Source organism: Diceros bicornis, chromosome 19 (assembly GCF_020826845.1).
Source record: "Diceros bicornis minor isolate mBicDic1 chromosome 19, mDicBic1.mat.cur, whole genome shotgun sequence".
NCBI classification, from domain to species: Eukaryota; Metazoa; Chordata; class Mammalia; order Perissodactyla; family Rhinocerotidae; genus Diceros; species Diceros bicornis.
Genome location: NC_080758.1, coordinates 28,581,543 through 28,723,353, shown reverse-complemented (window position 1 = coordinate 28,723,353; position 141,811 = coordinate 28,581,543). Strand labels below are relative to the sequence as shown.

Sequence of the window (141,811 nt, the reverse complement as noted above, 5' to 3'; positions counted from 1 at the left end):
AGAGCCTGAACAAGTCTTCAGTTTCATTTATTCAACAATTATTTCCTGGGGGTCTACTTACTACTGTCCCGGGCACTTGGGATGAAGCAAAAAACAAGACAGACTCAGTCTCTACCTTTGAGAGCCTAGAATCTAGACAGGAGACAATTAACCAAGAGAGAGGCTAAATAATTACAAATCACCACAAGCACTAAAAAGGAAAAGAACAGGGATGAACACGAGCTGGGCCGCCAGCTTCCTCGCCAGCAGAGGAAAGTGTCCCTGAAGAGGTAACATTCAAGAGGAGGCACAAGGAACAAGACAATGCCAGCCAATGGAAGAGCTTTGGGAAAGGCATCCCAGGTGGGAGGTACAGCATGTGCAAAGGCCCTGGTGCAAGAACAGGCTTCAAGGAACAGAGAGAAACAGTGTGGCCATTGTTTAGAGAGTGGCAGGAGATGAGATGAGGGAAGAAGGCAGGACCTGAATCATGGTGGGGCTGGAGGGGGGAATTGGCAAGAGACCAAGATTTAATTCTAAATACAATGGGAAGATATAGAGTGTACAGTCAGACACCTCTGCTACCCTACCTGGGAAATGAAGGAGCTGGTCCTGGTTTCTACCTCAGGGCTCCAAACGGGGGTTTTCACGAGGTCCCTGAACCAGCAGCATCAGCATCACCTGGAACTTGTTAGAAATGTAGATTCTTGGGCCCCACCCCAGACCTCCAGATCGCGCACTCTGAGAGTGGGGCCCAGCAATCTGTGTTTCAACAAGCTCTCCAGGGGATTCTGAGGATGCACAAGTTTGGGAACCGCCCCTCTGGAATCAATAACCCACAAGTTAGAAGCACGACACAGAGTCTCCACCTGGTGGTGTTTCATGGGAACTACAGCCTGGCTGCCACCCCCCCCCCCACCCCCCCACCCCCCCCCACCCCCGACGAGCCCTTTTTGACGCCCAAGAGAAGAGGAAGGACAAAAGGACGCAGACATCGTCGTGGACAGGAGGGTGGCTTTCCAGTGCGCCCATCCACTTTTCTCACATGCAAGGACACCAACACAAGAGGGCTTCCTCAGTGAAGAACTTCAAGTTTTCTTCCTGCTGCACTTGGGTTAAAACCCAGATTCCTTACACACTGCTCGCTCGCTCGCATGCGCTGGCTCGCTCTCTCTCCTCATTTCCTCTCTCCTCTCACTCACACACCCCCTGCCAGCCACACTGGCATCCTGGCCGCTTCTCAAACACACCAAGCGTGTTCTCACCTCAGGGCTTCGGTAGTTGCTGTTACCTCTGTCTGGCATGCTCTTCCCTCCAGACTTGCATGGCTCACTTCTTCACTTCATTCAGATCTCTGTTCTGTTCAAATGCCACCTCTTCTGGGAAGCCTTCCATGACTACACTTGCCAAGGAGCTCTAGCCCTGCTCCCTTTCTGTCTGTGACCTTGTCTTCTTTTTCTTCATCCCTGACATTATCTTATATATTTATTTGATTTTCGTCTATCCTGTTTTTGAGACCACGAGTTCCAATAAAGCAGGGATGTGTGTTCTGTTCACTGTAATATCCCCAGTACAAACAGTAGGTGCTCAATAGATATTTACTGAATGAATGAATATACTCTCTGAAGCAGGTATTATCACCCTGAGGCTCAGCTGCAACATAAATCGAGTGACTCACTCAAGTTCATGCAGTGAGGAAGCGGCTGGGATCTCGATTTGAAGCAGAAGTTCCGGAAGCCTGAGGTGTGAGCTGTGTCCATGGTGGCACCTTGAGTTCTCGAGGCTGAGGAGACTCTTCAGTCAGGTCGCCATGTCTCCATCATCCAAGACCAGCACGCAGGTGGTTGTGCATCCTAAAGGATGTTCTTCAAGGTAAAGGGACAGAGAGCAAGAGTCCAGTGCTGGGACCCTGAGTGGGGCAGCACCGCCAGGAGCGTTGGGCAGTCCCCAGTGATTAGGGGGTGCCCCGGGCACACAGCAGGAGGGGAGCAGGGTGCAGACATCCTGCAATGAGTCCAAATCCTGCGGGGTATTCAAATCTCCCTTTGGTAATTAGCATAGGGAAAACCCTGTTTTTAATGATCTGAGCCTGGAACCAAATTCTGTTCCACATGCAAACACGATGTGTGGGGCGTTTGTTTTGTTAATTTTTAATAGACTTTATTTTCTAGAGCAGATTTAGGTTTACAAAAAACTGCAGAAATTACACAGAGTATCCTTATACTTTCTCTTTTGTGTGTGTGTGTGTGTGTGTGTGTGTGTGTGTGTGTGTGTGAGGAAGATCAGCCCTGAGCTAACATCCAATGCTGATCCTCCTCTTTTTGCTGAGGAAGGTTGGCCCTGGGCTAACATCCGTGCCAATCTTCCTCTACTTTACATGGGCCGCCGCCGCAGCATGGCCTGACAAGCCTGGGATCCGAACCTTGGGCCGCTGAAGCAGAGCATGCTCACTTAACACCTGGGCCACCGGGCTGGCCCCTATGCTTTCTCTTTTCAACACGCAGTTTCTCTATGCATGAGTGTGACACGTTTGTCACAATGATGAGCCAATATTAATACATTGTTATTAACTGAAGTCCATAGTTTACATTAGAGTTTACTCTGCGTTGAGCCTTCTATGGCATTTGACAAATGCATCATGACCTGGATCCCCCATTGCAGCGTCACACAGAAGAGTTTCACTGCCCTAGGATGCCCTGGGCTCCGTCTACTCATCCCCTCACCTCTCCCCTCCCCTCAAATCCTTGGCAACCACCAATCTTTCTATTGTCTCTATAATTTTGCCTTTTCCAGCATGGTGTCTATTTGCTTGGTTTCAACACACACTGACTCTGCCAAGAAAGGGACCTCCATGTAAGTCGAGAACAGACCGGGTGGTACTTGGTTAGGAAGTTTATCTGGAATGTCACACCTGGGACTATCACAGCCATGGTCATGGTGTTTGAGTTGCCAGAGCTCCTGATTCTGCCCTCGGATTCTCGATGATTCCAACACCGCGCACTTCCAACCACTGTGTGATGTTTTCTACGTATTGTGCCCAAATATTTACATATTAATTTAGTCTAAATTACTTTCATTTTATTTTTTAATATTACAATTAGAGTATTGTTTATGTTTAAAATTACGTGTGCCAATAGGTTATGCTATTTGTGAATTTCATTTTAGAAAAGAAAAGAAGCATTACAACTGTTGTGTTTTGTTTTTTTTGTTTTTTTTGTGAGGAAAATCAGCCCTGAGCTAACATCCATGCTAATCCTCCTCTTTTTGCTGAGGAAGACGGGCTCTGAGCTAACATCTATTGCCAATCCTACTCCTTTTTTTCCCCAAAGCCCCAGTAGATAGTTGTATGTCATAGCTGCACATCCTTCTAGTTGCTGTATGTGGGACGCGGCCTCAGCATGGCCGGAGAAGCGGTGTGTCGGTGCGCGCCCGGGATCCAAACCCGGGCCGCCAGCAGCGGAGCGCCGGCACTTAACCGCTAAGCCACCGGCCGGCCCTCCTGAACTCTTTTATAGTAAGTTGCAGACATGATTCCCTTTGTCCCTAAAAACCAGCATGTATTTCCTAAAAGCAAGGATATTGTCTTATAATAACCCAAATCAGGAATTTTTACCTCAGTGCGATACTATTATCTAATCTACAGACCTTATTCAAATTTCACCAGTTGTCCCACTAATACCCTTTACAGTCAGTGAAAACAATTTTTTCCTGGTCCAGGATCTCACATTGCATTTAATTCTCCTGTCTCTTTAATCTAGAACTGCTCCTCAGTCTTTCTTTGTCTTTCATGACCTCAACATTTTTGAAGAGTACAGACCAGTTATTTTGTAGAAATATTCCTCAGTTTGGCTTTGGCTAATGTTTCCTCATGAATCAGTTATGCATTTTTGGCAGAAATACCACCAAAGGGATGCTGTGTCCCTCGCAATGCACATGATGTCAATTTGCCCCATTACTGCTGATGTTCACTTTGATCACTTGGTTGATGTGTCTGCTGGGTTTCTCCACTGTAAAGTTACTATTTTACCCTTCGTAATTAATAAGTATCTTGTGAGGAGATACTCTAAGAACAGCAAATATGCTGTTCCTCATCAAACTTTAATCCACTATTGCAGCATCCATTAATGATTCTCTCCTAAAACAATTACTCCTATGGTGGTTGTCAAATGGTGATTTTCTAATTCCTATTCATCTACATTTATTAGACTTTCTACTCTTAAAAAGAGCTGTCTTTTGGCTTTCTTTCTTTCTTTCTTTCTTTCTTTCTTTCTTTCTTTCTTTCTTTCTTTCTTTTCTTTCTCTGTTTCTCTCTCTCCCTCCCTCCCTCCCTCCCTCCTTCCCTCCCTCTCTTTCTTTCTTTCTTCCTGTCTTTCTGTATGTATGTATTTAAATCTTCTCCTACTCTCTCTTATTCTCACTCCACTCAGGCTTCTGCTCCCACCATTCTACCTAAACTCTTTCTTGTCAAAGTAACAACGCCCTCCACTTTGCTAATCAGTCCCCAGTTCTCATCTTCTTTCATCTCTCAGCAACAATTGACACAGATCATCAATTCCACTCCCCACTTCCGCCCTCCCCGAAATGTGTTTCCTTACTCCGTTCCCAGGACACACCTCACTGGCTACTCCATCTCATGCTCCTTTGCTGGTTCCTTGTCTCTTAATGTTGGTTGCCCGGAGGCTCAGTCCTTGGTCCTCTCCTCTTCTCTGTCTGTGCTCACTTCCTTGGAGATCTCCCTCAGTCTCATGGCTGTAAAAACCATGTCTGCATTGATGACTCTAGTGTTAGTCTAGTCAGGCTGCCAGAACAAGATACCACAGACTGGGTGGCTTAAAAACAGCTCAGTTTTTATTTCCCACAGTTCTGGAAGCTGAAAGTCCAAGACCAAGGTGCCAGCAGGGTTGGTTTCTGGTAAGAACCCTCTTCCTGGCTTGCCGCCTTCTCCCAGTGTCCTCACATGGCCTTTCCTCTGTGCACACAGAGAGAGAGAGAGAGCGAGAGAGAGACAGACAGACAGACAGACAGAGAGAGAGAGAGAGCCCTGATGTCCATTCCTCTTCTTATAAGGACACCAGTCCTATCAGATTAAAGCCCCATCCACATGATCTCATTGAACCTTAATTACCTCCTCACAGGCCGTGTCTCCAAATACAGTGATATTGGGGGTTAGGACTTCAATATAAGAATTTGGGGGAGACTCAGTTCCGTCCATGAAAACTCCCAAAATTACCTCCTCAGCCTGGACTTCTCTCCTGGGCTTAGATCCTGCATGCGAATTTTAACTAGCCATCTCTACTTGGAAGTCTAATTTAACAAGTCCCAAACGGAACTGCTAATCCCTCCCTCCTTTCCCTCCCCAAAAAGTTATCCTCCCATAGCCTTCCTCAATTCAGTTAATGGCAAATTTCTTCTTTCTCTTTCCGTGGTGAAAACCTTTAGAGCCATCCTCAATTCATTTCTTTCTCAAACACTTCATACCAAACCTGTTCTTTTGTCTTTACTTTCAAAATAACCCCAGAATCTAACTTTGGTTCAAACTGTCACTGTCTTTTGTCTGGACTGTGCCAGTAGCCTTTTACCTGGTCTCCCTACTTCAACCCTCATTCCCATTCCATGTCTTCTACTCCCAGCAGTTGGAGATATCCTGTAAAAATGCAAAGCTGGTCCTGCCCTCCCACTGGTCAAGACCCTCCAATCTCTGCCACCTAGCTCAGAGCAAGAGCCAGAGTCCTTGCAATGACCCACAAGCCTGTGGCTAATCCAGCCCTAGGGAAATGTCCTTGCCATCATCTTCCCCTCACTTACTCAGCTCGGCCACCCTGTCTACTGGCTGTGCCTTAAACCTACCAGGCATGAGTCCACTTCACAATCTCTGCCCATCCTGTCCCTCTGCTTGGAACAATTTTCTCCCGTACACCCTCGTGCTCCCTGCCTCACCTCTTGCAGGTGTTTGCTCAAGAATTGCTTTCCCAGTGAGGTTTCCATTGGTTGCCCCATCTGAAATTGTGCACAGCACTCCCTTCTGCCCTCCCTACTTTATTTTCCTCCATAGCACTCGCCACCATCTGACATACCATACATCTCTCCACAGAACACGAGGTCGTGAGAACAGGGGCTGTTTTGTTCACAGTTGCATCTCCAATAATAATCACTCACGTTGACTGGACCCTTGCCATGTGCCAGCATATTTTTAAGGACTTTAATGTATCGCTCATTTCATCCTGACAAGAGCCCTGTGAGGTGGGTAGATCAGTTAGCTATTACTATAACAATGTTGCATAACGAAACCACCCCCAAAGTCTGCAGCTTACAGCAGCAAATATTGATTTCCCCCTATTTCATCTGCAGTCATTTGGGGTTTGGCTGATCTCGGCTGGGCTCTGCTGGGCTCTGCTGGGCTTGGCTCCAGCTCAGGTCAGCTGCATGGGTCTTTCATTCTTCTGGACCAGCCCGTTTCACGCTGGGGATTTGGATAGAAGCTATTGCTTCCCTAAATTGACACGGAGCATTCTCTTCCTACCTGCTTAGCTTCCTGTCATTCAAAAGAGATAGAGTTCATGAAAAAGTACAGTTTAAAATTTAATACAAACTAAATACCAAAATATAAACCTATTCTTAGCCCAGACTTTCCTATGGCAACTTTGACTGGGACTCTGTTTCAAAAGATGTAATGGGCCAATGACAGCCCACCTTGCGGCAGAGGCGGAAATTCCAAGGAGGACAGTTGAAAACATGGCAGATCTCTGAAGGCCTGGGTTGGAACTTGCACATTGTCACTTTCTTCTACATTCCATTGGCCAAAGCAAATTATATGGTTAAGCCTAATACCAACGGAGTAGGGAAGTATCCACCACCCCTGGCTGGGGGAGAGGGTGACAGGCACTGAACAATGATCTAATTTGCCACAAGATATGTCATGCTGTATCCCTCTCTCTTCCTTCCTTCCTTCCCTCCCTCCTTCCTTCCTTCCATCTTTTCCTCCTTCCTTCCTGCCTTCCTTCCTGCCTTCTTTCCTTCCTTCCTTCTTTCCTTTCTCTCTTAACAGATGAGGAAACTAAGGCTCAGAGAGGTCAAATAACTTGTCCAAGTTTATACTGCTAGTAAATGATGGAGCTAGAATTCAACCAAGTTGGAGTCAAATTTACAAATACCATGTACATCAGGCTAAGCGTTTGGACTTGCCCTGAAGGCGATGCAACGCCATTGAAAACTCTTGAGCAAGAAAGGAACCTAAACTTTCCTCCACCGGCAGTGTGCAGGATGCACAGGAGAGGGAGAGAGGAGGGACCCCCAAGGTAGTCACAGAACTTCAGGCCAGAATGAATAAGGTGCTGGGCTGGCTGAGACAGCGTCAAAAAAACCAGTAAAAGTAAAAACCAAATTGGAAAAGCCAATGGTGACAGACAAGTTGAAGGACATTTTAAAAATACTTCTTTTCTTTATGGAATGTTGAAATAAAAATTTGTTTTTGGGTCAGGCCTGATGGCCTAGTGGATAAGTTCGGCTCACTCCACTTTGGTGCCTGGGGTTCAGTTCCGGGGCACGGACCTACACCACTCTTCTGTCAGTGGCCATACTGTGGTGGCGGCTCACATACAAAAAGAGGAAGATTGGCAGTGGATGTTAACTCAGGGTGAATCTTCCTCAGGAAAAAAAAAAATTCATGTTTGTTGTAAAAAAATTTCAAACAGAAAAAACTCATGCAATGCAGACAGAAGTGTTTAAAGTAAAAGTTCCCTCCTCTTCCTCTTTTCAGAGATAAGCTCCATTAATAGTTTGTGGTAAATCCTTCCTGACTTTTATCTAAAACTATGTAACATATATACATCTACCCATTTTTAACGTGTGTGTTTTTTTTTTGTTTTTTTTTTTTGGTAAGGAGGACTAGCCCTGAGCTAATATCTGATGCCAATCCTCCCCTTTTTTCTTGAGGAAGATTGGCCCTGAGCTAACATCCGTGGCCGTCTTCCTCTACTTTATATGGGACGCCGCCACAGCATGGCTTAGCAAGCGGTGCGTCAGTGCGCACCTGGGATCTGAACCTGCGAACCCCGGGCCGCCGCAGTGGAGCGCGTGCGCAAGCGCACTTAACTGCTTGCACCACCGGGCCGGCCCCTTAATGTGTTTTTTAAGTGTGTTCTGACTAAACTTTTGTTTTGTTTCTTGCTTTTTATCATGTAACAGATGACAGGGCCAGCTTTCCACGTCAGGACATTCAGTTGTTCTCATTCTTTTTAACAGCTTTGCTGCTTGCTAGCTATGTGACCTATACAAGTTGTTTAACCTCTCTGAGACTTGGTGGGCTTAATCTCTAAATGGGAATAGAAATGTACCTGCCACACAGGGCTGTTGTGAGGGTTAAATGAGTTAATATGCGTGAGGCATCTTGTATAGCACCTGATACATACTAAGCGCTCAAAAAATATTAGGTCTCATTGTTAACAGCTCCATGTTAAGCTGTGCCATAATTTATTTAACCAGTTACATACATATGGTCACTTAGTGTGGTATGCTGTTTGCAAAGATGCCCATAACAATTCTGCCCATCCCTGTGCACATGACTCTTTGCAATACGACTTTGGTGTTTTTCCCATCAAGAGATGGAGTCTATTTCTACTGTCCTTGAACCTGAGCTGGCCATGTGATGGGCTTTGATCAATAAAATGCAGTGAAAGTGATGCTATAGCACTTCTGAGCCTAGGCCTGCTGCTTTTGCTCTTTTTCTTTTGGAGGCCATCAAGTAAGGAAGCCTGAGCTAGAAGAAGCAACATGGAGGAGAACCAAGGCACTCAAGTCAACAGCCCCAGTCAACTGCCAGACATGAGCGAGAGGCCATATAGAACGAGCCAGGTTGCTGACTTGCTAACCGGCTGCAAATACAGGAGTAAGCCCAGGCTGTACAAGTAAGTACAACAGAAAAGAGCTGTCCCAGCTTAGACACGTGCAAACTGCCAATTCACACAAACACAAGCAAATAAATCATTGTCGGTTTAAGCCACTTTGTTTTGGGGTGACTTGTTAAGCAGCAATAGAAAGCTGATACATTTAGGTTTAGTGCAGTGAATATGGCCCAGATTGGAACGCAAGCTCCGTCTCTGGCACGTGACCTTAGGCACGTCCTGTAATCTCTCTGAACCTCAGTTTCCTCACCGGTACAATGGGATACTTTTAGCTCCTACCTCATCAGGCTGATTAAAGGAGATGGATTAAGGGAGATGATGAACATTCAGTGCATGGCACAGGGAAAGTACTGTCAACATCTTAATTGTGGTTGTTGCTGTTGTCATTTGAAGAAAGTCTAGCCTGAGAGTTGTGATGTGGGGGGTCAGGAAGACTAAGCGTTAAAGATAACTGATCTGGTCTTTGAAGCCTCCATAACTAGTGAACATTGGAGACTGGGAGCTTTTTGAGACCAGAGACCTATGCCAGGTTGGCCTGGGAGTTGGCAGGGGTTGGGTCTCAACTGTATCTTGCATAGTGTGAAGGGTTGTATGCATGTGCCTGGGGGAGCCCTCTGAATGAGGTCTGGATGGATGGCGAAATTGGGTGGAAGAATGAAGAACTGACACTGTGGGAGGGGCTGAGATCATAGGAGATGTGAGGGCTAAGCCTTGGGAAATACCTCCACTCTTCTCAGATGAAATCCCAGACTCCTTGCCCTGACCTGAATGCCCTGCCCGCCTCTCCCATCATATTTCCTACCCTTTTCCCCCTCAATCACAGTACTTCAGCCACCCTGGCCTCCTTCCTCACACTTACCAAGCTCTTTCCTGCCTCAGGACCTTTGTATTTACTGCTCCCTTCTCAGAAGGACCTTCTGAACCACTCAAGCTGCAGTTCTCCCTGCTTCTATTCTTTTTCACGGCTACTTATCTTTTTCCTTCATAGCATTTTTTGCTACCTGAAATTACTGTGTTTATTCATTTGTCCACCTGTGCATTATTTGTTTCTCATTTCAGATGGTGAGCTCCACGAGGAACTGGTATCTGTCTTACTCATACCACATCCTCAGCACCTAGCACAGTTTCTGGCTCATGGCAAGTGATTAATAGCTGTGAACTTAATAAACACGAATGAAAGTGGGGGAAAAGGAGCCACAAGAGCTGAAAGACATGGTCCAAAAGCTATGTGGAAGGCCAGTCATTTCCTGGAAAAGGGCTTCACAGAAACCTTGGAATCATCTTGTCTAACCTCGTCAGTCCACAAGTGGGGAAACCAAGGCCCAGAGTGGAGGAACGACCAGTGTGAGGGCAGCCTAAGAGCCATTTCTGTGGACTCCCAGCCCATTGGGATCAAATGCCACAGCTCTGCCTGGCAGATAAGGCCCAGAAAAGGTCACGGGCACCTCCCTGAGGCCATCACTGTATGTCTGCAGCTGCCACCACCCCCATCCCACAAGAGAGGAGATTGTCGCTTTGGGAGCAGAGGTGCCAGTCAGCTGATAAACTGGGAAAGAAGGGCTGGAGAGGGTGGGGAGGCCCAGCCCTGGGCCAGGCAGCTATTCTGAGGCAGCTCAGGGATAATAGCTGGTACCAAAATAACCCAGCCTCCTCACCCTCGTTCCAGCCCTCACACCTCTGCCTCACCAGAGGTGAGGCTAACACTCTCAGTAACACTTATACACACCAGCTTTGAGCAGGACCTGTGGCGGACAGGGTGATCATCAGACCCAGCCCTGTCCACTGGGGGCTCACAGTCTCATGGAGGAGGCAGGCTAGGGACCAGTCAGGCTGCTGAGTGATGGTGCCTAGGTCTGGGGGAGCTCAAAGGAGGGACAATCCCCAGAGGAAAGGACCCCTGAATTAGTTTGATGGACATACAGAAGTTAGCCAGTTCAAGAGGTGACAGTAACAAGTAACCGCCAGTGCAAAGGGAGGGAGGTAACACAGATAAGTTCCAGGAATAAAGTTTTAGTGGATGAGAGCATCAGGTATTTGAGAGAGGAGGGGCAGAATAGTGGGCTACAAAGGGGAAGGGGAGATGGCCAAATTATGTAGGAACTTGGATGTCAAGAGAAGAGCTCGGGCTATCTTTGATGCCCAAAGGAGAGCCTTGGAGATTTTTAACCAACAGGGCGCCATGATCAGGTCTGCACGGTAGAAAATGCCCTGTAGCTGCTTTGGGGAGGTTGCCCGGGCAAGAAGGTGGGGGGGCGGGGCAGATCGAAGGGAGAAGCCCCTTTATTCGGGATGGGCAGCTCTAGATAGGACTCCTGTCGGAGGCAGGAATTGGGTCTTAGTCTCGAGAGGGCTGGTATCGTCACTTCCTCGACTCCGGCGCCACACTACTCCCGGGATCCGACCTGCGTTCGCTTGTTTCCGAACTCCAAGTTTGAGCAGAAAAAATGTGCTGCTGGAACCCTAACCCTGAACGGGGCGCCCGAGCAGGAGACTTCAACTCCCAAAATGCTTCGCTCTACAGCTCTGCAGGTCGCGCATGCTTCTTTCAAGAAAGGCGGGCCGCCTGGCAGACCGGTGACTCGCCAGTTGGGCGAAGTGCGGGAAATCTAGGGACCGCCATCTTAGCTTGGGTCAAACCAATTGCACACTTCGTGGGAAGATCGTGTTCTCTCTCTTGTTAGTTCGTACCCCTACCGAAATAAAGTGCGCTTAATTGTTGCAAGTCTCTTTATTCTGCTTAACGTGGAGATCTCCCTCCACTCCGCGCCCCAGTCCAGAACTGAACCCCAGGGCTACAGTAGGACGCCCCAGCATGGCGGCCCTCAGCAGGTTCCGCTGGGGGCGGAGTCGGAAGCGGTCCCGCCCCGCCTCCGGGCAGGAGGGGGGTTTCCGCTTCCGGCAGCGGCGGCTGCAGCCTCGCTCTGGTCCCTGCGGCTGGCGGCCGAGCCGTGTGTCTCCTCCTCCGCCGCCGCCATATTGTCTGTGTGAGGAGAGGGGAGAGCGGTCGCCGCCGCTGCCACTTCCACCACAGGTACCGTGGGAGCCACCAGGCGAGGGCGTCGGGGGGTGGGGGTGGGCCCAGGGTGGGGCAGCGGGGCGCGGCCGCCCCTCGCGCTTCCAGCTGACTCCGCAGCGGCCCGTCGCCTTCCGCTGCCCCCCTCCACACACACACCCGCTGAGGCCCCTGCAGCCCATCGGGGAGGCCCGGGGCCACCCCCCGGGGCGGGGAGCGAGGCTTGGAGGCAGAGGCTGAGGCGAGGGTGGGAACTGGCTCTCGGGAGCCCAGCTTACTGCGGGGGAGGGGGCTAGACCGCGGCGAGGACTAGGGGGCAACTTGGAGGAGGGGGTCGCCAGAGGGGGAAGGGAGCTTGAGGGGTGGGGCCGCAGGGGGATGCTGGGGGAGGGTGCCTAGGGGAGTGGTGCCTGCAGGGTACGGTGGGGTGGACCCTCCCGCGGAGCTGAGCAGCTGGAGGGGGGACCTTCCAAGAGCCCCTCTGGGCGAGGCTGGGTTCTCACCTGCAGACTGGGGTGCAGGGTGGAGGGAGCCCCCGGCGAGGTCGCTGGGAGAAATGAGGGGGGGACCACGAAATGGGGCGGAACGGGTGGAGTTGGAGTTAAGGGATAGTTGGGAGCCCGTGTGGAAAAGGAAAGGTATGTAGAAGGAAAGGTTGGTTAAGAGTATACATGTTAGTAGGACTTTTATTTTGGTTTTTTGGTTGTTGTTGTTTGTTTTTGCAGCGTTGGAACATTTCTAGCCTAGGCAGGTGATGGGTGGAGCTTCTGTAGTTTGTTTTTGGGAAGCAAAGTCAGGGTCAGGAGAAGTTGCTTCTTGGCTATTGCTATTGTGGGAGGGAAAGAGTTCTGAAAAAGAGGGGGCAAATTAATTTGGGAAGACTTGATTACCTTTCAACTGCTAAATTCTATGAGAAGAGGGTGTGGGGAGAGGAAATGGAAAGAAAACTAGGAAGGGAAGATTTTTCTGAGAGTTGGAGACCTCATTCCATCTAAGGAGTGGCTGTGTAGACCAGTGGTAAAGAAACAGACTGTCTGAGTTCTCAAATATCAGTGCCACTACTACTTAGCTGTGTGACCTAACCTCTGTAAACCTCAGTTTTCCTATCTGTAAAATGGGGGTGATAATATTTTCCTAGATCAAAATTTATAGTGAGGAGGAAATAAGATAATTTGTGTCAAGCACTTACCACAGTGCCTGACAGGTCGATCTTACTCCTCACAGTTATGAAAGGGACTAGCTGGTTTTCTGTTTGGGGTTTCTTCATTCTAGGTAAAATTTATGGTCGAGAATCTGACAATAGGCAAGGCTTCAGAATATTATCCTTGTAGTCGTTGCAGTGTTTTATTTTGTTGTAAGTCAGTTGGCTTAACTGGCTTGGTGGACCTTGGGCTGAAAGACCAAAACTAATACTAGTTCTCCCTCATGTCCTTTTGAAAAGTTCACCTGCAGTTTTACCTGGGCAGGTTTATCCTTCTGTGACTTTGGAAACCTTGACTTTCATTTGCTATTGGGGGAGGGTATATGACTTGAAGAAAGAATGAAAAGATTGGAAGTTTGCGTATATTAGTTTATCAACTGATTACAAAGTTAGGTCACCCTCGGGCAACTTTTGTTTTAAAGAAATAAAACATGCTTAGTTGTGTCCTCGTATGGAATTCAGTAGAGAAGAGAAGCATACATTTTAGAGGGAGAAGTGGGTTAGTTTCTGCATAATGGGTCAATTACCTTGCTGTTTGGGGATGAAACAAGTGGGCAGCTTCTTTTCCACAGTGTATTTTTAGTTCTCCTGTTGCCTAGCCACTCTCTTCCAGAGTGAATTCTTGTTTTTTACTGTCGTTGCTATCTCTGAACATAGACCTTTACTTCACATACTCTTACGTACTCTTAGAGAAGGGGGAAATTTCTTTAGGAACTGAGTTTAAAGCCTTACATAGGGTTTGGGTTTGTAGTAGGCAGAATCACCCCCCTACTCCCCGGCAAGATGTCTGTACTCTAATCCCCAGAATCTGTAAATATATTACGTGGTAAAAGGGACTTTACAGATGTAATTAGGGTTAAGAATCTTAAAATAGGGGCCGGCCGGGTGGCGCAAGCGGTTAAGTGCACATGCTTTGCTGCGGCGGCCCGGGGTTCACCGGTTTGGATCCTGGGCACGCACCGGCACACTGCTTGGCAAGCCATGCTGTGGCGGCGTCCCATGTAAAGTGGAGGAAGATGGGCATGGATGTTAGCCCAGGGCCAGTCTTCCTCAGCAAAAAAAGAGGAGGATTGGCAGATGTTAGCTCAGGGCTGATCTCACAAAAAAAAGGAAAAAAAAAGAATCTTAAAATAGAAGATTATCCTGGGTTTTGTGAGTAGGCCCAGTCTAATCACGTGAGCCCTTAAAAGTAGAAAACTTTCTCCCGCTGGGAGTCAAGGGATGTGGGGCAGAAGAGGAAATCAGAGAGATTCAAATCATGAGAAGGACTTCATTTGCCATTGCTAGAGGGGCAACATGGAAAGCATGAGAAGGAGTATGGCAGCTTCTAGGAGCAAAGACCAGCACTGGCTGACAGTCAGCAAGGAAAGGAGACCTCAGTCCTACAACCACGAGGAACTGAATTTGGCCAACGACCTGAATGAGCTTGGAAGTGGATTCTTCGCCAGAGTTTCCATCAAGGAATGAAAACACCTTGATTTTGGCCTTGTGAGACCCTAAGCAGAAGACTAGCCAAACCCACCCAACTTCTGACCTACAGAAACTGAGATAATAGATTTCTGTTGTTTTAAGCCACCACTTTTGTGGTAATTTGTTATGGCAGCAATAGAACACTAGTATAGGTTTTGGTACCAGGAGTGTGGTACTATAACCTACACATGTGGATTTGGCAGTGGATGGAGGCCAGAAAAATTTTGAGGAGCGCAACAGGAAAGGCCTAGAACAGATTGTTAATAGAAATACGGATGTTAATGACTCTGCTAGTGAGGGCTCAGGTGAAAGTGAGGTATGCATTGGAAACTTAAGGAAAAAGGATCTTTGTTACATGGTGGCAAATAAGCTTAGAATTTTGGCTTGTGGTTATGTGGAAAAGAGAACTAAATGATGAACTTGGATATTTAGCTGAGGAGATTTCAAGCAATGTGTTGAAGATGCAGGCTCGTTTATTTGTGGATGTGAGTCTGGCTAATGGAACTGTGAAATTCCTGTGAAGCCCACTAGGTTCTTGAGGATTTATACTGGCAGGAACAATGCCAGCTTGGATTGAAAGAGACAGAGTAGGGAGTCACAGAGGGCTGTCAAACCCCCCAAATTCTACGGGCAGGAAGCAGGCTGGTAAAACTACTCAGATGTGAATGTGCTGCTTTTCATTAAAAAAGAAGGGTGACTCAAAAGATGGAACCAAGAGCCCAGAGAGGTGGAGCTGAAAGCCACAGAGGATTCCCTGGCTTTGAAATGGAATGGAGTTTGCCCAGATTTTGAAACTGCTTTGGACCGATGGATCTGTTTTCTCTTACATTTTCCCTGTTTGAACTGGAATATCTATAACTGTTGCCCTGTGCCTCTCCTGCCATTGTATATTGGGAGCAGATAACTTCTTTTTTTAGAAATTGTGCCCCAAGAGTTGTACTTGGTGTATTATACCCAGAGCCTCATCCACACCTAATTTAGATGACAAGATTTGGGACTTTTGAATTGATGAGCTTTAGATGAGATTTTTGGACTTTGAGTTCATGCCATAATGGAATGAAACCTTAGGATGGGCTGGATGTATTTTGCATTTTGAAGAGAAATGAATCTTTTTTTTTTTTTTTTTTTTTTGTGAGGAAGATCAGCCCTGAGCTAACATCCATGCTAATCCTCCTTTTTTTGCTGAGGAAGACCGGCTCTGAGCTAACATCTATTGCCAATCCTCCTCCTTTTTTTTTCCCCCCAAAGCCCCAGTAGATAGTTGTATGTCATAGTTGCACATCCTTCTAGTTGCTGTATGTGGGACGCGGCCTCAGCATGGCTGGAGAAGCAGTGCATTGGTGCGCGCCCAGGATCCGAACCCGGGCCGCCAGTAGCGGAGCACACGCACTCAACCGTTAAGCCACAGGGCCGGCCCGAGAAATGAATCTTTGGAGGCCAAAGGGTGGGCTGTGTTAGGTAGAATGACCACCGCCCCCCCAAAAATGTCTGTACCCTAATCTCTAGAATCTGAATATGTTAACATTATGTGGTGAAGGGGACTTTGCAGATGTAATTATGGTTTAAGAATCCTAAAATAGATTATCCTGGATTTTCTGGGTGGGTTCAGTCTACTGACATGAAATCAGAGAACTTTCTCCAGCTGTAGTCAGAGATAGAGCAGAAGGCAGAGAGATTTGAAGCATGAGAGGGATTCAACCTGCTGTTACTGGAGGGGGCCACATGGAAAGCGTGAGAGGAATGCAGGCAGCCCCAGCTGACATCCACTGAGGAAATGGGGACCTCAGTCCTACAGCAGCGAGGAACTACATTCAGCCACAGAGCTGAATGAGCTTGGAAGCAGATTCCCCCCCCAGAGTTTCCAGCAAGGAATACAGCCCCATGGGCCCCTTGATTTTTCTTGCAAGACCCTAAGCGGAGGACCCAGCCAAGCCCACCTGATTTCTGGCCTATAGAAACTGTGAGGTAATAAATTTGTGTTGTTTTATGTTTGTGGTAATTTGTTACAGCAACAATAGAAAACTGATAGTAGAGTTTTGCTGATTTTAAGACTCTTTGGGGGATTGTTGTCTAGAGGACAAAGGCAGCAAAGATTATTCTGTAAAGTGATTTGGTCCCAGAAGACTTCACAGAATAATGGTGTTGAGTGGAACCTATGCCTCTTCCTTGGTGTTTAAATATCCTGTTACTGTCCTTAACGGCAGTTTGAAGGGGCTAGATGACCAGCGTGGTAAAATGTAGATTCTAGAGCTCTAGGCCATTTTGGTAGGATTTCTATAAATTGGTGATTTTTCCATGCCTATGATAAACGTCTTGGTTAAATGACATAATTTCTTCATTAATTTTTATTGGCTGAATAGAGCCATGAGTTTATATGACACCTTTTAAAATCTTATTTCCTATTTTTTAGGGGAGATGGAAATGGGTGATACGTCTTTATGAATTGATAAACCAGCTATATACAGTGGTCTCTCTGTTCTTTTGCACCTCCCACCTCAACCCAAAGTTGTTGTAAATAAGGTCTTTTCTAAACCCCGTTGTTGTCTTTTGAAGTTAAGGGTCAGGTTTGGGAATCATAATAGCAGAATGGAGTTCTAGCTTTTGAGAAAGGCTGTTTGTTTTTGTTCTCCAACAGTAGCCTGTTGATCAGATTCATACCGTGTGGACTCTCAGCTTTAGTGAGGGGAACTTCAGAGGATGGAGGAAATTAGACAGTTTGTTCTTGAGTTGGTTACCTGAATAGAAAGATGATTACAAAATTAGAGCATTCCAGGATATGAAGGACTTTTGAGATTATCTGTTTGACTTTTGGGTTTAGAGTAAAGGAAATTGGGCCACATGAAGGTTAAGTGGTTCAACTAGTATCTCAGCCTAGCATCCTGGTCCAGGCAATGGATATTCATGGCTTTTGAACTATATTCCCTATGCACTCACCTTGCCCTTTTTCTAGATTTTACCTTGGACAGTTTATCTCTCTGTGCCTCAGTTTCCTCGTGGTGTCATTGTGGGGATTAATTGGGATAATGGGTGTAACACATTTAGTGCAGTACTTAACAGAGTAAGTGCCCGAAAGATGTTAACTGTTGTAACATTTACAATAATTGTTTATGACAGCTTTTGCGTAAATATTACAGTACAATTTTTACAAGTTCCGAAACTGAGAACCAATGTGATTTGACATTGGATTAGGTAAGGGCTTAGCGTTTTAAGGTAATAATAATGCTTGTGATACTTGATTTAAAATGAGAAACTGGATTTGATTCTTGGTCTAGCGTAATTCATTGGGTGACCTGGGCCAAGTTTGTTTCACAAGAATATTATGTGTTTATACACCTAAATTTCTTTCAACTCTTAAGACGGATAATTTCAAAAGTAGTATATCATTTAGTTGTTTCTTAATAGAGAGAAATCTAGGCCAACTAGCTTTTGAAATGAAGAAATTCCTCTAGGACTGTTAAGGAAAAGGAACTGCTGTCATTGTAACAAAGACTGTGCAGTCACGTGCCCCATAACAACGTTTCAGTCAGCAACGGATGGCATATAGGATGGTGGTCCCATAAGATTAGTACCATATAGCCTAGGTGTGTGGTAGGCTGTACCGTCTAGGTTTGTCTAAGTACACTCTGTGTGGTTCACACGACGACAGAATCACCCAACGATGCATTTCTCAGAATGTATCCCTGTCTTTTAAGCAACACATGACATTATTTACATTGGGTTATAGACAGTTGGTAGTTTTCCTTAAATATTTGGTATGCTCCAGGGTAGATTTCAGCAGACCTAGTTGTTGAGCAGACATACTTTTTTTTTCACATTATAGCAATCAAGGATTGAATCTTCCTAAAAGTTTAAGGTGAAAGAATTCACAATATCATGCTATGAGTGGCATTTTACTGGTTTCTACAAGTTCTGTGTCTGTCAGCCTTAGATATAAGAAACCTACTTAGCATCAGTTGCTATGGTGAGCAAGCTTTTTTTACATTAGAGATGATAGTGTTTTCTTGCATAGAAAATACTGTGTTATCTGAAGTGAGGGTTTTAGGGTTAAATACCAGAGTACACTTAGAATAATCTTTTATAATTTTATATGTGTCATATCTTAAATGCCTTTATATTGGCCACTTTTTTCTTTTCTTTTTACACTTTCTGGTCTTGTCGATTTCTCTGACAGGTTTTTATTAGCTGAAACATTTTAATCTGCTTGGAAAAGTGAACACTTGAAATTTTTCTGAAGTTATGACTAATGCGCTAAGGGGCATTTCTCACTTTAGCTATCTCATTAATGTTCTATAAATTTTAAGAAAGCAACCCTGTTAAAAATAAATGGGTAAATTATTTCCCTAAAAAAATGAATCGTGTCATATCAGAAAGAACAAAATAGCCATTTTGGGCTATTGAATTTATAACCAGTTAAAAGATGTTAGTCGTTCAGCAGACCCTGAGTGCCTGCTACATTTCAGGTAGGTGCCGTGTTACGATAGCTTACAATTGAGTGACATTTTGTAATAATGCAGGTATCCTCCACAACTTAGTAGCTTTCTGAGGTGTTTTCTTGTGAAAACTGCTGTTGGCTTTGTATCTTAGGAATAGTATCTGAAACAGCGACAGAAATTTGGGGGGTGGGGATTGAGAATGTCTCATTCTTAATGGAATTCTTTAACTGAGATTGCTGACAGGGAGGGAAAGGCAGCAGGGTCATTGGAAAGAGCTCAGGCCTTGGAGTGAGACAGACCCAGTTTGGGGAAGGTTACTTAACCTCTCTCACGTCGAGATTTTGTCATCTTTACAATTGGGATAATAGCTACCTTTGGCAACTTATTTATTAACCTTCAGTTTCTTCATCTGTAGAATGGGGATTAGTAATACTTACCTCAGAGTGTACTTGTGAAGATTAATAACTAAAGCATCAGCTAATGTTATCTCAGGGTTACTGTAAGGATTAAAGGAGATAATTTATAAAATGCTGGTACCTGACTAATATTAGTTCTTTCCCTTCCGGGTCAGTGAAGACATTGTGTTCTTCATTGCCACTGCTGCTCCTCTTGACTCTGTTTTCATTTTCTGCTGCCAGGAGTTCTTATTTCTTAATGAGGCTTCTTGACCTGTACTTCCTGTTTCTGGTGTGCCCTCTGGGTAGATGAGATACTGAATTGCTGCTGCTTAGGGTGGGTCAGTGTGGAACCCACGCCCAGTGTAGATTGCCTCAGTTACTCATGTACGGTGTACATTGCCAGCGTGGTATCTAGTCTTCGTGAAACTAAGGTTCTCTTGCTTCTAGGTAAAGTGATTCTTCCCATCTCAGACTCAGGGAAAGTTCAAGGTTTGGTCCTGTATCTACTTGTGAACCTGGATCAGAGGTCTTATTCCCAATGGTTCTTTGATCACAGTTTGGGAATTACTTGTGTATGATGTGTTAGGGATATGTTTGGAGGAGAAATTTTTCCTACGTTAACATCTCTCTGTCCTGCTCTCAAGTAATCCACTAACTTGCTTTCTTGTTTGTTCTGTATTCTGAAATCATACACTCCTTAGGCAGACCAGGAACCTGTCTTCATCAGTACTTTCAAGTGTTCTCTGTATTTATTACTGTATAGAATGAATACAAATAGCCATCTACCTTGGAGTTGTTCTTCCATATTTTAGAACCTAATTTTTTTTTTTTTTCTTTTGTGAGGAGGACTAGCCCTGAGCTAACATCCAATGCCAATCCTCTGCTTTTTTTTCTTGAGGAAGACCGACCCTGGGCTAATATCCATGCCCATCTTCCTCTACTTTATATGGGACGCCGCCACAGCATGGCCTAACAAGCGATGCATCGGTACGCACCTGGGAACCGAACCTGTGATCTCCGGGACGCTGCAGCAGAGCGCGCGTACTCAACCGCTGCGCCACCGGGCCGGCCCCTAGAACCTAATTTTTATACAGTTGTGGGCTGGTGGCCAGCCCGTTCAGATAAGAGAATAATGAAGACTCTTGATTATTTGAAACTCACCCTCCACCCTTCACCTTGCCTCCAAATTTAAAGCAACCGGTTACATTGTAGTATTTATGGTAGGCTGTTAGTGAATCAGTTTGAAGAATTAGAGAAATAGTGTTGAATTAGTGAAAATAACTTATTTAGGCTTTGAATCCTAAACAGAGTTGAGTTCAAATCTGTCCTCCACTACTTAGTAATCCTGTGACTTTTGGCAGGTCATTTAACCTCTGAGCCTGTTTATTTCTAAAATAGGAGTATCTATCTCGTACCATGCCTGGTTCATAAGAGGCATTCAAATGACAGCAGTGGTTGTTACATTCATAAATACTGGATACTATAGATTACTCTAGGTCTCAAATGAAATTTTCTGTCTTTTGGTTCCAGTGGGTTGTGGCAAGCGGAATAAAGTTTCAGATTGTGACTTTTGCTTGTGTTGCCTGGTAAAAAGATACACAGAAGATGACTTCTTTGCTCGTCATTTATTGTATTCTGTATTATTGGAGACAATTTTGGATTTCTGACTTCTGGCAAGTGCTTCAGGTAGAATTGTGTTAATCCAAATCAAACTGCTTAGGTTTTATAATACTTCCCTTCGCTGGAAGACCTCCCACTGTTGCTCTGTTATTTATGTAACGTTGACACTTTGATTCCTTTTCTGGCTTAAAGGTGGAGAAATGAAATTCACACAGAGGGCCAAAATGCTAATGTGTTTTGTTATTCCATACTTGCTGGTTTGTTTTTTGGAAATGGTTGGGTGTATTGCTTTTTAAAACAAGAATCTTGTAAATTTTGTAGATGGGAATAAAAACAGAAAGCTCAATGATATGTTAGGGTTATAATGTCTTTAATATCCTGTGGGCTTATGCAAGCAGTAACTTCATGAGTTATCAGGATTACTGTGGGTATTTATCTTCCAAATTCAGACCTTTAACAGGACCAGAAAAAAACTTATACTCTTGGCTTTGAATGGGTTTTCTTGTGTATTCAGAGTACACTTGGAGTCTTGGGATCTGAGTCAGAGTGGGTTAGGGCGACTGTCAAGGAGCTAATTGTTAGCCTTTTTAACTTGTATATTTTCCCCCAATTTAAAAAACAAAAACACCACTGCTTGTTTGGTATTAGTTTGATAGGTGAGAGAGAATATTATTGGCCATGTCACCACCTTAAGTTGAGACAGAAAAGGAGAATCATAAAGTGGAGGAAAAAAGATAACCTCATTTAATCTTAGGTTCATTTTTACCATTAACCTGTTTTCCTTTGGCTTATTCTTAAAGCTCGTGTTAGGAGTTTTAGTTTTTGTTTGTTTTTTTATGCTGGGGACCTCCAAATAGATGACCTCCCAGAAGAAATGGTTGCTCTTTAGTTGTATATCTGGAGTATACCTGAAAGCTGCAAGAGATTATTGTGTATCTCTTGAAATAAGGGGAGTTGTGAAATCATTTTCTCAACCTACTGCATGGATGTTGACTATTCAGCTTGTGATCGCTATAGGTTATTTAAACCAGAATTTTTCAGCCCATGTATTGTATCAGGGGAGTACAGATGTGTTGCTAGTCTCCTCAGCCCTCTGGCCATTGCTGCAGGGTACAGGGCATCCAAGCTGGTGACCTTCAGTTGGGAACAGTCTTGATCATTTATTCCAGTGTGCCATACTAATATTAGTTTCTCTTTGTATTTTGACTTTTAAAAAGCCTGTAAGCACTAATCTAGGAAGTTCAGTAATTGGGTATCTTTACAGTTACAAGATTCAAGAAAGGCCACCAGTCTTAAAATAATCTTGGCTTTAAGTTTTTAAAAAAGACCATTTTAGGTATCTCTCTGACCCTCAAGTAATTTTCTTTGCACATATGATTCAAGAGATATACTTTAAAATGTACGACTCAAAAGAATTTAAATTTGGACACTTGTGAAGAAATTTGAGTTTTTATTTTTTTAAGCAGTAATGTGAAGCAAAAATAAAGTTCGCTTGTGTAGAACGATTGTCCTTACCTGACTGACTCTGAATGCCACTGTATCTTTTCTGAAGCTGACATTTTGTTAATCATTCATCAAGCTTGGGTCTCATGCTGAAACATGAATTGAAGCCTAGGATACATTGTCTTCCTCTCGTCCTTCGGGAAAGAATGGGGTATACTTAGTTTGAGAAATTTAATTGCTTAATATTATGTGAATTATCAAGTTAACCTTTTTGGTTTTTTTTGTTTTTTTTTTGTGAGGAAGATCAGCCCTGAGCTAACATCCATGCTAATCCTCCTCTTTTTGCTAAGACGGGCTCTGAGCTAACATCTATTGCCAATCTTCCTCCTTTTTGTTTTTTCTTCCCCAAAGCCCAAGTAGATAGTTGCATGTCATAGTTGCACATCCTTCTAGTTGCTGTATGTGGGACGCGGCCTCAGCATGGCCGGAGAAGCAGCGCGTCGATGCGAGCCCGGGATCTGAACCTGGGTCGCCAGCAGTGGAGCGCGCTCACTTAACCACTAAGCCATGGGGCCAACCCTCAGCAATTCTTAAGTCTGCTGCCTGTACAGATTCCTCTGTGCCTAATAAAAGCTACAAACGGTTTCTTCAAAAAAGGTACCTGCACATGCTACTTTGTATATACTTTGAGGGAGTTCGCTGACCTCTGATCTCCTCGATGGACTCAGATTTCAGTGCCATAATTTGTGTATTTCAAATAATAGTTTCCCCTTTTCATTATTTTTAATACTGTAACATTTACCTGATTTATCATTTGTTACAGTATTATTCTTTCAACAGATATTTCTGGACCATCTTCTGTATGTCAGCTTCTGTGATAGAGTCCTGAGGATACAGAGTTGCTATTCTCTGCCCTTAGAGCTTTGTTTAGCTAGAGAGACAGCCATGTAAGCAGTACAATGACAATGCTAGATGGGAGAGGCAAGCAAAGAGTGCCAGTGGAGTACAGAGGAGGGGCTTGACCATTAGAATTTTTCTGTAAATGCGTGATCAGTTCTGTATTTCTTAATTGGCAAAAGGCATATTGTGAACTACTCCAAGGTGTTTTTCTAAAGTTCTAGTTGGACTAGTAATGGAAACTAAATCAAGGAGCAGATGGTCTTAAATTGAGAACTTAAGTGTGCTTGCCATTGCATGTAATAATGCTGAACGTTTTCTTTGCCCATATTTTTTCCCAGTTACCTTTTTAAAATATATATAAAATTATATATATAAAATATATATATATAATATATATAAAATTAAAGGGAGTTATGAAATCATTTCATAAAAATGTATAGTTTTTAATTTATTTATTTATAAATCTGTATATTTAGTACAGAGCAGGTATTGCTAATTCAAATGCCTACAGGAGTCAGGCCAGTAAGATAAATGAATAGAATTGTCCAGGTTGGGCGGGCCCCCCGTGGCTTAGTGGTTAAGTGTGCGCGCTCCACTGCTGGCGGCCCGGGAGCTGGCGGCCCGGGTTCGGATCCCGGGCGCGCACCTACGCACCGCTTCTCCGGCCATGCTGAGGCCGCGTCTCACATACAGCAACTAGAAGGATGTGCAGCTATGACGTACAACTATCTACTGGGGCTTTGGGGGAAAAAAATAAATAAATAAAATTATAAAAAAAAAAAAAAAGAATTGTCCAGGTTTACCTGTGGCATCTCCAGTGGATGGGTTTTAGAAGCCCAGTGTTGGATCATCACAACTCAGCAGATCATAGTGATTTTTGTCAATGTAGGAATGCAGAATCATTGTTACCAGACAGACAGACCTAATTGCCTTCTCTCCTTTCTCTTTTTGAGAAACTGGAGGTTAATTTTTTTTAGTGTTGGCAACTAAGTCACACGTAAAAATATTTATTATGAAAATTTTTAACACATAATTCAACTTAATAGCTGATTCACTTTTTAAAAACACTGTGTGAGGGCCGGCCCCATGGCTTAGCGGTTAAGTGAGCGCACTCCGCTGCTGGCGGCCCGGGTTTGGATCCCGGGCGCGCACCAACGCACCGCTTCTCCAGCCATGCTGAGGCCGAGTCCCACATACAGCAACTAGAAGGATGTACAGCTATGACATATAACTGTCTACTGGGGCTTTGGGGGGAAAATAAATAAATAAAAATTAATAAAAATAAAAAATAAAAACACTGTGTGGGGGCCGGCCTGGTGACGCAAGCGGTTAAGTGCGCGTGCTCTGCCACTGCGGCGGCCCGGGGTTTGCCAGTTGAGATCCCGGGCGCACACCGACACATTGCTTGGCAAGCCGTGCTGTGGCGGCGTCCCATATAAAGTGGAGGAAGGTGGGCACAGACGTTAGGCCAGGGCCAGTCTTCCTCAGCAAAAATAGGGGAGGATTGGCAGATGTTAGCACAGGGCTGATCGCCTCACAAAAAAAGAATAAAAAATAGGGGCCTGCCCCGTGGCTTAGCAGTTAAGTGCGCGCGCTCTGCTGCTGGCGGCCGGGGTTTGAATCCTGGGCGCGCACCCGCGCACCGCTTCTCCGGCCATGCTGAGGCCGCGTCCCACATACAGCAACTAGAAGGATGTGCAGCTATGTCATACAACTATCTACTGGGGCTTTGGGGAGGAAAAGGGGAAAAAAAGGAGGAGGATTGGCAATAGATGTTAGCTCAGGGCCGGTCTTCCTCAGCAAAAAGAGGAGGATTGGCATGGATGTTAGCTCAGGGCTGCTCTTCCTCACAAAACAAACAAACAAAAATAATAAAAATAAAAATAAAAACACTGTGTGAAAAACTTGTATAAGAATGTTTATAGCAGTGTTATTCATAATGGCCAAAAAGTGGAAGCAACGCAGATGTCCAGCAACTGATGAATTGATAAACAAAATGTGGTATATCCATACAGTAGATTTAGCCATAAAAAGAAATGAGCTACTGTGATAAAAGCTACAACATGGCTGAACCTTGAAAACATGTTAAATGAAGGAAGCCAGATGCACAAGGTCACATATTGTATGATTCCATTTATATGAAATGTCCAGGGTAGGCAAATCCATAGAGACAGAAAGCAGATTAGTGGTTTCCAGTTGATGCTTGAGGAGGGAGGGTATTAGGAGCTCTGCTTTGGGTATTGGGTTTCTTTTGGGATGATGAAATGTTCTGGAATCAAATAGTGGTGATGGTTGCACGTTGTGAATATACAAAAACCACTGAATTGTACACTTTAAAATGGTGAATTTTATGTTATGTGGATTTTATCTCAGTTTTAAAAATTGGGAAAAAAAAACTGTGTGAGCCAAATAGGACATGTTTTTTTGCTGTAGAGCAGAATGAATAGGCTGTGAGTCTGGACAGTATTTTTAAATCACCACCTCTCTGTGAAATTATAGAAATTACTCAGATTTGCCTTCTCTAAAATGGGAAAGATATTACCTAGGTCTTGGGCTTGTTAGGTTTAAAAGTGATAAATATAAATCTCAAGAAGCAGTGCCTGACCCACCACAGGCATTCACATATCTTTAGAATTGAAAGCCAGCCAGTGTTTGCTGCCTTCGCTTCCAGCCTGTTTTCTATTGTCGGCAAGTCTAGGACAACACACTCTATTAGTTATTGCTTATTGATCTCCTGCAGGGAGTATGTTTTTCTCCTGTGTAACCTACCTCGGTGACAGTAAAGGAGGGAGTGGGAGAGGGTATTAATCCTTATATTCTGCAGGTTCCTCACTGTAATCACATAGGTTAAATGACAGATCCAAGGTCATATTTGGTCTTAGTGGTTCCAGTGCTCCTGTTCTTTCTACAATCTCATGATGCTGTATAAACCCAAGGTTCATATCTTTCAGTAATAGAGTACTGAACTGTTTCTGTAGCTCTATCAAGGATTGTCAGGCACTGTGCTCATCACATGGGTAAATCACACAGCCTCATAAAAGCTTATAGCTCCAAAGAAACATCCCTCACTCTTATTGACTGGTTTCACATCTCTTTGGGAAGTGATAGTATGGCCATTTTACCTCTGGTATTAGTGATGGATGTGATAACATTTACATGTAAGACCAAAGAGCATCTTTAAAATCAGCTGCAGATCAACTATTCATACAACTAAACTACTTTTCTCAATTTTGAACAGGAGCAGGTCCATGCACGCAAGGTTGATTTTTGCCAAAATATTATCTATTGTTGTCTTAATATTCAGTTCATCAGATATTTATGGAACATGTTACCATGCTGGGCACTGTGATAAATATAGGGCATATATCAAGAGAAGTAAATTATAGTCCAGGTCCTTGAATTCATAATCTAATGAGGAGAAAGAAGTGTGTAAACAAAACTCCTTGTATGTGATAATGTAATGAGTACATGGGGGCCTTTGGCCCCAGAGGGAAACTACCTGGCTCATTTTGGAGAGGTGTGGAAAGTCTTCATCGAGGATATAGAACTTGCTGGTTCTTGAAAGGTGAGTAGAATTTCCCCTAGTAAGCAGTACAGTGATGTGCCGCGTAACATTTTGGTCAACACATATACAGTGGTGGTCCCATAAAATTATAGTGGAGCTGGAAAATTCCTGTCACCTAGTGATGTCATAGCTCTCCTAACCTCATAGCGCAATGTGTTACGTGTTTGTGGTGATGCTGGTGTAAACAAACCTTCAGGTCCTTCAGGGGGTACTCCAGAAGAAGGCATTGTTGTTTTTTTTGTTTTCGTTTTTTGTGAGGAAGATCAGCCCTGAGCTAACATCCGTGCCAATCTTCCTCCACTTTATGTGGGACGCCGCCACAGCATGGCTTGACAAGTGGTGCGTAGGTGCGCACCCGGGATCCGAACCCAGGCCACCAGCAGCGGAGCACACGCACTTAACCGCTACGCCACGGGGCCGGCCCCAAGAAGGCGTTGTCATAGGAGATGACAGTTCTATGCAGGTTATTGCTGCTGAGGACCTTCCATTGGGACAAGACGTAGAAGTGGAAGACAGTGATATTGATGATCCTGACCCTGTGGAAGCCTAGGCTAATGTGTGTTTTTGTGTCTTGGTTTTAAGAAGTAAAAAAAAAAAACAAAAAATTTTAAAAATAGAAAAAAGCTTATAGAATAAGAATATAAAGAAAGGAAATATTTTTGTACAGCTGTATGTGTGTTTTAAGCTAAGTGTTATTACAAAAGAGTCAAAAAGTTTATAAAGTAAAAAAGTTATAGTAATCTAAAGTTAATTTATTATTGAGGAAAGAAAAAAATTTTAGAATAAATTTAGTGTAGCCTAAGTGTACAGTGTGTATAAATTTATAAAGTCTACAGCAGTGTACAGTAATGTCCTAGACCTTCACATTTACTCACTGCTCACTCAGACTCACCCAGAGCAAGTTCCATTCCTATAAGCTCCCCTCATAAGTGCCCTATACAGGTGTAGCATTTTTTATCTTTTATACTGTATTTCTACTGTACCTTTTCTGTGTTTAGATATGTTTAGATACACAAATACTTACCATTGTATTACAATTACGTACAGTAACATGCTGTACAAGTTTGTAGCCTAGGTGCAATAGGCTAAACCATATAGCCCTAGGTGTGTAGTAGGCTCTACCGCCTAGGTTTGGGTAAGTATATTCTAGCATGTTCACACAATGACGAAATCCCCTAACAATGCATTTCTCAGAATGTATCCCCATTGCATGACTGTATTGGAGGACATGAAGTGTAAAGGCACAGAGAAGGGGGAAAAAGCATGTTCAATACTCATTTGCTTAACATCTAAAAAATTTTAACTTTTTAAAAGTGTTTTAGAAATGTTAAGCTGTGCAGTATAAAGACATTAGGATAGAACAGAGGTTGTAAACTGGTACCTAGTTACAACACTGATTGAACTGGTTATGGAACTCAGGGTTTTCATTTCTTCTTGTGTCAGTTTTGGTTAAGTTTTTTTTTCCATCTAGGAATTTCAGAGTTACTGGCATAAAGTTATTCATGTTACCCTATGTTTAATTATGTTTTAGGATACAGCATATGATAGGATTTTTTTCTCTTTTTAAAAATTTTATTTTTAATATTAATATACACTAAAATTGATTCCTTTTTGTGTGTACAGTTCTATGAATTTTAACAAACGTATAGATTCAAGTAACTACCATCACAACCAGGACACAGAACAATTATATCACCTCCCTCATGTTACCCTTGGTAGTCACACCCAATCTCCCACCCCTCTTCCCTGGGAACCACTATTCTCTTCTCAGGTACTATAGTTTTAGCTTTTAAAGAATGTTATATAAATGGAATCTAACAATATATAATATTTTGAAACTGGCTTCTTTCACTTGGCATATTGCTTTTGAGATTCATCAAAGTTGTCTATCCGTGGTTCCTTTTTCTTGCTCACTGGTATTCCATTGTGTGGATGGACCACAGTTTGTTTATCCATTGTTTCCATTCTTTGGTGATTATGAATAGAGCTGCTATAAATGTAAATGTATAGGCTTATATGAACATAAGTTTTTATTTCTCTGGGGTAAATACCTGTGAGTGGGATTGCTGGGTCATGTGAAAAATGTAATTTTAACTTTATAAGAAACTGCCAAACTCTTTTTCCAGAATAGCTTTACCATTTTGCATTCTCACCAGCAATGTATGAGAGTTTCAGTTGCTCCACGTCCTCTCTAGCACCTGGTATTGTCAGTATTTAACTTTTAATTTTGAAATAATTTTGGATTTCCAGAAGAGTTGCGAAGATGGAATCCTCATATATCCTTTACCCAGCTTCCCCTAATGTTAACATTTCACATAACTGTAACGCTATTAGAGCTAAGAAATTAACGTTGATAAAATACTGTTAACTAATCTGTGGACTTTATTTGGATTTTACTGGTTATGTCCTTTTTCTATTCCAGGATCCAATCCAGGATGCCACATTACGTTTAGCTGTCATGTCGTCTTAGTCTGCTCCGGTCGGTGACAGTTTCTCAGTCTTTCCTTGATTTTATTTATTTATTTATTTTTTTTGTGTGTGAGAAAGATCAGCCCCCTGAGCTAACATCCATGCTAATCCTCCTCTTTTTTTGCTGAGGAAGACCAGCTCTGAGCTAACATCTATTGCCAATCCCCCTCCTTTTTTTTTTGTCCCCAAAGCCCCAGTAGATAGTTGTATGTCATAGTTGCACATCCTTATAGTTGCTGTATGTGGGACGCGGCCTCAGCATGGCCGGAGAAGCGGTGCGTCGGTGCATGCCTGGGATCCGAACTCGGGCCGCCAGTAGCGGAGCGCGCGTGCTTAACCGCTAAGCCACAGGGCCGGCCCTTTCCTTGATTTTTAAGACTTGGACACTTTTGGAAAAGATTGTTGAGATTTGTAGAATCTCCTTCAACTTAGGTTTGACTGATGTTTTCTCATGATTATTAGATTGTGGTTGTGCATTTCTGAGAGGAATACCACAGAGATGAGGTACCCTTCTCATCACACCATGTCATAAGTATATGATGTCAACGTACCTTATCTGTGGTGATGTTTAGGAAGTATCTGCCGGGTTTCTCCACTGTAGAATTATCTCTCTCCCTTTCCATACTTTTCATTAGAAGGGCATTCCTAAGTCCAACCCACCTTCAAGGGGAGGAACATTAAGCTCCACCTTCTCGAGGGAGGCATATTAAATAATTTGTGGATGTATGTTAAAACCACCATAGTAATTAATGAATATCCTGGAGGAGATAATTAGAGGTGATGCAAATATCCTGTTTCTCCTAAAAGTACTCACCAGTTTTAGCATCTGTCAGTGGGTCTTGCCTGCAGCAGTTACTGTGCTGGTGTGATGGTGATTTTCTATTTCTTTCTACGTGTATGAGTTAGAAATCTTGTGTAAGGAAGATTTTTTAATTTATTTAGTCCTTTATTTAGTATGAACTCATGGATATTTATTTTATTCTTCGGGGTTACAATCTAATACTGTCATTACTGTATTGTTCAAGCTTTGGCAGTTGGAGCTCTTTCAGGTTGGCTCCCCTGTCCCTTTGACTACAAGATTTGCCAAGCTATCTTGTATTTTTCCTGCCCCAATCCTAGAATGAGCCATTTCTCCAAAGAGTCCTCGTTCCTTTTATTGGAGAAAAGTATTGAGAAACCAAGATTTGGGCACTAGTTATTCTCATTGCTACTCATTGACACTGCTTCTAGGTGCTCTCAGTGGACAGAGCTAGAAATTTGCATCCGGTAATGTCCACTCTTTGTGGTGTACACTTCTATGGGTTTTGACAATACTTAGAATAGTAAATCTACCTCTGTGCTGTTAACACAGAACAGTTCCATTGCCATGCGACAATCAGTCGTCTGTTCTTTGTCTTTATGGTTTTGCCTTTTCCAGAATGTCATATAAATAGAAACATACAATATGTAGCTTTTCGGATCTGGCTTCTTCACTTAAAATATATGTAAGATTCATCCATGATGTCACACAAATCAATAGTTTGTTTTCTTTCCGTTGTGTGATGTTAATACCATTTGTTTATCCATTCACCTGTTGGACGTCTTGGTTGTTTCCATTTTTTCACAGCTGTGAATAAAGTTGCTATCAACATTCGCATACAAGTTTTTGTGAGAACATAGGTTTCCAGTTCACTTGAGTAAATACCTAGGAGTAGGGATGCTGGGTTGTATGGTAAGTAAGTGTATGTTTAACTTTATAAGAAACTGCCAAACTGTTTTGCAAGAGAGCTCCACCGTGTTGCATTCCCATTAGGAATGAATCGGCTTCTGTTACTTTGCGTTCTCATCAGCTTTTGGTATTGTTAATTTTTTGTTTTTTAATTTCAGCCTGAATTTCAGTAGATCTGTAGTGTATCTCATTTTGATTTTAATTTGACTTTCTCTAATGACTAACCAACTATATTGTGCATCTTTTCATATGTTTATCTGTATTTTTTCTTTTGTGGAGTGTCCAGATATTTGCCCGTTTTTTTAATTGGGTTGTTTTCTTATTGAGTTCTTTATATATTATACTTACAAGTTGTTTTTCAGATGTGTGATGTGCAAATATATTCTCCTTATCTGTGGCTCTTTTTATCGTTCTCTTAACAGTGTCTTCCACAGAACAGAAATATTTTAATGTTGATGAAATCCAATTTATCAATTTTTTCTTTTATGAATTGTGTTTTTGGTGTCATGTCTAAGAACTCTGCCTAACCCCAGGTCACAAGATTTTTTCTAAAAGTTTGATAATTTTACATTTAGATCCACAATTCATTATGAGTTATTTTTTATATAAGGTGTGAGGTTTAGGTTGAAGTTCATGATTTTGCATATGGATGTCCAAGTGTTCCAAAACCATTTACAGAAAAGATTATCCTTTCTCCATTGAACTGCCTTTGTATCTTTGTCCAAAATCAATGGGCCATATTTGTGTGGGTCTATGTCTATATTCTCCATTCTGTTCCATTGATCTATGTTTTATCCCTTTGCCAATACCACACTGTTTTAATAACTGTAGCTTTGTAATAAATAACTTAAAATTAGATAGTGTGATTCCTCCAGCTTTATTTTTCTTTTTCAGAACTGTTTTGGTTATTCTAGTTCATTTGGTTTTCTTTTTTAATCCAGTCTGACAGTCTTTGTCTTTTACCTGAATAATTTATTTCATATATATTTAATATGATTAGTCATATTTCAGTTTAACTTTTCTCTCTGTTTCTTACGTTCTGGCGTTTTTTTCTGCTCTTTTCTTACCATTCTTTTGGACTCTTTTTATCATTCCATTTTTCCTCCCTCTTTCTAGTTTGGAAATTTGTGATATTTTTGTTCTATAAGTAGATACCATCATAGATATTATAACTTGGAGCTGTAACTTATCAAAATCTGATGTTAATCAATAGTCAGTATTTGAACTTTTCCATAAATTTCCCCTTTTTTGCTCTTTATTTTCTCTTTTAACTCAAATTTTCCAAATGAGATTATTGTTCTTTATCTTCTTTCTTTAAAGATATTTCCTGGATATAGAATTTTAATTTAGCAAGGTTTTTTCCTGGTATTAAACTTTCTTGGCTTCATTGTTGCTTTTGGACAATCACCTGTTCTAATGTTGCTTTTTTGAATGTAATGTCTTCTCTGCTTGCTTTTCAGATTTCTCTTTGTCTTTGGTTTTTTTGCTATTTTATTACTCTTTGTTTAATTGTGGATTTCTTTTTATTGATCTTGTTTAGAATTTCTTGGCTTCTGGAATGTATCTGATTGCTTCTGGGACATTCTGTTACTTCTTTAAATATTGCCTTTGCCTTGTCCTATTTTCTCCTTTTCTTCTAGTACCAATTAAAAGTATAGCAAACCATCTCATGGTATTATTCCTCTCTTAGTTTTCCAGTTTTGACTTTGCTGCTGCAATGTTGATAATTTCTAGTCTATTTTCCAATTCTATAGTTTTCTCTTCAGCTTTATTGAATCTAATGTTAAATTGATCCATTTCAGTTGTTTTTTATTTCTAAAAGTTCTCTTTTGTTCTTTAACTTTTTGAAAAGTGCTGTTACTTTTTGAAGTATTCTGTTTCCTGCACATATTCTGAAGCTTATCTCTTATTTCTATAAGCATAGTCAACATAGTTGTTTCATAGTCTGAGTCTGATAAGATCAGGATCTCTGTGGGTCTTTCCTGTTGTCTGTTCTTTTTCTGCCATTTCTTACTCTTGGAGTCTCTTCCTTCAATGCCTAGTTATCTTAGATTACAAGCTGGGTGTGGTATTTGAAAAATTATGTGTAGGAATCGCTTGAAGCCCATAGCAAGGTACCTTTCTCCACAGAGAGCTTGCTCAGGTATATGTGGACGTTACTGGTCCAGGGACCACCTTAAAATAAGCTTCAGATCTGAGATTCCCTCCATGGGGCTATAATTCTTGCCTGGGTCTTCCACCTCCCATTCACTCTCCTGCCTGAGATTGTAACCCTCTGAAGTCTCAACTTATTATAGGGAAGGTCTCCTATTAGATTCCTCACCCTTTGAGGGCCCTGGGTTTGGTTTCTGTCAGACAAAATTCTGTTTTTGAGGATCGACAAAGACTCTTTGATCTCCCTTGTTTGCTTGCTTCTCTGGATTCTCGTTTTCTCTTTACTTTTGGCTATAATTGCTTATCTGCCTTATTTAAGAATGAGAGAGTGAGTGAGTAGGTTTAATCCATTCTCTTTAGTTGTTCTCAGTGGGAGAGTTGACCCAAATAACCTAGCCCACCATTTGTGAAAACAGGAAAATTACCTGCAAAAATCTTGATTTCTTACTTTGAAAACTTAGAAGCTCTAGTCACACTTTCAGGGGTCATCTGCACCCCCAGGTACTTGTCCTTTCTAGGCATTTTGCTTTGTGACCTCGGCAGTATAAGTGATTTGTATGAGTGGAGAAAGGAAGAGAATGAGATCTGAATTGCAATAGTTGTGAGTTAATAATTCTGTTTTTGGGGGACACACACAGTAACAGTTGAGTAGAATGCACTAATATTCTCCCAATCAGGTAGAAAAGGATTGCTGATCTGATGTGCTTACAGGGGATGGCAGGATGTGCCAGCCTTTAGTCATTTTAGTGTACAGAATTATAGATCTTTAAAATTCTTAACTTACTTAAAGTATTGTGCTTTACAATTTTTTGTTTTAGTGTTTTTCATCTGAATAATTCTTGTGCACCCTTCAAAACTATGCTTAGATGTTATTTTTTCCCTGGCAGCTTTTCCCCAAACATTGAGGTACTCCATAAATATTTGTTGAATGAATGATAATGGGTTAGTGGGTGACTTAAATTCCCTTCAATGCCTGCAGAGAACCCTGACTTAATTCTTTCAAGCACTGATCACATGAGGTTGTGTAATGGTCTGTTTTCTTTGTCGGAAGGCAGAGATAATTTCTCTTCATTTATTCTCCAGGGCCCAGAGAAGGAATCCCTTCCTGGCAACAGGCACACATTTCATGGTACATAGTAACTGTTCAATAAATGCTTACTGGATGAACATTCTGCTCTTGGTTTGAAAGGAGGAGAGAAGTGGAAATTAAGGGCAACGATGAACGTTTGAAACAAGTAATTCAGATAGTATTAACTGCTCATGCTTTTTTGTGTTCATTTGGCCTTCAAAGCAGTGCTGCTTTTGAAAGGGGAAAAGGCAAGTTTGTATGACTAAATGTTTGTCTTTGCTTCTCCAACAAGGCATGAACATATACATCTTTATGTTCTCGCTGAGTTTGTTCCACAAATCCTGTTTCTTACCAATTTATGCGGCTTGATTGCTTGGAAGAGGTGTTCATTATCTGCAGCAATGCATAAAAGGTGATGTTTTCCTCATACAACTGCTTTTGCTCTTAACAGGCAGTCCTAAATCATGTAGTCAGTGCAATATAAGCACATTCCTCATTCTTTACTGTAGATAGAAATCTTTGTCCTGTCCGGATGATTATGATATCTTGTTCATTCACTATGGTTGATCTGCGGATGGGAGAGTTTTTTGGTTTTGTTTTTAAAAGAGGGAAACCCTAATAAACGTTATAGTTAAAAGAACTAATAAGACTGTATTACAGTTCGAAAATGGACTTAACTTTTTAAAGTTCCAGAATAATCTCTTCCAGTTCTAATACTAGAAAGTTCATCTATAAAAATATATTAGCACAAATGACTAATCAGACTTGTACAGTTTTCTGGTATTGGACCATTTACTAAGCCTCTAATTTTCCTTTTAATTGCCTGATTGAAAAACAGAAATCACATGGAGTAGAAGAGATTGGAGGGAGAGACTGACTAAGGAGGACAAGAGGAGTTTTTATTGAAACTAATTAGTTCTGCTATATTACATTTATGTCAATAAACTTATGATTTTGGCAGTGCATATTTTAGCCTTATGGTTCAGTAGAGTTTTCATTTTCTTGTATTTTATTAAAGAATAGGTCAGGAAAAGCCATGTAATTGTAGGTGTGGTCTGACTTTAGTAGCGAAAATTTTGTTGGTAAGATAATTTTTCATAGCTGATTAATTGGCTTCTGTTAGGCTAAACATTGAGCAAACAAAACTTAGCCATGTCTTCAGAGTCAGTCTGAGGGCTTTTTAGATAGAAGTAGTGATCTCAAATTGTTAGCCGCTAAAGTTACACCTCCCTTTACGCAATTGCTTGGGAACAGTAAGGTCATTTAAAATGGAAACTATTAGGAAAGGTAATACTTTTTCTGTAAGTCAGATTTTCTTAAAGTGTATCTTTCTTGTATTATGAATAGTGGATAGGAGAATTGACCTTCAGGATATCCAGGACTCAGGTACTTTTCCTAACTTCCAAGTAAGCTGTTATAAAAATTGCTAAAATAAAGTTTCTCCAGTATTCTCTTAATTTGAGTCGGCGGGGCAGGGGTTGCGGGCAAGTCTTAATTGTAGAACTGTTATTGAATAGAAGGAGCTATAACATTGATGGGGAGAATGAAGGGAACAATTACTCAAGAACCCTTGAGTTGGTCTTCCAGTTCTAGCTGTGTACCAGATGACCTGAAGTGTTTAGGGGTACCCTACCTTTCATTTTAAAAATAAACCAATATTGATTTGATCAACAAATAATACTTACTGAACATCCTACAAAATGCAAAGCCTTGACCTGGGTACTGTAAAGTAAAAAGATAAATAAGACATGGATCTTGACTTTGGAAAGCCAAGGGTCTAACAGGGAAATTAAGGTTTCAAGACTACTGTATATGAGGTGGAAAGTGATAAGTTCTTTAGAAATGAAAAGGCTTGAAGACTTGGAGGCCAGCCGACTCAGCTTTGAATCCCAACTCCACCTCTACTGGATATTCTTGGTCAAGCTGAATTTACTTAGGCTGTTCTCTTATTTGTAGATTAGGGAAAGAAGTGCCTGCCTCATAGAATTGCTGGGAGGGTTAGATATTTAAAGCCAAGAAGCTCTTTTACCTTCAAACTTGTAATATCTAATTGCCTATTCACTATCTTTTTTAAGATCTCAAAGCCATTTTAACCTTAAGTCCAAAACCTGACTTGTGAGCTCTCTTTCAGAATTTTTTCTGTCTCCATGAATGGCATCAACAATCTAGCCAGAGATCTAAAAATCACCTCCCACTCATTACCCCATTATCTATTCCACCCACAGCTATTAATTTTACACCGTAAGTTTTGTTCTCTAATTAGTCCGCTTACCTCCATTGCTACCACCATAGGTCAAGCTTTCATCTCTTTCACAGGCTACTGTTAACAGCCTTCTATCTCCCTAAATCTCTCTCCGCCTGTCCCACACCCACCCAGAGTAAACTTTTTCAAAATGTACACATGGGTCACTTTTCTGCTTAAAACTCTTCAATGAATTTCCATTATCCTTGGTCTGTAGATAAAATCTTTTTCTTTTTCTTTCTTTTTTTTTTTTTTTTGTGAGGAAGATCAGCCCTGAGCTAACATCCATGCTAATCCTCCTCTTTTTGCTGAGGAAGACGGGCTCTGAGCTAACATCTATTGCCAGTCCTCCTCCTCTTTTTTTTTTTCCCCAAAGCCCCCCGGTAGATAGTTGTGTCATAGTTGCACATCCTTCTAGTTGCTGTATGTGGGACATCGCCTCAGCATGGCCGGAGAAGCGGTGTGTCGGTGCGCGCCTGGGATCCGAACCCGGGCGGCCAGTAGCGGAGCGCGCTCTTAACCCCTAAGCCACCGGGCCGGCCCCAACATATATATTCTTTGTGTGTGTGTGTGTGTGTGTGTGTGTGAGCTAACATCCATGCCAATCCTCCTCTTTTTGCTGAGGAAGACTGGCCCTGAGCTAACATCCATGCCGATCTTCCTCCACTTTATGTGGGACACTGCCACAGCATGGCCTGACAAGTGGTGCGTCAGTGCGCGCCAGGGATCTGAACCCGGGCCGCCGGTAGCAGAGCGCGCGCACTTAACCGCTATGCCGCCAGGCTGGCCCCTGTAGATAAAATCTTAAAGCCATATTTGTCTCACCCTTATTCTGCCTTTCTGCCTTGCTTGTTATATTCTCAGCCTAGCATAGTGCTTTTTCATAGTAGATGCTTATATATTTAATGAATGGTCAAAGGAAGGAATGTATGAAAGAACCAAACCAATAATTGAGAAATTTAAGCTGTCCCTGTATTTCTTTCCTGTTAGGCTGTGTGTGAATATACATACACATTTACAGAGGTGCAAATGAAATACTATTTCTTAGTAAAATAATGTTTATCTTTGATTGACTTCTCTTTCCTGTCTTTTCAGATCCCCTTTTTATCCTCATCCCTTCACCCTCCCTCGTCTCTCTTTGCCCTATTTTATTTATCTGAAGTTGCTGAGCTACAGTTCAAGAACCCCCTGTTTTATTCTCTCCATATAATTAATGAAAGCCAACCATTTGAAATTTGTGTGAATGACTGTCTTTACTTAAGCAAATTAGTTGGTACGCATAACGGTAAAGTAAAGCACCTCTTTGGGGTACTGCAAAACAGCTAGTTGTCCTCCCAGTGGAGAATCAAATCTACCAGTTCATAAATTAGGTCCCAGCTGATGAAAAGCTGCAAGGGTCAGTCAAACAAGTACTTGAGAATCTCAAGAGTTTCATTAGTGAATAGTCTTGCTCTGCTCTACACAGAGAATGCCAAGGCCTTAAGAGAGCAGAGGAAACCTGGGTGATAAGAGTGTGATAGATACATGGGCTAGTAAATGGGAATTGGGGAATATTTTCCATGTGAATCAGATGGTTTCCAAAGAGAAGTGAAGTCTCATTTTGGAATATCTGTCCACCCGTGGTTTTGCCCTCAGAGGCTAAATGTTAACCACAGCTTCTATAATTTTTGTATTTTGAAGAAAACTAAGAATGAAGACTGCAGCCTTTTATAGATAGGTTTCTGCTTATTACTTTTCACTAAGAAGTTGGGGCATAGTAATCATTTAATAATAATATACATGTGTTTGGTATTTCTGAGAGCTTTCTGGAAGATCATGTTACTTGATCTGCCCTTCAGTCTGCAAGTGCAGTTAGGCAGGTTTTGTAAGTGGTGAACCAAATCTGGAAGAAGCTCAGTAGAGGTCCTGTAGCCAATTAGGGATTTGAACCCAGGACTCCACTTCTTGTTTTATCACCCTATTGCATCTAGTCGCAGTTACTAAATTTGTGTTGATTTTACAAAATTCTTTTTTTTTTTTTTTTGAGGAAAATTAGCCCTGAGCTAACATCTGTTGCCAATCCTCCTCTTTTTTGCTGAGGAAGATTGGCTGGGAGCTAACATCTTCCTGTACTTTATATGGGATGCCGCCACAACACAGCTTGATAAGTGGTTTGTAAGTCCATGCCCAGGATCTGGACCCGTGAAAGTGGAGCATGTGAACTTAACCAGTACGCCACTGGGCCGGCCTCATTTTACAAACTTCTTAAGCTTGATAGGGGAAGGGCTTTGAGATCCACAAGTAAAGGGTGTCTTACAGGTATGAAATATCAACCAAAAGAATAAAATGCCTATAAAAGAATACAAGACTGAAGAGAAAGATACTGTTTCTCTCAGAGAAGAAACTAAGAATTTAAAAGTTTAGTATCATTAAAAGTTACAAATTCCTAGGGACAATAATTCTACAGGTCTTGTGTTTTTGTCTATATTGTTTTGGCTGTTTGCATACACACACACACACACACACACTTTACCCATCTTCATGGTGTCTTCTGCTATTGTCAGTGCAGGCGTAATAGTCACGTAACAAGTCAGTAATCACACAACATAAATGACCTTGTTTTTTTGGCAAGGAGAAAAGTTAACAATAAAAATGTCTGCTTTCTTTTTTTTTTTTTTACTTGTTTGGGGAGGGGGTGTGTGTGTTTTTACATTTAACAAATATTGGGTAAAGATAAATTAGGTTAATATCACCCAGGTTGTTTTATAAAACCAAAGAAATAAGTATTTAGAAATAATTATAAAGACAGTTTTGATTTACTTTTTAATAAGTATTTAAATGATTTTGTTGTTTTCTGGCCACTTAAGTTGTATGCTCATGGGACCCCAGAATTGAACAGAGTCAAGGATAATATAGTATAGGAGTTTTATGGATGGGAGAATGGATCTTTTAATCTTTTGTGGGGGAAGTATCACTGATTGTGATCATCACACTTCTGGAGTACAGCATTAACCCTCATCCCAATCTGTCTTGCTCTTTCTCTGAAAGCTTTAAGCCATGGAAACTCATGGGCTTAAGGAGACATCTCTTGGGCTGGCCCTGTGGCTTGGCGGTTAAGTGCGCGCGCTCCGCTGCTGGCGGCCCGGGTTCGGATCCCGGGCACGCACTGACGCACCGTTTCTCCGGCCATGCTGAGGCCGCGTCCCACATACAGCAACTGGAGGGATGTGCAGCTATGACATACAACTATTTACTGGGGCTTTGGGGGAAAAAACAATAAATAAATAAAATTATAAAAAAAAAAAAAGAGAGACATCTCTTCTGTCTTGGCTTCTTTGGGTATTGTAGCTAAGCTTCAGCTTAAATACAACATTGGAAAGACATGCAACTTGACGTAAACAGGTCTCTTAGAGCTCTGAAATAAGCACAGTTCCAAAAGCTTTACATTTATTAACTCGTTGAATCCTCACCACAAGCCCAGGTAAATACAGTTATCTCTATTTTATGGTCGGGTTGAATGTCAGCTCCTTTTAGCTGTGTGTCCTTTGGCAAGTTACTTAACCTTTCTTTACGTCAGTTTCCTCATCTGTACAATGGAGATAATGGTAACTTCCTCAGCACTTCCTTGTGTGGTGAGGATTAGCTGAAATAATTCACAGAAAGCACCTTGTGAATGTGCGTATCTGACACATAGTGAATGCTTGTAGATGTTAGCTATTGTTATCTAACTAGTTTATGATTACATGGCAAAAGAGATCACTGTCATAAGAATCAGCAATTTGGTTTCTGGTCCTTGCTCTGCTTTTAAGTAACTGTGATTGTGTGTAAATTTTCCTCTTTCTGGGCCTCAGTTTTCTTATACTCATTGTTTTAAACTTTTTATTTGGAGTTACTTCAAGTTTACATGAGACAAAACTAAAAAGTAGTACAGATATGGCACCAAAAACACAGACAACAAAAGACAAAATAAATTGGACTTCATCAACATTTGAAAGTTTTGTGCGTCAAAGGAAAATGCAACCCACAGAATGGGAGAAAGTATTTGCAAATCATGTATCTGATAAGGGATTAATATCCAGAATATATAAAGAACTCCTACAACAGAACAACCAAAAATATACCCAATTAAAAAAAATAGGCAGGGGGCCAGCCCAGTGCTGCAGTGGTTAAGTGCGTGCACTCCGCTTTGGCGGCCCGGGGTGTGCAGGTTCGGATCCCGTGTGCTCATTGACGCACTGCTTGTCAAGCCATGCTGTGGCGGCGTCCCATATAAAATAGAGGAAGATGGGCACAGATGTTAGCCCAGGGCCAATCTTCCTCAGCAAAAGGAGGAGGATTGGCATTGGATGTTGGCACAGGGCTGGTCTTCCTCACCAAAAAAAAAAAATAAATAAAGGCAGAGGACTTGAGTAGACATCTCTTCAAAGAAGATATATAAATAGCCAATAAGCACATGAAAAAATGCTCAGCATCACTAATCGTTAGGGAAATGCAGATCAAAACCGCAGTGGGACCACTTTGCACCAATTAACATGGCTACTATTAAAAAAAAATAAAGGGGCCAGCCGGATGGTGCAAGCAGTTAAGTGCGCGCACTCCGCCGCGTCGGCCCGGGGTTCCCGGGTTCGGATCCTGGGCACGCACTGACGCACCGCTTGTCGGGCCATGCTGAGGCGGCGTCCCACATAGAGCAACTAGAAGGATGTGCAACTACAACATACTACTACCTACTGGGGCCTTGGTCGGGGGGAAGGAGGAGGATTGGCAATGGATGTTAGCTTAGGGCCGGTCTTCCTCAGCAAAAAGAGGAGGATTGGCATGGATGTTAGCTCAGGGCTGATCTTCCTCACAAAAAAGAAAATAAAATAAATGCTGGCAAGGATGTGGAGAAATTGGGAACTTTTGTACATTGCTGATGGGAATATAAAATGATGCAGCCACTATAGAAAAAGAGTGTGATGGTTCCTCAGAAAATTAAAGAGAATTACCATATGATCCAGTACTTCCACTTCTGGGACATACCCAAAAGAATTGAAAGCAAGAACTCCAAAAGATATTTGTTTACCAGTGTTCATAGCAGCCTTACTCACAATAGCCTAAAGATGGAAACAACTCAAGTGTCTATTGACGAGTGGGTAGATAAACAAAGTGTGGTACATACATACAATGGAAATATTATTAAGCCTTAAAAAAGAAGGAAATTCTGGCATATGCTACAACATGGGTGAATGAAATAAGCCAAATATAAAAGGACAAATATTCTATGATTCCACTTTTATGAGGTACCTAGAGTAGTCAAACTCAGAGACAGAAAGAAAGAGTAGTGCGTATAAGGAGCTGGGGGCAGGAGGGAGTTGGTGTTTAATGCATAGAGTTTCAGTTTGGGATGGTGTGATGATAGTTGCACAAGAATGTGAATGTACTTAATGCCACCGAACTGTACACTTAAACATGGTTAAATTGGTAAATTTTATGTTATGTATATTGTACAATTTTTTAAAATACATGTGTCAACAAAAAATAAAAATAGTACAAATAACATCTATATCCCTTTTACTCAGATTTACTTATTATAGTACTTTACCCTATTTGCTTTATCACATGTGAGTGTACTCTTGCATACACCCAATCCACCATCTAAATTCCCCAGTTTTGTCAGTTGATCTGATAGTATTGTTTTTTATAGCATTTTCCCCCTCCAGTATAGGATACAGTCTAGGTTAGGACATTGTATTTAGTTATCATGTCTCTTGAGCCTTTTTTTGTCTTTTATAATACTGACATTTTTGAACAGCACAGTATATCCTCCCCCCTCCCTTTTTTTAATAGAAGCTTCTTTGTTGTTGGTTTCTCCAGTGTTTCCTTGAAATTACATTGAGGTTACACAGTCTTGACCAGAAAACTGCATAGGTGATGTGCCCTTCTCAGATTATGATGTCTGAAGACTCAATACGTTTTTAATTAAATGCAGAGTAAAAGAAATCAACAAATGCTATAGGAGTCTCAGAGAACAGAGATAAATAGATTGGCAATGGTCAGGGAAGACATCATAAAGGAGACTTAGTTTACCTATTTCGTAGAAAACATATTTCTAAAATTGCACCAATTTCCCTTGGTGTCAAATTTTGCATTAGTTCAGCCAATATATGTTACTGTCTTCTACTAGTTTTTATTAAGCTTGTTCCTGTATTAATTACTGATTTCTGTTTTTAAATTTAATGAAATCAAGTGTGTCTTTCAAATGGTGATCAAGGGTCTACTGATTATTGCATAAGGTTTCCCAGATTATTTGGATCAATATAAAATGACGTTGAACTTTGATGTATGAGAACAAGTCTTTATTCCCTTCCTTGTTTCATCAAATAGTAGACTAAGACTGATGGTTTGTACTCTCGGCTTTGCCACCGTTCTAGAGCGTTTTAGCATCCCTACTGGAGCTGTAGAAAGCTGCTGAAAGGAGAGTGCTGTTCTTGCCAATATTTGGTGTAGGATGTATAAATAGTAGTAATGCTGATGTAAATATCCTTAATGCCATTTTCCCATTCCAGGCTATCTTATAAAGAGTGTCCAAACTCTCCGTGAGGAGGTAACAAGTTACTTGGCAGAATAGGATTAAGGCCAATAACAGTTTTAAGTATGTATCTTGGGTTTTTGGTTTTTTGTGTTTTTTCCATGTTATAGGAGACACTGTGGTTGACATAGTTGGGATATATTCATTGGTTAATAGGTAGGAGAGCCAGAGGTATATTCAAGGCCATTATTGTAAGATGATTTTTTTCTTCTCGTATACTTCAAAAAAATAATTCCTTGGCCTTTGTGCATGTTATTTCTGCAGTTTGAAGAAAACAGGTCTGAAACAAGGTCTTACCACAAGCTGCCTCTGAACGCGGTGACTGCCAGATCTCCAAACATCAAGTCCAACTTTGTCCGCCAACCTGTCTGACATGTCGGGACCCGTGCCAAGCAGGGCCAGAGTTTACACAGATGTTAATACGCACAGACCCCGAGAGTACTGGGATTACGAGTCACATGTGGTGGAATGGGGGTAATTGTTTCCATTTACTTCACTATCCTCCCCAAAGGGCTGATTCTTGTGGATTTGTTGAGTAATTTATGTCAGGAAACCTCCCTGACTATGCATTTCTAAACCTCATATGGAAGCCTGATTTTGTGTTTTCTTCTGTAGTGAAGAAGCAGCAGTGTATTGCTTTGGCAAATTAACAGTTTTGAAGGGCTTACCATTTAAAAATTATTTCAGTCTCTTCTTACTCTTTTCGCTGATTTATATATTCTGTATACAAAGGTAACAAAAGAGTTACCTATCTGATTGCCTCAGCTAAGGGCTTTGCAGTTAGGTGAAAATTAATACTTGAGAGACTTTGAAAACACCAAACTCTTACGTAAAGTGTTTTTGAGGTCAGAAAATGTTGTCCCATGGTGATACTGAAGGATGAAACAGTTCTCCAGAAAGGTTTCTGATGAGAAGCAAAATTAAACCCTTAAATATTTGCCCTTATCATGCGACACTGTGTATAACATGAAATTCAGCCCAAATTCCATCTTGAACAGTTGCGGTCTGCCTGAACAGCTTTGTTTGCCCTCCTAATTCTCTGAACGGTCTCATTTGGATGTTTGCATTTCTTGTCCCAACATGGGATGTATTTAATTGATTGAGTCATACTTTTCATGATAAAAGCATTTTGACATTCAAATGCAAAAGAAAGCAATTTGAAAACTCATAAAGCTGCAGCTCCTATATACTATAATCCTATTTGGGCCGTGATCTTAACAGTAAGTACATTGCCTCTGCACAAGGAGGCACAGTGTGCTTCAAAGATACTATGAGAACCAGTGGTGGTACAATACCAGTAAATGTTATCATTGTTGATAATCAACAATTCCCTTGTATCACAGGCTTTGGACTCTAGGAATACCTATGTTATACTACAGAAATTTTAACCAGTCTCTTCAAATTGAGTGCTTTGCCCTTAGTTCTGCTTAAATGGCATTAACCAGCCCTTTTGAGTTTTTGGCATGGTGCCATTTGCTTGCTCGAAGTTGTTCTCTATGCCCTCCCACAGGAGGAGAATTCAGCCAGAACTAAGAGCTTCCTTCCCCTGGACCTGCCGTGATTATTACATTGTCCATTGTCCTTAGTACTTTTGCCTTCTCTGTTCATTCACTTTCTTTTTAGCAGCTTGAGGAAAATGAGTGACTGATTTGTAGCATATTGGATTCTCAGTGTCTCCAGCAGAAATAAATAGAATTTAGGCCTTATTAAAAGGACCGTGTTTGTCATTATTTAGAGCAAAGTCCTCTAAGTTGTAGCAGAGACAGGGAGAAAATGTTGGCATATCCCTTATTCTTTTTTACCTCTTTTTTTTTTTCTTTTATTTTTATTTATTTATTTATTTATTTATTTTTTGAGGAAGATTAGCCCTGAGCTAACGTCTGTTGCCAGTCCTCCTCTTTTTTGCTGAGGAAGATTGGCCCTGGGCTAACACCCATGCCCATCTTCCTCTACTTTATGTGGGATGCTGCCACAGCATGGCTTGATAAGCGGTGCTTACGTCTGTGCCCAGGCTCTGAGCCTGCGAACCCTGGGCCGCGGAAGCAAATTGTGCGAATTTAACCATTACGCCACACAGCTGGCCCCTCTTTTTTATTTCTGATGTTGCTTGTTGGTCATGGAATATGGGTGAAAGTAGAGGAAGGGACCCTTAACTATGGTTCAAGATCTGTAGTGTGGTTTGCAAACTCCATTGCATGGACTGTCCTCAGAGCTTGCTTTGGAGGGCTAGTGGGAGGTCAAGCATATGTTTTTGAAAGCCGCTTACCTGCAAAGAGGCCTGTTAAAAATTGGCTGCTCCCAGGGCCGGCCCTGTGGCTTAGCGGTTAAGTGCGCACGCTCTGCTACTGGCGGCCCAGGTTTGGATCCTGGGCGCGCACCGACACACCGCTTCTCCGGCCATGCTGAGGCGGCGTCCCACATATAGCAACTAGAAGGATGTGCAACTATGGCATACAACTATCTACTGGGGCTTTGGGGAAAAAAAGGAGGAGGATTGGCAATAGATGTTAGCTCAGAGGCCATCTTCCTCAGCAAAAAGAGGAGGATTAGCATGGATGTTAGCTCAGGGCTGATCTTCCTCACAAAAAAAATCAATCAATAAATAAAAATTGGCTGCTCCCAAAGTGTGGCTGAATTGAAATTTTCTTAGAACGTATATTCATTTCCTGCTAGGTGGTAACACTGGGCCAGGCACAATGGGACAGAAATAGATAAAAATTATTCTCCAAGGGAAAGCTGTTTGTTGTTGGAGACGATCATAGGTAACAAACCCTAATACAGGCAAGCTATGTGTGGTGTGCCAATAGAGCTGTAAACAGTTTGGGATTTGAAAGAATAATTGAAAGGCTTAAATTTTTCTGATTCTAGGATTTGAAACACACACATTTTTAATTGGCCCAATTTAAAAAAGAAACCAATTCAGGAATTATTTGAAATATTTCTTATTTCTTTTACTCCTACTGGTAATAGAGTTTTGTAAGTTGCATTGGTGCTTAATAATTTGAACTTTTTAAATCATTGTGACTTTGATTTTTCGGTCACAGAAATCAAGATGACTACCAGCTGGTTCGAAAATTAGGCCGAGGTAAATACAGTGAAGTATTTGAAGCCATCAACATCACCAATAATGAGAAAGTTGTTGTTAAAATTCTCAAGGTGAGTATAAGAAGAGAGATTATAATTTCAGAATTATTTGGAATTTAGATTTTTTTTCTTTTAAGTAATAGTGATGCCTTTTTTAAAGTAGCATTTGAAAGGGTCTTTGGAGTGCTTTAACACCTTTATTTTATTGTATCCTCTAAAATCTATAGAAGAGGTTTTCTTCATTTGACAGATCAGGAAACCGAAGCAAGAGAAGTGATTTAACTCAAGTCATGCAGCTAGATTGTGGCAGAGGAGGGCAGTAAAGGTTCGGTCTCCTCTCTCCTAGATCCTGCCTAATGCCAGTTTCCTATATTTTTAGTCACGTTCCATGCTTTTGTTTTCAATAAATTGTTACCTTTACTGTGTAAGGATGAGGAGTCACAAATGCAGGCCTGTAGAGGTCAGGCAGGTGACCTCAGTGCAGCTAGTCTGGTGTGAGTGTCCGTGATGAGAGACTGTGAGTGCTGGGCGCTGCGGCACATGCCGCAGCTCCAGCTGATTGTTGGCCCTGCAGCAGTGCAGGTCCAGCGTTGCTTGATACTCTTCTGCGAAAAGAAACTAGAAATTTGTATTTGTATGTCAATTCCCCTGATTTTTAAATGTTGGCTCAAGAGTTTTTAAAAACACTGTACAGGCCAGATTTGGCCAATAGGCTACCAGTATGCAACTTGTAATTTAGTTATGACTGTACTGTGCACTATCAAGAGGAACTTAGCATACAGTTTCTTGCCACAGAAACTTTTCCATCTTTGACACTGAGAAGCAGAGATTTCCAGACTTTCTGAATTTATAGTACCTATATTGTCTCAGTAACTTTTTCATGGTACCCTTAAGCCAAAAGAAATACCTAACAGGTCTGTATATTTAGTAGTTAAGTCCAGATAACTAAAAAAAAAATTGTTTTAACTTGGTAGCCATTTAAAAATTTTATATACATAAATCAAAAGAAAAAAATTATTTTGTTTTATTCTTTTATAACCATAATTAATTACTATTGGGATAAGTATACCTGTTAGTCAGTTCCCGGCTTCTCAAACATTGGAATCAGTTTGGACACCAACAGCCTCCTTTCCCGTTTCACATTGATTTTTGCACAATACTTGTTTTTTTGAACACAGCAACTGCTGAAAACCCAGCTTCGTAAAAATATGCCATCAAAAGGTATGTAGTGCAGTCTAACATTGAAACTATGAACTACCTCAAGCTGGTAGTACACTCGGCATCTGGCAGGTATCAGGTATTGATCGATGTTTCCCTCAAAAATTAAAAAATCCCACAGAACTCCTGTGAATTTGCTGGGGTGCCTTGGCACACCTTTTGGGAACCAAAGAGTTTAAGTATTTATGTCTGTCTTATTACATATAGAAAGAGAACTAGGCTGGAAATCAGAACATTTGGATTCTGATCCAGACTCTAAAAGTAATTAGGGGGCAGGCCCCATGGCATAGTGGTTAAGTTCGGCGCCTTCCACTTTGGCAGCCTGGGTTCTCGGGTTCCGATCCTGGGTGTAGACCGACACCACTCGTCAGCCACACTGTGGCATCGGCCCACATATAAAGTAGAGGAAGATTGGCTTGTTAGCTCAGGGTTAGCTCAGGGCTAATCTTCCTCAAGCAAAAAAAAATGAGGAAGGTTGGCAACAGGTGTTAACTCTTCGGGCTAATCTTCCTCAGCAAAATAAAAAATAAAAATAATTAGCCATGATAGTCCTTTTAACCTAAGACTTGTTTGTTCGTCTGTGAAAATGAGATAATCTTGCTTTACCTGTCTTTCCCAGAGTTGTTATGAGGATAAAATACGAAATTGTATGTAGAAATATGCTTTAGAGGCTATAAAGTTCTGTGTGGTTGTAGGATGATGTTCATATGGGAAGTTATATGATAGAATGAGGTGTAATATATTATTTAGAGTCATAAGAAAACAAATGTTCGGTCTTTTATGGTTCAAAAGAGAGAGGTGGTTAGGAAAAGCTCCCTGGAGCTGTTTTCAGGCCCTGAATGGAAGGAGGATTTGGATAGGTGTGGGTGGGAGTGGGGAAGGGAAGCATGATCTAGCATGCACAAGATAAGAATGAGGAAGAAGAAGAAATAAGTGAGAGAAATGTTTCATATGGAAGATGTCATGTGACCACACATGGGAGGTAAACTTAGAAAGGAAGATTAAATTGGTGATGGCCTGGAAAAGATCATCTCTGTATTTCTTTCCAGTCTTAGAAGAGACTTTGTCTCTTCTAGGTCATTGGGAGCCATTGATGGTTTTAAGTGAAGGGTGGTTTGGAAAGATTTATTCCAGTTCAGTCTTTTCCTCACTGTACTGTATATTTTACTATAACTGTATAGATAGTTGATAGAAGTATAGGTAAAGTTCATTCATAAACTATATTTAAAATTTTTAATCTCTCTCTCCCCCCATTTATTAAGATAAAAGTTGCGTTGATCACGTTAAATTAGGGTTTAAGTCACCTGCCTGGTCTGTCAAGAACCAGCTTTGTAAGTTATAGATTTTAAGGATTCTGTAGAATAGAAGTTTTGTAAGCCAGTAGCTTTTTGCCGTTGACCAGCAGTTGGGAAATAAACAGGAGATATGTTGAGGAGTTAGTGCCTGGAGGGTGGGAAGATTTCCCAGATACTCTAGCAGATTAGAAAGATCTGATAGTTGAAGCAAAAAGAGAAAACTTCTGATCAGCTCATTTCCAGCCAGTGTACTGAGTTCTAATAGAAGCAAGACTAAGAGGCCATGGATTGAGTTACATGTAGACTATGTGGAAGTCACTGCTACTAAAAACCACTTCCATTTATTGAGTGGCTGCTTTGCCTTGGGTCCTATTCTAACTGTGGTATGTACATTACACAATTCTGCAAGGCGAGTTATAGTCCCTTTTCAGCAGTGATAAAAATAAAGTTCAGAAACATGTGAGTGCTTTTCCCAAAGGTGCACAGGTACAAAGCCAGGATGGTCTGTTTCCAAAATCAGCTTGCTTTCTGCTGTACCGTGTGCTTAGGACTTAAGACAAGGTTACAGTATTGTTTGGTAGTTCGTAGACCTGGATCATCAACCTGGGAAGTATCTAAAAATAGATCTCTAGCTCCATTCTGAAGATTCTGATTCAGCAGATCTAGGTGGGTCCTGGGAATCTGTATATTAAAAATTATAGGTGATTGTTGATCATCAACATTTAGTAACCACCAGTCTTGTTAATGAAGACATGATATACATACTTAAAACAATTTCTAAGAATTGTATGCCATGGGTCAGTAGTCTGAGATGACCAACACCCTAGGAAACAACCTGCATGGTTCAGTATGGCAGACATGGGCCGCATATGGCTATTGAGCATTTGAATGTGTCTGTCCAAATTAAGATATGCAGTAAGGATAAGATACACTAGATTTCAAAGGCTTAGTACCCAAAAAGAATATGAAATTGCTCATTAGTAATTTTTTATATTGATTTACATGTTGACATGATAAGATTTTGGATATATTTTGTTAAATATATTATTAAACTTAATTTTGTCTCTTTTTTTTTCCCTAATGTGGGTACTAGAACATTTAAAATACACATGTGGCTTGCATTATATTTCTTTTGGACCAGCACTCTTTTAGACTATTTAGAAGGAACGCTTTGTGGAGGAGGTGCAGTTGGACCAAAGCCCTCTTCAGAAAAGTGAAAAGGATTTCTATACCAAAATAGATGTGGAAATGATGGGTGAAGACAAATGAATATGAAAGATACACTCAAGGGACTCAGCAGAGTGGTCTTTTTAGAATAGAGGGAAGGATTCATTTCAGGAATATTGGTCATAAGGCTAGACACCTGGGACAGGTGTCATGTCCCAGCCATATTCTGAGATCTTTGCAGATTTCTCATGATTCATGCAACAATCTCATGTACTCTTTTTGATCATTTTACCCTTCGTGAAAGGTTTGGAGAGGTACGTAACTTACCCATAGGCACACGGCTAGCAGATAATGAAAGTAGGATTCACATTAGGCAGTCTGACTCCAAGGCTCACTTTTAACCCACAAGGTTATGCTGCACAAAGGTGGTTTGACCATCCTTGCTGTTGGTCCTGATTTCCTTCACCTCTATAGAGTGTCTATAGACTTAGAAGAAGGAATGGAAAGAGCCCATGTTTCATCCTAATTGATAGGAAGATTTTACAAGGTATGTCTTAGTATTACTAACCATTTACATTCCCAGTTTGTATAGTTCTAAAAAGCTAACATTAAAAGCTGATGATTGGAGTTAAATGCTAATTCTGCCGAGGTCTGGTCTTTGGAATGGAAATCTTTTTTTCCTTCAATTTAACATTTGCTAAGCACCTGCAGAGTGCCTGGCACAGGGCTGAGAGAAGGGGATTCAGACGTGTCTTGACACATTTCCTTTCTTCAAGGAGCTTATAAGTAAGCCACTTATGTATTAAATTACCTGTTGAAGTACTCTGAAATAATTTATGTATGAAGTACTCTGAAATAATTTATTTGACTGATGTACTTTTACCCTTTCAGCCAGTAAAAAAGAAGAAAATCAAGCGTGAAATAAAGATTTTGGAGAATTTGCGAGGCGGTCCCAACATCATCACACTGGCAGACATTGTAAAAGATCCTGTGGTAAGTATAGTAGGCACTAGCAAGGCCCACCAGGGCTGAGGTAGTATTTGACCTGGAGCACAAGTGTCATCTTTCTGTTCTCCCCTCTTAAGTCCTGCTTTAAAAGTGCTTAATCAGTTGTACCGTTTAACTAGCTTGGGTCTTTCTTTCAAAGAGACCTCCACCCACAGACTATTTCTTATTCTTCTAGGCTAAGAGACTGATAGCACTGGAAACTGAAATGTGTTAATCCATTTTGCAAACTCAGGTCCGATGCCGATGGGCGATGGGCGCATTGTCGGGCTGCCTAGAGCCTGGTGAGACTTTAGCTCCATGTCTTCTGTTTGAAATCTATCCCAGAAATGACCTAAGTTTGGTGTGTGATCAGAGTGGGGAGGGCTTGTAGCAATAGAGGGTTTCCTACAACTGAGGCGAGGACTGCAGAGTTCACCACGTAGCATCCACAAACATTGTGCCCACGAAAGCTACCAGGGCTGTTGCTAATGTGTATTTTCTTTTTCTTTCTCCTAGTCACGAACCCCCGCCTTGGTTTTTGAACACGTAAACAACACAGACTTCAAGGTATAATATATAAACAAACATTTCAAGCTGTTGGGTTTTTTAGACCACACAGAAAGCCTTTTAGGGATGTTACTGTTAGAAGAGCTTCCTTCTAACTTGCTTAAAAAGAGCTTTTCATCCTTACAGTACTAAGTTTTAACATAGAAAAACTCCTGTACAAGCAGTGCCCACTTTCCACATGTTGGTATTTTGCTCTTTTATTTGTTTAGTACTCTTTTTAATGACCAATAACGTTTACTTCTCACCACCTCTACCATTTGTTTAATGATTTCTGCTGATGTCACACCTAATGAAGGCAATAGCACATGTTCCGTCGGGATCTGACCTTAGAGCATTTCGCTTTAAAAGGGCAGTGTTAAGGAAGGAATGTTACTATGTATCTAAAAGCAAGAACTACTTATACTCTAGGATTCCTCAGAAACTCTGGGCTCTAGATCTTAAAAAGGGATGGGTGGGGAGAGGTGGTGTAAATTCTGCTATAACACAAACCTCTACAACAGATATCTCTGACTTTCTGCCTATCCAGTGGCCTACTTATTTCAAACATTTCTCAATTCCAGTACAGCAGAAGACTGTGGGCACTCTTGGGTTATAAGTTGTAAAGGGATTTGACTTACCTTTACATCAGTCCAATATGAAGAATGTTAGGTATCAATAAATGTAGGTGAATTCTTTGCTGAGAGGAGGAAAACAAGAAAGAACTGTTTTAGTATCAGAATGATAACTTTAAGGAAAACTTTGTCAGCGGACGTCACTAACCATTTAAAGATGTGTACATGTAAAACAAAAGTCTACAACTCTTTGGAAACTAGAAAGGATACATAACAGTTGTTCAGAGTTTACTTTCAAATTGGGACAGGAATAATTCTTTTAAATTGGCTCAACAGATTTGGCAGCAAGCCATTTGCATACCCACTGGTGATCTGCAGTGCTTATAACTATGTAAGCCAAAGATGGGTTAGTTCCCTACTAAGGAGGCTGTGTATTTGCCAGAATACCTTTTATGAGATGGTCTGGAGATAAATGAAAAGCAAACCAAATTGCAAATGTATATCAGTGCGTGTTGCCTATATAAATTGGTATGTTCCCAACAGTGGATTATAGCTTCAGCAACATCATTTGAAGTAATTCTTCACATAGACATATATAATATGTTAAAGATCCAAAGTATCTCTTTAAAGTGAATGTTATATTGGAGAAGTAGAGACTGATAAACAGACAGATCTTGGAACAATGGCAAATCAGCCAAGTCTTGGTTTGAATTACTGCAAATGAGAATGAGAAATTGCCTATCAGCATTATTTCATGACTCAAATGTTACATTTGTCTTTAACAGCAATTGTACCAGACGTTAACAGACTATGATATTCGATTTTACATGTATGAGATTCTGAAGGTAAGGGAATATTGGATACTAAATATCTTTAGATTGATCTTCCCTTTGTTAAATAGTCCAATTGACTGTAGAAAAGCCAGTGAATTAACTTCACAAAGTATGTTGAAAGAAGTGGCCTCTTCATGTAAGTTTTTAATAAGTTAATAGCATCAGAACCCTTATACTAATGTAAAGGTTATGGAATAGGATCTAGTAGGAATATAATTTAGAATGCTTTGGGGGCCGGCCCTGTGGCTTAGTGGTTAAGTGCGCACGCTCCGCTACTGGCGGCCCGGGTTCGGATCCTGGGCGCGCACTGACACACTGCTTGTCCGGCCATGCTGAGGTGGCGTCCCACATACAGCAACTAGAAGGATGTGCAACTATGACATTACAGCTATCTACTGGGGCTTTGGGGAGAAAAAGGGGGAAAAAAAGGAGGAGGATTGGCAATAGATGTTAGCTCAGGGCTGGTCTTCCTCAGCAAAAAGAGGAGGGTTGGCATGGATGTTAGCTCAGGGCTGATCTTCCTCACAAAAAAAGAAAAAAAAACAATGCTTTGGAAAGGGTATTTAGAAGAGAGCTGGGACTCCTTAACAAATACTTCTAATCTCCATCTTGCTCCTACAAAAGTTACGATTAAGTTGTCAAAATTTGTAAAAGTAACTCCTGATGTGCTGGCTTCTGGTGTACTTTTTTCACTTAAAATTCAACAAATAAAACAGTAAACTTGAACTCAGCCCTCAAAGGGTCATTGTCCTAAGGATTATGCTTAGAAATTGCTGATTTAGTGTAGACTTTGATTTCAAAAGTGGAATCACCAAATATCTTGCTCCTCATAGTCACAAGATCAACTTTATAGATGAGAAAATTGCTATGAGTTGGCTAAAGTTTCTTACTATGAGGTGTGACCTAACACCTGCATTTGAACTTTAGAAGTACACTAAAGAGACTATGCCAGCATAGATATTTGATCTTTCCATTGGCTCATGCAGTCTTGTGGCAAGCAGGGCTTCACAGAGTTAAGGACCTGCTTGCCTAGCCCTGGAAACCGTAGGAACCCAAGTTGCCCTTCAGGAAGGACAAGAACTTGGCCAATGACATCAGCTGACTTAAAGGCCTGGATTAGCAAAGCCCAAAGGTTACACCACTCAGTTCACCTTAGTTTGAGATTAGACCTAGTTTTCAAATTGGATTTAATGTGATAAGTCAGGAGCTGGCAAACTTCTTTATAGGGCCAAACAGCAAAATTTTAGGCTTTGTGGGCCGTAGGGTCTTTCTCACTCTACGCAGCTCTGCTGTTGTAGCAAGAAAGCAGCCACAGACAATATGCAAACAAATAGGCATGGCTGTGTTCCAGTAAGACTTGATTCACAGAAACAGGCAGTAAGCCATATTTGGCCCATGGGTTGTGGGTTGCCAACCTCTGTTGTAGACTCTTAGCTGCTAAAGAATTGTTGTTCTTTGAATTAGAGGTTTGTGATACAGACCAGTTTTTTTCTTTTGAGGGGCCTATGTTTGTGAAAATAATCCAGGCTTTGGGTAAGAGGGAGAAATTGAAAGTGATGCAATTGGTATACACTTTGGGTCTTTTTGAACGGAAAGGATGTTGAAACAGCTGTGCAAGAACAGAAGTTGAAGGTCACAGACCTGAGTTTGCTTGGCTGTGGGATCCTGAACAAGTCTCTGAAGAATAACTGTGGGAGTGATTGTCCTAACCCTGACTCCCAGAGGTGTTGTGAGGCTAGAAGGAAAACTATGGAGGAAAAAGTAAAGGACTTTAAAACTTTTAAAGTCACTCTTATGTAAGCTAACTCTTTTCATTTCTTACCTGTTCCTCCCACAGGCCCTGGATTATTGTCACAGCATGGGAATTATGCACAGAGATGTGAAGCCCCATAATGTCATGATTGATCATGAGCACAGAAAGGTAAAGTGATAGACTGATAAGTCTTAATCAACATGATAGAGTCAACAGCCCATCTTCAACACTTTATCCCTAGGATCTGTCACCGTGCCTGGTACCTAAGAGGTACTTGATAAATATTTGGTGAATGAATTATTTAACAAATCAGAGTGTTTAAACCATTATTCATTCGTATTCCTAAGAATACTGTCAAGAAGGAAACAGATTAGTATAGTGGGCAAAACGTTAGTTTTGGGCAGGGAACCTGGCTTCTAGTCTTATGTATTGAGTAACTAGTTTCTGGAAAACTCTCTTCTTCTCATTTACCTCCTTTTTCTTACCTGTACAACAGATATAATAATATTTGTCCTGCAAGCCACTAGGTTATTGTGAGAATTAAGTGTGCACAATTGTGAAATGGATGAAATATTCAGAAAATGGTGCTTCTAATCAGCAAGTGTCATGAGGCCCCTGAGCTCTGCAAGTGCTTTTAGTGAGAACTGCACTGGCCACATGCTTTATCACAGTTTTCTAAGGCGACTAAGCCTACCTTTTGTAGGCAGTGATGGCTCTCCGTTGTAGGCTTTGGGGATATAGGTGATTTGTTTATTCAACTAATGTTTTTTAGACACACACTCTAATAGGAATTATAAGAATTCTATGTAGGAGGCTGGGGATATATGCATGAGACAAACAGACAGAAAATTCTTGTCCATAACGAGCTTGCATTTGGGGGAGGCTGGTAGGACAGAAAGTTAAAAGTGTTGTGGAAGAAAAATAAATCAGGAATAGGGAATGGTGGAAGAAGGTATTGCAGTTGTAAACAAGGTGGTAAAGGGAGGGTTTCGTTGAGAAGGTGACATTTTAGAGAATACTTGAAGGGAGCCAGCCGTGCAATCTTGAGAAGAAGTGTATCCCAGATAGAGGAGGTCACAGATGCGAAGGCTCTGAGACAAGGATGTGCCTGCATGTTGGAACAGCAGCAAGGGTAGAGCTGGGGTAGAAGGAAGGGGAGTAGTGTATGGATGAAGTCAAAGAGATAGAGAACCGGATCATGTAAAACTTAAAGATCATTGTCAGGCCTTTTCTCTGAAGATGCAGAGCTTTTGCAGGGTATGAGCAGAGGGTTGGCATGTTCTCCCTCGCTTTTTTAAAAGTTCACTACACATCTACCAGAACAGCTAAAATAAAAAATAGTGACAATACCAAATGCTGGCAAGGATGCAGAGAAACTCGGTCTCTCCTACATTGCTGGTGGGAATGTAAAGTAGCGTAGCCATTTTGGAAAATGCCAAACTATTGTTTTATAGTTTGTCACTTTCTTAAGAAACTAAACATATGCTTATCGAATGATCCAGCAGGAGCATTTATCCCAGGGAAACAAAAACTTAGGTCCACACAAAAACCTATACACAAGTGCAGTTTTATTTATAATAGTTCAAAATTGGAAAAAACCTAAGTGTCCTTCAATAGGTGAATGGGTACTCAAACTGCTGTATATTACTGAAGTAGTATTATTACTGAAAGGAAAAAGGAAAGAACTATTGATAATACAGCAACTTGGATGGATCTTATGCTGATTGGAAAAAAGCAATCTCAAAAAGTTATAGGTGATTCATTTATGTAACATTCTCAAAATAACAAAATTATAGAGTTAACGAACAGAGAAGTTGCCAGGGGTTAGAAAGTGAGGGGAAGGGATAGCACAAGAGACATTTGTGGTGATGGGAACAGTTCTGTATCTTGTGGCAGAAATTATATGAATCTACACATGTAAAATTGCCTAGAACCACACACACATGCATTAGAACTGGTGAAAAATGAGGTCTGTCTGTGAATTGTGCCAACGTCAGTTTCCTGGTTTTGATCTTGTACTGTAGTTATGTAGGATATTACCATTGGGGGAAACTCGGTGAAGGGTACACAGAATATCTCCAACTTCCTGTGAGTTTATAACCATTTTTAAATAAAAAGCTTTTTTAAAAGGATTGTTCTGGTTGCTGTGTAGAGAATGGAGTAGAGGGCAAGAGTGAAAGCAGGGAGACGAGTTAGGAGAAGGGGCTAGTGCAGTAAATCAGACAAGAGAGGGTGGTGACATGGCCCAGGGCACTGGCAGTGGAGGTGATGGTAATGGTCGGAAGATGGTAGGGCCAACAGTGTTTTTTGACAGATGAGATGTGGGTTGTAAAGGAAACAAAAGTCTAGGGTGAAAAATTTGGGGCCTCAATGACAGGATGAATGGAATTACCTTTAACTGAGAGGGGGAAGGCTGTTAGGGAAGCAGAGGTTTAGTTTTGAGGTGTCTGTTAGGTGATCACAGAGAGACGGCTGGCAGGAGGCATGGGCTAGAAAGTAGAGGTGGGAAAGGCCAAGATGCTGTGTATGAAGCCACAAGACCAGAAACGGTCATCTGGGAATACTTGTTGATAAAAAAAGGAAGCTCAGGAACAGCTCTGGAGCACAAATGTTGAGAGAGAGTGTAAAAAAATTATACTTTCTTTCATATCTTTTGTTATATTTCATTTTGTTTACTAAAACAAGGAAGACACTGTCCCTAGTTAAGAATGAACTTACAGAGACAGTGCCAGAGCAGTCAGGCATTGCCCAGGCCCTACTGCTCACACTTCAAATCGTGATCATGCTTTGCGCAGTGGGCAAATGCGGTTCCCTCTTGTCCTTGCTGGTACTTTTTCCACTTGCAGGATACATTTTGGTAAGAGCTATTTTGTGTGGCTTTTCTCTTACTTCATTTGCTCAGCAGGTATTTTTTATTTTTCTCCTGTGTACTGGGAATTATGTTGAATTCTAAAAATTACAAAAGTGAATAAAACAGTTTACCCTCAAGGAGCTTACGAGTCCATATTGAAAAAGAAAGGTAGAAAACAAACATACAATGAAGAGTTATAGGTTCTGTTAAAGAAATATATCTGAGGTTTGGGGGGCTAAAGGCAATGGTTGGTTCTACTTGGATAATTAGAAAAGACATCATTGGTGGGGCTAACTTAAATATCTCGGAAGACACAGAGACGTTCATCAATAGTCTAGGTTGGATAGTAGAGACATTCTAGTCAGATGAGAGGTTTAAGAAATTCGCAGAAGCGCAAAATGAGATTGTGTCTTTCAGGAAACATTAAGTCTCACTGGAGACAGGAGCTAGATCATAGACAACCCTGTATGTCAAGCTAAGAAGTTTGATTTTCACCCTAAATGCAGTAGGTGGTCACTGAAGGGGTTTTAATAGAGAATGATATGGCTTGTTTTTTTTTTTAAAGAGTACTCTAATGGCACGTGGGGGAGCTTGAAAGATAAAATTGCTCGTGATTTATTCTTTTTTTTTTTTCTTTCAGCTACGGCTAATAGACTGGGGTTTGGCTGAGTTTTACCATCCTGGCCAAGAATATAATGTCCGAGTTGCTTCCCGATACTTCAAAGGTCCTGAGCTGCTTGTAGACTATCAGGTGAGAAGAGAGGGCAGATAAAATTTCGGTCCTCTGTTTGTTTTGCACATAATTTGAGTAAAATGTCATTTCGTGCTTTTGAGTAGGCCATTTTTGCACATCCATGGCTGTCCCTTTTATATGAATGTAAAATATAAATTACCTCAGTTTGTCTACCATAACTTAGGTTATTTTTATTGTCATAATGTCAGTGGAATATGAATAGATCTGCATTTGAGCCTAACTGAAGAGAAAGAACACCAAAGATACTTTTTGTAATCAGAAATTCCAGAACTAGTTTGAGAATTGTAAGCTAGGTTTGGCCAACCTTAAGAGTAAACTAAAGAGAGTTCTCAGGATTTTCCGAGATTGTATTTTAGATGTAAAGACCTTCCCCCTAACAAAAGAGAAAAAAGCCCTTTTTCTCCTCACAGAAACAAAATCCTTGTGAGTACTTTCATGCCCAGTCCTCCCAGGTGTTATTATCGGATATACCTTAAAAAGGCCAAACTCTTGGGGCCTGCTCGGAGGCATAGCAGTTAAGTGCACGCGCTCCGCTTCCGCGGCCCAGAGTTCATGGGTTCGGATCCCGGGCGTGCACTGGTGCTCTGCTTGTCGAGCCATGCTGTGGCGGTGTCCCATATAGAGTAGAGGAAGATGGGCACAGATGTTAGCCCAGGGCCAGTCTTCCTCAGCAAATAAAAAGAGGAGGATTGGCATCAGTTGTTAGCTCAGGGCTAAGCTTCCTCACAAAAAAAAAAAGTCAGGGGCCGGGCCCATGGCGTAGCAGTTAAGTGGGAGCGCTCCGCTGCTGGCGGCCCGGGGTTCCGATCTTGGGCCGGCACCGGCACACCGCTTGTCAGGCCATGCTGTGGCGGCGTCCCGGCGTCCCACGTAAAGTGGAGGAGGATGGGCACGGATGTTGGCTCGGGGCCAGTCTTCTTCAGCAAGAGGAGGAGGATTGGCATGGATGTTAGCTCAGGGCTAATCTTCCTCACACAAAAAAAATAAAGGGCACTTTAAAAAAAAAAGTCAAACTCTGTCCTAGAAAATTCTTCTGGGATCTTGCAGTGTATAACACTGCTCAAAAAACGTTTTATGCATAAAAACATTTGTTTACAACATTATTTATAATGGTGAAAAACAAAACACTGTCCTATTATAGGGGAAAATAAAGATTAAATTCTGAAATATTTATGCAATAAAATAATGCTACATATTAAAACGTTTCCATAAGCCAATAATTCGGGATGTTCTTACATAAGTGAAAGAAGTAATTCAAAATGGTATGTATGGGTTGTTTTAAAACTGGGGGGAAAATGCATAGAAGAAAAGACTGAAAAGAAGTACATGAAGATGTTGTTGGTGTTTGGACGTGGAGTCAATGGAGTGATTTTATCTTTTTTTTTTTCTTCAATAATAAAGAGCAATTTTTTATTTTGAAATGACAAGAATAGAATATCTTGTCATTTCATGTATGCTAACAATGGTGTTTTCTTTAATGTAGATGTACGATTATAGTTTGGATATGTGGAGCTTGGGTTGTATGCTGGCAAGTATGATCTTCCGGAAGGAGCCATTTTTCCATGGACATGACAATTATGATCAGGTGATATATGTTGTTCCCGTTAGGGAACTTACTGGTCTAATCTAGTGATGGCCAGATTCTGCCTAACCATTAGACACTCCAATGGATCTTGCTAAAATACAGGTGCCCAGCCCCCAACTGAGACCTATTTATTCAGAATCTCTGAGACTGGGGCCCTAGAATAATTCGCAATTCATGGCTTGTTCAGACAACCTGACATTGATCCTCAGATTGGTATTTTGGGAGCTACCAGTTTAGCCTTTTGAAATCAGTTTTTCCTTTAGTCTTTTTAATTTGCATTGCTTGTTTTATTGTGAAATATACCTGTAAAATGTTTTATAAAACATATATAAAATTCAAAGAATAATAGTTCAGGAAATAGGACATTACCTTAGAATCTCCTAATGTGAGCTTTCATTAGAGTTGGGAATGTTTTCTCCAACATGTTGATTTATATGGGGTATTTCTATGATCCATTTGTCTCTTTATACGGATTAAAGTTGATGTATGTCAGTAGAAATATAGATGGTGTTTTAAAAAAAAAGAGTCTTTCCTCTCCAATAGTTTATAGTCTATCTATTACAAGAACCAAACATATAAGGAAAGAACTCACAGTCATAAATGTCAGAGTAGGAGAGTAGATAAGGTACAAAAGGCAGTTGTGGTGGGAGTGAGTGGTCTGAGTGTACCAGGGGAGCTTTCCAAAAGATGTGACGGGGCGGGGGGGGGCGGGGTGCGGGGAAGAAGACTTCCCCAGGGAGACATTTCAAGGGGAAGGAACCAGGTTAGAAAGTGGTTGCTTTTACTTTTTTGACACCTTCACATTGGGTAGTAATTTAGGGAATTTTATGTGGAAATCCACTCCTGCTCTGCACAGAAATCTGAATTAAATTAAAGTGTAACATTCATACCTATAGCCATGATGATCGCTTTCTGTTAATTCAGTCCTGTAATGTGCTTGTGGTGTGGGTTTTTGTTTTTCTTCAATCCTAGTTGGTGAGGATAGCCAAGGTTCTGGGGACAGAAGATTTATATGACTATATTGACAAGTACAACATTGAATTAGATCCACGTTTCAATGATATCTTAGGCAGGTAAGTCATAAAGCAGAATCTATGCATCTGTGCCTTAAGCACTTTGGGTGTAAGCTGACACTTTGGATCCTCAAAATAATTGAATTCTCTTTGCCAACACTGCTGAGGTGTCAGTGGTCCAGTGCTACAGGATGCTGCATGGGCAGGCCTGTGATAAAAGCATTAGATTGAATGGCTGTTTTTCCAGATTCCCTTACAGGAATCTGAGTGTGGAGATTATAGTCAGAGGATTCTAAATCATTCACCACTTAACAGGAGGTGGACAGTCCTGATGCAAAGGCTATTGCTGGCCAAGTGGTGGAGCTGCCAGCAACGTGTGTGGGCATAGGAGAGAGGCTCGGTTGGCCCAGCCGCCTGACACACTTTGCTGCGCAGGAGCATTCAGTCCCGTAAAGTAACCTGAGTATGTTTCATAAAATTGTGAGGACCCAGGTTTCTCTTTTCTACAACACTGCTGTTTCCAGTCTGTCCAATTAGCTTTGTTGTCTCCGCAGCGGCAGGGTGGTATAAGACCACTCTCTTGAGTTTTGATCTCTCTTTGCTGTTGGCTGGGTTCCTAGCCACTAAGGAAATATGTAGGAGTGAAATGTTGGGCTTCTCTGCCCCTCGGTTCATTTCTTGTTCCCCCTTGTGGCTCTGCAGACACTCCCGTAAGCGATGGGAACGCTTTGTCCACAGTGAAAACCAGCACCTTGTCAGCCCTGAGGCCTTGGATTTCCTGGACAAGCTGCTACGATACGACCACCAATCACGGCTCACCGCAAGAGAGGCCATGGAGCACCCCTATTTCTGTGAGTCCAACTGTCTGGTCCACAGAGCCTGTGTGGACCCACCTAGCAGACTGTACAAGGCAGGGAGACTATGTGCTTTGAAGAAAGCTCTGGGCCCAGAGGCCTACAGAACGGAGTTGAAATCCCAGGTCCCCTTCATTCACAGTGAGCCTCAGCTTCTTCAAATGGGGTCAGTGATGGCAACTCGCTTGTGGAGTTGTTGGGAGGATTTTTGTCTTAACAGAGTACCTGACACATGATCACTCCTAAATAAACTGCTTTTCTTACTGTGTGGGTGACACTTCTCTGTGGCTAGTCTGGAGTGGTTGGATTAGAACAAACAGCCTTATATCTGTCCTGTCTCTGGTGATCATTCATTGGAGAGAGCCAGGGAGGCTTGAAAATCTTACTGTATGAACACCTTGACCTAGGTTTGTGAGTATAGCAAACTGTGGTGTCCTGGGTGAAAATGCCCCTTAGACCCAGCCCATCCTCGCTGTGATGTCATCTTCAACATTGGATTGTTCCTTGGGGAGTGGTGGGATGGTTTTATAGTGAATCGATTACAGAACAGACCATTTGAGATGGAGAGTGAAGCCTGTGGTCATAGCACTAACTTACATATAGCTATAGCTTTGGCCTGTTTGGCACCGTGCTTGACCAGCTGAGCTGTGGACTGCAATAAAACCAGTTCACTCTGATAATATATTACCGTCTAGGCCAGGTTAGATTGTATTGTCTCATTAAACCCTGATGGGATCAGTTTTGTTTTAAATTAGCTCTACTATGGATAATTGCCTCATCTTCCTACCATTTAGTTTAAGAGTTGGCCTTTACCACAGTTCGACAGGAAAGGTAATTCTATTTAAATATTACTTGTCCAATTCTTGGTGAAGGCAGTTGCCACCTTAAGTTCTTCTGGGAATATTATGGACTATAAATAAAATGCAAAGAGTGAGAATGACTGCTTTAAGGCTCTAGACCATCAGTTTAATCCTTCAAGTATAACAGAACCTAACCTTTTTGTCTCTTTTCTAGACTCTGTTGTGAAGGACCAGGCTCGAATGGGCTCGTCTAGCATGCCAGGGGGCAGTACGCCTGTCAGCAGCGCCAATATGATGTCAGGTCAGTTCATGTGTAAATTTCCTTTAAGGAGTGGAGGTGGGGGTAGAAGTCAGTTATTATTGTTAGTTTTGCTGCTGCTTTGTGGGGATTTCTTGTGGACCTCCTCTTCTCTGTAATGATTGCCTTACTAACATATTGGCCTGTGTGGTTCTCCCCACCAGCTTTCAGGATGCTTTTGACACCTGATATACTTTAGTGACACTGCCTTAAGTAGAGTATCAACAGCTTCTTCTAGGCCAGAATCCTGAAAGTTTTTCTCAGAGGTACTTGAAAGTCCCAACAAGCCATGAAGAGTGAAGAGAGATCCTTTCATCTCACAGATTAGAGTGACAGTAGTTACATGGTCCTCAGAAACAAGATTAAGAAATTGGGAGGAGTAGAGGTGGGGTTTGTACATGGGTATATATGTGTATAAGAATGATTCTCCGATTTTTTTCCAGAGCAACTACAGGGTGCCTAGTAACTTGTAAAAGGTTATGTGAAATTATTGTTCAGTCATCATGATTTAGAGCGAGTTTTTGTACAGAGTACACAATTATTAAAAAGAAACCATAGGTACATTTCCTAAGACTTATATATGTAGGGAGCATCCACATGGGTGCACTGCTATTAGTGAGGGCATTTACTCAGACACCCTCAAAGAACTGCTGTTGTCCCAGTTCTTTTTTAAAGAACTAGCTGCTTTCTAGAATTTATCCTCTTAAGTATCTTGCCTATGTGCAAAATAATATGTATCCAAGGTTACTTATTGTAGCCTTATTTGTAATAGCAAAACATTGAAAACAGCTCTCAGTAGGGAACTGGTTAAATGAATTATGGGATACCCATTATAGGAATGCTGTATGGCCAGAGAAAAGAATGAGTGTTTCATGTTCTTTTACAGTTCCAACTCCACAATAATAATGTGAAATGAAAGAAAGCAAGGTGCAGAACTATGTCTAAGACCAGGAGTGGGCAAGAGTATATAATCACATTCTTATATGTGATTCTTATATGCATATTCTTATAAAATTATATTCGTGTATACACATACAATATTTCTGGAAGGATACACCCCAAAAGTTGGCCAAGTGTTATAAGTTGGCCAAGCAACAGGACAAGGGAGATTTTTCACTGTATACTCTTTTGAACCTTTTATATTTTGAGCCATGTAAACATATTACCTGTTCAAAAAATATATATAACATTTTGAAAATTAAAGAACTGGCTGACAGGGCAATCTAACAAGTAATTCTGGTCATTAGATGGGTGGGAGAAACCAAATGGAAATAAATTCCAAAGCACTATTTTAGCTTAGAGATAAAAATGTTCCTTTTCCCACTGAAAATGACTTAGTAATTTTGAAAGCTGCCAGCTAAGTAGGCGGCGTGGTATAAGAGCACATGAACTTGGGCGCCAGCCCTCTGCTGTTCAGTATGGTAGTGGCTAGCCACATGTGGCTATTTAATTAAAATCGAATAACATTTTAAAATCAGGTCCTTAGTTGCAGTAGCCACATTTCAAGTTCTCAGTAGCCACGTGTGGCTGGTGGCCACCATGTTGGCACAGGTTATGGAGCAGAAAGTCTGGTTGGACGGTGCTGCCCTACATAGGCCTAGGTTGGAATCTAAGCATAGTTGCCACTTAATAGCTATGTTCCTTCGACAAACTGCTTCAACTCTCCAAGCTTAGATTTCTTTACGTGTCTTCTAAATTTATTAGAACTTACCATTTTAATTTGTGAGGATTTAATCTGAAGTTAGATTTAATTTGTAAAAATATGGCTAAGGAGAGGCCTTCAATAAAAAGAGAATTATTGTGTCACCTTTGAGATAGGTGCTGTGAAAACTGGTGACTCAGATTCCCACGGTTGGTGTCTCTGGCTCACGGTCAGCTGTTCTCTTTCAGGGATTTCTTCAGTGCCAACCCCATCACCCCTCGGACCTCTGGCAGGCTCACCAGTGATTGCTGCTGCCAACCCCCTCGGGATGCCTGTCCCAGCTGCCGCTGGCGCTCAACAGTAATGGCCCCTTCTGTCTCCTGATGCCTGAGCAGAGGGGGGGAGTCCGCTCTCCTTGATGCAGCTTGCGCCTGGCGGGGAGGGGTGAAACACTTCAGAAGTACCGGGTCTGAACCGTTGCTTATGGATTTATAGTAGTTCAGTCATAAAAAAAATTATAATAGGCTGATTTTCTTTTTTTTCTTTCTTCTTTTTTTTAACTCAAACCTTTCATAACTCAGGGGACTCCCTGAAAAATTACCTGCAGGTGGAATATTTCATGGACAAATTTTTTTCTCCCCTTCCAAATTTAGTTCCTCATCACTAAAGATAAACCAGCCTCAATCCCAGCTGCTGCGTTTGGGTGGAGATTTCTTCCCATGCTCACCATTGCTCCCCCCCCCATCCCACACTTTGGGGGGTTTGTATCTCATGCTCTTCTCCAGAGATTTCCAAAATGTAGCTTCTCTAAGGGAGGTGGGAAGGAAGGAGGAAGGGAGGACCCAACCTATAAGAGCAGTGTACTGCTAGTCACTTATATCACTTTACTCCTAAGTGCTTCAGTGGGGTTAGCCTGGTGAATCTAGTGGAAATATGTCTTAGTTACATTGAGATGCTGAAAATCTACCCAAAGTGCAGACAGGTCCTGAAAACTTAACGTTCAGTATGAATCATGTCTTATTGACCTAACCCTAAATCCAGCTCACTTAAAATTTTAGTTTCAGTTTAGTTTAAAATTTTTAATTCCTTCCCTCCCAGGCTCCTTACCTTGATTCTCTTCCTTTTCATTTCCCAACATGCTCTATAGCTGGTAGGAGGGGGAGGCAAAGTCTTTTTCAGTTTTCTTTGACTTGGCCATTTTGAATTCAATTAGTTACTGGGCGTAACTTATGGCTTTTTACAAAAGAAAACATACTGTCTATATAGGTTTCATGCTAGCAACTCTTTAAGAGCTAATGGGAGATGTGGCCACACTGAGTTTCCTTTTAAGCTTTCTACCTTCCTTTCCTCCTACCCTCCCCTTCCCTCTCATGCCATCCGGTGAGAAGACCTCCCCCTCAGTCTTGTAAATGTATCTGAGAGGTAGGAGCAGAGCCACTATCTCCAGTGAAACTGAAATGGTAGACCTGTAATTGTGGGAAAACTATAAACTCTCTTGTTACAGCCCTGCCACCCCTTGCTGTGTGTATATATATAATACTTTGTCCTTCATATGTGAAAGATCCAGTGTTGGAATTCTTTGGTGTAAATAAACGTTTGGTTTTATTTATCAAGGTTAGATTTAAGTTCGCTGTGTAAAGGTCTCGCTGGGTGGGTGTCTCACGTTCACATCTGAGGGGCCTGTAGCTCTGTACCGTGGAGGCTTCCCAAGGCCCCCGTTTTTATACACCCCTCTTTTGACCCCTGGTACCGGGCAGGGCAGAGAGGCCTTCAAAAAGCGCCACAAGCCAAAGCGTCTCTGGGGATTAAGGATCCTTTGCCATAAAACTCATTTTGTGTCTCAGCAGTGCAGGGATTGGGAATGGAAAAAGTCGACGGTTTTTGTGTGTTTGTGTGTGTGTAAAGTGGATTTTCCACTGTAATCCAACCACCTAAGTTTATCAGGTGCTTCACTGAGGAAGCCTAGTTTTTTAAGCACAATAGCAAAACCATCAGCTCTGTATTTTTTCCTGTTATTTCATTACAGTAGCTGCTTGTGGGGACTAGGAAAAATTCTTCCAACATATTTTAAGGCCTCAAGTCTTAGTTCCCCATTCTCCTACCTTTATAAATTCACAAGCCTTTCTCACCTGGGCATCATAGGTAAACATAATTGTTTGAGGAGTTGAATTTAATGAACTTATCTAACTTTGTAACCCATCTTGGCTTTAGTAACTATCAAGGTGGTGGCTTTAGTGAATATAATGGTAAACTCTAGGGGAAGCTAAAGCCTCCTTTTATAGTGCTTCTCAACCATAGGGAAGACATTCTGACTGTGTGGCAGGGTGATTTTCTTCCTTGTGGCCACTTGCAGTGGATATTTATTGTTCTAGATCCTTTTATGCCCTAGAATGCTGTGAGGGTTACCATGTTGAATTTGTGCAGAAGCTAAAAGCACCAGATGTGCCAGAGATGCAATTTGTGATTACATTTGCACTGGATTGTGATTTGACCAGGACACTTACGATTAATGAATTCTTTTGAGGTGGTGGGGAAGAGGGTTGTAAATCAAGACTGCACATCCCACCCTTGTAGCTCAGAGAACCTAGGTGTAGCTGGAGGCTGATGTGGGGAGCTGCAGACAGCTGGACCTCCCAGTATGCATCAGACCTTGCCAGAAACTGAAGGTGAATGCAGAGGACTCTGAAATGCCACCCAAGAGCCTTTTAAAATAAATAGAGAAGTTTTTAGAATGCTACTTAAGGAGTCACTGCAGAAGCATGAAAAAAAAAAAGACCCAATTGGGGGGGTCAAGGGTTTACAGAGTAACAACTTCTGTGTTGTTGTAAATTACCTCATCTGTATACCTTGTATTGGGACACTTTATTTCTCAGCACTACCTGTGTCTGCATTGATTAGATGGCAGGAAATGGAATGCCAATATAAGACAGTTTATTGGCAATTACTCTGAAAGGTTTTTTAAGTGTTTTTTAACTTTGTTTGAAGTGGCCCCCCTTTTTTTAAGTTTGAAGTCAGAAGCGCCCCCCCATCCCCCAATTTATTGGTTGTAATTGTATTGTAATGGTATAACTAAAACATAACTGTGCTGGGAAGAAGTTGTGCCATGAAGGTCTTTAATTTTTTTTAAATAAAAACATTTAAACAAATGAAATGTCCCTGCAGCCTGAGCAATATGCTTCTCCAACCGACACCGTATGTGATAGATGGCTTAGTTTTCACGTGCTTTGAATTTAATATTGGGTTAGTGGGATGGATTAAGATTGGTTGAGAAGCACTGAAGTCTGGGAGTTTTTGACATCGAGTTAACAGCGAAGAGAGCATAATGTTGTTGCTAAACAGGATTGGTTTCATTCCTGCCCTTGTGCCCCACGTACTTGGCTACTTGGCAAGTTACTTAACTTCTGAATTGGTTTCATCATCTATAAAATGGGGCCAGTGCTTCCTTGGGATTGAATGAGAGTAAATGTCAAGTATCTGGGCACCTGTTATGCCCTTAATAAACCTAATCCCCTGGACCCCTGGTGTGGAGGATTAGTCCTTGGTCCTGACTTTGCAACTAATTCACAGTACGATCTCTGGTCAGGAGAAGACTGGGTGAGGTGTCTTCTGAGTTCCTTTTCAGCTCTGACACTGATTTTAGAAAGTTTGGTGCTTAAATTAAAAGGCCCATGGAGACAGCTTGGTCATTAGTAGGAAAGACCAGTGTTCAATGAATGGCAGTAAGTCCTGTGGAAGGTCAGCCTTGGAGGCAGCTTGCAAAGTCTTGGGGCCTGGAATGAAGGCGTGCTGGTGAACTTATGGGAACATATTTGGCAGCTTAATTAGAAACTATCCGAAGGGCTGGTAAAAGGTGAAACAGAATTTACTTGCTTATCAATGCCAAATGAGTAAATTCTGCAAGAGTGTACACTTGAATTACCATTTATTCTTTCTCATTGAACCACAATTTTTAAAAATTGAAATCAGAGGAAATGCTGCTATCCTGAATTTCTAGTTTCCTTTAAATGTTCACTGCATACTATTGTATGGTATCATATATTATTAATATTAGAAGTTGAGAAGTGTGGTTTAGATAACAGGAACCATTGTGTAATATCTTGTATCTGAAATGCCTAAGTTACATGAACTTTGATTTCTAACATTTATTCCCATTTTATACGTGAGACAGGAAGATTAAATTGTTAGAGTAGGCCTGTTAAGAGTCAGAGGAATACGTTTTGTAAAATTAGATCTTCAGTGTGTGGCTAATTACTGTAGTCCTAAAATAGTAGAGAAAATTGGAGATCAGTTGACAGGTTTGGGGATTTTAATTTCCTTTCAGTCTTTAAATTTCATCTTGCCTCACCTGTTGTCAAGTGTGGCTGTAATTAGAACTGACCGTTTGAGCATCTCTTAAAAAATCTAGTTTTGTCACCACTGACTACAGATTCCCACAGCAGATTCTCTTCCGAGGTGAGAGTTGGGTTTAAGTAGTCATTTGATCATCAGTCCTTGCCTACTTCCCTGCTGGTAATTTCCTCCTCTCTTGTGCCTCAGCTTCAGGGACTGTAGCTGGTCGTCGGTGACATGCATACTAGACAGGCTGTCTTCCCAGGGTCTCTCCCTGCTCGAGGAAAAAGTTAACCAAAAGGCTTTGAAGTAAAGTAATCCTGGGTTCCGTCCTCAAAAGTGGGTCTAAAAACCTTGATCCTGGCTGATGCTCCACCCTGTCTAAAGTCACCTCCCCCTGCTTCTGTCACTGCCATCACTACCCCCTTGCCCTTTTCCTCATAACACCTGAACTTTTATTGTGTTATTTTGTTTATTGTCTCTCTCCCCAGCTGCATGTAAACTCCCTGATGACCTTGTATGTCTTACTAATCTGTGCATCCTTATAAAAACCTTTTTTTAAAAAGTGGGCCAGTGTCCCTCAGTATTGAAGAGGATTGAATGGAGTAACACAAGGAAAATGCTTAGCACCACCAAGACTCATAATAGTTGTTCAGTAAGTGGTAATTACATCCTCCACTTCTGCTCCCACCACTCCCCTCCCCCAATAGGTTAATGGAAGTATTGTTGCATAAAGAGCATCTCAAGATCAGAAGGTTTGTAGCTATAATTATAAGCCACAGGCCAGACTGAATTAACATGACAAGAAAATGTTTATTTAATGAGCCCTTGGTGAAATCCTAAATGACTGAAGGCTAAGCAATGATCTTGACCAATTTGATAGACTTAGATGCTGGAATATCCCTGCTTTCTGCTACATGTGTATAATAATGTGAAATTCGGACTATTCTCCAAATAAAACAGATATGTAGAGAGGGTCACAAGATAATCTGGTTCTGGGGTCAATCTAATGTAGACAAGTACTATGTAGATTTTATAACCTTACTGTGATTCTGTGCTAAATTTAACCACTTCAGAGAAGCAACCTAGTAGAACTGCAAATGTCCTGGTTCTAATCTGAGTTCTGTCTGGCTGTGCAGTTTTGGATCAGTTACTTAACCTCTCTGAATCTTCATAGTGATTTAAATTATTACTGTAAAACATTTTAGACATGTACCAAGTTATAAAGAGGCTGTAATACACCCATGAACCACCCAAGTTAAGTCTATATTACCTGCACAGATGAAGTCCCTTTTGCCCTTCCCTGATCATATTTTCTTCTCTTCCTCCCTGTCCCAGAGGTCCTAATATTTTCTTCATCTGTAAAATTGGGGGGTAAGTACCTATTTCTTAGGGTGGTGGTTCAGATTGGATGATAAATGATGGAAAGTGCCCAGCACACTGTCTGGCATATAGTATCATTGAACTAAATGCTAGTTTCCACCCTGTATTGTTAAGATGTACAGATTATGTGCAGAAAAAAAATGCCATATCTATAGGGATGCCATCAATTTGTCCATTTATTCCTACAGTTTTACAGTAGATGGCAGTAAAGTTTTGTTCTAGAAGAAAAAAAAATCCATGCATTAAATACAACAGATTTTCAACAAATACAAGTCAATTTGCGTGAAGGCCAGCATTGCCCTCTTCCCACCCCCTCTCACTCTTCCCATCTAAGATTCTATCATGCTCTCCTCTGAATTTTTAATTTCTCCACTGAAAGCCAAATATTTTTGCCTTGTAGCAAATTACAAACTGGATTTGCCACCCTGTGGCCTAATCGCCAGGGATTCTTAGTGGCCTCAAAGTAAGCAGCTCTTCCCCAGGTACCTCCAGATGGGAGTTTATGGGATTGCCAGTCCATTTCTTGGAGAAGGTCCTGAGGGGATGGGGTATTTCTGATACAGCTTCATTCTTGCATCACCTGCTTTGACAGAGTCTTTCTGGCTCCTCTAATGAGAAGAAGGAAAAGCAGCAGCAGCTGGTAAGTGGTTTCCTTATCCCACCCTGGGAGTCAGTCTCGCCTATAAACATTTGTAGACTTATCTAGAAAGGGAGGACCTTGTTTCTGTGTTGAACAGTTCCAGGAACTCCACGGTGAAGGTCCTGTGAAGAAGCCTGACCGCCCGTAGCTCTCCGCACCCTGATGTTTACTTCGTGCTGTTCCCCGCTCCCCTCTCAGCTCCATCCCCTCAGCCCGGGCTTCCTCACGCACTCGCCTTCTTGACTGGTCTTTCCAGAGGTCACTTATTGATGTAAGACGCCCTTCAGCAAATATTTGTTGGTGTCCCTAAGCCTGCCCTGTACTAAACACTGGGGACTGAGAGAGATGAGACTCAAGCCCATGGGAAATGTATTATTGTCGAATAGAAAAGCGGGAAACAAAATTGTGCATATGGGATAGTTTCAACTATAAAAACAAAAAGTTCCCCAGAAAAAAATCAGATTGCCAGTCAACATGGTAGACTGCCTAACTCAGGTGGGTACCACCTCCTGCTCCGAATATGTGAGGATGCTGATTTTAACATAATTTACTTTCAAATAAATAGCCAATTTCAAAGAAAAATGGAAATTCCCAGGTGGCAGAAAAGAAGACAGAATTCATCCTGAAGGTAAGTAGGTATAGAAGTTGCAGAGGCCCCCACAACACCAGGCTTGGATACGATGGGCCTCAGATGCTAGGGGATAGAGTTTGAATGCCCCATGGGAGATAGGAGACAGCCTCAGGGCATTTCAAAGTGAAAACTGAAACAATCCCCTGGCACTTGAAAAGGCTGCCTCCAAGAAAAAAGATTGGAAGAAAACAAAATATTAACTGTAGTTGCCTCTGGGAGCTGAGATTAAGATAGATGTCACAGAAAAACTCATAAGAAGAAAGGAGTCCTGAACTCTTGGGGAAGGGAGAATGATCAGGGAAGGCTTCCCAGAGGAGGGGCTGCCAGAGCTGGCAGAGGCCAGCCTTAGCAAATTTGAGCTGCCAGGGCCCACATCTGGGAACAGAACCCATGTCTCCTGGCTGTTCTTCAGTGCTTCCTGGCCTGCCTTTGCAAAGCTGTGCTGCCAGGAGTCCCTGTCCAGGTTTCTAGGCGGTCATTATAGACGAACTTTTTCTTTCTCTCACTTTTGGTCTCTCTGGTACTTTCAACAAAAACATCCTCACACAGCTCTCTAAATCACCTTGAGTTCAACTGATACTGGGTTCAGCCAAGCGATTCTTCTGGTCGAGGATTGGCTGGGCTGGGTTCCTACGTTGACTGGACTTGGGTTTGCTCTGTGTGGTTCCTTCTGGGTCCCATGCTAAAGTTGCAGCAGCTACCCAGGGCATGCTTTTCTCATGGTGGAGGAGAAGAAGCCAAATGAAATCACACATGCACTTTTCAAGCTTCTGCTTGTCACATGCGCTGTCATCCTGTTGGCCAAGGCAAGTCACATAGCCAAGCCCAACATCAATGGGGCAGGGAGTATGCACCCTCCTGTGTTGAGAGGGCTATGCAAATTTATGTGGTACAGTGTGTGTGTATAATCTTATTACAGCGGAGTGAAGAATTGAAACCAATAATGCAGTCAACCATACTATCTGAGTAGGAATGGAAGACCCGATATATAATATCTGTATATATATGTGTGTGAAAAAGATTACACCAACTGTTAACTGGTTATCACTGAGGGGTGGCACTTACGGGTAATTTAGTTCTTTTTTATTAACATATATAGGTTATACATGAGTTGCATATATTTACATTTATCAGAATAAATTCTTGTTTTCAAGCAACAGAAGTCAAGAATTCAGGCTTTGAGCCTCCATGACCAGAAACAACATAAAAAAATCCCACTGCACACAAGAAGTTTCTGAAAACTAGCAGTATTCTATTTATCTCGGTGGTGCTTATATGTGTGTTTGCTTTAGAATTTGCTAAACTGTACATTAATGTTTGGAGCACTCCTCAGTATGTTTGTTAGAGTTCAAATGTTTGAAAGTTTAAAACATAAAAGGAGGGCGGGCCCCGTGGCTTAGCGGTTAAATGCGCGTGCTCCGCTGCTGGCGGCCTGGGTTCGGATCCCGGGCGCGCACTGACGCACCGCTTCTCAGGCCATGCTGAGGCAGCGTCCCACATATAGCAACTAGAAGGATGTGCAACTATGACATACAACTATCTACTGGGGCTTTGGGGAAAAAAAAAGGAGGAGGATTGGCAATAGATGTTAGCTCAGAGCCGGTCTTCCTCAGCAAAAAGAGGATTAGCATGGGTGTTAGCTCAGGGCTGATCTTCCTCACAAACAAAAGGAAAACTGAGCAAATTAAAACAAACCAAAAAAGTAATTATTAACTCTAGAGGGAAGAGAAGTTGTGAAAAGAAGGAAAATTAAATATACTGCTGGCTCAGTTGTGAATAGGATTTACATAGTCATAATGGAAACACTGAATATTGATCTAACCAAGATTATGGTATAATTGTAGTGAAAAGATGAGTGATGGGAAGTGTAGACAGGTGTGGTAGTGTTGGTAACAGGGATAAGCAGTTTAAGAGCACTAAACCCTCATGTTTTATAAAGGGAAATAAATATTGCCTAAGATTGAAAAATCAACAGTTAGTACTATGTGCATGTTATTTTGAAATAAGAAGGTAAATACTAAAAGAAACTGCTATAGTTAGTTCTGAGAGTGGGAAATTAGAAAGGTAAGGCTACTCTTTTACTGTTATTGTTTACTTACATAGTAGCACCTTTTACTTTTTTGTGTGTGTGTGTGAGGAAGATTAGCACTGAGCTAACATCTGTTGTCAGTCCTCCTCTTTGCTTGAGGAAGATTGTCCCTGAGCTAACATCTGTGCCCATCTTCCTCTGTCTTGTATGTGGGATGCCGCCACAGCATGGTTTGACTAGCAGCCTGTAGGTCCACGCCTGGGATCCGAACCTGTGAGCCCTGGGCCACCAAATGGAGCAGGCGAACCTAACCACTATGCCACCGGGCCGGCCCCGAGCACCGTTTACTTTTAAAACTATGTTTATGTATTATTCTGGTTTTAAAAAAAAAAGTAAACTAAATTTTAATAAATGGATATTTATCTTGAATGCATCCACTTCCCACCATTCCAACTGCCAAATCCCTCATCCAAGCCACCATCCTCTTGCCTGCATTATCATAGCAGAGAACTGACCTTAATGCCTTCCTATCTATCCCTCTTTTGATTACTGATTTCATCCTATACCTTGCAGCCAGAGATATCCTTCAAAAACATAAATTTTCTCAACTCAATCCCTTGCTTAAAAGTCTTTCAGAGATGTTGGCTGTCTCCCATCAGCCATTCCTCCCTTTCTCTTTGTTGACAGAGCCCTAATTTGGGGTGTGAGGGATGTCCATCCTGTCCCAGTGTGACTCAGGGGTAACTGTGACTGGTTTAGAGTGGGGCACATGAGGAGAGGTCTTCTGGAGAGCTGATGGCCCCAAATCTAAGGAGAGACAGGCACAAGATGGCAGAGACAAGAGATGAGCACTGGTTACCTGGCATAAACACAGGTGGACACTAGTAAGAAGAAAAGTGGGCACTTGTGAGAGAGTGGGCCACAGAAATTGTAGGAGTCTTCACCCTCTTGAGGGTTTTTCACCATGAACCCCACTGGGAGACCACAAAAGATTGGAGAAAGTTTTAATGAAATGTCTCTTATGGTAAAGATCCGTAGAAAGAGAATAGCAGCTGCTGTGAAAGGATCACCACACTCCACCCAGACCCGTCTTCTCTGTCTCCCCTACTGAACAAAAGCCTTCATCTGTGGGGGGAAGGACAACAAACACTGTCACCCATATGGCACTGGTGAGATCTCCTTGCACCTGGGGGAATAAAATAGGGGCGGAAGAAAAAGACTACCCTTGGGCAGGAGCAGGAATATATACTCCGCCCAGAACTATAGCTGGAACTGGAGCACTAAGGAGGCGGTATCCCCAAGCCCCGGGGCACAGTGCCTGACAAAGACTTAAGAATCAGAAAAACAGAGAGTGCCCTCCTGCCCCACCTACCAAGTTAAGCTAACAAGCGATGAGTAAAAAGTAACAATACTGCTAGGAGAGGAACACGGGCATGGAAAGACCGTGTCTGAGGCACAGCACAAAGGGAAAACCTAAAGCTGAGGGTAGAGCAGACATTGAGGGGGGAAAAACCATCTGGCAAACCAGCCTGCACCCTAAGTCCGAGGTATCATTAGAGGAATTCGAAACTTAGAGTGCATTGGTGGTAACCATAACAACAGTAAACCTCAAGCCCAGCCTGACTGAACTAGATAAACCCCCACACTAAAGGCCTCACAGAAGAAAAAGTGTGCCCATTTCCACACGGGAAAACCCTTTACCTTGGCCTCTGCTGTCCTACACAAGATGTGCAACTTTGGTCACCCAAACTTACAAGGCATGCAAAAAAGCGAGAGAGAACAACACACTCCCAAGAGACAGCAATCTTGAGAACCAGACTCAGATATAACATGGAGCTATCTGATAAGAAATTTAAAATAACTATGATGTGGTAAAGGCACTAACAGAAAAAGTGGACAACATATAAGACCAGATGTGTAATCGCAGGAAAATGATGGAACCATAAGAGAATCAAATGGAGGTGCTAAAAATGGGTAACAGAGGTCAAGAATGCCTTCCATGGGCTCACCAGTAGACTCAACACAGCCCAGGAAAGAGTGAGTGGACTTGATGACAGATCAACAGAAATTGCCCAGACTGAAACATGAAGGAGGAAGAGGGTGAAGGATAAAACAAAAAACAGTATCCAACAGTCATGGGATAATAAACATTCTAACATGTGGTTAGATGCCCACGAGAAGAGAGAGAACAGGACAAAGGAAATATTTGAAGAAATAAAGGTTGGAAATTTTCCAAAACTGAAGATGGATCCAAGAAGCTCAAAAGAACAGCAAGCAGAATGAATTTATACACAACTCGGCGTATATTCAGAAGGCTAAAACAAAAGACAAAATCTTAAAGGCCGCCCAGAGAAAAAGTGACACATTACATACAGGGGAAGCTAAGAATTATCAGAAACCATGTGGGATTTAACAGAAACCATACAAGCTGGGAGACAATGGAGTGCTGAAAGAAAAACAACCCAAAAACCTGTCAACCCACAATCCTAAACCTAGTGAAAATATCTTTCAAAATGAAGGAGAAATAAAGCTTTTTCTCAGACAGAAAAACTGAGGGAATACATTTCCAGAAGACCTACTCTGCAGGAAGTAGTAAAGGAAGTTCTTCAGGCAGAAGGAATATTTCAGACAGAAACTTGGATCTATAACAAAATTAAGAGCACTGAAAGTAAAAAATCTGTTTTTTAATTGCCTTAAAAAATAAGTCTAAAGTAGGAGGTCAGCAAACTTTCTGTAAAGGAGCAAATAAATAGGTTTTGCAGGTTGTAGGATCTCTATTGCAACAACTCTGTTGTAACATGAAAGCAATGTTAGACAATAGGTAAATTAATGAGCATGGCTGTGTTTCAATAAAACTATTTATGGACTCTCAAGATTTGAATTTCATATAATTTTTACATGCCACCAATTATTCTACTGGTTTTTTTTTTCCCCATCCATTTAAAGTTGTAAAACCCATCCTTAGCTCATGGCCATACAAAATCAGGTAGTGGGCTAGCTTTGGCTTGCAGATGGGGCATCCTTTGCTAACCCCTGGTCTAAAGCAAACACATTAGCAATTAATTGTGTATTTATAGCATATGTAAAAATAAAAAGTATGGATAAATGAATTGTGGTATATCTAATATTGAGCGATAAAAAGGAATAAATGTGATACAAGCATCAACACAGATTAATCTTAAAATAATTATGCTGAGTCAAAGCCAGACAAAAAAGACTACATACGTATGATTCCATCCATATAAAATCCTAGAAAATGCAAACTAATCTATAGTGACAGCATGTAGTTAAATAGTTATCTGCATATGTGGGGCGAGAATGAGGGGGGGGTGGGGGAGAAGGAGAACAGGGAGGGATTTATGTAAGAAGAAAGTAAAGTGTATGACGACAGCATAAAGAACAGATGGGAGGAGATGGGAGTCTACTGTTGTAAGGTCTTTATACGATACATGAAGCAGGATGTTATTTGAAGGCAAACTGGTTAATTAAAGATGTGTATTCTAAATCCTAGGGCAATCACTAAAATTAATCTTTTCCACCTCTTCCGCACTCTCAGCCCCAGTGTTTTGGACAAGGCTCCACCCCTGTGTCTGGTGGAGCAGGAGACTCAGGCCTAACCAATCAGCACACGGTGGCCACAGTGACTGGTTCAGGCCTAGGCAGGGGACAGAGTCAGAGCCAGTGAGACATGTCAAGTCTTCATGCTGGGACAAAGACGATTCAGCTGTATTTCGCAGGGTCTGATGTAGAAAGTGTGTGAGACCTGGAGCTGCCAGAGTCATGTTATGATCCCAAGGCCTGTGGGAGAACGCAGTCAACGTGAAGAGTGCGCAGCTGAGAGATGGAGAGGATGCAGGAGGGCGAGAACTTTTCACTTATGTGAGCCAATAAATCTTTCTGTCTGAGCTTTTTTTGGGTGAAATTTTTAGTCACTTGCTGTGTAACAAAAAAAACACAAATGTATCTCAGTTTCTGTAATTCAGGCATCGAAGTGTGGGTTAGCTGGGTCCTTTGTTCGGGGTCTCACCAGGCTAAACTCAGGTCGTCAGCCAAGGCTGTGATCTCAACTGAGGCTCGGGGTCCTCCAAGCTTACTGTTGGCCGAATTCAGTTCCCTGTGGTGTAGGACTGAGGCCCTCGGCTCCTCAAGGCTGCCCACCATTCCCTGCCATGTGGCCCTCTCCACAACACGAAGTTCCCTTCTTAAAGGCCAGCAGGAAAATACCTCTGCCACTTTGAATTTGGCCTTCAGGGAAGGCCTTCACCTTCTTTTAAAGGACTTGCCCGATTAGGTCCACCTGGGTCAATCTCCCTTTTGACTATTTCAAAGTCAACTGATTTGAGACCTTCATTGCATCTGCAGAATCCCATCATTTTCACAAGTCCTGCCCTCACCTGCCACAGAGACCTAACTGATGCCCCTGAGCTCCACATTCAATCATGAATCTCTTGGTTTCTGGGATTTTCCATGTTCTCCCAGCTTCTAGGTTGTCCCCTGTCTGACCTATTCTCAGTTGGCTCTACAGTTGCCTGGTTACTTGTCTCTCTTCCCCATTGGAAGCTGAGCAACTGAATATTTGTCACTCTACGTCCCAACTCACAGCCCAGCACAGGTTTGGTGCTCCATAAACACTGTTGTATGCATAAGTGGAGGTGATTCTTATATGGAGATGAGAATTAATCTAGATGACATCAAAGACCACATTCAGTGCTAAAATTCTTTACTTCCACTCTGCTGACTCCATCCAGTACAAACTCTTGAGTATGGTTTAAGAGGTCCTGCCTGACCCGCCCCTGCACACTGCTCTGCCCTCAGTAGTGTCGAAGTCCACTTTCTCTTTCATACTGTGCTGTAAGAACACTAAACTATTTCCAGTTTCTAGACTATGGTTTACTTTCTCGTAGCTTCATGACAGTGCCTGTGCTATTTTCTCAGCCTAGAATGCTCTTCCCTACATCAAGTGACTTACTGCTACCCATCCCTTCATATCAGCTTGGAAATCACTACCCCAGGAAATTTTCCTTCATTGCCTTCTCCTGCCCCTGTGTGTGGTTGGTGCCCCTCTTCAGGCTTCTATGAGCATCTATGCTTCTTTCTCCTTTCCTAGAACTTGTCACCTCTTGTAAGTTGAAGAGTCCATCTCCCCTACCAACCTGAGCTGTCTCAGAGAGCAGAGAATAAAACTTCATTATAGGGGCCGGCCAGGTGGCGCAGCGGTTAAGTGCGCATGCTCCGCTTCGGCCACCCGAGGTTTGCAGGTTTGGATCCCGGGCGTGCACCGATGCCATGGGATGGCTGCGTCCCATATAATGTAGAGGAAGATGGACACGGATGTTAGCCCAGGGCCAATCTTCCTCAGCAAAAAAGAGGAGGATTGGCATCGGATGTTAGCTCAGGGCTGGTCTTCCTCACACACACACACAAAAAACACTTCATTATGTTGGGTCCCAGCACAGGCCTCATCCGGGTAAAGACCATGAATATTTGTTGCACAAACAAATGGGTTCCGTAATCTCCATGTTTGTGATTTGGGATCTTCCACGATATTCATGCTTCCTAGTGTCCTGGGCCCCATGGCAGGCCAGCCCAGCATGCTGTGGCTCACCTACAGGCTCCAAGCTCAGGCCACAAGGCAATGCATGGCCATCACAAAAGCTCGAATCATAGGCTGCCTGCTATTGGCCCAGGAAGGCTTTTTAAAAATTATCATCTACCACTTAGACCTCCTTTCAAAGAGAGTGGGCATGGGGAATTATGAGGCAAAATGATCGGCATTCCTGGTCACGCCGTCATTCAGAGCTCCATAGTGATGAACTGCAATTAGGCAATGTGCTGGCCAGAAGATGGGGGACCAGCCTGAGACAGGAACTGGTTTTCTCCATGGGACACCTTGTTCATCTTGCTGAGAACTTGACAGTAGCTTGACCCTCTCTCCCTTTTCCCTGAGAGCCAGCCACTTGCTTGTGTTAGAGAAAATGACAGCTGGCCCAAGCCTCACAATGCCCACTAGAGTTGTGATGATGGTGGTGGTGGGGAACAGGTCACTGTCCCATCACTACCGCAGACAAGAATCCACCTGGCTCACTGGCCAGCACAGTAACTGAGAAGGGAATAAATACCCCAAATTGCTTGAGCATGTTACTCCCAAATTGGGATGACTTAATTCTTTCTTCAGGGCAATCAGCATCTAATTTTAACCTCAACTGCAATTTAGAATAAAGACTAGAAATGTTATAAACTCCCAGTGTTAATATTTTTGCATCAAGGGATCTATATGGATGTGATACTTTAAATTCTTACAATATTTAAGGTAATTTTGAGAATTCTAACAGATTTCTTGTACTAATTTTTTTTTTTTTGAGGAAGATCGGCCCTGAGCTAACATCTGCCAATCCTCCACTTTTTTTTTTTGCTGAGGAAGACTGGCCGTGGGCTAACATCCTTGCCCATCTTCCTCCACTTTATATGGGACGCCGCCACAGCGGTGCGTTGGTGTGCGCCCGGGATCCGAACTGGCATCCGAACAGGCGTACCCTGGGCCGCCGCAGCGGAGTGTGCGCACCTAACCGCTTGCGCCACTGGGCAGGCCCCTCTTGTACTAATTAAAAATGTATATTGAATAATAGATTTAGACTTGTGATTTTAAGTTGAAATCTTACTAAATTTGTATTGACATTTAAAAGAACTCAAGACTCAATGTAGTTATAAGTTTAATGTATTTCATTTACAAGAAATACATAAGGACTCAAGGCTTTGTTAGAAAATTGGGATACTTAAAAAAGGAAAGTGAATTATTAAATTTATAAATGCAATTTCAAATCTTCAAATGAATTTAACCAAGTTTATTAATGGGACCAAAGAAGTGATTGTTAAAATTTGCTAGAGTTATGGATGGAATTTTAAAATTTGTCAGTTGAAATTAAGGAATAACTAGGTTTTGGGATTTCTAATTCTAATAAGTTGAATATTAGTTTAAAAAATTAACTTGAGAGTAATCGTTTCTGCTCATGAAAGCTACCCAGAGGACCTTTTTGAAAGGAGTTAACAATGTAATGGTGGATCAGGGAACCTGGATTGAACAGAATGAAACCAAGAGGTGCCAGTGGTAATACGTTCCATTGGCTGGACGTCTCTGGAGAATAGAGAACTGTTGTGGTAGGCATCATCCAGCAACCAGAGTCATGGGAACTTCAGAATGGGGACCTACCATTGAAGATTTGGGAGGTGGAGCAGTTTCTGGTCACAACAGTGATGTGACCCAGGGAATGGGAAGCCGTTTGGAGAGAAAAGACTGTCACTGGAGATGAGAAGGAGGTCAAAAACCTGATAAAACAGATGCTCGTTTTGGATGAGTGTCCAGTTTTATATAACTCGAAGAAAGCACTGTTCACATAATCGTCTATGTGAATGGCCCCTCCTGGCGTTGTGCAGTGCACAACCTGCGCAGCCGTATGTGATGGTTCTGCAAACCCTTAAGTCACCAAGTATGACGACAGGAGTCCATGTGGGGAGGCGAGATAAAAGGTAAAATCCTTGGTAAGCAAAAATAATAGCTCATACTTGTGGAACAGTTCCTATATGCTTGGTAGTGTTCTAAGCACTTTCCCAATAACACTGTGAGCTCAGTACTTTTATTATCATCAGTATCATTTTACAGATAAGAAAAGCAAAAATGGCAAAATTTGGTCCTGCCTGAACACTTGCGGTCAAAACCGCTAACGCTCCACAGTTCAGAGGGAACTAACTCCCGCCGGCGCCCGTCCCCTGCGCTCTTCGTCTCGCTGTTTAGCGCGCCTGCGCCCGCCTCCCGCCCCCGCGTAGCGGACAGTCACGTGCCGGGGCATGGGCGGGGCCCGCGCGGGGACGCCTGCGCTGCGCGCCGAGGGCTGACCGAGCCGAGCCTGGCCGGCCCAGCGGGCGCTGGGTCCCGCGGCCGTAGCCGCGTCTCCTCTCGGCTCCGCCACCAGCCGGGGCTCGGGCCCGGCCCGGGCCCCCGGGGCATGGCTCTCCGGAGTGCGCAGGGCGATGGCCACACCTCCAGCCGCTGGGACGGCGGCGCGGAGAAGGCAGGTACGGAAGCCGGCCGGGGCGCCGAGGAGCGGCCTGCGGGGGCGGCCTGAGGGGCAGGGGACAGCTGTGGGAGGAGCGGGCCGGAGGGGCGCGGGCGGGCGCCGGGGTCGCGGCGGCGGGAGAGGAAGAGGCTGAAGGGCCGGGCCGCGTCTGGAGGGGAGAGAGCCTGGAAGCGGGGAGCCCTGGTGGCAGACTCGCGTCCCGGGGGAAGGACGGGGCGGGGGCTGCGTCCGGCCTCGTCACGTCTGGAGAGGAGAACTGGGGCTCCCTGATAACTGAGGCCAAGCCTCACCCCCGGTCGGAGGCTGTCCGGCCACGTCCGCAGGCCCCGGGCGCCTCCTCCCTAGTTGTAAGGCAGGTTTCCCAAACTTCATCTGTCGCCGGCCTGATTTACACGGCGTGCGTGTACCACCTACTTCTTTTAATTGCCGCAGAACCACCCTTTTCAAGTGTACAGTTCAGTGGTTCCTAGTCCACTCACAAAGTTGTGCGACCATCGCCGCTGATTCCAGAACATTTCTAATTCCAGAAAGACCCCACCGCTCCCCATTCCCCAGTCTCCAGGGCTCCTCTGCCATCTACTTTCTGTCTCAATCCTGTGCCACCTAATTTAATGTTTAATTATGTAAAAAGCAGTTCTCTCTATTTTTTATATTGTTTCATACTAAGCAGTAATTTCTATGAAATCATGGTTTCCTTGTGCACTATGGTTTCAAATATGTTTTACATACATTTAATACATGACAGTTAAAATTATTGATGTTTATTCTGTACCAAGTAAAATAATCCTTTTTCCCCCTGGGGAAGACTAAGGTAGCTTCCCTACTTTTCCATCTTCTGATGGGTGGTGCCCATAATAGAACCAGCCACCTGTTCAACCCACATATTTTGATTGGTATCCACATCTTGTTCTCTAGACTCTCTCTCTTTTTTTTTGGTGAGGAGGATCAGCTCTGAGCTAACATCTGTTGCCAATCCTCCTCTTTTTGCTGAGGAAGACTGGCCCTGAGCTAACATCCGTGTCCATCTTCCTCCACTTTATATGGGACACCACCACAGCATGGCTTGACAAGCAGTGCATCTGTGCGTGCCCGGGATCCGAACCTCAAGCCGCCAGCAGCGGAGCGCACGCACTTAACCGCTACGCCACTGGTGGGCCCCTAGACTCATTTCTGATATCCCCTTTTTCTCCTGTTCTAATCCTGGGTAGAAATGGAGCTCACTCCTCATGTTACTGCTCTGGGCCCTTTGGCCTTGTAACCCTTTGCTGGTGTTCGTATGACATCTGTCCTCATGGCTTAATAGTCAGTGCCCCAAGTGGTGTGGATCTTGTGACCTGTTATAGTGCAGCTGTGCCTAGGTTGCGAGACTTTACCTCCCAGTTTTCTTGATTTTTTTCCTCTGGATGAATGGGAGGAATTTGGAGATGAGAGTTTGTTTTTCCTCTTTGTTTTGTTTTTAATCATATCGGAGAATTGGCAAAGTTATTAACACTAGAAACCCTCCTTTGTGGAGTTTATGATCAGATTGGTTTACTCTCTAGAATATTTTTCTCCATTGTTGGGGTAAAGCAATCTTTCGTAATACGTGCTTGTCTCCATGTTTCAGATAGTTAATGAATCTCTGCTGATTTGGGTACTGTTTGTTGAAACTAATTAGGACCTCCAAAAACAGAGTCTGCTTTGTTTTATTTTGTTTTTAGTAGGAACCTTACTCAGAATAAGGTAAAGTTTTCCTCTTCCACTGCCTTTCTTTGGTAGAGATATGAAGTTCAAGCATAAATTTTTTAAAATTATTGTCTTGAGGTCATACTGGCTTATAACATTGTGTACATTTCAGTTGTACATTATTATATATCAGTTTCTGTATAGACTGCATTGTGCTCCCTGCCAGTAGTCTAGTTTTTATTCATCACCATGCATATGTGCTCCTTTACCCCTTTCGCCCACCCTCCCACCCCCTCCCCCTCTGGTAACCACTAATCTGTTCTCCTTATCCTTAGTTTGTTTATCTTCCACATACGAGTGAAGTCATACGGTGTTTGTCTTTCTCTGTCTGGCTTATTTCACTTAGCATAGTACCTTCAAGGTCCATCCATGTTGTTGCAAATGGCACAATTTTGTCCTTTTTTATGGTTGAGTAGTATTCCATTGTATATATATACCACATCTTTATCCATGCATCTGTTGGTAGGCGCTTGGGTTGCTTCCATGTCTTGGCTATTGTGAATAGTGCTGTGATGAACATAGGGGTGCATAAATCTCTTTGAATTGTTGATTTCATGTTCTTTGAAAATTTTATTTATTTATTTTTTTCCCCCCAAAGTTCCAGTAGATAGTTGTATGTCATAGCTGCACATCCTTCTAGTTGCTGTATGTGGGACGCAGCCTCAGCATGGCCAGAGAAGCGGTGCCTCGGTTTGCGCCCGGGATCCGAACCAGGGCCACCAGCAGCAGAGCACATGCACCTAACCGCTAAGCCACAAGGCCGGCCCGATTTCATGTTCTTTGGATAAATACTCTGTAGTGGAATAGCTGGATCATGTTGTATTTCTATTTTTAATTTTTTGAGAAATCTCCATACTGTTTTCCATAGTGGCCGCACAAGTTTGCATGCCCACCAGCAGTGTATGAGGGTTCCCTTTTCTTTACATCCTCTCCAACACTTGTTATTTCTTGTCTTGATAATTACAGCCACCCTGACGGGTGTAATCTCATCCTGATAGGTGATATCTCATTGTAGTTTTGATTTACATTTCCCTGATAATTAGTGATGTTGAACATCTTTTCATGTGCCTGTTGACCATCTGTATATCTTCTTTGGAAAAGTGTCTGTTCATATCTTCTGCCCGTTTTTTTGATCTGGTTGTTGATTTTTTTTGTTGTTGAGTTATGTGAGTTCCTTATATATTTTGGAAATTAACCCCTTGTCGGATATATGATTTGCAAATATTTTCTCCCAGTTGGTGGGTTGTCTTTTCATTTTGTTCATGGTTTCCTTTGCCTTGCGGAAGTTCTTTAGTCTGATGTAGTCCCATTTGTTTATTTTTTCTTTTGTTTCCTTTGCCTGAGTAGATACGGTATTTGAAAAGATACCAAGCATAAATTTTTAAGTTAATTTCCAGTGTCAACATCAGTTCCAGGGGTGGGGTAGGGAGGTGTCTGTCTGTCTGAGGGGATCTCTCTCTCTCTGACTGACTCTTCCATTGTTTTGATTAAGGCTCAGCATTGCTTAGTTTGAGTTTAACTTCTATTTAAAGATTGTAAAGCTTTCTTGATATGCAAGCTTAGACCAAATAATAAGTATGGAATTTTGTACTCTCACATAGAATTCCATGATTAAGTATATGGATCGTTTACCTGATGTAAGTCACTTACATGTATTTTGCTGATACTGAAAAATTTTTAGAAGAAGCATAGCAGTGCTCGTCTTTAGTCCCTGTCCTTTCCTTGTATATTAAGTTCCCCAAGCCAGATGCTTTTGCAGATACCTGTTGCTTTGAGGAGGCAGAAATCTTTACCTAGGTTCTGTAACCAGAGTTGGGAGAGGTTTGAGACAATAACCAGCTGAGCCATCTTTATCTGAACTGTTAAGAACCACACTTAGTGCATTTATTAAAGTAATCGCTTTAATGGAGAGCAGGCCAAGTAGTGCCTGTACCATTTCTCTTTCCTTTGCTGAATGAATTACTTTTCAGGCATCAGGAATTTATTTATGGCAGGGTCTTATATTTTGCAGCCAGCTGTAGGATAGTCATTTCAGGGTAGTCATTTCATTCTGTCAAGGTTAGGATAGCCGAGACCTCTGCTGTAAAGGAATTTGGAAGGTATCAGCTTTGAAATATCTAATACATCTCTCTCATAAGTGGGGCAAAAAGAAACTGGAGAAGAAAGGATTTGGAGGGATTTGGATTACATATATGCTACCTCCAGATGAAATCTGGGCTTTTATCCCAAGCCCAAATATAGCATTCTCAAGTCCAGAAATGTGTGTCCCACCCCAAAATCCATATATAAAATTTATCTTAAAATAGATAGTAGACGTTAACTTTAATCTTTTCCTGAGCATCCCAAGAATAACTCGATGATTTTTCTCTTTCCGAGATGAAGAGGATATGTGTAAATTAGTTGTTAATTGAGGCTCCGCTAACCTTCTCTTCCTCATTGTGTAGGCTAGCGCTATAACTTATCACTCGGTAATTTATACATCTCTAGCTCACTGGAGTTTTCTATTTTCTCTTCCCTTTTTATGTCACAGTGAGAGCTATGTATTAGGTGCAATAAATATTTATGTGCTGGGGGGTGGCATACGTAGTGCCTTCCTCATCTGCCATTAACATTGAATCACTACAATGTGGGATTGAGGAAGGTGATATCGGGGGCCTGAGCGGACAGCAGCTCAAATCCGCAACTGAGCAGCATCCTACTTTGAGAAGTACCAGTAGCTTTAGAAAAAGGCCAAAGAGTGTACAAATCTATTTAGAGTTGTGCAGTGAGCATATTCTTAACAGAGCATGGGGAAAATAATGTCATTTACCAAAGACCAAATTTTTCCAAAGGAACAATAGCTAAGCTAAATTATGTATTCTATTCTGCACATAGTTATTGAGTTTCCACAGAGCACCAAAAATGAGAAGATAGTAGGAAATTCTGAAAAGCAGGATTAAAAATAGAATATGAACAGAGCATTAAGAGAAGGAAGTATTGGAGCTGTGGTTTGGGTGCAGAATTAGTTAAAATTCTTGCAGATTATTTGCCAAAACCTAATGGAAATCCAGCTGATTGCAGACAGTGTTATTTTCCCCAGCGGTTTTCCTTTCCCCCAGATTGCTGAATAACTTGGAAAGAGGGGCAGGGTGGATATATGTCTAAACAAATTGAGGAAAATTTTCCACATTCTTAGCAAATAGGTTAACAGTATTTCTAAATGTCAGCTTACCTCAACCAGTATTCAGTATTACCATTTAAGTGTTCTTAATTTGTGATGTGTAAAAAGTACAAGGGCACTCTGAATAAAAAATAAGTAAATAAAATATCTGGTGGATTTTTAAATTTGTTGGAAATTAATTCCTGCTCATATTTTGTCTCAGCCTGTGTTGTTATATAAAAAGTCTTCTCTGTTTCCTACGTGTCTGTGATCCCTCTTTGAAAACATACAGCCTTCTCTTCCAAAGGAAGTCCCTTTGACCCAAAGTAGAATCCCCCCTGTCTCCCCCGTGAGTGCAGGATAAAACCCAGACTCCTTAACAGGGTAAATCCAGCCCAGACTCTTCCATTAGCCACATTTACTGCAGTCCTTTCAGCCTCCGTTCTGTCCCTTGACCTAACACTTCAGCCTCACGGAATTTCTCTGTTTTCTGGGCATGATGTTTCTTTCCTGTGACAAGGTCTTTGCACCTGCTCTTTCCTCTGCCTGGAATGCTCTCTCTTCAACGGAATGCTCTCTCTTCAACACATTCTTCAATGTGCAAAGTTTTCTTTAAGGAGGTACCAGAACATATTCTTGGTGAAGCCTTTCCTGATTGCCTCAGACGTAGTCATGCTGTCTCTAGATTTTCATAGTTGTTCATGATTCTATTATATGTAATAATTGTTTGTGTCTTTCCCTACTATAAGCCTCTCAAGGGCTGGCAGGGAGTTGTATTCTTTTTTTTTGTTTTTTTGAGGAAGATTAGCCCTGAGATAACAGCCGTGCCAGTCTTCCTCTATTTTGTATGTGGGACGCCACCTCAGCATGGTTGACGAGTAGTGTAGGTCTGCGCCCAGGATCTGAACCCACAAATCCAGGCTGCTGAAGCAGAGCGAGTGGAACTTTAACCACTATGCCACGGGGGCAGCCCCACATATTCATCTTTTTATCCCCAGTATAGTGATTAGTACAAGTAGATGCTCATTAAATGGCGGACTGATAAATGATGGATAGACTAATGGACAGGTGGATGGATGGATGGAAGGACACAGCCAAGCCAAGAGCTTGAAGCACCTTATAAACAAACATTTGACTAGTTAGGTGCTGTGCTGCCAGAGGGAATTGGGACTTGATTTTTCATGATTTCTAGGTAGAGTAACCATTTAATTTAGCGTCCAAACTGGGACATTTTTGAGAACGCAGATAGTAGGAGGGGTTTGCTATGAACAATTATGCCAAGACTATAGGCGTAAACCAGGAACCTCTCAGACAAACTGGAACAGATGGTCACCCTACTAGATTACCAGGGAAATAACAGTCTAGCCAGGAGAACAGGTTTACCTGCGTGAAAAGTCGCCTGTGCTGTTTTGTGCTGTTTTCCTGTCTGCAACTCCAATTGCCGGTGACTCCAAACCAGTTGGTTCCTCTGTTTATATGGTTTATCTGTCACGGCTCTCATAGGTAGGTAACGAGGACCATTAGTATCAACTTCCGTTTGTGTTAATAATGTGCAGCTTTGTCATGGAAACAATTTGTAGACTGTTGTCTCCGAATAGAACATTACTGAGGAAAGCTCCTTAGTGTCCGTTCTAAAACTTCATCTACTCTCCAATGTGAGTCCCTTCTAAAGCCTGACCTACTTCCAGTGTTATCTTCCACTTTAGGTTCTCTCTAGTGCCTTGCACCTAGCATGTGCTACATAAATATTGTTTAATGAGTCTGTGTACAGTTAAATGAAAAGGCCTTTTGTTTTCCGTCTCCAAGCCTTTCTTCTGCTCTCTACTCCTCCTCCCAGCCTCTTGAAATCCCCCCTTCCTTTTTAAAGTGTGCTCTTCAGTAATGCCTTCTCACATTAGCCTGAGAGCCACAGCAGACTCTGAGCGCTTGGTGTCCACACGTACCTTTTTTTGGCAGTTATAGTGCACTGCATTGTGACATCTCTTTGGTGTTGTCTTTTTAAACTTTTCTTGTGTTTGCCATTCCTAAAATTAGGCATTCTGTATGAAGACTCCGAGAGCCCATTACCCCATTATTTTAAATAGAAAAATAATAAGATACACATCAACCACAAACTCTCAACCAGTTTCCTAAAAGTAGTTTAAACACGATCAAATGCCTGTGTATAAATATCAAAATATCACATTAGATGTAAGATGTTTAAAACATTTCTGGCTGATCACAAGTAATTCATGTGGTTGTTAAGGAACAGTTATTTTGTGCACAGAATCATGCCTCTCTTACCACCAGCCACACTGTAGACCCAAGTATGCCCTTTGACATTCTGCTTTTGAAAACATCTTTATGTGACTCTGATGTTTCACCAGTTGTATTAACATGTAACTGGAGACTTTTTCCACATGTGGTTTTGTTTAAAAATGTAGTATTGAATTTTGGTGACATACATATACATTTTTCCTCTATAAACATCAGGAAAAAATTATTATATTAAGAGATATGTATGCTGTGTGAAGTTTGGTATTAAGCAAGAACAAGCACCCCGAATAGCTAAAGCAATCCTGAGAAAAAAGAACAAAGCTGGAGGCATCACAATCCCTGACTTCAAAACATACTACAGGGGCCAGCCCCGTGGTGTAGCGGTTAAGTGCTCATGCCCCACTGCTGGCGGCCCGGGTTTGGATCCCAGGTGTGCACTGACACACCACTTGTCAGGCCGTGCTGTGGCGGCGTCCTACATAGAGCGGAAGAAGGTGGGCATGGATGTTAGCTCAGGGCCAGTCTTCCTTAGCAAAAAGAGGAGGATTGGCATGGATGTTAGCTCAGGGCTGATTGTCCTCACAAAAAAAACAAAAAAAAACAAAACATACTGCAAAGCTGTAGTAATCAAAACAGCATGGTACTGGTACAAAAACACACACACAGATGAATGGAACAGAATTGAAAGCCCAGAAATAAAACCACATATACAGACAGCTAATTTTTGACAAAGGAGCTAAGAAGATACAATGGAGAAAGGAAAGTCTCTTCAATAAATGGTGCTGGGAAAACTGGACAACCACATGCAAAAGAATGAAAGTAGACCATCTGCTATCGCCATTCACAAAAATTACCTCAAAATGGATCAAAGACCTGAAGGTGAGACGTGAAACCATAAAACTCCTAGAAGAAAATATAGGCAATACACTATTTGACATTGGTCATAAAGGAATCTTTTCGGATGCCATGCCTACTCGGACTAGGGAAACTAAAGAAAAAATAAGCAAGTGGGACTTCATCAGATTAAAGAGCCTCAACAAGGCAATTGAAACCAGGATCAAAATGACAAGACAACCCACCAGCTGGGAAAAAATATTTGCAAAACATATATCTGACAAGGGGTCAATCTCTATAAAATATAAAGAACTCACACAACTGAACAACAAAAAAACAAACAACCCAATTAAAGAATGGGCAGAGGAGGGCTGGCCCCGTGGCTTAGCAGTTAAGTGCGTGCGCTCCGCTACTGGCGGCCCGGGTTCGGATCCTGGCCGCACACCGATGCACTGCTTCTCCGGCCATGCTGAGGCCGCATCCCACATACAGCAACTAGAAGGACGCGCAGCTATGACATACAACTATCTACTGGGGCTTTGGGGGGAAAAAATAAATAAATAAAAATCTTAAAAAAAAAGGGCAGAGGAAATGAACAGACACTTCTCCAAAGAAGATATACAGATGGCCAATTGGCATATGAAAAGATGTTCAACATCACTAATCATCAGGGAAATGCAAATCAAAACAACACTAAGATATCACCTCACACCCATTGGCTATAATCACCAAGACAAAAAACAACAAATGTTGGAGGGGATGTGGATAAATGGGAACCCTCATTCACTGCTGGTGGGAATGCCAACTGGTGCAGCCTCTCTGGAAATCAGTATGGAGATTCCTCAAAAAATTAAAAATAGAAATACCCTATGATTCAGCTATCCCATTACTGGGAATGTATCTAACGAACCTGAAATCAACAATCCAAAGAGGCTTATGCAGCCCTATGTTCATTGCAGCATTATTCACTGTAGCCAAGAAGTGGAAGCAACCCAGATGTCTGTTGACTGATGATTGGATAAAGATGTGGTACATATATACAATGGAATACTACTCAGCCACAACAAGACAAAATCGTCCCATTTGCAACAACGTGGATGGACCTGGAGGGTATTATGTTAAGTGAAATAAGCCAGACAGAGAAAGACAAACACCACATGATCTCACTCATATGTGGAATATAAACTAACACGGAGAGAAGTGTTTAATGGTTACCAGGAGCAAGGGGGTTGGGGGGTGGGCACAAGGGATGAAGGGAGACATGTATATGGTGATTGACAAACAATAATGTGCAACCAACATTTCACAATGTTATAAACTATTAAGACATCAATTAAAAAAAGAAAGAACAAGCATTCTATGAGGAAAGCATTAACAGTAACTGTTAGATATGTCTGAATTTACTGAGCATTTATTATAATTGTAATTCCTTGGTTGTTACTTATACGGTATATCTTCTTAGTGTTTTGCACGTCATGTGCTAATTAAATGTCTGTAGGTTGCCTTTAAAAATACCTGCCTGTACCTCAAATGAGATTGAGCTCTGAATAGAAAAGGTACACATGCCGAATATGTGCCTAATGCCTTTTTCCCATTTGTTTTGCAGGCTTTAATGCCAAAAGGAAAAAAAAAGTGGCAGAGATACACCAGGCTCTGAACAGTGATCCCACCGATGTGGCTGCCCTTAGACGCATGGCTATCAGTGAAGGAGGGCTCCTGACTGATGACATCAGGCGAAAAGTGTGGCCCAAGCTCCTCAATGTCAACACCAGTGACCCACCTCCTATATCAGGTGATGAGGTGGGGGGGACTGTGAGGGGAGCTTGTCTAGCAGGCAAGGAAAAAAGAATTCCAGGATCTGTGATTTATTATGCTCCTTTTAAACCAAGAGTAGACGAGTAAATCTAAAGCATGTTAGGGTATGCTTGGGCCCACTCTGAAAATAAGGCCAAACTGATAAGTAGAATTTTATTCAAAAATAGAATGAGCTTTTATTAGATAGGTAGTTATCTTTTATTGGCTAGGTTAGGGAGTTTATTAAAAATGCATATTCTGAGGGCTGGCCCTGTGATGTAGTGATTAAATTTGTCATGCTCCGCTTTGGCGGCCCGGGTTCGTGGGTTCGGATCCTGGGCACAGACCTACACCTCTTGTCAGCCATGCTGTGGCAACGACCCACATACAAAACTGAGGAAGATTGGCACAGATGTTAGCTCAGGGCTAATCTTCCTCAAGCAAAAAAAGAGGAAGATTGGCAGCAGATGTTAGCTCAGGGTGAATCCTCTTCAGCAAAAAAAAAAAAAAAAAAAGCATATTCTGGTCTGTATTCACTTAGAGGTGGGTTGTAGGAATCTATTTTAACAGGCCTGCCACCTAATTCTGATAGAAATGGACTACATTTTGAGAAACATTAGGCTATGGGGAGAGATAATACTTCTAAGGTCCTTAAAAAAAAACAAAAAACTTTTTATTGGGAAATACTAAGATCCTTTTAAATTCTAAAATTCTGTAATTCTATGAAAAGCTGTTACGTAACAGGTTTGCAAGGACTGTGTAGTGAAAGGAGTTTCTTGTATTTCAGTGCAAAATACGAAAGAAAGTACTGCAGAACAGTGAATCCACTTTGTCATTTATTTACTCAACAAACATTTCTTACTTTCCTGCTATGCATGGCAAAGTCCAGGCGCTGGGGATTCTCTCATGCATTTGGCAGATAGTATAGTTGTGCTCCTATTGTGTGCCCAGTACTGGAGATGATTAAAATGGCCTCTGCCAATAAAAAGTTCACAGTGTCATGGTGTAGCCGAATAGTCTTAAGTTGCCACTTGTTATTATCTTTGAAACTGGCTGGCTCAGAGTAGTCAGCTTTTTTGTTGGAAGGAAAAGGCATTGCCGTATTCACACACTAAATCCAGAGGTGATATTCTTCTATCAGATTCCAAATTTCTCATCTCTTTATAAGATGCATTCTGCATGTGGGGAAGTATTATACAGGCTCCTCTGGTAGCTTTTGATTTTGGTTGTGAAGGAAATGTGCACTTGTTATATAACACTCAGTTTGGGTTGAGGGACATGTATACCTGTTATATATATAATAGCTAGAGACTACCTCCTTACTTTCATACTGATTGAGCTTATCAACTGAACACAAGTACTATCTCCTATTTGCAGTCTTAGTTTTAGAATTTCAGGATCAAGAGAGGTTAGGTTCTCCTTTATATTAATTTATCTCAATACTGCTTTCTGAACAGCTCAGTGCTCCGTAGACTTTACAGATGTTAGAGTTTTTTTAGTGGTCTGTGGTTTCCACATTCGTGATCTTATTTGATCTTTGCAGTAATCTGAGAGGTACATATGGAAGGGAATAGCCCCATTTTACAGATGTGGACCTGGAAATTCAGAGCAGTGCCCCAGTGATGCACAGTGGCAGCCTACACTAGGCCCCTGGCCTCCAAACTTCCCTGCTGCTCTTTCCACCTCACTCTGTTGCCTCCTGGACAGTCTGTGTCCGCTTCTCTTACAGTCATCATGACTTGCATGAAACAGCATGTTTGGAACTGAACTGGGGATTCCCCTCCAAATGTTGTGTCTTGAGTCATGTCCTCTTCAGGAAAAAGCTGAAGTGTGTCCTCCAGGCCTTTGGTGTCATACCAGAATGTTTCGTTCCTGATCTGGCTTCCCAGACATTCCTACAATAACGTGTTTCTTTGCCTCCGATAGGGCAGGACCTACGACAGATGAGCAAGGACTACCAACAAGTGCTGCTGGACGTGCGGCGATCTTTACGGCGCTTCCCTCCTGGTGAGACACTCGCTCGGCCTGCCTCTTGGGCGTTGCTGTCCCAGTTGCACTTACTTTCTTGTGCTGGTGCTTGCCAGTCCCAGGGAGTTTCCATCCCAGCACACACGTGACCTAACACGCAGGAGGACCGTGCCTCCTCGGGGACCCTTCGTATTTGCCATCTGCTGAGCCGTTCTTTGATTGACTCGGTCGTGTTCAGACCCTCACTGAGAAAGCTGGAGCCAAAGCGGATTTCCCTTGGCCTAGAGGTGATGAATGAGAGAAGAGGGTTTTCCGCCTTTCAGAGCCACAGAAGAGACTTCACAGGGATTGCTAGAGCCATCAGTCTGGCTTTAAAGAGCAGATTGGTTTAGAAGTGGGCACTAACAAGAACTATTAATATCCTCATTTGATTAGACTTATAAATAATGATGTCTTACATTTACATATATTGGGTCCCTTGGACTGCAAGGGAGGCCATTCCCTGCATGTTTAAAAGGTCTATTCCTAAAATTGCCTCCCCATTCCAGGAAGAATAAGAAGAAAGACCATTATCTCCATTTTCACAATGAAGGAAACTGGGCAACAAACCTCACGTTTATGATCTATTTCTCGCTGACAACGCTACCTTTAGGTCCATGAAGAGAGGAGAATTGCTAGAGGGAAGAAGAGCTTCTAAACCTGTTGCTTCCCTCTTCTGTACCCATGCTCTGGCTTGGATTTTGTCTGTTAAAGGGCCGTCTGTCCTGCTTACTCCCTGGCTCCCTGGAGAGGCTCTTGTGATTCCTGTGTAGCCAGTAGCCTGCCACCTTGGTTTTGATAAAAACAAATGTCAGTGGTCCAGTCCGCTTTCTCTATCCTGCTGGTTTGGATGAAACCACATAGGACAGATGCCTCCCATTTTCCCCTAGGTGACCTGTTTTCCCTCTGAACTCTATTCCTCTTCCATTTATGTAACATCAGTCTGTGATGTTCTTTCTGTAGGCTGAACTTTCCATAAGGTTTCATATTCTTTGTACATTCATGTTCTTCTGAGCTTAGCTGACCACTCTTATACTGAGAATCCAAGCAGAGTATAATTTTTTCTCTTACTACTTTCATGACTTTACCTGTCCATAGAACTAGGTTTACACCGTTTTCTGTTTTATTTTATCTTTTAGAGTATGCCATTTTGAGAAGGGGTGGGGTAAATAGAGGCAAGAAATGAGCTGTGTTCTCACTTTAAACCCTGTGTTCAGTTTAGTCTGGGCCCTTTTGTTAGCTGTCTTCTCTCACAATATCTGTTTTTAAATGGAAAAGCTAATGGTATAAGAAAGCTGTCCTGTGTGCTGTTCTTCTAAAGCAGCTCACAAGGCCAAGGTTTGGCATCTTTATACTAAAAGCCAGAGGAGCTGAGGAGCTACACTGACCACTGCCACATACAGCCGCCTACTTGGAAAGAGCTCCCAAGACAGGCTCCCCTGCATCTGTGGATCGAGGAGATTGGTCTCTCCTGTGATATTTAGTTTTGTTTAGAGGGAAACATGCAACTCTTAATTTTTTTATTTTTATATAATTTTATACCTACAGAAAAATTGCAAAAATAGGATGAAAATCTCCCCAGATACCTTTTACCCAGATTTCCTTATATGTTAACATTTTACTCTATTTGCTTTATACTTGCTTTCTATTTCTTCTTTATACACACACAATTTTTTTCTGAAATATTTAAGAATAAATTACAGACATGGTACCCCCTTACCCCTAAATATTTCAGAGTATATTTCCCAAAAACAAGACTCTTGCATAATCACAGTACACTTATCAAAATCAGTAACAGCTTTGAAAAGTACTGTTATCTGATCTACAGACTTTATATTCAGATTTCACCGTTTATCCCAGTAATGTCCTTCCTAGGAAAAGGAAATACAAAGTCATGTATTTCCCACTCAGTCATTGTATCTCTTTACCCTCCTGTAATCAGGAATAGTTCCTTTGCATTTTATGACAGGCCAGTTATTTGATAAAATTTCCCTCAGTTTGGGTTTATCTGGTATTTACTCATTATCAGGTTCAGGGTTATACACTCTTTGTAGGTATTCCACAGAAATGGTGCTGAGTTTTTTTCAGTGTATCACTTCCGGCGGCACACGCTGTTGAATAGTCACCCTGCTGGCAACGTGAACTGTGGTGACTTCATTAAGGTGGTATCTGCCAGGTTCCCCTACTGGAAGGTTGCTAGTCTGTGGCTCTTTCCAGTGTGCCAGGTGGTGTCACCGGTGTGTGAATCTTGATAAATGTTGCCAAATTGTTTGTAACTTACTTTCTTTTATTAAACACTTTCTCTGAAAATCCATTGCTGACCATCTTCCTTACCTCCCTGTTACTACGCTGCTTGCCATGTTCAAGTGCATCTCCCTCCTCCTCCCCAGGCATGCCAGAAGAACAGAGAGAAGGGCTCCAGGAAGAACTGATCGACATCATCCTCCTCATCTTGGAGCGCAACCCTCAGCTACACTACTACCAGGGCTACCATGACATCGTGGTCACATTTCTGCTGGTGGTAGGCAAGAGGCTGGCAACATCCCTGGTAGAAAAATTGTCTACCCACCACCTCAGGTACCACTGCAGAGGAACTTAAGAGGATGGGTATCACTCCTCAAGCCCCACTGGGGATAGCTCCTCAGCCCATTTTCTAGTCAGTGTACTCAATGGTTTGAGCCCCATTCCACCCCTCTAAGTGTTTGGTCTGACCGAGCTCATTGAATTCTCTCCCTCTAGGGATTTCATGGATCCAACAATGGACAACACCAAGCATATATTAAACTATCTGATGCCCATCATTGACCAGGTGAATCCAGAACTCCATGACTTCATGCAGAGGTATATATGTGTCTGCATTTATGTGTGTACACCCACACCCCCCCTTCAGGTTTCTCCTAGCCTTTGTTTCTTCCCCACAAGTCTAGCTCAGTTGCGTCATCCTCTTATGTTGATCAGTGTTAAGTTCTTCCGAGTTGTCCTTTCCAGTTACCGGTGATCTGGATAATGTAGTTCTGTACACAGTCTTGGAGCACTTTTTGGTTGCTGTGCTCTTTGGGGATATGAGAGATGTCATAGCCCATGCTTTCGAGGAGTTTACATTTAGTGGGGAGAGGTGGACAAGGTAAGTATGCCGAGGTAGACTTTGAGGTTATTGCCACAAGAGAGATACAAAGTCCTGTAGGATCTAGAGGCGAGAAAGATAAGGGCATCTCTGGATTGTTTTATTCACCAAGTACCAAGGAGAAGAAATATTTCTTTCATAAGACTTTTTTTTCTCTTCTATTTCATTGGAAATAGGTCCTTGGTCGATGCTTCTCTCTCTCTCTTTTTTTTTTTTAAAATAATGGCTATGTCTTAAGGCGTTTCAGTCATCTCATGTTCACTGAAAAATTAATATGATTGTGTTTTCAAGCCTGAGAATATGTGCCTCTGCCCCCCAAAAGGGTCTGAGTCTCTCAGAAGGAAAATCCTGAGATAGTTCTGTGGAACCGGCTCCTCCTTGTTCCTGTGGTTGACATTTATTGGCCATTAGGAGAGCACCCGGTGAGCTAAGGCAACCAGGGCCGTGCTGTGGTGTTAGTGTCACGATAGCGGGTACATTTTAAGGACTTTGTATTTTGTAAGGAGAAGATGCTGAATTCCTAGGCAACTGAATTTTCCAAAAAGCGTATTTCCCAGATGCTTCCTTCTTGCAGCACTGATGACAAAGGCCCAGAGAGAGGGAAGGGGTGACTCAGCAGGGAAGCTAACATCTGGATTTCCTTGCTCCTAGTGCCGAGGTGGGGACCATCTTTGCCCTCAGCTGGCTCATCACGTGGTTTGGGCATGTCCTGTCTGACTTCAGGCACGTCGTGCGGTTATACGACTTCTTCCTGGCCTGCCACCCGCTGATGCCCATTTACTTTGCAGCTGTGGTAGGTACAGGCAGAAGCAGCAGCTAGGTTCACCGTCACTTATTCCAGCTTGATCATTTCCCCTGACGGGAAACCTGGTGATTGTGGAACGATCCAAAAGACAGCATCTCCCAGGCTGATGTCCTTGGATGCTGTTCTGTGCACTGTGAATGGGAGAGTCATGGGGAAAAACATGTTCCGTGTAAAAGTACATTTGGGAAATGCTGGTTAAACAAGTTAAACAGATTTGTTTACTTTGTGATTCTTCAGAACCTTTAAAATTTGCACGTGCATTGTGAGTTACGTGTTCCTATTGACATCTCCTGAAACTAGTACAAACTGCCGACTCCGGGTTTAAGTAAAGAAGAGGTGTGGTATTACAGTAGAAAATTGAGATGGCTTATGGGGGTGGGGGTCCAGTTATGAGAAGGGCCTGAATCATCCGGGGTGGGGGTGGGGGTGGAGGTCGGGACTCAGAGGCATTCTTCATTGCTCTTGAAAGGAAGCAAGACTGTTCTTCCTACTGTTTTGAACCGTTTCTCCCATGCTGGAGCTCCAGGAATCTCCAGTAATCCCTCTCCTTTTCTTCCTTCTAAAAGAATCTCCTTCATTTAACTGGTCAGCCTTTCACAAGATGGGTAGAAGTTTGCCTTTGGCAGGAAGGCTAGCCCAGTAGGAAAAGCACTCAGATATGTACAGTATTACTTCCTAGATGGATGCAAAAATTTGCCGAACATTTGGGGTGAACTCTGCCTGTTACCAATTTAAATTTATCTCTAAGTAGAATGAAATGCAAGTGGCCCAGGCCCTGTATGTTCTGGTCTCTGATGCAAGGCCTTGCTCCCCACAGATCGTGTTGTATCGAGAGCAGGAAGTCCTGGATTGTGACTGTGACATGGCCTCGGTCCACCACCTGTTGTCCCAGATCCCTCAGGACCTGCCCTATGAGACGCTGATCAGTAGAGCTGGAGACCTCTTTGTTCAGTTTCCCCCGTCTGAACTTGCTCGAGAGGCAGCTGCCCAACAGCAGGCCGAGAAGTGAGTGAGGCCAAGGCACTGATTGAGCAGGGGTGTTAGTTAGCGAACAGAAGTGATGGAGGGTTGTGTCTGGTGGCACAGCGCTGGGGAGATGTTTCCAGAGACCTGAGCTTGTGCTAGTGGAATCCCCACTTTAGGCTTCACGGGTCTTTACCAAGAAGAGTTTTCTGAGCAGTGGATAGCTCTGCCCTCAGCCTATTTAATCTAGTTTTTCTTTTCTTCTCTTCTTCTTTCCTACCATTTCCTTCTTTCTGTCTCCTTCCCCTCTGCAGAACGGCAGCCTCTACCTTCAAAGACTTTGAGCTGGCATCAGCCCAGCAGAGGCCTGACATGGTGCTGCGGCAGCGGTTTCGGGGACTCCTACTGCCTGAGGATCGAACGAAAGATGTCCTGACCAAACCAAGGACCAACCGCTTTGTGAAACTGGCCGTGATGGGGCTGACGGTGGCACTGGGAGCGGCCGCGCTGGCTGTGGTGAAGAGTGCCCTGGAGTGGGCCCCGAAGTTTCAGCTGCAGCTGTTTCCTTGAAGGCCAGAGACACTTCCTTTTACATTATATTAAGGTCTCACCCTTCTGTGGAAGGGTTGGGAGGGGTGGAATTTCCTTTATTAAAAGGGTTTCTGTCAAGGGTTTTCTATTCCTGCCGTCCCTCCCTGCCTGTCTATGGTTTGCCTTTGCTTCAGAGGCCAATGGCGGAGCCTGCCTGACACCGGGCACTTGGGGGCCTGGGCGTAGAACTCTCTCCTCCCTCACAGGGGCCTTCTGAGTGGGCTCTCCACTGCCTCCTCTTGTGTTGGAGGAAATGGATTTCTTTAGCTCCCAGCTGCCTTTGGGACCTGCTGGGCCTGGTTACTGGGGAACCTCTTAGCTGCCCAGTACTAAGTAAGCTGGACCACTGAATGCCCTCCTCACAGTTCCTCCTGTTCTGTCTGCTTCAGCTGGACAAAGCAGGGAGCTGCTGCTAAAGAAGTCAGACCTTGGAATGAAGGCAAGGGGGCAAAGGATGCTATCCCAGGATCAAGATTGCATCTCTTAAGAGCAGCTCCATTAGTTGGTCAGAAAGCAGAGAGACAGATGTGAACTAGGTTACTAGGTAAATCTTACCTATTTTCAGCCTAGAAATCACTGGGGCATTTCCAGTCAAATGGGAAGGAATGTTAAGTTTTAGGGCCCAAAGACTGGTTTTGCCTGCCTTTTTTTTGGGCTTTGTCTCTTCCACAAGCCACACAATGTTGCTTATAAAAGACACTTTTATTACTATTTTTAGAATTACATACACCCAACATGTCAAGTACCTTCACTTTAAAAATAATAGTTCCTTCATGGAAAAAAAATAGTTCTCATCAGAAGGATGAGCTTCTAAGACCCTGAAGTTTCCTTTCTACTCAATTATTTAACATTTCACTTGAGCCAGAGTTGCTCTTTATAAACAGCCCACACTCCCAAGTGCCCACTTGTCCAGCGTCCCTTCCTTCCCATTCTCTTTAGATCCTCCTTCCACTCCCAAATAGGCACCCACTCACTACCATGGCTTCGTTCTTTTGGTTTGCTTTATCCCCTCAATTGCTGGTCTCTCCTTCCTGGTTGGAAATGTCATTGGAAACTTGTCAGCACCCGGAAGGGGACACACTGCAGCCTGGAGAGTGTGGTAGGAGCCTGGAACAGCCAGCTCCCTGCCCCACGCTTCCTGAGGACTCTCCAGGCCTCAGGGAACAAGATGGATCATTCAGTCCTTCTGGGACAGCTTTTCCTGTAAGCAGAGCCAGGTTTGTTTTAAATTAACTCTGGCTTGAAAAAAAAGTGCCTTTTGCTGCTTTAAAGAATTAGGGTGTATAGTAAGAAGCAGCCATGTACTTTTCTTTTCCAGGTGTCTCTTGGGCACTGTTCTCTTTTGGCAGGTGTTTTCTTAAAGTGAACATGCCAGAAGCACTCTACCCCACCATAGCCAGATATCCACACCCTCCGGGCACGCCCACTGTGTGCAGAGTGGAGGGCATTTAGCACGCCAGGCAGCTGGCGAGCCCAGAGTAGTTAGGAGAGGCGTCTACACTGTTACACTAAGCACTTTAAAACCAAAAAAAGCTCAAAGTCATGGGTCGTTCTCCATAGCAGGAGTCCCACCTGGGGTGAGTGTGATGTGGGTGGATTAATCTAGAAAGTGGTGAATTCATCAAGAGAAAGGAATTTCTTTCAGGATCCAGAGGTGATACAGTGACAGATATTCCCGGTCTTCTCCCACAGCACGTTTGTCCTCTGGTCATCTTTGCAGTGGACAGCAGAGTTGGCCCCTGCTACCACAAGCACTCGGGCCTGTCTGTAAACACTGAAGGAATTGATGGGGAGGAGGACAGGAGGTGCATGTGATCAGGGTCCCAAGGCTGCAGCTTTTGGGATCCCAGGAGGCAAGTAGTGTTGGCTTCTGTCGTGGCCTGGGAAGGAGAAAGTTCATTTGTTTTGTAGTTTTGCTGACACCAGGATTCTCCCTGCCAGTGAGAAGAAAGCATTATCTTTTTACCTTCAGATGGTTTACTATTCTGTAAAGAATATGTGTAAATATTTTGTACAGAGCCCTGTATGGAATAAATAGCCTCTGTGGTTGCCGATGTCTTCTGTCATTCCGTCCTTGTCCACCTCTTGTTGGGAGCGGGCTCTGGCTTTAGACATCTGGCCTCAATGCTCCCGCCCTCCCAGCCCTGGCCCAGGACTGTGCTGTGGTCTGTGGACTCCTGGTTGGCCTCGACTTGCTGGAGAGCTTGGGCGATAACCTGCAGCCCTGCTTCTGTCTCATCTGCAAGTATGACGTGCACACTCCCGCTGCTGCCCAGGGCCACTGGTCACAGTTAAGCAGTGCGAGTGGTGTGGAACATTAGTCTGGGGTGGTCTTGACTATTTTCACACACTGTTCCGGGGGTGCCTTTGGCTCTAAAGGCTGACGTTTGGATTTGGAACCCAGCCAGAGCCTGATGTGAAAGCAACTTTGCCTCCACATGTAATTTCCATCCACAAAGGAGCTCTTGAGAGCTGTTCTTGCTTAGCTCTTCCAGTATCGTCTCAACACGCCAGCTGTTGGCTCGTGGGAGCCCAGAGCAGTGATGAGTGCCTCCAGCCTCAGGATGGGCCAGTCGCGGAGGCAAGAATCCATGTTGTCTGGGATGTTTATTCCTGTTTCCCTGGCCCAGAGGGGAGATATCAGGGGGCCCAAGGCTGAGCTGGCATCGCTCGGCTGCTTGCCCCCATCCCACATGTAGGCCAGCTGTCCGTGCTGCCCTATGATCTGACTCATGGAGTACACAGGGCTGGCCAGGGCACTGCCCTGCCTCTGGGAGCTCACACCAGAGAGCTGCATTAAAGGAGTAATTTGTTTTGAGTGGCAGATTCAGTGGCAGCTTCTTAGGAGTTGATGGTTGAACATAAAGAGTAGAATTTTGATCACTGGAAAATGAAGGAAGGGCCTGTGTGGGACAATAAGAAATATTTTTTTTTTTGTCCCCAGTTTTCCTAAAACTCTTAGAATTTCCTGAGTGATAGGAGTACCTTTTGTTGTTCATAATGATCCCTTTTGATCCCGCCTGAGTTTATCCTAACTAGATAGCCTCAGGGTTTGGGACTGGTCACCAGAAAGACCAAGTGATTGGAGCATGGGAACTTTCAGCCCCACCCACTGACCTGGGAAGGGTGGGGAGGCTGGAGCTGGAGCTCTACAGAAACTTGATTCAGAGATGGATCAAGAGCTCCTGGGTTGGGGAACAGATGAAGGTGCTGGGAGGGAGACTCGTCCAGAGAGGTTTGGGAGGTCTCCCCACCCCCATACCCTGCCCTACTCATCTCTGCCACTTGGCTGTTCCTGCATTGCGTGCTTTATAATAAATCAGTAAATCTAAGTAAAGTGTTTTCCTGGGTTCTGTGAGCCCTTCTAGCAAATTATTGAACCTGAGTGGGGTTGTAGAAACCCCTGAAATTGTAGTTGGCCTGGCAGAAGTGTGGGTACCTGGGCCCCTCAGTTGCAGCTGGATCTGCGGTGGGCAGTGTGGTGGCACCGCGCCTTTTAACTTGTGGATCCCATGCTTGCTCCAGGCAGGGAGTGTCAGCACTGAATTGAATGGTTGGACACTCGGTGTTGAAGTGCTGTCAGAAAATGCCGCACAACACGCAAGGCTGAGGGAAAATGGTGTCAAAATAACTGCTGAATGTGTTTTGTAGAGAGATGGAGTGGCCGAGGTCAGTGGAAGGGCACGGGGGGCTCCTGCCAGGGACAACTTTGAGCACTGTGGAAGGGAGTGGGGACTCGCTGCAGGCGATTTGCGGGAGAGGGTGGACCATGACCAAGACTGGGTTTGGAGGGAGTATTCTTTGGTGGCATGATGGCACATGTGTTACTTCCTGGCTGTGAGAGCCTCTGCAAGTCACAACGTCTCTGAGACTCACTGTCAGTATCAGTAAAACAAGGATAGTCCCATCCCACATGGATGGTTTAATGAAGTGATGTTGGCGAAAATGCTTTACAAACTATGAGGTGGTGCAAGTGTTTTGATTCCATTTCAGGGGACATTTATCGATCAATAAATGCCTTTAGCCAGCCCCGCACTTGGGCCCCCCATGCTCATCCTGGGATTACGTGGTGACTGAGAGAAAGAATAGGCCAGAGGCTTCTGCCAAATCCATCCCAGAGATGCTGGGGCCTGAGGCTCAGCCTGGCTTTCTCTCTCTCCCCTGCCGGCCCCTCTGTGTTTTCTGCTGCCTTGTCCTGTCCTCACAAAGGCCCTCTGCTTGCTGGGCATCTTCTCTCCAGGCTGACGCATGGTTGGAACTTGCGCAGCAGCCTTTGTGAGCCCACAAGGCTGTGGGCTTGCCTCCAGCCTCCTGCTCTTTCAGCGAGTGGCTTTCCTGGCAGCCCCGACAGTAGAGGAAGACGCGCGTCAGCTCTGGCCCGGGCCGTGGGGCCCGTCCTCCACTTGCTGCCCACAGCAGCCACAGCTGCTCTTCATCTGAGCAGTGGGCTTCCACTGGCCTTCCCCTGCTCCGGGAGAGCAAGAGTCTGTCATTTGGGACTTCCTGCTGCTTCCTCAGGCAGCTGGTTTGTCCAAAGCCCATGGGGGTTTGGTTTCAAGTCTGCCCTGAAGAGTTGGTGCTGGGCTCTCAAGGTCTGGGGCCTGGCATGGGGTGACCCCTTGGGAGGGGGAGGCACCTCCACTTGACTCTGCCATAGGGAGCACTTGAGAGGCTGCCCATCTTACATCCTTTAAACGCTGGCTGGTGCATTCAGTATGGCGCTGGAGGCTGGAACCCCTCAACGGCCCCCACCCCTCCATTTGCACTCCTGACTCTCCACTTGGCTGCAGCAGACTCAGACACACTGCCTGGGTTGGCACAGATGAGCGGGCTGAGTGAAAGATGGCAGCCAACACAGCCCCCTCGGCCTGACTTGTGATATGGCCATGGGTAAAGAAATACTTCATTAATACCTCTTACTACTCATTGGGAAAAGAATGGTGCAACGGCGCTGGAAAGGCCTCGGTGTGGGTACTGGGGGTGACAAGGACTGTGGTGACTGGAGGGGGTAAACCCTCATGAAGAGCGACCATCACGTGACTCTATCGTTCCTGCCAAGTGAAAACAAGGACCCACAATTACCAAGCTTCAACTTTTTCAAGAGAAGCTAGGCATCTAGATTTTAATCTAGTATCTCTCCATTTTAAAATACTGGCAACCAATTCAAATTTCTAAAACAATATTGGGTGAACTGGTTACAGCCTGGGGCTTAGCAGTTTGTACCCTCTGCACCAAGACAATGATCTCTGCTTTCCTCTTGTGCCCAGGCCCCTGAGGGACGCCAAGATGGGCCATGGCAGGAGAGGGAGGAGGGAGGAGCTGTTAAGAGCGCGTCCACCCCTATCTGGGCCCCATCTCCCTCTCCTGCAGCCCAGCTCTCCTCATCTTGCTCTGTTTCTTCTCAATCAATCAGTGGCTCTGCCCGGCCCTTCCGGGGAGGCTGCCCAAGCGTGTCCTTCATCAACTGTGACAGTTGCCATAAGCCAACACTGGCAGAGCAGGAAGGCACTCATGTTCTCTGATATCTCTGCTCCCAGTGCCTGGGCTCAACTTCTTTGAGCCTTGACATCCAAGGACAGGATGGCAATGCCTTTCCAGGGGCTAGAACATGTCCTCCCCGCCAAAACCACATGCCTCACTTCTGGAGCCTGGAGCCCAGGCCTTGGACCCTCCTCCACCTGCTGTAATGATGATCCACCTCGGGGCTCAGACAGTGTGTGGGCCATCAAATACCAGATCTCAGCAGGGGAAGGGGGTGAATCACACAATGCAGTGAAAACTTACAGAACAGACACCCAGAACCGTGTTTTATTCATCTCTGACCAGCACAGAGCCGGGACTAATAAATATCGCTGGACCAATACTGTCCCATCTTGCCTGAAATGTTAAAATTAGGATGGACAATCTCACCCCTCAATTGCAGCTGCTGCTTCTGTTCTGAAAGGTCTGTCCCCCCACCCTGGATGCCCACTGAGAAGCAAGAAGGGAGCAGCAAGCCTTTCCCGCCAGCCTGTAGCTGCTGCCTCAGCCCCTCCCTCCCCAAAAGCCCACACTGATCTGCAGACCCTGCTTTGTGGACCCTCGACACACTGCAAACTCCACCGGTCCAGGTCAGTGTTAACCCAAGAGCATCCCACCCCTCAAACTGGGCACAGGGGTGCCAAGTCTGGGGCAAGGATCCTGGTGCTCAGTCCCACCCTCGTTCCACCACTGACAGTGGCCGATATAGCAACTTCCTGCTGTGATTCCCGGAGAGCTTGGGGTCCCGCCTGTGTGTCGAGTCCCAGCCCATAACCCTTTCACTCCCCCTCAGGGACAGCACACACACCCCTTCCTGCAAAAACATTTTAATTAGCTTACACTGGCGGCAAAGAGGGAGATGCAAAAGCTGGACCTCATGGGCTGTGCTTTAGAAACTGCCAGGTCTCCCTCCTGGCTCTGAACAGGATTAGCAGCAATTCTAAGAGACCCCAGGCCTCCGACAGCAAAGACAGAGAAAAGTCACCCCAGAAAGCTGACAGGCGAAGTGGTAGGCTGTGAGCACAGCGGCCAGTAGACGGTGGCAGAGGATGGGGGAGTGTGGACTCAGGCAGGGCTCTCTGAGACTCCATTCAGGAAGGCCTCTGGCCAGGGTTGTGTTTAAGGCTGGGTCGGGCAGAGGTGGGAGCCAAAGAGAAAAGATGCGAGGTCTGGCGGGCAAGCCCCAGGGGAAGGGCAAATGCACTGAGGCAGGTGCAGCCCTGGACAACAGCCAGCTCGGGCGGGGCCCAGCCACACCCACAGCAAACACCCGTCCACGCAGCTCAGGGGCCTTGGCCTCTGCAGGACCCCTGTCTCAGCCAAGCACAAAGGCGTCTCCCAGGCCAGAAATCAGAGCCAAAGCACCTGCCCTGTCCCACAGCAGCTTGCAAATGTGGGCCTGGGTCAGCATGGGGACCGGGCCATCCTCAGCTCAGTGGCAGTTCTGACAGCTGGGATGGCAAGGAATCCCATTCACCCGGCAGCGGCAGCCCCCACTGGTGTCTCCTGGGCCCTAGAGGATGGGGGAAGAGAAGAGAAGGTCAGGGCAGTGAAGACAGCACGCCCCCCTGTGCTATTCCATCGCACCCCCAAAGCAGTGCACACTGCCACTGCAGGCCTTTGCTCGGGCAGGTCCCCCAGCTAAGAATGGCCTTCCCAGCCTCAGCTACCTGGTGGAGGCAGCCATTAAGGCCTTTCTGGGCTTCCACAGCGCCCCCAATTACATGGTCTCAGTCTACCCACCCCTAGACCCAGAGCAGGGAAAGGATCTGAGAGATCTTTGCATATCGTGGGTGGGTCAGCAGCATGCTGGCAGCATAAAAAAAGGCAGCTTTCTCTGCCTCCATCTGTCTTAATGTCTGCCTGTATATAACAATGAGCCCCTAATGCCAGGAACACACCCCTAATAATGACAGCTCCCAGATGCGGAGTCCTCACCATGTGACAAGCACCCGGCTAAGCACTTCTGTGGTATTTTTTCATTTGATTCTGACAGCAAACCCTGCTATCATCTCCATCTTTCAGATGAAGAAACTGAGGCTCAGAGAAGGGCATAACAGCCTAAGCACACGGCCAGTGTGTGTGCCAGAGCCAGGGACCCACGCCACTGGACTCCAGCTGACCCCTTAATCACTGTCCTCTAGGGTAGGGGCTGCAACCTTTTTCTGTAAAGAGCCTGGCATTTTAGGCTCTGCGGGCCGTAGGGTCTCTTGCCCTTGTAGCGCAAAAGCAGCCACGGACAGTATGTAGGTGAGCGAGCTTGGCTGCGCTCCCATCAAACTTTTCTTATGGCCAATGAAATTTGGATTCCATATCATTTTCACATGTCATGAAATATTCTTTTGAGCCTTCTCAACCATCTAAAATGTAAAAACCCTTCTTACCACACAAGCTGTACAGATACGGGCAGTGGGTTGGATCTGGCCTGGGGGCTACACTTGTCCAATCCCTACTCTCGGGCAAGGCGCACGAGGGCACCCCCCACCGCTACCGGCCCTCTGCCCCCGGAGGACTCACCCGGGGGCCCCAGCGCGGGCCCTTGGTGACCCAGCAGATCTCGGTGTGGCAGACGGTGCAGCGGATCCAGTCGCAGCCGTCCTTCTTCTGCACCACGATCTGGCACTGCGGGCAGTGCATGGCCTCGCCCTGCTGCAGCATCGACTGGGGCAGAGCAGGTGCTGACCTGGGGCCAGGCTGGGGCAGCTCCCCAGCCCGCCCCGCTCCCGGGGCCCTTCCCCACTGCGAAGGAAACTGTCCCCCCCGGAGCTGTGCCATCACTCTCCTACGCTGCCCCACCCAGGCCTGACTGCGTCCGGCCTCCTCTCCTGTGTTTCCGCGGCTTCCTCCCTCCACCCAGACTCTCCTCCTGTGGCCCGCCATGGGACCACTCGTCCTAAGGCCCATCTCTGGATGGGGGTGACAGCCAGGAGGAGGTCAGAGCCTCCAGGCCTGGCTGAACCACAATCCTGTCCAAGAAGCTCCCACCCCCCGAGAGTGCCCAGAACTCAACTCCCCAGGCCCTCAGCCCTGCCCCAGCCTCACCTGTAGCATCTCCGTCGTCTGCCGGGCGGCTACATCGTTGTGAGCCCGCAGCGCCAGGTCATCCTGGTACTCCTTGCAGTTCATCTGCTCGTGGATGGCCTGCCTCAGGGCGAGGGGCTCGAGGTGAGAAGGCCCCCCAGGGGGTTAAAAAGCCACGAGAGGTGGGGGGCAGAGCAGGCATCCACACAGGCACTTACTGCCAGGGCCTTGCTTCGTCAACCATACACCCATCCTACAGAAGAGGACACTGAGACCGGGGGGTGATGCCAGGGTCGTCGCATGTGATGATAATAATATACACCTATTCATTTTAAGTCCTGATGGGCACAGAAACCCCTACCCTATCTCTCCCCAGCCTGCAGCCCCTTGTCCCTAGACAGGTTGTGGGCCCGACACTCTAGACTGAGCTCGCTTAGGCTGTGCCCAGGCTCAGACCTAGCCACTCGCTCGAGACCAGTCTCTTTAGTGGTCAACTACTGAGGTGATGGGGGCAGGGCTCAGTTCAGGACAAGGGTTGAGACTCAGTCTGGGGCCAGGGCTGGGCTTGGTCTGGGACTGGGATCAGGGTTCAGTCGGATGCCAGGGTCAGGGCTTGGTCAGAGGCCAGGGCTAGTGCTCAGTACTAGGCCAGGGCTCAGTCTCGGCTGAGGCTCCATCGGAGGCCAGGTCTGGGACTCAGGGTCAGGGCTTGCTCCAGGCTTGGTCCCAGGCTGAGGCTCAGTTCAGGGCCCAGGCCAGGCTCCGTCACTGACAAGCAGCTCTAAGTCATGCCGACCAGGCCAGTATCCCAGGTCCCTTCCCAGGACAACGAGCTCTGAACTGCAGTGAGCTCCTGGCAGGACTAGGGTGACGAGGCAGTGTGGGACCACTCCCCACCTTGCAGAGCAGGCAGTTGACGTGGGAACACACGGGGCAGGTGAACTCGTTGACGTCGTCCTCAAAGAAGCACCATCCCTTGCAGTCGGGGGTCTTGCAGTGGTAGCTGAAGGCACTGCGGTTTTCAGCGATGGAGACGCCCAGGTCCAGAAATCGCTGGTAATCCTCTGGGGTCAGCAGCTGCCAAGAGACCACAACTTGGTTGCTCGGGGCTCAGAACACCGGATATGTGGCCTCACTGCCACCAAATATCCTCCAGGAAGTCCCAACCCATAAGGTCCAATCCAGCCCTATGCTCCTTTCTTCACATCTCCCTCAATGATTAAAAACTTCATTCAAAAGTAGATAAAAGTTCTGGAGATGGATGGTGGCGATGGTTGCACAACAATGTGAATGTACTTAATGCCACAGAGCTGTACACTTAAAAATGGTCAATTGTTATGTATATCTTACCACAATAATAAAAAAAGGAAAAATGGACAAAAGTAATAACACGCAATGCTGAGGAAAGTGTGGTTAAACTAGTATCCTGGTACAATGCACTCTGAGGAAGTAATGTGGCGATAATGTTTCAACCATCCCAAACTTTTCTGACCCTTTGGGACTCACTCCACTTCTACAAGTTTATCCTAAGAAAATAATACGTAGGATGGAAGAGATGTTCCTTGAAGCATTCCTTGCAAACTGAGAAAGTGAATTATTAAAAGAAGAGGTATAAACAGGAGATATGCCATGGAGATACACCATAGAGATTTATAATAATCTTTAGAGAGATTTTGTAGCAAAATAGCAAAAGCTATTATTACATCTATGCTGGTTACAATAAGGTAAAAATCATGCCTGTGTTCTGTATCTGAACTGGGTGGTGGTCACATGAGTTACATTCGTCCAAACTCACCCAACTGCTCGCTTACAACAGGTGCATTGTACTGTGTGCAAAGTATACCTTAGTAGGGTTGATTTAAAAAGGAAAAAAAATCATGTCTGCCCAAAGACACCAAAGGAAACAGAACATGCAGTTGGGGATTTCCTGGGATGGCGGGGTTGTGGGTGACTTTTCTCTTTGATTTCTGCTCTGGTTCTGTGTGGTTTAGGCATGTTTTTGGTAAAAACCACCTCTGGTGCATTACTCTGCTGATCCCTGCCCCTTTCTCTCCCTGCCACACTTGACCATTCTGAGGTCACTCTGAGGCTCTGGTCAACTCCCCGGGGCTCCGGGGAAGCATGGGGCCTGCAGCCCCTGGGCATGAACTCTGGCCCCATCACAATGCCCCTTAGCAGGGGTGGACCACGGAGGGAAAACTTCTGGGCAACGACTGTGGGTGCCGGGCCATATGGGATGATCTCTGTCTTAGGGCCTCTCCAGGCCTGAGTGAGGGGTCCTCAGCAAGCACCTGGAGCTGCCCTTCTAAGACGCCCCCCAGACGACAGGGAAAAATGGGGCTGCCCCTAGTGCAGGGCTGAGAGTGACCAAAGTTCCCCCTTCTGCCCCTCTTTCGCCTGAGGCAGAAGCCCTTGAGCTCCAGGAAACACCTGGTGAAGTCAGGGGGTTCTCAGGAGAAGCAGGTCATAGGGAGAGGCAGGAAGGAGGGGAGAACCGGGGCTCTTGTGTATGTGCCTGAGGGGTCTCCCATTTGGACCTCAGCCACCTTGGGCCCTGCTCCTGGGAATCCCAGATGCCCAGTTCCAGAAGGCCATTCCCCAGCAGCTTAAAAACCATGAGTCAAGCCCAACAGCCTACTTTACAGATGGGGAAATGGAGGCCCAGAGAAGGGAGAGGACCCGCTCAAGATCAGCAGCGGTCAGGGAGGGACTGGATAAGAACAACGTTAACAATAGTAACAACAGCACGCACGCACGCACGTGTATACATCACAGCACCGTGACGGATGGCTGGAGTAATGCCCGGCCCCGATTTATTCGTGTCTCCCTGATGCCACACCCTTGGGTGGTCCCTCCCACATGGGCTCTGGGCTTGAGCGTGCGACCTGCTCTGGCCAAGGGGACGGCAGCCAGTGAGAAACGAGCAGAGACCAGGAAAGCACTCCTACACGGGGGCCCCAACATCACGTGTGCAGGCCCTGGCCAGCCTGCTGGGGGACAAGAGAGCAGAGTGGAAAGAGGCCCAGACATCCCAGCCATCGCAGACCAGACCGTCATAAACCAGTCCATGACAGCTGACCCACCAGCTAAGCCCACAGGAAGTCAGCCAGGCCCAGTCTGGACCAGAAGAATTATCCAGCTAAACTCAACTCAAATTACTAAGTTGCAGATTCATGAGCTAAATAAATGGTGGTTGCTTTACGCCACTAAGTCGGGAGTGATTTGTCACACCGCAAAAGCTAACTGACACAAGGGCTTACCACGTGTCAAGCTCTACTCTAAATTCTTTACACATATTCTCCACTATAATCTTCACAACACGTGAAACAGAAACTAACTTTGATCCTAACTAACCAAGATGAGAAACCGAAGCACACAGAGCCTGAGTATCTGGCTTGAGGTCACCCATGCCATCTGGCCGCAGAGTTGCCCCACTCTTAACCTCTCTGCTGTCTTTCCTTCATAAGGATGGTTTCTTTACCAGCTACTTCCCTCAGTTCCTGTCCTGCTCACTGCTTGGGCCCCGAGCATCCCACACAGGGAAAGCTCTCGATAAATGTCTGCTGTCTGAGCCTGGCGCTCCAAGCCAGTTCCCACCTGCCAACTCAGGGTATGCCCCCATCCCCCTCTCCAGCAGCCTGTGTCCTAACGCCCCTCAGGCCTTACCGCCCGGATCTCCCTCTCCAGCAGCTTGCCCGAGCACGAGTAGGTGTTGTCAATGAAGGGGCAGGCGACCTCGGCCTCCTGGCTGTTGAGGATGGTGCCCTGCAGACACTCCCTGGGGGAGGGGATGGGTGGAAGTTAGGGTCATCTGAACCCCATGCCCCAGGACTCCACCCCTCCCACCTTGAGGCCTGGCCCCAGGCGGGGCTCTCCTCAGTACCTCCCTTCCTTCCTGTGCCTCCCACCAACCCATCATCATGGCCTCCACTTCTGCCCACCCCACCGCCACCGCCACTGCTCCGGCCCAGGTCCACATCAGCCCTCGCCTGGAGGACTGTAGGAGCTTCCTCACTCCTCGCCCCTAGACTACATCCTCAACGCTGCGGCCGCATCCTCACGGGCAGCCTCCCATCCTGTCCCACGCAAAACAAATTCTGAAGCCCTCACTGCGGCTCACAAAAGCCCGGTGACCCGCCCTCCCTAACACCTCTGCTCCAGCCGCACTGACCCCTTGCTGCCACAAACAGGCCAGGCACACACCCACGCCAGACCCTCTGGTCTCCGCTCAACTGTCACCTCCCTACAGGCTTCCCTGACCCCTCCAGGAGCTGGGCCCCAGTTGCTTTAATCCACTGGCATTAGCATTTGACACAGTTTACAATTGTATCAGTGATTATTCACTACCCTCCCCCTCCCCACTGGAATGGAAGCTCCAGGAGGCGGGACCTGAGCTCTTTGGTCCACTCCTGGATGCCCAGGCCCAGCACAGCCCCGGCGCCCACTGCTCCCGCTGAGGCGGCGGCCACGTTCTCCACAGCCCAAGGACCGACGGGCCAGGAGAGGAGCCTCAGAGAGGAGAGACTGCCCACCGGCCAGGCTGCCAGCGCCAGGACCTCGTGCCCTCGCGTGGGCCTGGGCCGGTCGCGGTGAAGGGCACACAGGCTCTACAGCCAGAACGCCCGAGCTGTGCGGCCCTGAGCAAGCCGCTGGCCTCTCTTTCCCTCATATCCTCCTCCGCAGGATGCGGCCAGAGGGCCTACCTCGCAGATTTCGTGGGTGTCCAATGACGTAAGAGCACAGGGCCCACCCCTACCAGCCCTCCGTAACTGGCGGCCGGACAAACGCTGGGTGCTGGGGCGGGGTGGGGGCCGCACCTGCAGAAGGTGTGCAGACACTCCCGCAGCACCACGGCCTCGCCGGGCCCCAGCACCGAGTAGCACACGGGGCACTCGGTGGGCTCGGTGTTCAGCACCAGGCTCCTCTGGTCCAGCTGGACGTGCTGCAGGTAGTTCCCCTCCTGCTGCTGCTGCTTCCGCTGGGCACACGGGGCGGGGCCGCGGGGCGGGTCAGACCAGAAAGGGGGCGGGGCCGGGGAGTCAGGATCCGGGGGTGGGGGTGGGGGGCCGGCAGCCAGGCGGGGAAGCTGGGGCAGGGGGCGGGCCAGGCAGGGCCTGCCACGGGGGTCCAGCCAGGCCAGGCGAGAGAGCGATGGCGGTAGGGGAAGTTAGAGGGCCAGGGCCTGAGCAGCGAGTTTGGGGTACCAGGGCAGGACTGGGGCCAGGAGGCGGCGGCGGAGCCGGGTCAAGGTCACAGACTAGGTCAGGGGTATGGGGCAGGCGGTGATAAAGCCAGAGAACAGCCAGGCAGGAGAGAGGACAGGACGGGGCCGGGCCGGGCCAAGGTTGTAGATGGGACCAGGAGTGAGGTCACGGTGGGGGTGGGGCCAGGACAGCACTGGGTCCCGGCGGAATGCAGGTGTGGGATGAAGGACGTCCGATCAGAATGGGGGAACACTCTGGGTCAGGTATGTGAGTGATCAGTGCGTGTGTCACGGAGAGGGGGTGGGACTATGGGAGAGCAGGACAGAGGGCAGGGTGACCTCCTAGGGAGCCGTGAGGGGCAAGTCCAGGGTCACAGGAAGTCAGAGAGGGCCACAGCTAGAGAGGGAGGGGGCTCAGGAGTAGCAGGGTCCAGGGTGAGGTCATGGCTGAGTGCAGCAGGAACTAGGTCACAGGCGGAAGAGGGGGGGCGGATGGGGGCATAGTCAGGGTCACCACTTGGGTGTCGGGGTCACAACCAGGACACTGTGTGCACAGTGGGTGTGTGTGTCAAAGGTAGGGGCGGAGCCATAGCCCACGTAGGGGCAGGGCGTGTGGTCACAGCCAGGGAGCAGGGTCTCAGCGACAGGATGACCTCCAGGAGAGCGGGTCACAGTCAAGTGCAAGGTCACCGCCAGCGGTGTGGTCATGAGGGGAAGGCAGCAACGGGAGAGGAGCGGCGGTGCGGAGGTGCCTCCCTGCCCGGCCTACGCCTCCCCCGGCCGGGCTGCAGGTGTCTGTCCAGGGACTTCCGCGCCCACCTGCTGGTACTGGCGCAGCGCCTCCTCCTCGCCGGCCAAGCGAGCTCGCTCCTCCTCATCGGGCTGGTACGAGGCGGGGACCTGGTAGGCCTCGGGCCGGGCGCGGCAGCACATCTCGCAGCCGGGCCGCGTGGGCTTGTTGATGAAGGTGCAGCCGGGGCACTGCCAGCCCACCTGCGGGCGGAGCGGTGGTGAGCGAGCGCAGGGCGCCAGGCGCGGGGGGCGCGCATGGAGAAGGGGGCGCGCACAGGTGCGGCTTACCGGCGGGGGCTCCGGCGCGGCGGCGGGCTGTCCCGGCCTCGGCTCCTGGGGGGCCCCAGGCTTCGGGGGGGCCGGCTCCAGGGGTCCCCGTGGCTGCAGCGTGAGGTCCTTGAAGCCCAGATCTGGGGAGGAGGGTTAAAGGGGTGGCGGATCCACGCAGCCCATTTCGTCCACACCCTGAGCCAGCTAATCCTCCTCCTATCCTCTCCCTCCTCCCTGGAGGAGTCTCCACTCGGTCCGCTAGCTGGGCCCAGACCTGGCTATGTCTGGCTCCCACAGGGTCGGAGTCCCTCCTCCACCCACGAATGCTCCTGTGCCCTCCCGGCTTAAGAATCCTGCCTCAAACCGACACCCGTGCTCCTGAAGTGATGCCCTGCAGGGACAGACAACACTTCTGAAGCGGTTTTGCCAAAATACTGAATCTGAATCCACTCATGAGGACACGTGGACAAAAGACCAAGCTGGCCTGGGCTCTTCAAACGTCACTATCAGCAGAGTCCAGGGAAGATGGGGACCCAGGACTGAGAGAGGCTCAGTCCTCAGTCTGGAGGCAGGCTGGCAGACGGCCACGATTTTCACTATAAAGGATGATAGTGAGGCAACTGGTACAATTTAAGTAAGACCTATAAATTAGATGGTACTGTATCAGTGTTAATTTCCTAAATTTGATAGTTGTATGTGGTAATGTACAAAAATGCCCTTTTTTCTTTTTTAAGGAAATACACACTGAAGTGTCTAGGAGAAAGGGACACTATGTCTGCAACTTACTCTCAAAACAGCTCAGAAAAAAAGTATTTATGCATATACAAATAATTTTTCTAAATAATTTTATAGAGCGAGAGAATGCTATAGCAAAGCAAATGTGATAAAATGTTAATATTTGGGGGGAATCCACATGAAAGGTACATGGGAATTTGTTATACAATTCTTTGTATAATTTTGCAACTTTTCTGTAGGTCTGAAATATTTCAAAATAAGAAGTAAAAAATGTAGACTAAAGGCTAGCTATTATTATCATCACATCCAATTTACAGATTTAGAACACTAAGGAGCAGAGACAGGGAGGGACTGTCGCGAGGTTACACAGCTGATAGATGCCAGAGCTGTGACAGGCCTCAGCCCCTCTCCCCCAGGCTGGCCGGTCTCAAACAGTTGCCTGCAATGGCTCCCTCCTGGGGTGTCCTTTGTCCTCTCTTCCTCACTAGGGATGGGGTCCTCCCGGCAAGCCCCTGACCCAAAGGCCCCAGGCTCTGCTCCCTCCGCCCCCCGCCCTCAGGTGAGCTCAGGAACAGAGCTCACCTTCCAGCATCCGCAGCTGCCGCTCACGCTGCAGCTCCTGAGGGTTGAGCGAGGTGTTGCAGGCCGACAGCAGGTAGAGGTAGGCGCTGTCGCCGTGCCGCCGCACCCCATGGGAGTGCAGGGTCTCCTGGTCCCGGGCCAGCCGCTGCCCTATCACCCACTGCTGCAGGCTTGGCGGGAAGCCGTAGTCCAGGAACACCTGGGGGTCACCAGGAGAGGAGAGTGGGAAGGGACACCAGAGTGGACAGGCGGAGCAAAATGGGAAGCCCCCGCCCTGAGGTCCCCTTTAGCCTCCTCACTCACCATGTCCTTAAGGGACGCCACCGTCATGTCAGGGCGCACTGTGAGCCAGATGGTGACGGTGTGCATCTGAGCATCCTCCACGCTCACCCACAGCCTGCGAGAAGAGTGGGGGTGGGGCAAGGGCTCTGGCCGCAGGTCCGACCTCAGCCACCAGCTACAGGCAGGGACACGTCGGCACACCTGTGCACGCACCTGCACGTGTGTACACACACACACACACACGCACGACCCCTTAACTGGGTTAGGGGCCTCTCCCGGATTCCCACACCCCTGTGCTTCCTCCCTGATCAGAACCCACTGCTTCAGCCCCCCAATGGCTCCACACTGCGCTTAGAATAAAATCCAAACTCACTGTGGCACAGAAGGGCCTCCGGGGTCTGGCCCTCCCTCGCTCCAGCCTCTTCTATCTTTCTCTCTCTTGCTCCTTAGCCAAACCACCAGCAGTTATCATTTACTCGACGCCAGGACCCTTTGAAGCACCTAACGGTATTAACTCATTCCATCCTCTCAACAAACCCATGAGGTGGGTACCGTTGTTATCCCCATTTTAAAGATAAAAACACGAGGCACAGACAGGTCCTGTGACGCTGCCGAGGAAGCGACTAATAATTGTTAGAGGCAGGAGTTCGATCCAATGCTGATCCTTCTCAAGGATCCTCGAACATTTTTGGAAGACCAAACAATGAAAAGGAAGGGCAAAGATGAAAAAACAGAACTGATCCCAAAGGAAACAGAGATAAATTAGGGTGCAGATCAATGACAGTAAAGTCCACTTAGCACCTTCTAGAGAGATCTGGGAAAACACTGCATTCATTAGGCAAGAAGCAATCAGAAAACAAGGAACAGCTCCTGGACATTGAAAAGTCACTCCCAACTAACCTAACCTTTAGTTCACAAGGAAAATGAGAGATATGAAATGACACCATGAGGAGGCAAGTAATAAATCCAGAAGGTGGGAAAATTCTGGAGGTGAAAGACCAGGTTTCTTAAAAAAATGAAGGGCATAAAAATAGAGGAGGGGCCGGGGCCATGGCTTAGCGGTTAAGTGCGCGCGCTCCGCTGCTGGCGGCCCAGGTTCAGATCCCGGGCGTGCACCGACGCACCACTTCTCCGGCCATGCTGAGGCCGCTTCCCACATACAGCAACTAGAAGGACGCGCAGCTATGACATACAACTATCTACTGGGGCATTGGGGGAATAAATACATACATAAATAAAATTATATAAAAAAAAAATAGAGGAGATGGGGCTGGCCCGGCGGCATAGTGGTTAAGTTCATGTGCTCTGCTTCAGCAGCCCGGGGCTCGTGGGTTGGGATCCCGGGCATGGACCTATGCACTGCTCAAGCCATGCTATGGCAGTGTTCCATATACAAAATAGAGAAAGACCGGCACAGATGTTAGCTCAGGGCCAATCTTCCTCACCAAAAAAAAAAAAAAAAGAGAGAGAGAGAGAGAGAAGGAGAATAAAGGAGACTTAGAAGACATTAAGAAATACTATGTGTTGACCTCATTTGGCTCCTGATTAGAACAAACCAACGATAAAGAGCATTAATGAGATAATCAGGGAAATCTGAATATAAACAGAATATTAGGGGATTTTAAGGAATTATTGTTAATGTTTTAGGTGTGATAATGTCATTGAGGTTATTTTTTTAAGTCCTTATTTTTTAAAGATCATATCAAAGTAATTATGAATGAAATAATATCTGAGATTTGCTTTAAGAGAATCCAGAAAACATCTTCACAGTTCCTAACAATGATTTTCGACACCCAGCCAACTATCAATGAAATGAGAGGGCAAAATATAGAAATTTTTAGACATGTAAAGACTCTCATAAAAATTTACCATCTACTTTTCCATAGGAAAAATTTTTGAAATACAAGAAACAAGAATAGCTGAGTCTGACGCAGGAGAATGGAAGAAAACCAAAAGGAAATTAAACGAAGGACTAGATCTTAACCTTCAAAACATTTTTCTTCCAGGGCCGGCCCCGTGGCGTAGCGGGTAAGTGCGTGCTCTGCTGCTGGCGGCCTGGGTTCGGATCCCGGGCGCACGCCGATGCACCGCTTGTCAAGCCATGCTGTGGCGGCAGCGCATATAAAGTAGAGGAAGATGGGTGCAGATGTTAGCCCAGGGCCAATCTTCCTCAGCAAAAAGAGGAGGACTGGCGTCAGATGTTAGCTCAGAGCTGATCTTCCTCACACGCACACACACACACAAAAAAAACATTCCAGCAATAGGAGTTATGAAACATAAAAGTGCATACAGTTTCAACTGCACTACTTATTCTATGGTGAACGGTATTTCCATAATCAAAATACTATACATGCTATTTTAGTGGGTTTACGTTTTTAGAATCAACCTAGAGGCAAAGCACAGAAGCCTTAATTATAGTTAGAAAACAAAATCTAAAAGCTCTAACCTTAACACTAACAACCACCACAAAAATACAGCTAGAGCCCTCACACCCACTGTCATCAAGATCAGTAGTGTTCAGTTAATCAGAAAACTCGTGAAAGCAGAGAAGCGCACAAACAGCTGCAGACAAACCTTAAACACTTAATTTTAACTGACAAGTCAGAAATGCACATTCACTGGCCCATCGCTAGGTGAAGGGCCACTGGCTTTTCTTTGAGTGTGAATCTGCCACCAGAGTTTCCATATTCTTGTTGTATGAACTGTATCCATAATACATGGTCTATGATTTCCAGAATCATCTTCTTTAAAGTGGCAAGGACTGAGACACTCTCGAATCACCTGGGTACAGAACGCTTCTGGATTTTTACCGTATTTTTACAACTATGTCCCCCCAAAGTGATAATTTTTCTTTGGTGACTCGTTTGTATTTGTCTTTCTAAAGCAATCAACTTAGTTTTCATAGAAACATTCTCTTTTAGCACTCATGTTTCACTGATTGATGTAACAGCTAATTAAATTATGTTATTACAATAACAAACACAACTGATATAAACAAGCTGGGTTTAGCAGTATGTTTTACAGCAGAAACCACAGTGCCATTTAATTTGGGGGATCAAGTGGAGGTCAACCTGGAGAGCTTCTCCTAGAACACCTTCACAAAAACCAGGAAGTCAGGAAAAGGTGAGGTGAGAGATGAATATGATAAAGTCCTCATTTTTCATAACAAAGAAACAGCACAGGAACTGTCTCAAGTCAATATATCAAGAAGTGGATATGTAAGTATTTTATTTAAAATCAAATGGCCAATTGATCTACAGATTCAACACAATCTCTATCAAAATCCCTGCTGACTTTTTTTGCAGAAATTGACGAGCTGATACTAAAATTCATATAGAGCTCAAGGGACCCAGAATAGCCAAAACAATCTTAAAAAAAGAAAGTTGGAGGACTCACATTTCCTGATTTCAAAACTTACTACAAAGCTACATCACTCAAAACTGTGTGGTACTGGCATAAGGACAGACATATAGAAAAATGGAATAGAAATTAAAGTCTGGAAATAAACTTCATATTTATGGTCAATTAATTTTCAACAAAGGTTCCAAGATGATTAAACGAGGAAAGAATAGTCTTTATAACAAATGGTGCTATGATAACTAGATATTGACATGCAACAGAATTAAGCTAGACCCCTACCTCACACCATATCCAAAAAATAACTCAAAATAGACCAAACACCCAAATATAAGAGCTAAAACTACAGAACTCTTAGAAGAAAACATAAGGGGTCGGCCCCGTGGCTTAGCAGTTAAGCGTGCGCGCTCCGCTGCTGGCAGCCCGGGTTCAGATCCCGGGCGTGCGCCGACGCACCGCTTCTCCGGCCATGCTGAGGCCGCATCCCACATACAGCAACTAGAAGGATGTGCAGCTATGACATACAACTATCTACTGGGGCTTTGGGGGAAAAAAAATAAATAAATAAAATTAAAAAAAAAAAAAAAAAGAAGAAAACATAAGGATAAACCTTCATGACCTTGGATGAGGCAGTGGTTTCTTAGATATGACACCAACAGCACAAGCAACAAAAGAAAACATAGATAACCTGGAATTTATCAAAATTAAAAACTTTTGTGCTTCAAAGGACACCATCAATAAAATGAAAAGACAACCCACAGAATGAGAAATGAAATATATAATGCAATATTATTCGACCATAAAAAAGAAGGAAATCCTGCCATTTGCAACAACATGGATGGAACTTGAGGGTGTTATGCTAAGTGAAATAAGTCAGACAGAGAAACAAATACCATCTGATCTCACTTATATGTGGAATCTAAAAAAGCAAATTCAGAGAAACAAAACAGATTAGTGGTTGCCAGAGGTGGGGGGTGGGGGAGAGAGGGAAATGCGTGAAGGTGGTCAAAACGTATAAACTTTCAGTTATAAGATAAGTAAGTTCTGGGGATGTAATGTACAGCATGGGGACTGTAGTTAACAATGCTGCACTGTATATTCAAAAGTTGCTGAAAGAGTAGATCTTAAAAGTTCTTATCATAAGAAAAAACAATTTGTAACTATGTGAGGCAACAGATGTTAACTAAACTTATTTCAAAACATATACATATATCAAATCATTATGTTGTATACCTTAAACTAACACAATGTTATATGTCAATTATATCTCAATAAAGCTGGAAAAAAAGATACGTCCACATAAAAACTTGGACACAAACGTTCATTGCAGCATTATTCCTATTAGCCAAAAAGTAGAAACAACCCAAATGTCCATCAGCTGATTAACAGATAAAGAAAATGTGTATATCCGTACAACGGATTATTTGGCAATAAAAAGGAATGAAGTTCTGATACATGCTGCAACATGGATGAACCTAGAAAACATGATGCTCAGTGGAAGAAGCCAGACACAAAAGGCCACATATTGTATGATTCCATTTATATGAAATTCCCATATTACGCAAATGCCTAGAGATAGAAAGTAAATTAGTGGCAGCCTAAGGCTGGGGGGTTGGCGAAAGGTAGGGAAATGAGACGTGACTGCTAACGAGTAGGGGGCTTCTTTACAGAATGATGAAAAGGATCTAAAACTGATTGTTGTGACAGTTGCACAACTCTGAATATACTAAAAGCCTTGAACTACACACTTTAAATTGCTAAATTGTATGGCATATCAATTATATCTCAATAAAGCTGTTAAAAAATCAAATAGGGGAGACTGGCCCGGTTGCGTAGTGGTTAAGTTCACACACTCCCCTTCGGTGGCCCAGAGGTCACAGGTCTGAATCCCAGGTGTGGACCTACGCACCACTCATCAAGCCATGCTGAGGCGGTGTCCCAGATACAAAATAGAGGAAGATGGGCACAGATGTTAGCTCAGGGCTAATCTTCCTCAGCAAAAAAAAAATCAAATGCAGTCCACCAGGATGACTGAAAATCAGAAGCAGTAAGACTATTGTCTTACTATGCAGCAGGAAAAAAAAAAAAGATAAATACTCATGTTTATTGAGTGATTAACATGTGCCAGGCACTGTGCTAAGTGTTTCAGCATCAAGTTTAAGTCTCCTGGGGCAAAGACTAACAGTATCCACTCTCCATTCTCCTCAATTCTATTTGGATACCTGGCTATATTTCACAGCCTCCCTTCAGGCTGAGTATGGCTGTGAGAATAAGTTCTGGTCCACAGGAATTAAGTGGAAGAAGTGTGTGCAACTTTTTGAGCTGTGCTTGAAAGAGGAGTATGGGAGGGGGTGCCCTTCTTCCCTTCCTCCTTCCTGGCGACAAGAACGCTGATGTGACGGCTGGAGCTGGAACAGCCATTTTGGACCATGCAGTGAACCTGAGAATGGAAGACGTGAATAGCAGAATAACAAGACAGAAGAAGCATGAGTCTCTGAGGACTACAGGGAGCAGAGCCTCCACATCTGGACTGCCTGCCATCAAACTTGTTTACACCACTGTTACATTTTTTTCTGCTGTATGAGGCCTAACATCCTAATATACCTTCTAACAACTCTATAAGATAGCTACTATTATTGCCCCAATTTTAAAATGAAAAAAACTGAAACTCTTGAGAGGTGAAGTGACCTGCCCTTGAACTCACAGCTGATTAGTGACAGAACTGGGGTTTAAAGCTAAGTCTCCTGACACCAGAACCTGCCATTAAGAATAACTGTTCCATAGGCAAGAATATGATGCAGCCCACCAGGGTTCAGGAAGCCCTAAGTCCCTGGCCAGCCATGCACTCCTTACCTGATGTCCTTTGTTGGGGAGACCTCAGGCTTCAGTTTCACAACCAGGGGCATTCGTTGCTCTGCCAGCCAGGTGGCACACTGCATAGCCACCTGTTCATCCCCGCCTGCCACTGCTCGGGCGAGTTTCAGGGCCATCTCCTCGGCTGAAAACCAGCACAGTGGAAGCAGGTTAGCACAGGGTTTATTTTTCAGGAGCTAGGGGTGAGGGAGGAGGTGATCCTTTGTACATGCTGCTTCCTCTCTGTCTTCCTGGTGAACTCCTACATATCCTTCAGCACCCAGCTTAACAGTCCCTTTCTCTGGGAGGCCTACTCTGACATTCCCCCCCCCACCCCCCCACCCCGGGGCTCATTTTTCCCACATACTCCCAGGGTCTCCCATACTTCCATTCATTTATCTACACAAGCATTTACTGAGCTCCTACTGTGTGCCAGACACTGTCCCAGAAACTGGGACTTAGCAGTGAATAAGATAAACAGAGTTCCTTTCCTCATGGACTTCCCAGCCCAGTGAGGAGACAGATAGTTAAGTCTAACAAGAGAGAAAAAAATTCAGATAGTGATCCACGCTGGCAAGGAAATAAACAGGGTAAGGAGATCAGGGAAGGCCTGTAAGGAGGTAACATTGAAGCTGAGACCTGAAGGAGACGCTGGACACATCAAGACCTAGTTGGGGAAGCATGTTCTGGGTGGAGAGCAGAGTAAGGGCAAGGGCCTTGGGCAAAAAATTGTTGGATTAGAACAGAAAGAAGCCAGTGCGGCTCTGGCAGAGTGAGCAAGGGGGCTAACGGGGGAAGACTGTGAGGTCCTGGAAGCCCGCAGGGCCTGTGGGCTACCCAAGGGCTCTGGGCTCTGTTCTAACACAGGAGCACAGGAGGGTTTCCGAGCAGGGTGGGGACACGATCTGACTTATGTTCTACAATGCTATGCTGAGTAGCAGAGGCAAGAGGGGAGGCAAAGACCCCTGGTATTCAGGTCAATTGAGGTCTGTCACCCCACCAGCCGGGGAGGTCAAGATTAAAGGCCCCTCTCCCAGGCCCTTCTGGGCAGGGGAGGCCGGGTCCTGCCCGGGGCCCCCTCCCACCCGGAGTTTCCAGTCGCCTCCAGGTTGCGCCCACCTTTCTTGGTCTTCTCGTCCATCCGGCGTGGTTGCGCCCATCCCCCCAGGCGGGGGCTGCAGCTCCGGGGAAATGCTACCGCCGGTCACCTGGGAGAGGGCGGGCGACCAGGAGCAAGTCAGCCCGGCCGGGGGCCTCCCGCGTGGCCCGAGCCCTGTTTGTGCCTCGGTGTCCCCGGCGGCAGTCGGGTAGCATCACAGCACCCGGGGACCGGGCCTGGGGTAGGGAACCGGCCGGGCCGCCGCGTGGGAGGTGCAAGGGCGGGGGGTCCCGAGCAAGCCCGCAACGCGCGACAGAGGCAACAGGACAGGCCTGGCGGGGACGAGATCCCGGGAGGGCCCCCACTTCTCCCTGCTGGGGGCGCCCCGCCGCCCGGGACTCCTGCCCGACTCCGTCCCCTCGCGGCGGCCGCCGGCAGTCTGGCGGGGGGGCAGGGGAGAGTAGCTCCGGCGGAAGAGAAAGTGAAAGTGGCGGCCCCGGAAGTGGGGCGGAGGATTGTCGCGGGATCCGGACCCCCGCCCGGCGGCGGCAGACGCCAGGCAGTCCCTGTCGATCCCCGCCCCGCCTCCAGGCCCGGCGGTCCCAGGCGGCACCCCCCGCCCCCCGGGCCTGACCCCCACTCCGGGCCCCACTCACCCGCCGGGCCGAGCCCGCTGCGCCGCCGGAGGGGGCGGGGCCTGGGCGGGGGGCGGGGCGGGGCCAGAAGGGAGGGGCGGGCCTGTCGGCGGGGCGGGGCCAGAAGGGAGGGGCGGGCGTGTCGGCGGGGCGGGGCCTTGACGGCCGGGCGGGGCCTGGGCCGCCGCCGCTCCAGTGGGCAGGTCCGCTTCTTAGCTCCGTTTGCAGAAGAGGAAAGGCAGGCTGTCTGTTTCTGTCCTGCTCGAGGCCGCGCAATCCGTGTTTGAATCCAGGCCTGGCGGGCTCAGGATCCCACCCTTAGCCAGCCGATGCTGCCTCTCGGCGGTCACTCTCCCCTTTTTATTGAATCACTAATGAAGTTTGCGTTCCCCGGCACAGGCTGGAAGCTCTTCGCATCCTCCAGCCTCCCCCTCCCTTCATTTTTCTCCCGCCCCTCAATCCCCTAGATCAGCAGATCCTGTAGGTCCCCTTGCAGAATAGATCCAGAATCTGTCACCTCTCACCTCCTCCACGCCCCATCGCTCTCCACTTCTATCGGTTCTGCTCTGGTGTTCTGCACCAGCCTCCTCATTGGGCTCTTTGCTTCTCCTCTTGGCCCCTAGAGTCCATTTTCCACGCAGCTGCCGGAGGGTCCTGTTACATAAGGGGCCGGCCCGGTGACTATCGGTTAAGTGCGCGCGCTCCGCTGCTGGCGGCCCGGGTTCGGATCCCGGTCGTGCACCAACGCACCGCGGTCGTGCACCAACGCACCGCTTGTCGGGCCATGCTGAGGCCGCGTCGCACATACAGCAGCTAGAGGGACGTGCAACTACGACGACATACAACTATCTACTGGGGCTTTGGGGAGAAAAGGGGGGAAAAAAAAGGAGGAGGATTGGCAATAGATGTTAGCTCAAGGCTGATCTTCCTCACACACACAAAAAAGAATGTAAATCAAACAATGTCACTCCCCCATTCAAAACACCCCCAATAGCTCCCATCTCACTCAAAGTCAAAGCCGAGGTCCTCCCCAAGGCCTACAAACTGCTCCCCCCATCCCGTCTCTGAGTACTCTCCCCTTGGCTCACTCCACTCAAGCCCCACCCGTCTCCTGGGTCCTGGAATAAGGCGAAAACACTCCCGCCTCAGGACCTTTGCACTTGTAACCCAAATATCTTCATGGCTTGCTCTCTCCCTTTATTCTGGTCTTTACCCAAAAGTCTTCCCTGACCACCCTATGTGAAATGTCACACATACACACATATATCCGGCATTTCGCATCCTACTTCCTGACTTCATGTGTTCTCCAAAGCATATATTACTATCTAACAGCATATTTTACTTATCCTTTTTGTTTGTTTGTTTTTTTTGTCTGTTTCCCTCTTCTAGAGGCAGGGACTTTTGTCTGTTTTGCTCACCACTGTGTCCTGGTGTCTAAAACAGTTCCTCACACATAGCAGGTGCTCAAGGATTATACGTTAAATGGAAGAAGAAATCGCAGACTTTCATCTGGGGTCACTTTCCTTTAGCCTGAAATACACCCCTTAAGACAGGTTCTCAGCCTGGTGTACATTTGAATTGCCTGGGGAGCTTTTAAAAATCCTGGTGCCCGGGCAGCATCTTAGATCAGTTGATTTAGCATCTCTGGGGGTGGAACCAGGCATCAGGAATTTTTAACCCTCTCTGGTGTTTGTAATGAGAAGCCAAGTTTGAGAACTGCTGTTTTAGAATTCCCCACGGGAAGAGTCTTCTGGTGACAAACTTTCTCAGGTTTTGTTTGAAACGTATTTGCTTAGACCTCATTGTTGATAGACATTTTCGCTAGGTAAAGAATTCTAGCTGGCATTTCAGCGCCTTGAAGACAGCATCCCCTGTCTTCCAGCTTCCATGGAGACACTATTATCTGTCAGTCAAACTGCTGTTCTTTCTTTCAACAGCTTTATTGAGATATAATTTATACACCATAAAATCCTCCCATTTAAAGTGTACAATTTAATGTTTTTTTAGTACATTTGCAGAGTTGTGCAACCATGACCACAATCTAATTTTGGAACATTTTTATCACCCGAAAAGAAACCCTGTACCCATTAGCAGACGCTCCCCATCTCCTACCCTTCAACCCCCCAGCACTAATCTACTTTTGGTATCTATAGATTTTCCTATTCCGGACATTTTATATTATTTAAATGTTTCAATGTGTGGTCTTTTGTGACTGGCTTCTTTCACTTAGCATAATGTTTTTGAGGTTCATCCATGTTATACTGCTGTTCTTTTGAAAGTAATCTCTCTGGTTTTATTTCGTCTGAGTGCTTTTAAGATATTTTCATTGTCTTTGGTTTTTTGCATTTTCACTATGATGTGTCTGTGTGTGAAAATTTATGGAGTCTCTTGAATCTGTGATTGATGTCTGATGTCTCTCACAAATTCCCTCTTAAGACATGTCTCGTCTGCGGTTTAACCCATCTTTTGAATTTTGTTTTTTGGTTACGGTATTTTTCATTTTAGAAGTTCTGTTAAGTTTCCAAATCTGTTATGTCACTTAATATAATTTCCTATGCTTTGGCCGTAGTTTCAAGCTTATTATTAATTAATTTATTTAAGCACAGTAAACTTTTTTGTTTTATAATCTGAGTCCGATAATATTGCTATAGAACTCTGAGTATCTGTTCCTTTTCTTTCTTTCTTTCTTTCTTTTTGGTGAGGAAGATTCGCCCTGAGCTAACATCTGTGCCAATCTTCCTCTATTTTGTGGGTCGCCGCCAGAGCATGGCCGCCAATGAGTGGTGTAGGTCCACGCCTGGAAACCAAACCCAGGCCGCTGAAGCAGAGCACGCAGAACTTAACCACTAGGCCATGGGGCTGGCCCAATACGCTTCTGTTTTTGCTGGTTCTCACTCCGGTTGCCTTGTTTTCTCCTGCTGACCCTGCGGGTTTATGATGGTCATGTTCCTTCAGCTCTGTCACCAGCACAGCTCTGTGCCTGGGGCAGAGATATTCTTTCAGGTGTCCTGGTCTTGCCCTTGGCCCTTCAAGGGTGGAGCTGCATTCACTGTGGACACCCTTCATCCCGGTGGGTAGACTCTGCAGTCATTCGAAGCTGCGTTCAGTCCCACAGTGTGCTGTCTGTGTGACCCTGGACAAGAGATTCCCGCTCTCTAGGCCTCAGTTTCCCCCTCTGTACAATGGTGATCATGATCATCCCTCCCTCATAGGACCGTTGTGAGGATCTGTATCAGTTGTTGGTTATTGATACCTAACAGATTACCCCAATACTTAGCAGCTTACAACAATAATAACCATGTGGATCTCACACAGTTTCTATGGGTTGGGAATAGAGGAGCAGCTTCTTAGGGGGTTTTGGCTCAAGGTCTCTCATGAGGTTGTAGTTAAGATGTTGCCTGGACTTCAGTCATCTGAAGGCTTGACTGGGGCTGGAGGCTCAACTTTCACGAAAGCCCACTCATGTGTCTGGTTGGAGTTGGTTATTTGCAGGATGCCTAAGTTCCTCACCACCTGTGCCTCTCCACAGGACTACTTCAGTGTCCCAGCAACATGGCAGCTGCAGTCCCCAAAGCAGATGATCGAGGAGAGCAAGGCAGAAACCATAATATATTTTATGGCCTAGCTTAGAGGTCATACTCCATCATTTTCATAATATCCTGTCAGTTACACTGGTCAGCCCAGCTCAGGGTGGGAGGGAACTACACAAGGACATGGATACTAGGTGTTGAGGATTGTGGAGGGCCATCTTAGAGGCTGGTTATCACATGTCAAGTGAGATAATCCATGTAAAGCACTTAGAGCCATGCCTGGCACGTAGTATGTGCTCAGTAACATTAACCATCTTTAATAAGTGTCCTGGCTTTGCTCTAGGCATGTAGGATCTGCATAGCAACTGTTTTCATTCATTCAACAAACATTTATTGAGGACCTCTGTGTGCCAGGCACTGTTCTAGGAGCTGGGGAGACAGTTGGAAACAAAACATAGTCCCTGGCCTTATGAAACTCACATACACAGATATAGAATGTCCTGCCAGGTGGTGCTACATGCTATGAAGAACCACAAAACCAGTAAGGGGAGAGAGGCTGAAGAGGAGATGGGGGCTGTATGTCTTTCCCCGTGAAGCTGGTACAGCTGTTGTGGTGGCTCAGATTCTGACCTCTGATAAAGCCCTCGCACACCTGTGAACCCATCCTAGCACTCCAGGCAGGTAGAATTTATACTCATTTTACACCTGGGCTGGGGTCAAACGGGCCCAGAGAGCAGCTGAAATGAGCTCTCAGTCCCCAAGGAGTCAGGATTTCTCCAAATACAGAGATTCTCCAACTCGGTTGCTCAGTAGCATCACCCAGGGAGCTTGTTAAGATGCAGAATCCCAGGTGTTGTGACCCTCTAGGTCTGGGAAGAGGCCAGGGATCTGCATTTTAAACAAACACCCCAGGGGACTAACCAGCCACAGCTGAGAAACCCTGTTCTGACAAGGGTCAGAAGAGGCTCCAGGTCCAGCCTCAAGTGACGGGCAGGGCTTAGCCACACAGAGAGGAGTCGAAAAGTCTAAAACCCAGAGACACCAAGCAATTTGTCCAGGGGCGTGCAACCTGCAGGGTTGGTTTTTGGTACACAGTGGTCAACTTATTTGATCAAGTATATCTCATGTTGTCTATTGAGGAAAAAAAAAGACCACAAATTATTTTCAGATCTTCCCATCAAGAGGGAGAATTGATTTCCCTACCCCCTGAATCTGGCTATGGGACATGCTTTGGCCAAAGGGACATTTGCTGATGTGACACAAACACAGCTTGCATATTGGGATCTGTCCTCTCTTGTTGCTTTTTGAAACCCCAAGACCACCACGCAGAGTCAGCAATAAGCTTGTTGGAGGCAGAGATGAGCCATCACAGCCAAGGCTCCCGAGAACCTGCCAATCATAAGTGAGGCTGCAGCAGCCCCCTCCCAGCCGCCCACTGCCCACAAACGCATGAGCGACCCAGCTGAGCCCAGCCCAAACTGCTGCCCCAGAGAATCATGAGCCGCCAAGTGTTGGGGTTTGTAGCACAGCCAAGACTGACACAACCTAGTTACTAGGGGAGAGAATTTACCTTCTTTCACTTGTGGCAAATTTTTCTTCATCATGGTAATTAACATTGCACAACAAACAAACTCCACATCTCAAAGACTAAGCGCAGGAGGCTTCGTTTCTTGCTTAGTAAAATCCACCATGGGTCTGGTGGTCCTCCTCTATCTTAGCTAAGGGAACGCCTGGCCTCGAGGTGGCTGTGGAAGGGAAAGAGAGGGATGGAGGCCCACCAGCTCTCAGTTGCTTCAGCCCAGAAGTGACCGCCCCTGTTTTTCCCTTCTACACATACACCATTGGTCAGAACCAGTCATGTGACTGTAAGGGAGGCCAGGGCATGTGGGGGAGCACATGACATATTTGGTGATGCCCCCCTTTGTCACAAAGAACTTACCACAGATATAAGTAACTTCTTAATTTGTGTGGTTATCTGTTTAACCTCTGTCTCCTCTATTAGACTGTGAATCCTTGAGGGCAGGGAACATGTCTGTGTCTGTCTTGCCTGATGCCTGGCCTATAGTTGGCATTCGTAATAGTTGTTGAATTGCTAAGTGAAGGAGTAATGGGGCAGACCACGATGTGTGCTTTTGTGTTTAGCTCCCAGTTGCGGAAAAAATCCCCAATTAAATTTCTAACAGTCCTTCCCTCCCAGTAATATATATGTATTATATTTGATATTGTAAAACTCGTATACAATGATCATTAAATGAGTATAAATAGAACACAAATGTCCCCACTAATTGCAGTCAGGGGTGTGGCTACATGCGTTACTTGGTGAGAGTGGATTTTGCATTTTTTTTTTTTTAGGAAGATTGGCCCTGCACTAACATCTGTTGCCAATCTTCCTCTTGTTTCTTTTTCATCCCCAAAGCCCCAGTACATAGTTGTGTAGCATAGTTGTGGAGTTATAGCTCTTCTATATGGGATGCCACCTCAGCATGGCTTGATGAGCGGTGAGTATGTCCGCACTGAGGATCCGAACTGGTGAACCCCGGGCCACCGAAGTGGGACGTGCGAACTTAACCACTAAGCCACGGGGCCCGCCCCGATTTTGCATTTTGATGTGGCAGTTTTCATGTGGCTGCATCCGAGTGGCCTTGTCAAAAGTTCCTGCTTCAAGGCAAAACCAGGTGAGTCTTTTTCTGTTGTGTGGTCTTGGACAAGTCTTCTGCTCTCTCTAAACCTCATTCTTCTTATCTGTAAGATGACAAGAGTATCTGCCTCATAGGGTCGTTGTGAGGAGTAAACGAGTCCCTCTGTGTAATGTAGATAAAGGGTGGGCACAGTTCATGCCACGTGGCAGCCCCCTTTATTTATTTATTTATTTATTTATTTATTTATTTATTTATTTCCCCCAAAGCCCCAGTAGATAGTTGTATGTCATAGCTGCACATCCTTCTAGTTGCTGTATGTGGGACGCGGCCTCAGCATGGCCGGAGAAGCGGTGCGTTGGTGCGCGCCTGGGATCCGAACCCGGGACGCCAGCAGTGGAGCACACGTACTTAACCGCTAAGCCACAGAGCCGGCCCAAGCAGCCCCCATCTTATATGAGTTTGCTTCCCCTGCCCTTGATCCACAAGTACCAGGAAGGACACAGCTTTTGAGGGAGCTGGGGCAGGGTCTGCTGGAAGCTGGGAGGGAGAAGGGAAAGGTTGGGGGCTGCCCCATGAGACCCTAGACACAGCTGGGCCCTGTACTGGGCAATGCTGGGTGCACAGAGATGAGCTGACTTGTCCCTGTCTGTATCAGTTAGTGTTTGCTGTGTAACAAAACACCCCAAAACTTAGTGGCTTAAAACAACAATCCTGTTACTTAGCTCATGATTCTGTGGGTCAGTTGGGCAACTCTTCTGGTCTGGGCCAGCCTGACTGACCTCTGCATTTGCAGTCAGCTGGAGGGTCGCCTGGTGGCTGGATGATCTAGGACAGCCTCCCTCAAGTGTCTGCAGTTAGTGGGCTACTGACCAGGGCATCTCAGTTCTCCTTGTGCTTTCTCCCACTACCTCCTCCCTCTCTGAATTTGATTTTGTTCAAGAATCACTCCCCCCCACACAGGTAGCATGAGCCTCAAGGAGGCTGTCCCCACCTACAGCTGGAGGATTGGCATGATTAATCAGTATAACTGCATTTCCCTTGAGGGTGACTGGTCAGGAAAGGGCATGTGACCCAGTTCTGCCAATGAGATATGTGAGAAAGTCTGTTAGGAGTGCTTCTGGGAAAGCTTTCCACATCCTAAGAAAGAGCTATGGGGATAGCAACAACTAACTCTTACGAGGGCTTGTTATGCCAGCACTGTTGATTCTAAGTGCTTTACATAAAATAACTTACGCAGTTCTCATGAGTTAGGTACTATTATCCCTCATTTTACAGATGAAGAATGTGAGGCATGGAGTGTGTGAGAAACTTGCGGAAGGTCAAACAGCTAGTGAGTACTAGAGGCAGGATTTAATTCCAGGCAGCCGGACCCCAGAGTGCTGAGTTCTTAAGTACTACAATGCCACCCTCCTTCTTCCTCTGGTCACAGATCTCTCTAATGTGGCACCTGGGACTGCTGTAGCCATTGTGCCAGCAGTCACCTGGGACAACAGAGCAGAGAGACAGAATGAGCCTGGGGAGCCAGGGTCCTTGCTAACAGCTCTGAGAGCTGAATCAATCAGCCCTGAAGCCCACCCTGCCTGTTGACTTCTTGCTCTGTGTGAAATACATTTCCTTCTTTTTTAAGCCACTTTGACTCAGGGTTTTAGTTACTTGCAGCCAAAAAATACCCTGCAACACCACTGTTTCCAGAAGGAACAGAGAGACTGTGGGAAGACCTGCTGGGTCTTCTGTTCTCACAACCACTCAGCTGAGGTCGAGATACAAGGCCTCTGGCCTTTCCCCACGGGGCTGGTTTTGGAGGCAGGGAAAACTGATAAGAGATAGGGAGGAGAGGAGAGAAGAAATGTCCAAGAGAAATAAAAGTATTTCATAACTCCTTTATTAGGCACAAGATAGAAATATATACTCGTGGCATCAAAAACCCATACTAACAATGTGGGGTCCTGGACCCCAAGTATCCCCAGAACAGGGCTTGGGACTTTCCAGGAGGCCAGCGGGCAGACTCTGCCTGATCCTGTTGCCCAACTGGTGCTCAGGTCAGGGGCCACTGAGGTGGACAGGCCCCTCATTCCAAACCATTCCTAGAGTTAGATGAGGACCAGCGTCATAGTTTCCACTCGATCTTCCAGCCCCAATCCTTGGCTAAGGCCTGGACAGAGAATCCCTTGACCAAGAGGACAGAGCTGCTGGGAGCACAATTCCCAGCATGGCCTGGGCTCTGGAGTCCTATGTTGCTGGGGAGAGGCCTGGAGCCTTTGGCACAGAGATGCTTCCCTTTCTCTGAAAGGTGCAAGATACAAAGGCAGCTGGGTTGTTTGTGAAGCGGACTGTCCCATGACAGAGGTGCCTGGGGGCCAGCACGAGTGGATATCGAACCTGCACTAAGTGTGCCCAGCGTGGAAACTGACCTGTGGGCGTGGAAAAGTGTTGTCAGCTCCGTGAGCAGGAGTTTTGTCTCGTTTATTCACAGCTACATTCCCAGCACCTAGAGCAGGGCCTGGCCCTCAGTGAGCCCCCAAGAAGGACTTGTTGAATGCACAAGCCCGTGTGCACAGGTGTGCGGAACCACACAGGGGTGCATACAGCACACTCCACACAGGCCTCCTCCTTTCTCCCTCCCCCTAGAAGGCACTTAAGGTCTGGCTCAGTTCAAAGAGGCAGGAGAGAGCTTGGAGACACCCAAACTCAACCCACTGTTTGCAGCTCAGTGTCTGGTGGCATAGCCCTAGCCATATAGACCCACTTCTCTCTCTCCCTCCTCTTCCTCGGCCTCCTCCAGCCCTGGTCCATTGGGGACCACCTGGTCAGCCTTCCACAGGTGGGATCGGGATGGGACTGAGGGGACCGGGTTCTCCCGCAGCCAGGGGTGCAGCAGGATGCCCGTGGCTGTGAGCCGCTCAGCGGGCTCCCGTCGAAGGAGGCAGCGGACCAGGCAGCGGGCAGGGGCCGAGAGGCCCTCAGGCAGGGCGAAGGCCCCACGGCGGATCTTGCCAAAGAGCAGGGCGGGCTCTGAGTCCTGGAAGGGGTAGCGGCCCGCCAGCATGGTGAAGAGCGCCACGCCCAGGCTCCAGACATCCGCCGCCTTGCCTGAGTAGGATGCCCGTGAGCTGAGGATCTCGGGGCCCACGTAGGCCGGGCACGCGTGCTTGTCCCACAGGGAGTCATCCGGCCCGGTCAGCACGCAGGCGTCCTCCAGGTTCTCCAGCACCAGCTTCGTCCTGTGGTGGGAGAGAGACAGAGGGGTCAGCTCCTAGTGGGACTCCCATGCCACCATCCTACACTGTCACCCTGAATGGCACCCACTTCCCAAGTGCCTGCTGGCATTTGGCAGATATGAGCCAGTCCTGTGAGGCTGGATGATTGGAAGCCCAGGCTCAGAGAGGTTAAGTCATTTCTCAAGGTCACAGAGCAATTAAATTTGAACTAGGACTCTGAGAGGAACACACTTCCTAACAGTCCCTCGAGCAGGGGGCTGAGGGGGCTGAGGGCACTAAGCTTCTCTTAAACCAGATGCAAACTTAGGGTCCAGGCAGGTAATAAAATAAGAAAAGTAGGGACTGTGCCAACATCTCAGCACAAACCTTGCCTAAAAAGGGCAGCACTATGGGGCCGGCCACAGTGGTGCCAGTTGAGTGTGCGCGCTCTGCTGCTGGTGGCCCGGGTTCAGATCCTGGGCGCGGACTGATGCACTGCTTGTCGGGCCATGCTGTGGCGGATGTTAGCCCAGGGCCAGTCTTCCTCAGCAAAAAGAGGAGGATTGGCATGGATGTTAGCTCAGGGCTGATCTTCCTCACAAAAAAAAAAAAAAAAGGGCACCACTGACAACATGACAGTGAATCTCCACGGAGCGCCCGTGGTGGACCTGCCCCGGAGCCAGGCTCCTTACCTGGCGCACTTCATTATACCCTCCAACAACCCGTGGGGAGGACACCATTCTACAGCCACAGGGCGCAGGGCTGGGACGTGAACCCTGGCTCTCAGCGACACACAGCCAGTGCTATGAACCACTCAGATATTTCCCAAGGTGGCTCCACAGTCCCATTTTTTCCCAAGAGAAGCCAGAAATCATATTTTAATGAAAAAGTCCCAGTTTTTGAAATGTTGGCAACCAATTTCAATTAAAAACGAACACGTATGTGGAGCAAAAATAAAAATGTGTGTGTAGCCTGCCATTTGCAACTTCTGCTTTAAACAACTCCCCCGGAGGCCTCTAGGGTACTTTAAATAATAACCACTCTATTCCCACTGCTGTCAATCTTATTCCCATGGCACCACTTCCTGGGTGCCTGCGGCATTTCACAAACACTGACCAATCCTGTGAATTACAGAAAAGGTGTGTGTGTGTGTGTGGTGGGGGAGGTGTCAGCATTCTTGGTCCATTTTACAGATGAGGAAATCAAGGCTCAGGCAGGTGAAGCCATTGTTCAAGGCAAAGAGCAGGTAAAAAGTAGAGACAGGATTCGAACCCAGGTCTGTCTGACTCCACTGTCACTCTTCTACCCACAGTGTTTCTCAAACTATTGCCTTGAAAAGAGAAGGAAGCATTCTCTCACCTCTGGGAGGTCTGGGGTTTTGTCCTCACCCTAAGCTCAAAATTATTGGAAGTTGTGCACTAGCTTAAAAATCATTATACATCTTACAGTCTACTTCTTACTAAAGGCGTGTTCCTTTTAGTATAAAATACAGAAGGAAATAAAGAAATAGAAAATCACCCTTAGGCAAATGTCATAGTAATAACTGCTCCAGGCAAAATGGATGGCTGCTGAAATCAGTGCAGGAAGGTCTGAGGACAACCAGGGTATTTACATGCATAACTTCAAAGTAGCTCAAGGGACTTATTAATTACAAGGTATTACCCAAGGTATTTATTAATTACGAAGGGTAAATTAGGAAGCTTACAGTGGAGAAACTTGGCAGACTCCACCTGAGCCACGGGATCGAGGTTGACATCACAGTAATACGATCAACATCAGGTATCTCCTGATACCATGTACTCAGAGGGGCCTCTCATTTCTGGGGTTTTGTTGCCAAAAACGCATAACTTCAGTCTAACCGTGAGAAAAACGTAGTGAAATCCAAACTGAGGGTGTTCTGCAAACTAACCAACTGGCACTCTTCAAAAGTGTCCAGGTCAAGAAAGACGAGGAAAGACAGAGGAACCGTCTGGGACTGGAGACATGACGACGGATTCCTGGATGGGCTCCCGGCCACAAGAAGGATGTTAGTGGGACACTAGCAAAAGCTGAATCGATCTGTGGTTTAGTTAGCGGTACCAGACCAAGGTTAATCGCTGAGTGCAGATAGTTGTACCATGGTTATGTGAGACCTTAACATGAGGGGAGACTGGGTGGAAGACATATGTGAGTTCTTTGGACTATTTTTGCCACTTTCCTCAAAGTCTAAAAGTATTTCAATATAAAAAGTTTTAAAAAGTGCCATGGGGTCACCTTCCTCCCACCCTAAAAAAGTCTTGACATGGAATCGATGCTCCTGATGGGTGTTCATGTGGACCTGGTGGCTTGGTGTGTTCCCTGACACATCCTGGTCACACGAGGGGTCTAGGGAGGGGCAGGATGCCGGGTCCCTGTCTGTTCCCCTTCCAAAAATCACTGATTCTCAGTTTCACAGGAAAAGTTCCCATGTGGGGAACCTCAGGGCCTGTTTTGGCTGCTGTCTGTGGCCCTGAAGCCTGGAAACATCTTGACAAGCCAGCCCTCTCCCCCACCAACGGGGAAACTGAGGTCCAGAGACACCGGGTCACCCAGAGTCAGTGGCCAAGCCCAGCCAGCCTCCAGCCTCTCAAGCTCAGAGTGAATTAGGCTCCGGCTCTGCAGTCCCGTCTGGGTGGAAATCCCAGCTCTACTATTCATGTAGCCGCGGGGTCTTGGGCGCTACTTGGCCTCTCTGGGCCTCAGTTTCCTCACCTGCCGCGTGGGGACAATAATAACAGTGCCTCCCGCAGATTTGCAAGGATGCCGGCCACCGCAGACAGGGCAGCTCTGCTCTTCACCACCGTCAGCCGTTACGATTATCACCCAGGCTACGCTCCATCGCAGGGCGCTCCGATAGGGCGGAGTGACTTTTCCGGCGAACTAGGCGGCGGTGCTAGCCCAGGCTTCTCCACCTTTGGGGTAAGTTCCTTCGCCTTCCTGAACCTCAGTTTCCCACTAGGGCCCACTCTGGGGTGTGTCTGGGGGTGAGGTCTCTGCGGCCACACTCACCTCTCACAGTCGGTGAAGACGAAGCGACGCAGCTTGAGGTCTCGCACGACTAGCCCGTGCTGGTGACAGTGCGCCAGGGCGGCCGCCATCTGGCGGAAGAGCGCGGCGGCCTCGGGCTCCGGGAGGCGGCGGCGGCGGCGCACCAGGCTGTGCATGTCCCCGTGCGGCCGCGGGAAAAAGGCGTAGAGGTGGCGCGTGCCCGCCAGGACCTCGGCGGGCCGGGCCACGTGCGCGTGGGGGGGCAGCTGCGAGTAGGGCTCCAGCACCGTCAGGGCGTCGCAGACCGGGTACACCTGGGGGCGGAGCATGGCGTGAGCAGAGGTGGGGACCCGTGGAGCCACCCCCGGCTGGCCTTGGAAAGAGTCACAACCAACTCTTTAGAAGGATGATGAAATAGAGAATATTCTGGAAGGGGGCACCCATTTTAGAAAGTGTGGTCCAGAAGGGACTCTGGGGAAGTGACCTGAATGATTCAGAGATGCCCATGGGATAAGCTTTCCAGTTGGGGGGCACAGGCAGTGCAAAGGCCCTGCGGCAAGAAAGAGCTTGAGCTGCACTAGAAACCCAGCCAAATACCAGTACGGCTGGAATAGGGTGGGGGAGGGCAGAGGGGCCATGGTGAGGGTGGGGTCCTGGAGAAATGTGCTAGGGTCTTTAGGGACATTAGACAGAAACCTCACCATAGCCCTGAGAGGATGCTCAGAGGAGGAAGGTGAGTTGTTGCAAGCCATATGGCGGCAAAGCTGGTGTGCTCGCTTTGGCTCATCTGACTTTAAACCTTTTGCATGTTATTTTGTCTATGCCGCACAGAAAATAAAAATAAATAAAGCATAGACATATGTAATCCATGGGAAAAAAAGTGTAAGCATATGTCTAAAAAAAAAAAAACAGTTGTGGTGGCATGGAGGAAATAATCCAAAAACAGAGACTTTTTTTAAAGTTAGGGCAAGCGCATTACTGCCTCTGTGCATTTGCACTGGCTGTTCCTGCTGCCTGGACACGCACAGGGCTGGCTCCCTCAATTCATGCAGGTCACTGCTACAATGTCACCTCCTCAGAGAGGTCGTCCCGGCTGTCCCCAGCTAAGATCACCTGCCCCCACTACCCCACTTCCCCTCTCTCCCAGCTCCTAGCTTTTCCTCCGCAGCACTTACGATCACCTGACTTATATTTTACTTATTCACTTGTTTATTGTCCGTGTCCCCCGCTAGAATGTCAGCTTGATGAGAGCAGAATTTTGTCTGTTTTTGAACGACAGCGTGCTGCATGGCGCATACAGGTGCTCACTGAAGGTGTGTGGAATTAATGAATAAGGCGATAATCTACAAAGACACGATGTTGCTCCTTCTACGCTCTGACCAGAAAACCCTAGGCGATGTGGAGATGGCGGGTCAGCCCCTGCGGTTCACGCTGGTGTGGGGACCAGCGCACCCCAGCAGACTCCCCTAAATGTTGCTGAATAATGGGGGCCATGTGAAAGCGTGACGCTTCTTGTCCGAGCTGGCTTGGGTCATTCCTCTCAGCGTGGACCTCCCTCCCCAGTGGGAACAGAAAAGAATCTGCGATGCTGCAGGAAGGGGACCCAGAGTTCAGAGGTCCCTTAGAGCACCTGGGGTCAAGCACGCAGGGAGCCCAGGTGAAGCTGGTGGCTGGACGATGTGCCCAGATCTGTCCCTCTGCCTCCCCACCCCCACCCAGCAGGAGCTGGAGACAGCTGCTGCTGCTCCCAGGTGGAGGCTTAAGTCCTTCTGCCTCTCTGTGCACTCCCAAGGGGACCCAGCTGTCACTCCGCTGGGCCTCTGCATAGCTGTTTCCCCGGCCTGGACCTGCCTTCTCCCACTTCTCCCTGGCTAACTCCTGCTCAGCCTTTTCTGGCTCCCCCCTGAACTACAGTAGAGGCTTCTCCCCTGTGCTCTCAGGGCCCCTCAGCACCACCCCGTTTATCACACTATGGGGCCTACACTGTGAATTCCCCCAGGGCTGGGACTGTCTGGTTTACCCCTGTCTCAGCCCAGCCCCAGCCTGGAGCTTGACAGAGAGCTGGGGGCTCACGGGCTGCTTCCCCAGTAAACACAGGAATAAATTAATATAAAGACCCCCCAGTCCCTGGCAATCCTCTGCAACCAAGACCCTTCTCAGGCCCCCTGTGACGCTGGTGGAGAGTGGCCCCCAGGGCAGGTACCTTGCAGGTGTACTCGGCTCCTGTGGGGCGGTGCAGGGCCCGGTAGGCCTGGCCGCCCTCCTCAGGCTCCAGGAGGACATAGGGCCCAAGCCGGGAGGCGGTGGTCACAGCAGGGGCACGGAGTGGAGCAGGGGGTGGGCTCAGGGGCAGTGGGCAGGGGGGCAGCCTGGGCGGGGGCCCACTTCGAGCTTGTTTCCGGGTGGGAGCCTCAGTGTCTAGGTTGTCGTCCAACTCCAACCGCTTCTTCCTGGAGGGGGCAGCTGCAGGAGCAGCCAGAGGGGTGGCTCGCATCTAGAAAGAAGGAGAGGAAGGCACTCAAGTGAGGCTGTTTGGCGGCCCTCTCTTCCCCTGCTGGTGGGAGGGTACATTGGCCCAGCCAATTACAGAGGATGATTTGTAGTGTGTATTAGACTGACAAGTGCACATAGCCCTAATTGGGTGTCCCACTTCTGGGAATTTATCTTCCAACTAAAATGCTCACCAAAAAATTAAATATGTGAAAGGCTGCTCATCAGAGCCTTGTGTCTAATAGCAAAAGGCAGGAAACACTCCCAAGTGTCCAGCAGTGGGAGGCTGGTTAAATACCATGGTACAGCCATACCGTGGAATACTATACAGCTCTGAAAAAGGACTGGGAAGCTCTCTATACACTGATGTAACGATGCAAGTACAAGGTTATTCCTGCAGCCCATGTGATAGAAACAATTTAACGTCCATCCTTAGGGGGCTGGTTAAATAAATTGTATTTCATCCATACAGGGAACAATTGTAGCCATTCAAAAGATTGAGGAAACTCTTTATGTGCTGATTGGAAAGATCTCCAAAGTGAACTGTTAAGTGAAAACAGAAAAAAAGGTAAAGCGGAGAGAGAGACTTAGTGGTTGTGACAGGGAGGAAGAAAGACTTTGCATTGTATCTGTTGAGTGTCATAGCGCAGGAGGCTATGAGCCGTGACGGGGAGGGAGGGAAGGAGGGAGTAAGATGATGAGGGTGCTGCATGAATGCGGTGGGCCTGAATGCGCATGTGCATGTGCGCTCTGGAACGGACATACTGTCCAGGGGAAAGCAGGCTGCTGAACAGCACACCCAAGGTGACCTCATTTATGCAAAGACCCCCCAGCATATAAAATGATGTAGCTCCATGTTTGCGTGTATGTCGGTGTGTGAATGCACAGGGAAAGGTCTGGAAGGACCCAGACTAAACTGGAGGCCCCCAGGGGAGGAAGGGATTTGGTAGGGGGGCAAGGGAATTTTCAATTTCAGTATTGTAAGGTAAAGATCCTGCGTTCACTTACTGCTTGAGTATTTCAGATCAGAGTGTATTTCTTTTTTTTCAAATGTGAATTTTATCTACTATTGCCTGACGGCTCAAGAGCTCCCGGAATCACAGGGACCACAGGCGAAGTCAGTCCCCCAGCCAGCTCAGCTTCCCCCTCATGTGAGAGGTGAGGCGGGGAGGGGAGGGTCTGTCAAAGGCCCCCAAATTCATTCATTCAGCTGTGGGGGAAGCCACCCCCCGTGCAGCTGTGTCACCGTGTGTGGTGGGTGGAGGAGAGGGCAATGGCATGTCTGGGCGGAAAAGTTCTCTCCAGGACCCATCTGCCCACCCATTCAGGCTCCAAATGAGGGACACGGAGCCCAGGGAAGAGGAGTCAGAGGGAGATGGACTTCAGCCCAGGTGAGACCTTCCCAACAGTCCCAGGCAGGATTAACAGGGAAACATGACTCAGTCAGTTCTCACACTGAGGCCCACCTCTCCAATCACGCTGCTCCCAAATGTCTGGGCTGGCCTGGGAGGAAGGGAGGGAATCCCCACCCCCACCCCCACCCCCACCCCGAGTGAAAGGCCATAATCCCATCTTGGTAAGAATGCAATCAGGGGTGGCTGCAGTCAGATATTCCTGGGTTCTAATCCTGGCTCAGATCCTTCCTGGCTGGGTAGTCCTGGGCAAGCTCTTCAACCTCCCTGAGCCTCAGTTCCCTCATCTGTAAAGTGGGAACAGGATGCAAAGCCCATAGGATTTTTCTGATGATGAAATGAAAACACAAATAAACTAGAGTGGCCTTTTGTAGGGTAGGTGTCAGAAAATGGTCACTACTGTTGGTCCGTTACTATTATTATTATTATTCGTAGCTGAAGATGCTAAAGTGCTACCCCTGAAAGGCTCAGGAATCTCCCTGGGGTGAGGCTAGGATGACACTCTTTACCTCCAGGGCTGTTCTGAGAGTCACACAGGATGACACCTGGCTGTGTGGATGCTTTGTGCCCTGGCAGCACGAGACTCCCTGGAGGGGCCCTCTGGGGGCCACACCAGCACTCAGGCTGCTTGGTCCCATCCATGCCCAGAGGCTGCTGGGTCTGAGATAAGCTCACTGGACAGGTGAGGTAACTGAGGCTGTAGATGAGCAAGGCCACACTGCAGGACTAGAATCTCTGCTGTAGGATGGAGGCAGCCCCCAATATCTACCTCTTGCTGTTCCCTGACACCTCCGGGGAATGAGAGTGAGCCATACCAAACACACACACAACCCAGGGCAGACAGGTGTACTCACGCCCCTCAAAAAGACACTTTGTCCAAGCCAGCCAGCCCGCGCCGCACATCCAGGGCAGAGAGGGACATATCATTACGTGACACACACCTCGCCCTCCAGGGCAAGTGCACAGGCACACACACACAGCTCTCCCCACTATCACACTCAGGACTGCAGGATTGATACCAACGAGGCCATACGCACAGTCTGACACGCCCCCCCAACCCCGCGGAAGGCAGTTAGCACCCTCCCGGCGCCTTCCGCAGCCAGGCCCCTCCGGTGGGAGCTGAAGCGGCGGCCGCGGGTGTCCCGGGCAGAAGGTTCGGCGGAAACCGAGAGGGGTGGGGGCAGTGAGGCAAAGGGAAGGAGGCTGGGCCCCAGGCTGGGAGAAGGGGCGGACCTGGGCCCTCGCCCCCACACGCCCGAGTCTGCAGGTACAATGCACACCATTGGCAGGAACAAATACACGCGCGCACAATACAACGTGCAAACCCGAAGCCGCACCGCCCTCGGGCCCCGCATCCCGCGCTGCATCCTCGCTCCCACTCGCCGTGCACCCCCCCACCTCCCTCCCCGCCCCGCCCCCTCCGGCACCCCAGCTCTTCCCGGCGGTGTCCCCGCACAGCCAACACCTGCCACCAGGTGCCCAACCCTCCCCACAGCTCGCACAGTCCACGAGGACACAGACCCCCGAGACCATCCCCGCCCAGACCCCACAGGGTCACGTGGACACCCGCAGATCCCCACAGGCACGCCCCCACAGTGACACAGACCCTACACGCAGTCCCCCAATGCCCCACACAGGCGCCCCCAGACCTCCCGCACCAAACGACACAACTCCCCCGCCTCACACTCACACAAAACACAGACAACCGCACACCCCTCTCGGGGCGACACCCGGACACCTCAGTCCCCGGCCCCCTCTGCCCCCGGGACACAGCTGCCACTCCCCACGGGAGCGCACCCTCGGCCCAGCCCGAGTCGGCCACACTCGGGCGACCCCACGCCCTGCCGGGCCGTGTCACCTGAGACGCGACGGCAACACTCAGCCCAGGTCGCGCCCTGGACTGCGGGGTTTGTTAAAAGTTGTGTGTGCACGCGCGTGTGTGTAACACGCAGCAACCCGCAGCCGCCCAGAGGCTCCCGGTCCCCCTCCGCCCATCTCCGTCCTCTCTCCTGTCCCCACCGGGTACCTTGCTCCCGCGTGCGCGGGGGTCCTGCCGCCGCTCAAGCTCAGAGTCGCCGGGGCCCCCGGGTGGCCCGGGGTCGGTCCGGTGTGCCGAGCTCGGGATCCCGACGGAGCGCTGTCCCGGCCCCAGCAGCCGGACGCGTGCGGCGCCGCCGGCGCTTCCGCTGCGAGTGTCTCGGGGACGCCAGGCGCCGGGCTCCTGCTCCGGCCCGGGTGATGTAAACCTGAGCTAATCAGCCGCCTCCGGATGCCCTCAGGCCGGGGATTGCACCATCCGCCGCGCCCCGCCCCTCGGGGTCACCGCCGAGCGCGCCCCGCCCCGGCCCCTCCCTTTCGCTCCGCCCCGGCACCCCTCGCCTCTCCCGCCCTCTAGGGGTGTCTGGTCTCCACTCCCTCCCCTCCTGCCCCGTGCCCGAAGTTTGAGCGAGGACACCTGCCTCCGACTCTCCCTATCACCTTGGGAAAAGCATTTTGCTTT

General features: G+C 45.4%; 4 protein-coding genes across 9 annotated transcripts; 2 read left to right on the top strand and 2 right to left on the bottom strand.

Annotated features, from left to right (window-relative positions):
* Window positions 1–11,807: 11,807 nt before the first annotated feature.
* On the top strand, window positions 11,808–65,979 carry CSNK2A1 (casein kinase 2 alpha 1). Of its 4 annotated transcripts, XM_058563014.1 has the most exons (16): window positions 11,819–11,910; window positions 29,345–29,401; window positions 34,337–34,488; window positions 34,615–34,734; window positions 43,379–43,588; window positions 46,159–46,270; window positions 50,770–50,871; window positions 51,382–51,432; window positions 52,769–52,828; window positions 54,654–54,737; window positions 58,061–58,171; window positions 59,658–59,759; window positions 60,732–60,832; window positions 61,475–61,623; window positions 62,641–62,727; window positions 64,615–65,979. In XM_058563014.1, the coding sequence occupies exons 5-16, from the start codon at window positions 43,488–43,490 to the stop codon at window positions 64,728–64,730; spliced, it is 1,176 nt and encodes a 391-aa protein (XP_058418997.1). In that variant the 5' UTR covers window positions 11,819–11,910; window positions 29,345–29,401; window positions 34,337–34,488; window positions 34,615–34,734; window positions 43,379–43,487; the 3' UTR covers window positions 64,731–65,979. The 4 variants fall into 4 exon arrangements, with proteins under 4 accessions (XP_058418996.1, XP_058418997.1, XP_058419000.1 ...); XM_058563017.1 differs by lacking the exon at window positions 29,345–29,401; XM_058563016.1 differs by lacking the exons at window positions 34,337–34,488; window positions 34,615–34,734.
* A 15,355-nt stretch (window positions 65,980–81,334) lies between these two features.
* Window positions 81,335–100,742, top strand: TBC1D20 (TBC1 domain family member 20). Its single transcript, XM_058563012.1, has 8 exons — window positions 81,335–81,448; window positions 91,011–91,196; window positions 93,125–93,205; window positions 95,596–95,782; window positions 95,945–96,046; window positions 96,981–97,122; window positions 97,952–98,139; window positions 98,412–100,742. Exons 1-8 carry the CDS (start codon window positions 81,379–81,381, stop codon window positions 98,665–98,667), a joined length of 1,212 nt encoding a protein of 403 aa, XP_058418995.1. The 5' UTR covers window positions 81,335–81,378; the 3' UTR covers window positions 98,668–100,742.
* Window positions 100,743–104,468: 3,726 nt separating this feature from the next.
* On the bottom strand, window positions 104,469–123,077 carry RBCK1 (RANBP2-type and C3HC4-type zinc finger containing 1). Of its 3 annotated transcripts, XM_058563009.1 has the most exons (13): window positions 123,059–123,077; window positions 122,423–122,511; window positions 121,304–121,448; window positions 115,115–115,208; window positions 114,812–115,010; window positions 113,513–113,634; window positions 113,252–113,425; window positions 112,047–112,207; window positions 110,896–111,007; window positions 108,127–108,306; window positions 107,251–107,349; window positions 106,726–106,869; window positions 104,469–105,721 (listed from the first exon to the last, which is right to left on the bottom strand). In XM_058563009.1, exons 2-13 carry the CDS (start codon window positions 122,442–122,444, stop codon window positions 105,641–105,643), a joined length of 1,533 nt encoding a protein of 510 aa, XP_058418992.1. In that variant the 5' UTR covers window positions 122,445–122,511; window positions 123,059–123,077; the 3' UTR covers window positions 104,469–105,640. The 3 variants fall into 3 exon arrangements, with proteins under 3 accessions (XP_058418992.1, XP_058418993.1, XP_058418994.1); XM_058563010.1 differs by lacking the exons at window positions 122,423–122,511; window positions 123,059–123,077 and adding an exon at window positions 117,078–117,197 and having other exon boundaries at window positions 121,304–121,323; XM_058563011.1 differs by lacking the exons at window positions 112,047–112,207; window positions 115,115–115,208; window positions 121,304–121,448; window positions 122,423–122,511; window positions 123,059–123,077 and having other exon boundaries at window positions 114,812–115,004.
* A 7,879-nt stretch (window positions 123,078–130,956) lies between these two features.
* TRIB3 (tribbles pseudokinase 3) lies at window positions 130,957–141,513 on the bottom strand. The gene is made up of 4 exons (XM_058563008.1): window positions 141,338–141,513; window positions 137,613–137,903; window positions 135,431–135,723; window positions 130,957–132,427 (listed from the first exon to the last, which is right to left on the bottom strand). The coding sequence occupies exons 2-4, from the start codon at window positions 137,901–137,903 to the stop codon at window positions 131,935–131,937; spliced, it is 1,077 nt and encodes a 358-aa protein (XP_058418991.1). The 5' UTR covers window positions 141,338–141,513; the 3' UTR covers window positions 130,957–131,934.
* Between the last annotated feature and the right edge of the window lie 298 nt (window positions 141,514–141,811).

What these genes read in the sequence shown, in the direction of transcription:
- TBC1D20 (XM_058563012.1), top strand. Translation starts at nt 81,379, where the DNA reads ATGGCTCTCCGGAGTGCGCAGGGCGATGGCCACACCTCCAGCCGCTGG. An exon ending in TTGTCTACCCACCACCTCAG is followed by an intron (nt 95,783 to 95,944) that starts GTACCACTGCAG and finishes CTCTCCCTCTAG; the next exon opens with GGATTTCATGGATCCAACAA. An exon ending in CCATTTACTTTGCAGCTGTG is followed by an intron (nt 97,123 to 97,951) that starts GTAGGTACAGGC and finishes TGCTCCCCACAG; the next exon opens with ATCGTGTTGTATCGAGAGCA.
- RBCK1 (XM_058563009.1), bottom strand. Translation starts at nt 122,444, where the DNA reads ATGGACGAGAAGACCAAGAAAG. An exon ending in TGGCGTCCCTTAAGGACATG is followed by an intron (nt 115,011 to 115,114) that starts GTGAGTGAGGAG and finishes GGTGACCCCCAG; the next exon opens with GTGTTCCTGGACTACGGCTT. An exon ending in TCAACTGCCTGCTCTGCAAG is followed by an intron (nt 107,350 to 108,126) that starts GTGGGGAGTGGT and finishes GCCCTGAGGCAG; the next exon opens with GCCATCCACGAGCAGATGAA.
- CSNK2A1 (XM_058563013.1), top strand. Translation starts at nt 43,488, where the DNA reads ATGTCGGGACCCGTGCCAAGCAGGGCCAGAGTTTACACAGATGTTAAT. An exon ending in TCACATGTGGTGGAATGGGG is followed by an intron (nt 43,589 to 46,158) that starts GTAATTGTTTCC and finishes TTTCGGTCACAG; the next exon opens with AAATCAAGATGACTACCAGC. An exon ending in CAGCGCCAATATGATGTCAG is followed by an intron (nt 62,728 to 64,614) that starts GTCAGTTCATGT and finishes GTTCTCTTTCAG; the next exon opens with GGATTTCTTCAGTGCCAACC.
- TRIB3 (XM_058563008.1), bottom strand. Translation starts at nt 137,903, where the DNA reads ATGCGAGCCACCCCTCTGGCTGCTCCTGCAGCTGCCCCCTCCAGGAAG. An exon ending in GAGCCGAGTACACCTGCAAG is followed by an intron (nt 135,724 to 137,612) that starts GTACCTGCCCTG and finishes CTCCGCCCCCAG; the next exon opens with GTGTACCCGGTCTGCGACGC. An exon ending in GTCTTCACCGACTGTGAGAG is followed by an intron (nt 132,428 to 135,430) that starts GTGAGTGTGGCC and finishes CTCCCACCACAG; the next exon opens with GACGAAGCTGGTGCTGGAGA.